The 104305-nt window shown below is 40.3% G+C and overlaps 2 protein-coding genes across 4 annotated transcripts; one reads left to right on the top strand and one right to left on the bottom strand.

Annotated features, from left to right (window-relative positions):
• Positions 1 to 8548: 8548 nt before the first annotated feature.
• Positions 8549 to 46668, bottom strand: ANKS6 (ankyrin repeat and sterile alpha motif domain containing 6). 2 transcript variants are annotated; one of them, XM_087721953.1, is made up of 16 exons: positions 46268 to 46668; positions 42250 to 42746; positions 39450 to 39494; positions 37257 to 37461; positions 35279 to 35385; positions 35053 to 35192; positions 33862 to 34066; positions 32154 to 32203; positions 26732 to 26908; positions 25507 to 25672; positions 22646 to 22812; positions 19513 to 19702; positions 17440 to 17507; positions 13189 to 13305; positions 12391 to 12484; positions 8549 to 8742 (listed from the first exon to the last, which is right to left on the bottom strand). In XM_087721953.1, the coding sequence occupies exons 1-16, from the start codon at positions 46600 to 46602 to the stop codon at positions 8693 to 8695; spliced, it is 2613 nt and encodes an 870-aa protein (XP_087578079.1). In that variant the 5' UTR covers positions 46603 to 46668; the 3' UTR covers positions 8549 to 8692. The 2 variants fall into 2 exon arrangements, with proteins under 2 accessions (XP_087578079.1, XP_087578078.1); XM_087721952.1 differs by having other exon boundaries at positions 19513 to 19711; positions 46268 to 46667.
• A 5463-nt stretch (positions 46669 to 52131) lies between these two features.
• Positions 52132 to 99496, top strand: GALNT12 (polypeptide N-acetylgalactosaminyltransferase 12). 2 transcript variants are annotated; one of them, XM_087721950.1, is made up of 10 exons: positions 52132 to 52561; positions 57731 to 57900; positions 60762 to 60951; positions 68127 to 68312; positions 80744 to 80861; positions 85153 to 85329; positions 87843 to 87974; positions 93002 to 93115; positions 95453 to 95608; positions 99012 to 99496. In XM_087721950.1, the coding sequence occupies exons 1-10, from the start codon at positions 52194 to 52196 to the stop codon at positions 99147 to 99149; spliced, it is 1749 nt and encodes a 582-aa protein (XP_087578076.1). In that variant the 5' UTR covers positions 52132 to 52193; the 3' UTR covers positions 99150 to 99496. The 2 variants fall into 2 exon arrangements, with proteins under 2 accessions (XP_087578076.1, XP_087578077.1); XM_087721951.1 differs by lacking the exon at positions 87843 to 87974.
• The last annotated feature ends 4809 nt before the right edge of the window (positions 99497 to 104305 follow it).

Raw genomic sequence — 104305 nt, 5'->3', positions numbered from 1 at the left:
TAGGGAATGCCATAAAGGCAGTGGTCTCCAACCTTGGCAACTTTAAGACCTGTGGACTTCAACTCCCAGAGTTCCTCAGCCAGCTTTGCTGGCTGAGGGACTCTGGGAGTTGAAGTCCACAAGTCTTAAAGTGGCCAAGGTTGGAGACTGGCTGAGGAACTCTGGGAGTTGAAGTCCACAAGTCTTAAAGTGGCCAAGGTTGGAGACTGGCTGAGGAACTCTGGGAGTTGAAGTCCACAAGTCTTAAAGTGGCCAAGGTTGGAGACTGGCTGAGGAACTCTGGGAGTTGAAGTCCACAGGTCTTAAAGTTGCCAAGGTTGGAGACTGGCTGAGGAACTCTGGGAGTTGAAGTCCACAAGTCTTAAAGTGGCCAAGGTTGGAGACTGGCTGAGGAACTCTGGGAGTTGAAGTCCACAGGTCTTAAAGTTGCCAAGGTTGGAGACTGGCTGAGGAACTCTGGGAGTTGAAGTCCACAGGTCTTAAAGTTGCCAAGGTTGGAGACTGGCTGAGGAACTCTGGGAGTTGAAGTCCACAAGTCTTAAAGTTGCCAAGGTTGGAGACCACTGCCATAAGGAATAATTGATAATATACATGAATTGTAATACTTAACCACTATATGGATTAATAATTAATAATGGGAAACTATTCTTGGAATGCTGGATGATTGGTGACATTATTGGTCAATTGAAAATAGGAATGTATATTATAAATTAATGGGAATTCTTTGTTCTAATCTTCACTTTTTCTCCTTAGAGATAGGAACTCTGGGAGTTGAAGTCCACAAGTCTTAAAATTGTCAAGGTTGGAGACTACTGCCATAAGGAATAATTGATATATACATGAATTGAAATACTTAACCACTATATGGATTAATAATTAATAATGGGGAACTATTCTTGGAATGCTGGATGATTGGTGACATTATTGGTCAATTGAAAAAAGGAATGCATATTATAAATTAATGGGAATTCTTTGTTCTAATCCTCGCCTTTTCTCCTTAGAGATAGGTGAGATACTATAATACTTTAAAGACTCATTGTTATTTGATAGATAATTGTGAATTTAAGGAAACAAGGATTGTTACAAATGAGAGAATATAATGGCAATTTGAACACACAATTCTCAAGGACAGTGAAATATTCAGTTATGTCTAATGTAAACCAGCGATGTTAATCCTAAATTTAAGAATTGACGCACAAAAACTGAAAATGAACCGAAACTGAATTATTTATACAAATTTAGAATATTTAACAAGGAAAGACAGGTTTGGGTTGCATACATTTTTGATCATTTCCAGCTGAGAGCATTGTCAAGCGCTTACATCCTAGTAAGTTACATGCCATTATTCTAAATATTAAATGTATCCAGTGGTTGAAATTAGGGGATAGTGCTATAAGTTTGAAAGATAGCCCTTTGGATGATTGCATACTTAAATACATTTCTTAATTAAAATACAAGCTTTTTAACACATATTGTTCCCATTTAACACATATTGTTCCCATTAAGCTATTACCCCAAATTCTAATTTCAGTTCAATTTGATTAGTTTATTTCTGTGAAGCCCAATAGGAATAAACATGGTCATTAATAAATAACAATAACAATAATCAACCTATCCCCAATTAGATCTATACTTCACTTGATTTAGTTTACAATTTAATTTATTCAATTTTTATTCACAATTACGCACTGATTCACCCAACAATAAAAAAAATCTTACAGAAGTGATATAAATAGTTAAATCAGTTACAGTGGGCCTGGGTATTTGAGAGACCGCCTACTGCCAATTACCTCCACTAGACCAATACGATCGCATCGATTAGGCCTCCTCCGAATTCCATCTACTAGCCAGTGCAAACTGGCAACTACCCGGAGGAGAGCCTTCTCGGTGGCTGCTCCGACCCTCTGGAACGAACTCCCCGTAGAGATTCGGACCCTCACCACCCTCCAATCCTTCCGCGCCGCTTTGAAGATCTGGCTGTCCCGGCTGGCCTGGGGTTAAGATTCCAACCCCACCCGAATTGTGTGACTGTTGTGCTCTCTTTTAATATGTTGTATTGTTTCCATATTGGAATACTGTTTGTCTTTCCCCCCCTCCCTTTTTGAATTGTGAGCCGCCCTGAGTCCCCCCAGGAAAAAGGGTGGCATACAAATAAAGGAAATTCAAATTCAAATACAGAAGTGATATAAATAGTTTTTAAAAAACCATTATAGACACCTAAAGAAATGATGGCATTGCTCCATATTCTCCAGCCTACAGGCTCCCCAAAATAGTTCAGTTTCAAATTTCAAGGTGAGGCTATTTTAGAGCATACTTACAAAGAAAAGGTGTCTCTTAGACCCAACTTTCCGCTCTTCACATAAATGGGGACTCAGCCAGTTTTTAATGGAATTTTCCAATCAGGTAAATACAATCCTATTAATTCTACAAATACTTGGGTGGTGAACTATTATAGAGCTGTATAGGTTATAATAGACTTTGAAGTGTCCTGAAAAGCTTAGAAGGAACAATTGCAGAGCCTGATGTAATACTGTAATATTGGTAAGCCTCAACTTACAACCATCGGTTTAGTGACCTTCAAAGTTACGGCCCTGAAAAAAGTGATTTATGACTCTTTTTCACACTTACGACCCATGTTCAATGATCAAAATTCAGAGGCTTGGCAACTGACATATATTTATGACTATTGCATGTGATTAGCTGTTGTGACCTTCTGACAAGCAAAGTTAATGGGGAAACCAGACTTGCTTAACAACCGTGTTATTTAACAACTGCAGGGATACATTTAGCAATGGTGGCGAGAAAGGTAACAAAATGGGGCAAAAAGTCACTTAACAACTCCCTTGCTTCCCAATAGAAATTTGGGGGATCAACTTGGTCATACGTCAAGGACTATCTGTATACCTATGCCAGGGCATATCGATCAATAGCATAGATGTTGTATTCTAGATCAATTTCAGGCACTTTTCAGAAGCAACCCCAGAGGTGAGTTCCTACCAGTTTGGTCTGGTTCGGCCGAGTAGGTAGTAACTTGGCCTCTCATGCCCTCGAACCAGTTCTATCAGCAGTGCCATAGATGCCGCCATCTTCTTTTTTGCTTCGGCGCATGCGCAGAAGCAATTTTTTCATTACTGCCCATGTGCGCATAGCGCCCCCCCCCCAAAGCACGTCCCTGAGCGAACCGACAGTAAAAGAATCTGGAAACACCCCTGGGCAACCCCATATGGTAAGCATTGTGTTAGTTCACACAAATGGGGGTTATGAGAGGAGTTGTGAAGATTAAAGTTGTGGGGTCATCTTGCCCCAGGTAGGATTCAATTGGCAAAATCCCACTTGCTCTTATTTTCACCTGCCCACTCAACAGTAACTCTTTGAAATGGGGGTCACCCTATTGAGAGACCATTCCTTAAAAGGCAGTTCAATGAAAAAAATAATTTCCTTTATCTTTGATTTAACCTGTTTCATCCATCCCAACCTGTTCTGACCTTCGCTCGTTCAAAAACGACAGTCAGACAGAACTTCAAAGGAAATATCTTTATCAGTCCTGGCTCCAGCTGGCTGCGAGCCCAAAAATAAACGTAGATAAAGTCTCTGGCAAAAAGTTATACAGCAAAAGCAAAAACAAAAAGCTCTTACAGCAAACCAGGTTTACAGAAAGCAAATCACTTATCCAAGTGCCTCTTTGAATCAGGTTTACAGAAAGCAAATCACTTATCCAAGTGCCTCTTTGAATCAGGTATACAGAAAGCAAATCACTTATCCAAGTGCCTCTTTGAATCAGGTTTACAGAAAGCAAATCACTTATCCAAGTGCCTCTTTGAATCTCGAAACGATGAACCACACATGACGAACGACGAACCACGAACGTTGACTTCTGCAACTAAGGTGTGGCACCATCTGTCCTTTATCTGAGGAAGACGACCTAACGAGCAACAGCTGCTCATTATTCCTGCATCCCGACACAACTCACAGCAGGCTTCTGCTGAGTCACAAAACCAACCCTATCAACTTTCAGACATTAGATTAATCCATAGACAACATTCTACGTAGCCTGGGGTAAAATATTCAATTGGGTATTATCACTCTACTGATCTATCCAGATGAATTAGCTCTTGGTCCCATAAGTTTCACGTAAATATTAAAGAGTGCAGCCTGATTGCTAAAAGAAATGGCCTTAATTTACCCAGTGTACTACGTTGAGTCAAATCAACCAATTTGTTAGTAGTGAAACATCTTTAGCCTCCCAAATAGTGTGGCCTGTGTTTTAATGACAATATATCAGGAGAACTGAGGATGCCTTCAGCCAAAACAACTTCCACATTCTGTCTCCAGAATTAGAAGCAGATTGCAGCAAAGATGGCATTAACAGTTTTCTCTCACATATTTTCTTCTTTAATTATTGTTATCAGGATGTCAGTTTTATTTTCAACACACATCCACATAGACAAAAAAGAAGTAGGAATATGCAGAAATTCAAATCAAGATATGTTTATGAGAGTTAAGCGATCTGCCTTCTGTTAATAACAATAATATGAAAATGGGGTTTCGCCAGCTAGACGAAGCCATTATAGACAGATCTGCATTCTTACAGAAAGATCAGGTTTATGCTTTATTAATGCTGCTGTAGATGTCACTGGTTCTGAAAGCCTGAATCAGAACTGTGGTTGGAATAATCTTTCTTGAAAACAGAATGATGGTTATTTCAAAATAATTATTTCTCCCCTAACATTTTTCTCTCTCTCTGATCTTTTCCCCAGTTTGGGAAGGACAAAATAGTGGAAAATATTTTTTTTAATATGAAAGCTCTTTAATCTTTGTTCCATCATGTGCAATACTCTTCCCATTTTTAAAAAAATTATGGAGAAACCAGTGGTGGGTTTCAAAAATTGTTCGAACCTACTCTGTGGGCGTGGCCTCCTTTGTGGGAGTGGCTTGCCGCCCATGTGACCAGATGGGAGTGGCTTGCCGCCCATGTGACCGGATATGAAGATGCCGACGACACTTGTCAGAACCACCTTATATTACCTCACGCACAACACTGGCATGCATAAGAATATGATGTAAACTTGTTTTTTAAAAGGCATCTTTGGTTTGCGTTAAAACAACTTCAACACACGCCATGTTCTGATTGCACCACAAACGCAGTAGTCATCCTTACCTTTCACAGAGGCACTGAGTTTTATAAATATGAGCATGATAGTGTAGAATAATCATATCCAAGGACCAGTGGTGGGTTTCAAAAAAATTTGGAGCCTCTTCTGTAGGTGTGGCCTGCTTTCCGGGTCCACTGGTAGAACCTCTTCTAACCCGTTCGGTAGATTTGACGAACCGGTTCCACTGAATAGGTGCGAACTGGTAGGAACCCACCTCTGGGAGAAACCCAAAACAGTTTTTCTTTGGGTTACACAGGTAGTCCTCAACTTACTACCACAATTGGGACTGGAATTTCTGTTGCTAAACAAGGTGGTTGTTAAGTGAGTCACACATGATTTTATAATTTTTGTTACCATGGTTGTGAAGCGAATCTTTGCAGTTGTTAAATGAATCATATGGTTGTAAATCAAGAACTACCTGTGCTCTATTTACTGCGTTGAAAATTAAAGCTTACACATTTGTTGTCCCTACTGCTTCTCATAATTGTTTGACAGAATTTTAATGCTGTTATTATTTTTCAGCACAGACTTGCAAATCATTTTGATTGCATGGACCCCTGAAAGAGTGTTGACGTACCCCCAGGATTTTTCAGATCACACTTTGAGAAATACTGTTCCGGGAGAAACAGCTGCTGAAAAAAAAGCTGGTCATGATTTTGAATTACTTGCTGGGGATCGAGAACCATTTGCCTAATATCCAGTGTTGTGGCCCAACAGGTGCCGTTGGAGCTGCCACCAGACTCCAACAGCGAGGGGCCCTCTGAGTCGGCTCTGGAGGATGTGGAGGACCCTGGACAGGGTTCCGACTCCGAGCAGGGCGTAGAGAGGCTAGTTGGCCACCAGGAGGCACCTGAGCCTTGGACCAGTGGGGAGGAGACAAGGGAGAGTGAGCCGGAGGCCAGTAGTGAGTTGTTCCTGGATGCCCGGCACCGGAGAGCTACTAGGCGTCAGGAACAATTACGCAATTACAGGAGGTGATTGTACTCAGCTGGTGGTCATTAGGCTCCTCTCCAGACTATAAAAAGCTACTTGTGCACACGGCCCTCTTTGCAGAAGTCAACACAGGATTGAATGTCGGAGGACATTACTGTGAGCTTGGCAGGCTGGATTGCTGCCAAGCCTTATCTGTATTTATTGCTGCCTGAGTTTGTCTGAGTTGCTGCCAAGATCCTTATCTGATTGTTAGGTTTGGATTTCAGCCACTGAGGTTTTGGTTTCTTGCTATTAAAGTACATTCCAGTTAAGCTTGTCTCGGCATTCGTTACTGGATGGAGGAGGGGGTCAGAACAATCCAGTAACCAAAAATGTCAGTAAAGCCACCCCACCCCCACCTTATACATTCTTTCAACTAACACAAATCAGCAATATTTCCAAATGAGAAAAAAAAACACCAGCAAAATCCATATTATGCGTCTAGGACTTTATATTCCTAAAGAATTAAATATGTTACAAGTATGTTACAATTAAGTATGTTACAAGCCTTAGATGCTTAATTCCTTAGATATTAATGAATGGATTAAAATTCTGCTAAATGGGCTAAAATTTATGATAGTAAAATGAATGTTGCTTCAAGATTAATCTACTGTATGTATTAAGATGTTATTCTCGTGTTTGTGTCACATACATATTTATTTGAGATAGATATATTGAGCAAAAAAATGAATTTATATGGAAAAGAAGATCATCTAGGATTTCAGTAGCTAAACAGAGATAATCTATTAAGGATGGTGGTTTTGATTTACCAGAGTTCCAAAAATATCATTAGGCTTATATTTCATGCAACTACATGTGCACTGAATTAATGTTTGTGGACTCTGTTGGAAAGCTTATTATGTATTTTCATTAAGGGGCTGGTGATTGCTGGGATCAATAACATAATAGATGAGGAATTTCTTTCTCAGATTAAGAGCAGCCAGAAATGTTTGTGGGTCATAGATTGGCTTTTGATGTTGAGACTCATGAATATTTAATTTTATGGAAAAAGTACTGTAGAAGTAAGGGGCAAAAAGTTGTATTGGAAATTGCAGGTACAACCTGATAAATATTTAAAACCAAATACTTTGTAACAAATATTTTAAGGATTTTTCTAGACTTCAAGCAGAATTTTGTCTCCATAATTCACAACAGATGAATCAACAAGCATATTTTAAATCTCAGTGTGGACTAGAAATTATGAATTAGTACTTAGGTCGGTCCAAGTAGCTATTCAGAAACTCTGGCATTGAAGCATGCAAGTCTTAAAGCTGTCAAGTTACAAGATCCTTGCCAGTGGTGGGTTTCAAAAAATTTTGGAACCTCTTCTATAGGTGTGGCCTGCTTTCCGGGTCCACCTCTTCTAACCGGTTCGGTAGATTTGACGAATCGGTTCTACCGAATAGGTGCGAACTGGTAGGAACCCACCTCTGGTGTGAAGCACCTTTCACCAGCTGAAGCAGGATACCTTACTAGATAAATTAGATAAATGCAATGCATTACACACAAGACTGCTTTTGAAGGATCCTGAAGAATTCAGAAACTTTATATAATACAAAACTCTACAGCCAGAGTACTGGCTGGAATTAAAGCATATAAACAGATCACATCACTTCTTTATGAATTTCATTGGTTCCCAGTTAAAAATTTTTTATCCCTACTGTCAGGCCTGCAGCCATCTTTTCTTTTGGGTCTTTGGCCTGCCATACTTTCTATTATTCTGCTATAATATTCCCATTTTGTGGGAAAATGGGAGGGGGGATTGTACGGAGTTAGATGCTATGTAGCCATAACAACATTCTTCTCAGAAAGCCAAGGTCATCCTTTGCCTCTGTACCTCTTTGCCTGACAGGCCCTGGATGGATGGAACTGCCAGCATGGCAATGGAAGATTGGACCATGTGACTTGTGGTTGTGGGGGCAAGATGGGGAAAACTGGGAAGCTTTCAGATTCAGGTTTTTTCAGATGTACCAACACGGCTCTCTTAATAAATTGGAACTTTGAGCAATATTTTGCTTTAGACTCTGATTTACTTTTGGATGTTATTTGGAACCCTGATATCTACCCTGTTTCCTTGAAAATAAGACCTCCATGGATTATAAGCCCAATCGGGCTTTTGAGTGCATGTGCTAAAATAAGCCCTCCCCTGAAAATAAGCCCACCCTGAAAATATTGCAGCACAGCAGCAGCCATGAGGTGCCACCTCCTGACACCTCAAAAATAATAAGACCTCTGCGAAAATAAGGCCACACACTTATTTTGGGGGTCAAAAGAAGCACTTATTTTCAGGGAAACACGGTCTTTGAAAAACTCCTGTCTTCCAGATTGGCAAGTAGCTATTTCTTGTTATTCAGCTACTACATTGCCTATGCAGCTTCTCTGATGTTTTCTCTCCTCATTTCAATAAAATAAGGACCACACCATTCAAATATGACCAGCTTTATTAAAGCTACATTTTTTATATGAGGTACAGTATCTGCTATTAATAAAATATATTTCCAGCATATTCCACAATGAAATGTTGCAAAGGTATACTTGATCTGTAGTTCACGTTTCTGGTTCGAAGTTTATCTCTTGGTAGGAGATGGTTCCTGTGGTCTTACCCAGCATCCAGGTGCTATAAACACAAACATATAGTATTTGTTGGACTGAACATTCGTGACCCGACAAAAGCGCGCACGAGAAAAGCGCGCCGACAAAACTGCATCGCTAAAACCGCGACGTCATCAACGCGCCGACAACAGCGTGGTGACAGAAGGGCTCTTTACAACAGCGCGGCGACAGAAAGCCGATTTAAGTTAAGGTAAGGGTTAGGTTTAGGGTTAGGTTTAGGGTTAGGTTTAGGTTTAGGGTTAGGATTAGGGTTAGGTTTAGAGTTAGGTTTAGGATTAGGTTTAGGGTTAGCGTTACATTTAGGGTTAGGGTTACATTTAGGGCTAGGGTTAGGTTTAGGGTTAGTTTTACAGCGCGCTTCTGTTGCTGCGCTGGTGTTGGCGCGATTCAGCGCTCATTCGTCGGAGTGCTTTAGAACTCGCGGTTTTGTCACCGCGGTTTAGTCAGGCGCGGTTTTGTCGTTCGCCCTTTTGTCGGTGAACCCTGAACATTAATTAAGGAGCTAAACTTTATTTCACATGAATGAAACTATAAGAGACCTATCTTTGAACATTGTACCCCTCTCCCCCAAATGCAGAGTAAAGTAACTCATATGCATTGTTTGCTTCTCATCTGCACAGAAAGAGGACAAAGGAAATAATTATTGGGCCTTTCCCCCATTCAATATAAAGAGATAGAAAGTTGAAAACTGATATTATTAAATAGAAACTAAGTTAACCGAAGCTTTTTTTCAATGTCCTTTCTTCACCTGGGTAGGTTTAAAGTGAATCAAAAAAACCAATCCTATAGAAAGCATGAGTTGATAGGACTGCTTGGAATTACAGCCTCTTCTTATTCAATCATCTGAGATCTGACACTGGTCTTGAAATCACCCTCCAAAAAGCCTTTCTCAGATGAAGCTGTCTTTATGTAAAAATAAAAAAACTCATGGGAATAGGTAACAAACCTCAGAAAAGTCTGGAAAAGACAGGAATAGCTTTCCACGAACTCTTGTTTTTTTTTTTTCCCAAATGAATCTAATATTTTAAAAATAAACTTACAAGAGGGATATTAGAAGAATGGCTTCAGATACTAATTCAGCAGTTACATACAGTCTGATTTGAATCAATTCAATTTGGTTGGAGCGGTGTTTTGAGAAAGTTATAAATAAATTAAGAGTCTGGGATGGACTTTGAAAATATATTTTGAAATTGATCGAAAGACACCTTCACATGGGGAATGACTGATATTTTGAATTCCAGAAAATATGATAGAATGGGTTTTGAAAAATTAGACACTAGAGGTAGCCAGAAGGAACATTATTAATTTGTTTGTTTGTTTGTTTATTTGTTTAGTCACTTGTACACAAGGTAACAGGAATAAGAATAAATATGAATAAGAACACAGGAAATGGGTACAAGTAAATGAGGATAGTAGAACAGGGACATTAGGCTTATGCACGAATTGAACGCCTGTGTTATGAACACCTATTCAACTCGATAACACAGACTGGAGCAAAATACTTTTAACATTGGAAGTACTAACCTTGAAATAAAGTGGAATTAATTCATCTTGTCATGTTTCTTGCCTGTTTTAACTGGTCCTCTGGGAGGACTGACAGAAGTTAATTTTAAGGATGTCTGTCATCATATATAGACTGTGTGTGTATGTAAACCTACTTCACAGTCCTATCAAACAAATATAGATTTATAAATTTCTGTGGACTTTTATGGCCAGCATCTATTGGACAGTATTAGATGTCATTATTTAGTAACCCAAACCACCTAAAATGAATTTCAAATATATTCAGTCTGGCTCCAATTCTAAACTAGTTTAAAGAGGTCCAGAAACTTGCTAAGAATCAAATAGGTATTTTAGCCCAAGGTTTAGGTTTATTAGATATATATGCCGCCCTTCTCCCAAGGACTCAGGGTGGCGTACAACATTAAAAGAAACACATAATACAAAAGTTAAAAAAAAATTAAATAGATTATCCCAAACCCAATTAAAATTGACAATGACATATTTTTTTTAAAAAAAATCGAATTAAAATTAACAGTGATCAATAATTTGTTTTGTTTTGTTCAGGCCAGGCTGGCTTGCTGGAGAAGTCAACTTTTTAGGACGCGTCGGAAGGACCGGAGGTCGGGGATTATACGAAGCTCCGGGGGCAGCTCATTCCAGAGGAAAGGCGCTCCCACAGAGAAGGTTCTCCCCCTGGAGGTCACTAGCTGACACTGTCTGGCCGATGGCACCCTGAGGAGGCCAACTTTGTGGGGTGGCACTGGACGATGGGAGGCTACCGGTGGCAGTAGGTGGTCTCGCAGGTACCCTGGGCCTAAGCCATGGAGCGCTTTAAAGGTCATAATTAGTACCTTCCAAAACTTCTTTTGTGTTTGTTTTCATCTCCTTAAATCCTTGTTTTATGCAATTAAATCAGTGGTGGGCAGGGGTGGGTTTCAACCGGTTCGCGGCGGTCCCTGCGAACCGGTTGGTCGGCGAACCCGGAAGTAAGTAACTTCTGGGAACGGCGACTGGTCCGCCCGCCCGCGCTCCTTACCCAGTTTTGACGAGTTCTGCGCTTCCACGCATGCGCAGGATGCATACAGCGCCTGCGCGATCCTCCAGGAGCAGCTGGAGCATCGCACAGACGCTAGTACGCATACATGCGCCGCGCACGTGCATGAGGACGCCGCCGGCCCCGTTCCAACCGAACCGGTTGGAACGGGGCGAGAAACCCACCCCTGGTGGTGGGTTGCAGGTGGTATGGGCGTATTGGTGCCTGCCGGGAGCAACGGGTACCGTTCTGGTATGGTGATCCGGAGGGCCCACCCTGCTGTCCTTACCTGTATTTGAGCTCTTCAGCACCTACGCGCATGAAGCATACAGTGCCTGTGCGATGCTCTGCCAAGCAGCTGGAGCATCATGGGGGCGTTGCAGGAGGTAAGGACGCATGCGCATGCTACTGTGCGGTGCACATGTTCATGTGGTGGGCACCGGGCACCATTGCACTGTACCAGTTGCAACGGGATCCAGAACCCACCACTGAATTAAATGTATGAGATAGTTTGGAAGCATCTCAAATGATTGAAAGTTATTTATTTTTTTTATTTTTTTCTTATATTTTATTTTATTTTATCAATTTCATATATACATTCACAATTATATGATCTCATAACTGTTATTAATAATATGTATTTATAACAATTTTTCCCTACAGTTGACAATATACTTGAAGATTGCTTTTTTAACATCCCATAGATCCATCTTATCTTACAATGGTCCTACTTCTTCTTCCCTCCCTCCCTCTTTCCTTCCCTTGTTTCTTCTCTCCTACTCCCCTTCCTTCCCTCCTTCCTTCCCTCCCTCCTTCCCCTTCACCCCTTCCTTCCCTCCTTCCTTCCTTCCCTCCTTTCTTTTCTCCTTCTCTCCTTCCTTTCCCCCTTCCTTTCCTCCTTCCTTCCCCCCTTCCTTCTCTCCTACATTCCCTCCTTCCTTCCCTCCTTTCTTCTCTCCTTCTCTCCTTCCTTCCCTCCTTCCTTCCCTCCTTGCTTTGAAAGTTATTTAGGTATTGTTTTCTCCTTTATTTGTCCTGTGAATTTAATAAATACAAAAGGATATGAATATGCAACACATATTAGCATATTAGCAATATTCAATGTTTTCTACATACTCTGTGGTTTCCCCGGGCTTGTGTTGCTAACACTGCTTTCAAAAGATGAGTGGAAGTTGTGAATTGTCTCCTGTAAAATTTTTCTCTCTCGTCCCTGTTGAAATTCATAATTTAAAAAAGGAACAAAAGCTCAGTTGGTATACTTAAATATATTATTACAATAATTAGTGAAAAATCCCCTACAGATCTACCTTTAAGACACACTTTATTCCAGAATAGCAAGAAAAGGAATGTCAGTGCTTCTAGCCTTTATACATTGCCAAGACTGCTCGGTTTGAATTACATCAAACTAAACATCATCTATCCTACCAACTACATATTTTGGTCTGATACATGCTTAACAAACTTTGTTTGAAGTACCAAAATAAACCGTGTTTGTAGAGTGGAATAGTAAGTGTTTGACCTGAAGAGGCTGTTCAAAATTGTATTGTTAGATCAGAATAATGACCAGGTAGACAAGGTGGAATCATTTGACGTGAAATCTAAAATATTTCAGCAATGCCATGCAATAGACATACAAGATAAAACGAGGTTCCATGAATTCTGAAATTCCAAGCCAAACCAGAATCACCTGTAAATATCTAATATAGGCATCAGTCCAAGAATTTCAGTCCAAGAGACTAACGTACTGGTTCTATAATATAATTATATCCTGCAATGATTCTAACAGGTTAAAATTGTTCAATATAATAATGATCACTGTGTTGTAAATAATTACAAACAGATTGAACCTCATTGGAAAACAATGCATAAAGGTAAAATAACCATAAAGTACTTCTTTTAGATATTCGAAATTACCTTTCCTGCATTTAACTCTGAAATAACTGTTAGGATTTGCTGTCTAGAACCATCAGTCTTAATTCCCAGCTCCTTCAAATCCCCGTCTGTAAGAGTGAGGAAAGCTTCCATATCAACCTGTTGAAACATGAATCATGAATACATACCTCTCATTTAAATTATAAAGCAGCCTGTGGACTAAACGAAAAAGGCACTGCACTCTTCTCCACTATTTTGAGTCCAAGAAATTTAAGTCCCAAACAATTTTGTATGTCTTAAATGTAACATATCTTAGAAAAATCCCAATTTTAAAGTTAATACAAATTCAATAGCTGGCTTTATGCAAGCAACTTTCAGCCCAAGTGCCCACCTTCTTGATAATAACTGTCCTACTTTAGAAATATGGTCAATAATCGTGACCCGTCAAAAGGGCGAACGACAAAACCGCGCCCGACTAAATCGCGTCGCTGACGTCATCAACGCGGCGACAACAGCCAGCGCGGAGAAAGAAGGGCGCTTTAAATAGCGCGTTGAAAGAAAGCCGATTCAACTTAAGGTAAGGGTTAGGTTTAGGTTAGCTTTAGGGTTAGCTTTAGGGTTAGGTTAAGGGTTAGGGTTAGGTTTAGGGTTAGATTAAGGGTTAGGATTAGGTTTAGGATTAGGTTAAGGGTTAGGTTTAGGGTTAGTTTAGGGTTAGGTTTAGGGTTAGGTTAAGGGTTAGGTTTAGGGTTAGGGTTAGGGTTAGGGTTAGGATTAGATTTAGGGGGGTTAGGTTTAGGTTTAGGGGTTAAGTTTAGATTTAGGGTTTACAGCGTGCTTCTGTCTCCGCGCTGTTGTCGCCCTGTTGATGACATCAGCGACGCGGTTTAGTCGGGCATGGTTTTGTCGTTCACCCTTTTGTCAGTGTACCGTCAATAATAATATATGTAACATACTTGGAATCTTATTTGCCTGTTGGTGTATGACATAACACAAAGGGACCTTGGAGGTTTTGTAGTCCAACACTCTGCTCAAGCAGGAGACCTTATACTATTCTGGCCAAATCGTTGTCCAAAATCTAGTGATGGAGTGCCCTGGAGGCTTCTGAAGTCAAGCTGCTCCACTGGTGAATTGTTTTGTAAAGAAATTCCTCCTTAGTTCTAGGTTGGTTCTCTCCTTGATTAGTTTCCATCCATTGCTGCTTATCCCACCTTCTGGTGCTTTAAAAAATAGGTTGACCCCCCTCTTCTTTATGGCAGCCCCTCAAATATTGGAACACTGATATCATGTCACCCCAGTCCTTCTTTTCACTAGACTAAACATACCCAATTCCTGCAACCGTTCTTCATATGTTTTAGCCTCCACCTCCCTAATCAATTTTGTTGCTCTTCTCTACACTCTTTCCAGAGTCTCAACATCTTTTTTATATTGTGGCGACAAAAATTGGATGCAATATTTCAAGTGTGGTCTTGTCAAGACATTATAAAGCAAGTTCTAACACCTCACACGATTTTTGATTTTATCTTTTGTTATGCAGCCAAGGATTGTATTGGCATTTTTGGTGGCTGCAGCACATTGCTGGCTCATATTTAAGTGGTTATCTTTTAGGACTCCCACAGCCCTCTTGCAGTTTCTGCTATTCACCCAGGCTCCATCGATTCTATACCTGTACATTTAGTTTTTCTTGCCTAAATGTAAAACCTTACTTTTGTCACTGTTGAATTTTATTTCTCTAGGTTAGCGTTCAGTGTTCAAGTCTGTCGAGATCCTTCAGGATCTTGAGTGCTGTCTTGGTGTTATCTGCAAATTTGATGAGTTCTCTTTCTATTCCCTTATCTAAATTGTTTATGAAGATATTGAAGAGTACTGGGCCTAAAACAAAGCTTGGGGTACCTAAAGCTTGGAGTACCCAAAGCTTGGGTGCAGTACTGAAGGCCACTACAGCTGACTGTTATCTGCAGTTCAGCGGTTCTAATCTCACTGGCTCAAGGTTAACCCATCCTTCCATCCTTCCGAGGTAGGTGAAATGAGGACCCAGACTGTGGGGGTGATATGCTGACTCTGTAAACCGCTTAGAGAGGGCTGAAAGCCCTATGAAGCGGTATATAAGTCTAACTGCTATTGCTATTCCCTCCATGTAGATGTAGTTCTATTAACGACTATAGGTGGACTGCATTTTTGTTAGGAATCTATCTGGTGGTGATGTTGTCTATCCCACATTTTTCTAAATTATCAATAGGCTGTCAAATGCCTTACTGAAATTGAAGTACACTATGTCCACATCATTTTGCTAGTCCGCTAATTTAGTCACTTTGTCAAAAACAACCAAAATAAAATTTGTTTGGCATGATCCATTTTTGACAAACCCATGTTGGCTTTCTGTTGAAACTTTACTTGCTTCTAGATGTTTGCAGATCTGTTGCTTTATTATCTTTTCCAAGATCTTCCCAGGTAATTTTGTCAGGCTGGATTGGTCTGTAGTATCCTGGATCCATTTCCCCCTTTCCCCCCTTGTTGAAGATGGGAACCATGCAAGCTCTTTTCCAGTCCTCTGGTAGTTCTCTTTTGTTTAAAGAAGGCTTGGATATGGCTTGATCATCATTCTTCATGGCATTTGGACTGCTTCATATTGATTTCTTATTAATATAGTTTTATGTATTATTGTTACCATTCAAATTTACTTGTTTAGTCATATACATTTTCCAAGTATGTACATAACCTTAAACATGTATACTTAAATTTTGGGGGCACTGACCTAGAAAAATGACATATTTCTTTTTGAGACATAAGTTTTTAGGAGCCATTGTTCCTGGAAAAGTCACCTCTGTAGCTATGTAATAAATGTATGCTATTTCCAAGAATGGTTGAATTTAAAAGAAAAATGATATAAGTTCTAAAATAGATATACCATAGATACAGATATAGACACATACATAAATGTACACTTAGAGAGAATCACACACCTATACCCACACCCATACACACCCCTCCCCCAGAAGGATCCTGAAGAGATGAAAGATTTTATCTTTTTCTCCCTCTCTTCCACTCCAGAGGTTATGCTGGCTGCCGAAAGAATGAGTGAGGGATTCAGGTTATCCACAGCCCTTGAGTTAATCGGGTAGTTACTACAATGTTCCAAATCTAGCTCCATCAAAACAAAATATCTATATACTATAGTATCTAAATATCTATGACTATATACAAAATAAATACGGGACCAAGAAATTCCAGTTAGCCTATGCTTAAGATCAGGAATGATTTAAATTGTTTGAGCTTAGCAAGAAGAAGCTAAGATCAACGTAGAGATGTTATTAATTTCTTTATTTCTTTTTTCTCAATAGATTTTAGACTGTGTTTGTTAAAAATCTCTACCGTGTACGGGTTCTGGGAAGTCGGGGGGGGGGGGGAGAAGGAGGAGGGGGGTCGGGCGGGAGGGTGAAGGGAGGGAGGGATATATATTAGGCTAGACACGATGGGTTAAATCTCAATGCAATGTGACTTCACATGTATACTTTTTTTCTCTAATTTTTCTTTAAAAATAGGATAAGCCAAATACATTAACATATAGTGGAAATACACCGAGGGGAGGAGGAGTAGGAAAGAAGAAAGATGGGTAGAGAGGGATGGGAGAGAGGGTGGGGGGGAGGCGAAAGGGAAGTGGGGGGAGCGGATCTGGAGAGAGGAGTGGTAGAGGGCGAGGGGAAGTAGGGTAGAGGGGGATGATGGAGGGAAGATAGAAAGTTGGAGGGTGGTGGAAGAAAGAGGTGTATGGAGAATGGAAGAGGTATATTGGGCTTTTATTTTCTGGGGCATTGTCGACAAGAGGAATTGATGCAATTATTGTTTAATACTGTATGGTGTATATATGTGAGCGTATGAAAATGAAAATAAAATATACTAAAAAAATATTTTTTTAAAAAAAAAATATCTATAGATATGATTGATAGGACTGCCTATGAATACATTTTAAAAAGTAAAGGCCGTTCCAAACTAGTCCCACATTTTCTGCATAGGATTAAACAGAAACCAAATGTTATTTGCAGAATTAAAAGCTTAACAGATTTGACTAGGATTAAGACGGACCACAGATACAACATCACCATCTTTGTAGAGGGGATTATTGTGTTCTGCAGTTTCTGAAGAAAACAGATGATAAATTTTGAAATTACGTTTTGATGAAACAAATCAATATTTTTTTTAAAAAAGTAATTCTTGCAGTGCTATTATATGCAACCCAAGTTTTCCCAAGTTTCCAGCAGTAAAGTTTGGAGAGAGAAAAAAAAAAAGATTTACCTCCTGCTCTTCAAAGATAGGCTGGTACTTTTCAAGAGAGAGTTTTTTCAGGATGCCTGTAAGTTCATCTTTAAATTAAGGGGGGAAAAATAAATGTTTTAATTTATGTTAATTGTATTATAAGAATTGTAAAATAATGTTGCGTAGTTATACTTGACCCAGTATGAAAATCAAGATGGAAGTGAAAAGAAGCCTGCTGTCTAACATTCTGGACAAGATAATTCCTGTAATCTGTATGATATACTACTGTAACAGACACAGAACAAAATCAAGATGGTTTGCTTATTCCAGATATAACAAGTCAATGAACCCATCTTTTTCTAGTTTCTGGTTTTCAACTGCTGTTGTGAGCCACCCAGAGTTGTGTTTCTTAAGATGAGCAGCCAGACATGTCTTTTAAATAAACAATCATTATAACAGAGTATATATCACATTCACAATGTGAAAATAGGGTAGGTACAAAAGGTGATTTAAAAGAAATGTATCTTGTGCATTTTACCACCTCCATTCTGGATGTTGTTACCATTTCATTTCCCCCCATTTTGCTATCTAAATATACAGCAGATTTCCACATACGAACAGAAGAACACAAGCATTCTCTTCTCTGGGAGATAAAATAGGTTTTCGTTGTATACTGCCAAATGGGAGTTTAACTGCCCATCCAAATTTTGCCTAGTTCAAGTGCAAGAAACATTGGTGGTTTTGAATGGTTTGTGCCTTATCATCCAAAAGCAATGTTGATTTTCAGGCCTGCCCAGTTTCTTCTTCACATGCCTTCCTTCCCCAATTGCCACAATTTCCTTCTTTTCTTGAACAGTTTTGAGCAGACCACAATTACATCTCTTACCTTCCCTATGTAAGTTGCGTAGAAGGTATTGCTCAAAAGTGATGAGAGAAAATATATTACTAATTAAACATAGCATCCGGAGCATGAGTTTAGATGTGGACCTTCTGTCCCAAGAATAAAAATAAGTCACAGTGATGGCCTACCAGTGGTGGGTTTCAAAAATTGTTGGCACCTACTCTGTGGGTGTGGCCTCCTTTGTGGGAGCGGGTTGCCACCCATGTGACCGGATGGGAGTGGCTTGCTGCCCATGTGACCAGATGGGAGTGGCTTGCCGCCCATGTGACCGGATATGAAATTATGAATTAGTACTTAGGTCGGTCCAAGTAGCTATTCAGAAGTTAGTGGTTAGAAGCAATCATAAAGCAAGATATGGAATTAAAACCAGAAATATTTTGTTGGCTATTTGAAAGGGAGTATAATATATATTTAATTTTACAAATGTTAGCAGCTGCTGGAATTGTGTTTGCACAATAGTGGAAAAACAGAGATATGTAAATGAATAAATATTACAATGTGCATGAATAAATAAGTTGACAATTAAAATCAAGAAGGCTTTGAATACTTTTTTTACGTGGGATTTGTTTTAGCAATTGCTAACTAATGGAAACAGAAATTAGAAATCCAAAAATATGAAAGAAAACGCCAATTATGTAAGGAAAGGTCCCTAAAATGTATAAGGAAATATTACTAGATCATTATTAATGCGTAGATAACTGTGGGACATTACACACCCACCAGTGGTGGGTTTCAAAAAATTTTGGAACCTCTTCTGTAGGTGTGGCCTGCTTTCCGGGTCCACTGGTGGAACCTCTTCTAACCGGTTCGGTAGATTTGACGAACCGGTTCTACTGAATAGGTGCGAACTGGTAGGAACCCACCTCTGTGGCCTACCCTACTCAGAATAAACATCCAGTGTTTGTACCCAAGAGACTAAAATACATTCTGAAATGGTGTCATCCAACAAAACTCTTTGGTATTGCCAATTATGTACAACAATAGCAATAGCACTTAGACTTATGTACCACTTCACAGTGCTTTACAGCCCTCTCTAAGAATTTTACAGCGTCAGCATATTGCCCTCAACAATCTGTGTCCTCATTTTACAAACCTCTGAAGAATGGAAGGCTGAGTCAACCTTGAGCTGGTGAGAATCGAACCGTCGAACTGCTGTCAGCAGAATTAACCTGCAGTACTGCATTCTAACCACTGGGCCACCCATATCTTACCTTCATCCGTTAAAGTCCCACTGCTGGAGCCACCACTGCTTTTCCCTTGCCTGTGAGAAGAAGAAAGCGAAGAGTCTGCACTTTGTCTCTTGGGGGATGGTAATGGAGATGGCGATGGCGTGAGCGTTGGGGACGTGCTTTTAGATGTAGAAGAATTCTCAGAAGGAGGTTTTTGGTTCACATCCAATTTCTGTTTTACCTAGCAAAAATATAGAAACTTTCCTGTTACTAAAATATGTCACTTACAAAAAAAGAAACAGTTTAAGTAAGCACATCTATTGGGTATTTCTCTCTATGTAAATTATATCAATGAACATTAAAATGTAGCAATTAGTAATAAGCTATTCTGAGTACTGGAAAACAGAGACTTTGTTTGTTTGTTTGTTTGTTTATTATATTTATATGCTGCCCTTTTCCCCCGAAGGGGACTCAGGGCGGCTCACAACTCAAACCAGGGAAGGGGGATACAGACAAAAAATTAAAAAAGGACACATAACAATGCATAATTTAAAACACACGACAGTCATACCATTCGAGGGGGGGGGGCAACAGCTCTTTAGCCCCAGGCCTGTCGGAACAGCCAGGTTTTAAGGGCTATGCGGAAGGTCTGGAGGGTGGTGAGGGTACGAATCTCCACGGGGAGTTCGTTCCATAGGGTCGGAGCTGCCACAGAGAAGGCTTTCCTCCGCGTAGTTGCCAGTCGACATTGACTGGCTGATGGAACTCGGAGGAGGCCTAACCTGTGGGATCTAATTGGTCGAGTGGAGGTAATTGGCAGTAGGCGGTCTCTCAAGTACCCAGATCCAATACCATGAAGGGCTTTATAGGTGACAACTAGCACCTTGAAGCGTATCCGGAGATCAACAGGTAGCCAGTGCAGCTCGCGGAGGATAGGTGTTATGTGGGTGAAACGAGGTGCACCCACAATCGCTCGCGCGGCCGCATTCTGGACTAGCTGAAGTCGCCGAATACTCTTCAAGGGCAGCCCCATGTAGAGCACATTGCAGTATTCCAGCCTAGAGGTCACAAGGGCACGAGTGACTGTTGTGAGAGCCTCCCGGTTCAGGTAGGGACGCAACTGGTGCACCAGGCGAACCTGGGCAAATGCCCCCCTGGTCACAGCTGACAAATGGTGTTCAAAAGTCAGCTGTGGGTCCAGGAGGACTCAGCTATTCTGAGTACTGGAAAACAGAGACTTCTGCTTAGATAGTAGTGAGAACACTACAAAAAATATTTGCTGAAAAACTGGAAGCTTCGATATCCTCAGCTTCCTTTATGGATTAGTGCCAGAAAAGCCCATATCGATTATTTATTCTTAGGAGCTCAAGAAGTCCGCTCATTTTAAATATTTTGCATTTACGGAACACAAATAGAAAATATAGCTTATCTCACAGCTGATCTATCATTGGAAGTAAAACATACATAATTAACTGAAAATTTGTAACTGGAGGCAACCGTGCAAACTATTTCCTGGAACTGCTTCTTCCCATTTTTAATGTATTGCTATAACGTATGATACCAGAATTTATGCAATGTAATTTATGTAATTAAACATTGATTTATATTCCAGCAAATACCTGCTTTTCTTTCTCTTTTGATGTATGCTCAAAAAATACAGTATCAAAAAAACGATATGCATTATTTTTTCCAATTCTAAAAGCTCTGTAACATTTGGGAGCGGGGAGGCTGTGAGGAGCCTGGATATAACATAGCAACGAAGATCTTACTTTTTTCAAATACTATCTTTCTGGTAGCCATTTATTTAAAAAAAAAGCTATAGAAATGCCTCTGTTCATCCAAGAATAAGAAATACATTTTGATTTTTTTCCTACGCATATAATATTGATGGAAAATGATAAATTATGTTCCACAGCAAGAACTATTCCCTTATGCTTAGAATAGAATTATATTTCACACTAGCTCATAACCCGGCATTGCCTAGGTATTTATTTATAGGGGGGAAATGTCTGAACCAAACGTAATTTCTAATGTTAGATTTTCCCCCTTACCAGAGGGAGCCCCCTTGTGGAGGACTGTGAAGCCATTACTATGGCAACCCCACCGCGCTGTACAGTAGAAACCATTTTACGGCGGTACAATATAAGCCATTTTAAGGCACAACAGCTGTATCTTAACAGAACACCCCCCCCCCGAGGGGGGCGTTAGGGGTGTCTTACCCCCACAGTGTTTTTCTCCAGAGAGTAAATCATCTGTGTATCAAGTTTGGTTTTAATTGCTCAAGGCGTTCCAGAGTTATGTTGGAACAGGTTTGAATCCCAGTAAGGGTATGGCTAGCTGATGGGAGCTAAATAGCTTGAAATAGATCTATACTAGTCTCCCTTTATTTATTTATCAGCACAAATAAAAAAAAAACACACACACACATACGTATGTATGTATGTATGTATGTACACACACACACACACACACACACACACACACACACACACACATATGTTGTGGCCCAGCAGGTGCCGTTGGAGCTGCCACCAGACTCCGACAGCGAGGGGCCCTCTGAGTCGGCTCTGGAGGATGTGGAGAACCCTGGACAGGGTTCCGACTCTGAGCAGGGTGCAGAGAGGCTGGTTGGCCACCAGGAGGCACCTGAGCCTTGGACCAGTGGGGAAGAGACAAGGGAGAGTGAGCCGGACATTGGCAGTGAGTTGTTCCTGGATGCAGAGCTACTAGGCATCAGGAACAGTTGCGCAGTTACAGGAGGTAATTGCACTCAGCTGGTGGTCATTAGGCTCCTCTCCATACTATAAAAAGGCTGCTTGTGCACACGCCCCTCTTGCAGAAGGCAACACATTGACTAAAAGTTGGAGAACTTTTGGAAGTAGCTTGGCAGGCTGGATTGCTGCCGAAGCTTGTCTGAGTTGCTGCCAAGGTCCTTATCTGTTGTTATGCTTGGCTTTCAGCCACTGAGGTTTTGGTGTCTTGCTAATAAAGTGCATTCCAGTTAAACTTGTCTCGGCATTTGTTACTGGACGGAGGAGGGGGTCAGAACACGCACATAATCATACGGCAGAGTTACATTTAACCTCAGAAATATATTTTATATATATTTTTTTAAAAAAAACAATTACAATGCATGCTTGTTTAGTAGTTTTGAGATAAGAATAATAAACGTAACCTTAAGAATATGTCCATTTCCAATGGTCTGTGCATTTTCCACATCAGGAGTAGAAGATGAAATTAAGCCTCCTATATTTGGCTGTTGACTTGGTTTTGGTTCAGATATGCCAGCAGCTTTTTTCCTTTGAGCTGCAATTTGAGATAAAACGCTATCCGCGCTCCCACCTTAAAATAGATAGGAAGATATTTTAAATTGTAACATACCACACTTTATTCTTCTAATTTAAAAAAAAAACAAAATGTTTTAACAAGTGGCATTAAAACAGCTTAAGAAAGGTGCCTTTTAATTTAAAAGGTATTATTTTAAAGATGTAACTGAAATGTACTATTTGAGATAGTAATGGCAGCCCAATTGTATATATGTATCAGGGGTGGGTTTCAACCAGTTCGTGGCGGCCCCCGCGAACCGGTTGGTCGGCGAACCCGAAAGTAAGTAATTTCCGGGAACGGCGAACGGCCCACCTGCCCGCCCGCGCTCCTTACCGGTCTTTGAAGGCTTCTGCGCTTCCACGCAGGCGCATGGCACATATAGCGCCTACGCAATTCTCCGCGAGCAGCTGGATGGCACATACAGCGCCTGCGCGAGTCTCCGCGAGCAGCTGGAGCATCGCGCAGGCGCTAAGACGCATGCGTGAACTGCGCGCGTGCACGAGGACGCCGCCGGCCCCGTTCCAACCGAACCGGTTGGAACGGGATTAGCAACCCACCACTGGTATGTATGTAGGAGATGTATTTTAACTATTGTCTAACAATGTGTCATAACCCAAGGCAGAATTTACAGCTCCAAGTGCAAGATAGATTCAGATCCAGAACAGAAACACCAGGTTTGAGAGATAAGAAGCCAACAATGACCGAGTTGGATAAAATTAAGGATGAGCAAGGCTTGAAGAGAAGGTTATCAGCAGTTACCAGGGCGTATAGAAACAACGGTCTAAAAAGGCAAATACTGTATAATTTATGGCTGCACGTTGCTCTAAATAAAAAGGCCAGCCTCTTTTCTTCCCCATATTAATTAAACGACACAATGTCAACTTGCGTCTATCAATTTATTTGGTCGCCAGCCTAGCAGAAAGAAAAAACTTCTTCTGTGGTCCACTTGGCTTCCATTTTACTGTCATAAGAAACACATAAGCCCATCAGATTTTTTAAAAAAAGGAAAAACAGATTATTCCGTGTCTCTTTCAAAAGCATGCTTGCTTGAAAATAAGAAAAAAAGGGGTACACATGTAGCGGTGGTGGGTTTCAAATTTTTTTAGAACCTCTTCTGTAGGTGTGGCCTGCTTTGAGGGAGTGGCTTGTCAGCCATGTGACCAGGTGGGAGTGGCTTGATGGCCATGTGACTGGGTGAGCGTGACCAACTTGTAAAATGTGGTGAAACTCACTTAACAACGCTCTTGCTTAGCAACCAAAATGTTGGCTCAGAAACTCTGGCATTTGAAGCACTCAAGTCTTAAAGCTGTCAAGTTACAAGACCCTTGCACCCCTAACCCTTTAGGGAAAAAAAACCCAGGGGTGTTCAAACTTGACAGCTTTAAGACTTGTGGACTTCAACTCCCAGAATTCCTCCTCCAGTCATGTTGGCTCAGACATTCTGGCATTTGAAGCACGCAAGTCTTAAAGCTGTCAAGTTACAAGACCCTCGCACCCCTAACCCTTTAGTAAAAAAAAAACCAGAGGTGTTCAAACTTGACAGCTTTAAGACTTGTGGACTTCAACTCCCAGAATTCCTCCTCTCGCTCTTCATCTTGATGATGTGCGGACGGTCGGGGTGGGGAAGGAGCTGGAACCGGTTCTAAACAGCACTGTAGATTTGTGGGACCTCTTCTATAGAAGAGCTTAGAACTGGCAGGAACCCACCCCTGACATATAGCTACAAGCAGCTTTGGGCAAAAATAAATTGTAACAACATTTAAAACAACTACCCTAATAGAGTGCCTCTCTTGGGTTTTAGAATTTGTGTTGGTTATAATTCTGCCAGTGTTCACCACCACATGAGTTAATTAGATAAGAGCTTTATACAGATATTCAATTAAGGACCACCCATTCAATGACCATTCAAAGCTACAATGGTGCCAAATGGTGAGGAGACGTTTGACCAGCCCTTGTAGCTGCTGCCACTGCAGCATCCCCACGGTCACGATGGCAATGTGGATGCTTGGCACTTGGCCTGCAGTTGCGACAGTCACAGTATCTCGCAGTCACATGATAGCAATAGCATAGACTTATACACCGCTTCATAGCCCTATGAAGCGGTATATAAGTCTAACTCCTATTGCTATTGCTAACTAGCAAAGAAGGCGGGCCACTAAATTGCCCGCTCGACCGCATTCAAACCAGCCCGCCTCCTCTCTTTCGGCATGGGCTCTCTGGAGGGGGACGGAAGGATTCTCCCAAGACCTTACCTCGCGGCGCAGTTCCGTGACACGTTTGGGCAATGGGGGGGGGGGACTTTCTCGCACGCGTTTGGAGAAAGAAAGAAGGTGTGTGAGAAAGTGTCCCCCCCCACTGCCTAAATGTTTGAATGAAGGAGGCTGCAGGTTCCTTTGCCCTCGGCTACGCAATCTCCTTTCGTTCTCTGCTGCCCGAACGAGTAAATGAGGCAGATGGAGAATGAAGGAGATTGCGTCGGGCGGGTGGAGCAAGCCAAGCATTCTGGTACTATGCCACCGGAGGAACGGGTTCTGAAACATACGCTCAATTTCACGAACGGGTTCTAGCGTACCGGTTAGAACTGGCTGAAACCCACCCCTGATTTACACTTACTTCAAAGCACCTTTTGGCCTTCAAAGTACTGCCTAGCCCTCTCCTATATTATTATATTTAAATTTATATATTTTTACTTTTAAAATGTCTAGATACCTGATTTATTATGCAGTTCTCCACCATGCCGGCTAACTCCTCCTACGCTGCTGGATCCACCAGAAGAATGAGGCGAATGGTTGAAATTACTTGAATTGCTGGGAGTTGGAGGCCTTCTTGCAAAAGTGGATAGTTTAATTGGTCTACTACCTCTGCTTAAGGATGTCTGGAAAAATACAGTTTAAGTAACTTTTTTTTCTACAAATATTAATAAAATAAATTCATTTTGACACAGTTTTAAGCATTCAACAAAACAAAAGGAGTAAACTGTAGAATAATAAAAATAAGTTGCAAAACATATGCATTCATGAAGCTCGTTTTGCAGTTACATTGACAGACAAAATATCATGATAGTTAAGAATTCTGAATTAAACCTTGGAGAAATGCCAAATCATTTAAAAAGTTTGGGGATTGATAGTGAAATCTTTCTCACATCTAACTATAAATGGATCATCAAATGCCATTGTCTTTGTAATTTTACAGTCCAAATTTCTGCACTTATTTTACTACGTGGCACGACAAAACCGCGGTCCACTAAAGCGCGCCCAATTAAAGCGCGTACCTGACGTCATCAGCAGCGCGACAAATACGACCGCGGAGAAAAAAGGGCGCTTTAAAAAGCGCTTTTAAAGCAAGCCGATTCACGTAAAGGTAAGGGTTAGGTTTAGGGTTAGGGTTAGGTTAAGGGTTAGGGTTAGGTTTAGGGTTACGTTAAGCGTTAGGGTTAGGTTTAGGGTTAGGTTAAGGGTTAGGTTTAGGGTTAGGTTTAGGGTTAGGTTTGGGGGGGTTAGAGTAAGATTTTCGCGTTAATTTTAACTTTACCGCTCACAGCGTGATGTTTTCATCGCGCTGTGATGAAGTCAGGTACGCGCTTTCGTCGAGCGCGCTTTAGTCTACCGCGGTTTTGTGGTGGAACCATTTTACTAATGACAAGAATAACCATTTTAAAAGAATCCAAGACAATAGCACAGAATGACATATGGGAGTACTTTTATACATGCATATTAGTTATATTATCTTTGATTTCTTTTTACACTGTTGTGCAACCTCCAGGATTGTATCCAGGGTGGGTGCCAAATACGGTCAGTAATAAATAAATGGTAAAAATAAATTATAGTCAAATTTCAAAACACAATTTTAATTTATAGATAAACAAACAATGTATTTAAGGAACCCAGAAAGTTGACTATTAAACTTTAAATAAAACTTTAAATAAGTCTCTTACTTTATCAGTGGTATTGTCAATACTTGTAGATCTGTGTGGAAAGCCAAGTCTTGTTTGTTCTTTGTTCTGTGTTCTATCAGAATTCCACAACTCAAAACTCGAAGGCGGCAAGAAAGGTGGAATAACAGCTTTCAATTTGTCATTGGGCAACCGTGTAAATGGAGCCCCGCTTCTTAACTGACCGGGGGGAAAAAAAGGAATAAAAATTTCAACACATAAGATCTTTCATTGCAACACTAATAAGAATATAGTTAGTTCCTAAATAGCATTTACATGCATCGTTGAATATAAATTAATCATATAAAAGTGAAGCTGAATAAAATTTTAACAAACACCTCCCCAAAATGCTGGAAATGCGAATCAATACACGGAACATATTACCATTTATGGTGGACCTCTGAGGAAGCAAAAATTTTTTGGAAAAGGATCAAAAATTGGCTGGAGGCAATAACAGGAGTTAAAATAGAATGGAAACCTGAAATTTTTTAAAATTAGGAATTATGTCTGTGAAATACAAAAAAGAAATCCAGTATTTAATACTACATATAATTACGGCGGCAAGGATTGCCTTTGCCCAGAAATGGAAAAACAAATTAATCCAAAGCGAAGATGAAATAAAAGAGCCGAGGTGGCGCAGTGGTTAAATGCAGCACTGCAGGCTACTTCAGCTGACTGCAGTTCTGCAGTTCGGCTGTTCAAATCTCACCGGCTCAGGGATGACTCAGCCTTCCATCCTTCCGAGGTGGGTAAAATGAGGACCCGGATTGTTGTTGGGGGCAATATGCTGACTCTGTAAAACCGCTTAGAGAGGGCTGAAAGCCCTATGAAGCGGTATATAAGTGTAACTGCTATTGCTAACTGCTATAAATAATAAGAAAGGTTATGGACTGTGTCGAAATGGATAAACTAACTAAAGAAATCCAGGGAAAGGAAGAATCAGAATTCTACCAGATATGGGATAAATGGTATAAGTGGATGGAGGAAAGGAACAAAAATCAATGAAAGAATATAACGAAACTCAAAAATAATAGTTATGAGTAAAATAAGAGGGTTAAGAATGGTGAAAGCCAAATGAAATACAATAGAAGGGGAAATAATATAAGGTGAGCGGTATCGATTGATGATTGCTATTATAGAAAACGGGAAGTTCTTGTTCGTACTGTATTGTATAAATGTTGTGTATGTCTAATTTTTGTGTGTGTGTATTTTACATGTTTGTTAATAAAATTAAAAAAAAAGAAGTGAAGCTGATTAAGCCTAAGTTTGCATCAAACCTCTACAATAAGCAATAACTATCTGGGGAGGTTTCTGCCCGATAGGTTTTTAATCCACAATTAAAAATCAAATTGAAGAATTTGAGAGAATCAAAGGGGTAAAATAGAAAAGAAAAAAAATTAAATGACACGGTGAATTGAAAACAATTACAGCTCCATACAGAAACACTTTTTTTCTTTTAGTTTACTCTGGTTTCTGCTCCAAGTCTTAGCCTTTTCAACTTTATTATACTTACTAAAACAAACAACTAAAAGAAACACTTTCATTTTTTTCACCTTTGAGCCATTATCAACCTTTTCTCTCTGAAGTAGTACTTTTCTTAGTTGAATGCTCAAGTCCCAAGTAACTTTTGATAAATTGAGTTTCCTATTTTTTTATTTATTTTCAAGGCATTCTACTTCGTTTCATTTTATTTATTTTTCCTTAGTGAAGTTTGGACATCACTATCTATTTAGCATTTTATTTAATTTCCTTCCGTATTGGTCTTCCTGTGACATGTCTGAAATCCTGATCAGGTAGTCTTCAATCTGGGACCGAAACCTGGGACCGAAACTTTGGTTGCTAAGCAATGCAGTCATTAAGTAAGACATCACTTGACTAGACCCAATTTTATGACGGTTTTTACCATTAAGGCAAATTATTAAGCAAATATGGCTTCACCAATTGGCGGAAACTGGCTGGGAAAGTCACAAATTGTGAACGTGTAATTTCAGGACATTGCAAGCAGTTGTAAATGTGAACAGTTAGCCAAATGCCTGAATTTCAATCACACACCTGCAGGATTTATTTGACTATCGTTAAAATAGATTGTAAATCATTTTTTCCAAGGCCATTGTAATCATTGTTAAAACGAATGGTCTTAAGTTGAAGATTTCCTGTACAAGAAAATTTTGTACTCCTCTCTTTTAACCAACAGCACCTACAATATCCTTACCCTTAGATCCCTGCAACAGATTTAATAGATACAAAGATGTTCTCTTTTTTTCAATCTGCAGGCCATGACCCTTCATATTTGGAACAACATTTCTCCAGTTATATTGGTGGAAGTTTAGGAAGGGTCAGAGTTCAATAATATTATTTAGTTAAGCAATAATTAAAAGCAAACATTTCTACTAATTTTAGCTGTCATAACTTTTATATGACGTATCTATTTTGCTTAGTAGTTCATTTTATAGTACCTTTCTGTATAAAATAAATTAGAACACACACATACACACACACACACACACACACCCTATATATATATATATATATATATATATATATATATATATATATATATATATATATATATATATATATATATATATATATATATATATATATATATATATACACACACACACACACACACACATACATACATACATACATACATACACACACCAATCCGAGCAGTGGTGGGATTCAAATAATTTAACAACCGGTTCTCTGCCCTAATGACCATCTGGGTAGGCATGGCTCAGTGGTCATTTGACTGGGTGGGTGCTCAACTCAACGTCACTCACATCTATGGACCTTAGCTGTTACAAGGTAATGAGGGTTAACTGGAAAGGCAGTTTCTGTAAGCAGGGCAATAAAGATGAGGCTAGAAACACCAGGATGTTTCCTTCCTACCTTCCTTACAGGATTAGCCCTGTAAAGTGGGAAAAAACCCAAAAGGAGATTTCTTCCAACAACCGGTTCTCCGAACTGCTTAGAAAGTTAACAACCGGTTCTCCCGAATAGGTGCGAACCGATTGAATCCTACCACTGAATCCGAGACATTATTCTGCAACGCCTATCAGTTGAACTAGGTTTTCTACAAACCCAAGCACTAAAAAAACCATCCACTTTTATCATTTTCAAGAGCATCCTCCTAATTCCCAGAACTGAAGTCATTTCGCATTCATTTACTCAATGATTGCTTGGAAGACATCTTTCAATCCGGTATTGATTAAATTCAGCATTGGGAACTGGATTTTTCCAAATACAATCATTACAGATTCCAAGCCTTGAAATTATGCTTTTGTAGCTCCTGGCATTTAATTTCCCCACGCTGAAGTAACTGTTCAGGACACTTCCTAATTGAACGTTTCCAAAGCAATTTCTCATATACTGATAGAAAGGAAGGGCCAACCATTTTTTTATTTAGTCCATGTTAATTCAAGGAACAGCAGCATTCTTTTCCTCACGATTTGCAGCCATAAGTCTGTTTGCTTCTTAACAGTATCACAATGCACAATTGAAGAAATGCCTTGGGAAACCATAACTGTTCCATTCCAAACAATCTGAAGCATACAGTTGCTTCTTATTCTAATTATAGAAAACAATACTATATTTTATATGCCTCTTCAACAAAATGATGTCGCTGCTATTTCACTATTGGAATAATAGTAGATACGAAGAAACCACTAGTCTTGTTAAAATGCTAACAATATGTTAATCATCATCATTTTAGCCAATGTCTATCCATGTCAGGGTGAAGGCCTCTATTAACATATTAATGTTGACATAATATTAATATCCAATCAAATGTTCAAGGAATGGTAACCAATCCCCATCCTCCCTTCCCTATTCTAGTGATTGTAAGTAGTCTCCGTGATTAAATCATGACAAACTGTAATAGGGAACCTCATGATATACAAAATAGCAATAGCAGTTAGACTTACATACCGCTTCATAGGGCTTTCAGCCCTCTCTAAGCAGTTTACAGAGTCAGCATATTGGCCCCACAGTCTGGGTCCTCATTTCACCCACCTCGGGAGGATGGAAGGCTGAGTCAACCTTGAGCCGGTGAGATTTGAACCGCCGAACTGCAGATAACAGTCAGCTGAAGTGGCTGCAATACTGCACTCTAACCACTGCGCCACCTCGGCTCGTGTAAGCTGATATCTACCACTATTGGATTTGGAGCTCGGCTACACATTATATATTTGTAAGCAAAGACACAGTTCCACATATATATAAACAGTGTAAAGATAATCCTCATTAGAGACTGCCTCGTTTAGCCACTGTTTGCAGCTATGATAGTAATAAAAATAATTTTGTGACTAATCCTTATATTTAAGACAACTACCTATCTGTAAAGCAAAGAAAGGCTGAAGTAAGAACATAAATGTGTTCATGATTTCACTTAGTAACCATTTAAGAACCGTTGTTGGTTCCAACTGTGGTCACTCTTGTGGCCCAACAGAAGCCGTTGGAGCTGCCACCAGATTCCGACAGCGAGGGGCCCTATGAGTCGACCCTGTGGAGGGCCCTGGACAGGGTTCCGACTCCGACCAGGGCGCAGAGAGAATGGTTGGCCACCAGGTGGCGCCTGGGTAGGAGACAAGGGAGAGTGATCCAGAAACCAACAGTGAATTGTTCCGGGATGCACGCCGTCGAAGAGCCACTCGGTGTCAAGAAGAATTATGTAATTACAGTAATTACGCTCAGCTGATGTCATTAGGCTCCTCTCCAGACTATAAAAAAGACTGCTTGTGCCACGCCCTTCTTGCAGAAGTCAACGCTTTGACTAAAGAGAAACTAACTTGGCAGGCTGGATTGCTGCCAGAGTTTGTCTGAATTGCTGCCAAGGTTTGTCGGACTTGCTGCCAAGGTCCTTATCTGCTTGTTTACTTGGCTTTCAGCTACCGAGAGTCTGGTCTTGCTATTAAAGGACATTCTCATTAAGTGTGTCTCGGTTTTCGTTACTGGGCGGAGGACAGGTCACTAAACAAAGACTACCCGCAACTAGCTATAGAAAAGCATGGAGACAACCTTTAAGAAGGAACACAAGGGCAATTACTAAAAACTAGCTTAGATCTGATAGAGACGAAGGGGTGAGAAGGAAGCTGATAACTGTCCTATCTAGATTCTCTTGGGTATAAGATGGGGATAGAGAAACTCCATGGGCTTTCAAGGTTCTATTATCATACTCTGCATCAATAGAGTTCCAAGTGTCATTGTATAGTCAATTTTATCACCTGGTTCGCCTTGTTTCCTCACGTGGCAAAGAACTGACACTTTAAGGGGAGGGGACGTTCATCGTTCCTCATAAGTTGAACTGAAGACTTAAAGGGAATGCTTGAACAGGGCTAGTGGTTCCCTTTTGTACAAAGTTACTGGTCAGTTTGCCAACAATTGATACTGTAGGTTATGGTAGCTGCATAAGCTGACTTACCACTGTGGTCAGAAAATCATCATCTTTTCCAGTCTTGCCAGGGTGAATAACTGAAGGGAAAACATACCCACACCAATGTTAATTGTGCCATTGTAAACCTACAAAATAATCCTTGTTCAAAAAAAGGAGCATATATTACATGCCACCACAATTTCTCCTAGTAATATAATGACTCAATTCAATTAAGAATGCAATTCACTGTATTCTATGAATTCCTATGCTCATATATGCATTAAAAATATCATTTAAAAATATATACAGAAATCTTCTACAGCCCTAAATATGCAGGAGTTCTCTTTTCATCTCTATTGCTTTTAAAAGTACATAGTTACTTGTCGTGGCCCAGCAGGAGCCGTTGGAGCTGCCACCAGACTCCGACAGCGAGGGACCCTATGAGTCGGCCCTGCAGGATGTGGAGGACCCTGGACAGGGTTCCGACTCCGAGCAGGGCGCAGAGAGACTGGTTGGCCACCAGGTGGCGCCTGAGCCTTGGATCAGTGGGGAGGAGACAAGGGAGAGTGATCCAGAAACCAACAGTGAGTTGTTCTGGGATGCACGCCGTCGAAGAGCTACTCGGTGTCAAGAACAACGACGTAATTACAGGAGGTAATTACGCTCAGCTGATGGTCATTAGGCTCCTCTCCAGACTATAAAAAAGACTGCTTGTGCCACGCCCTTCTTGCAGAAGTCAACGCTTTGACTACAGAGAAACAAACTTGGCAGGCTGGATTGCTGCCAGAGTTTGTCTGAATTGCTGCCAAGGTTTGTCGGACTTGCTGCCAAGGTCCTTATCTGTTTGTTTACTTGGCTTTCAGCCACCGAGATTCTGGTCTTGTTATTAAAGGACATTCTCATTAAGCTTGTCTCGGCTTTCCTTACTGGACGGAGGAGGGGGTCAGAACAGTTACTAATAGATGTGTCCTGATCTTACATGGGATTTTCAACATCCTCGAAACAAGGAACTAATGGGACCCATGCTTATGTAGTATTATGTGCTATTAAGCCACTCACAGACTTCAATCTTTATCTCTACATTTTTGTACCTGCACTCCAAATTCAAGAAAAGTTATAAGGTTATCATATCTAGGTTACAAAAATCAATAATGGCAGCAATTATGATTAGATGGCAGCAAATAATTAGAATTTTCTGGCAACCAGTTTCCATTGTTTATAAGCTAGTCACATTGTTATGAAAATATTTATTATTCAATAACCTAATAATTCCCAACTGTTTAACAGGTTTTCATGTAAACATTCATAAACATTTGAAAGGGGAATCTCAAGAGGCAAGGTAATTAGTGACCCACCCACCGTAGAAACTTTAAAACAGTATGTTCTCTGGAAGGACTGCCCAACTGAAAATTGTTCCTAGTTTTTTGTACATGTACCTGTGTGCGCAGAAAATATTTCCATGACCAGTTAGATGTAGTGGCTGTCCTTGCATCTATACACACAAAAAGTTTGGATAATCTTTGAAATAACTGCAAAATTGCAGAAACTTCAGCTGCTGTGAATGGGTGTATGTGCTAAAATGCTTTGTGGAGTGCCCATTCAAATGTTTTGCATTGTCGATTAAGTACATCAAAATCTGTTAAAAAGAATGTCCAAATCTCCCATTAATCTAAACTATAAATCTGTTTTATTATGCACGGGGGCACATACAGATATACAAATGCACAAAACGTTGGTAATAGTTAATACTTATTACCATTAGACTTGCTTTTTGTTGCCCAAGCTGTAGTGGCATCATGGTTTACGGTATTATCATTTTGTAACGCAGCCTTCATCGTGCAGTCAAATGGGGATTTTGATTCTTCTGGAAAAGGTATAGATTGATTCATGGAAAATCCATGATTTAAGGTTTGGGTCATCTTCAATTTGCGAAATCGGTTGGACATTCTGTTCCACCATGACTAGAAAAGAAAATATAACTCTGTTGTTTTCCTTAGACATATAACTATGGGTGATAATTAGGACACTGATTTGAAATAAATTAATAATTAAGTTTAAGAAATCTACAGAAACTTGGAAAACATTCCTCTGTCCTTCCTTTCCTCTGACTAATGTTCATGTGAATCAGTGGTGGGTTTCAAAAATTTTTCGAACCTACTCTGTGGGTGTGGCCTCCTTTGTGGGAGTGGCTTGCTGGCCATGTGACCTTGTGGGAGTGGCTTGCCGGCCATGTGTTTTCTTTCTTTCTCTCTCTCTCTTTCCTTCCTTTTGTCTCTCTGCCCCTTTTTCCTTTTTTTCTTTCATCTCTCTCTCACTTTTCTTTCTTTTTTCCTTCCTTCCTTCCTTCCTTCCTTCCTTCCTTCCTTCCTTCCTTCCTTCCTTCCTCTCTCTCTCTCTCTCTCTCTTTCCTTCCTTCCTTCCTCTCTCTCTCTCTCTCTTTCTCTCTCTCTCTTTCCTTCCTTTTGTCTCTCTGTCCCTTTTTCCTTTTTTCTTTCATATCTCTCTCACTTTTTCTTTCTTTTTTCTTTTTTTCTTTCTTCCTTCCTTTCTCTTTCCCTCTCTGTGTGAGTCTATGTGTGAGTTTGTCTGTCTGTGTGTGTGTGTCAGTGGTGGGTTTCAAAAATTTTTGGAACCTCTTCTGTAGGTGTGGCCTGCTTTCCGGGTCCACTGGTGGAACCTCTTCTAACCGGTTCGGTAGATTTGACGAACCGGTTCTAGCGAACTGGTGCGAACTGGTAGGAACCCACCTCTGATGTGAATGAAAAAGCCTTAGCTAAGAGCCAGCGGCAATGAAATGAACAGTGACATAGAAAAAGAAGGAACTTTCTCTTTAAAAACTCTGAAATTGTCCCCCAAACTGGCAGAATAGAAAGCTGCTGAAGCCTGCTGTCAGACTTCTGTTCAAAACAAAGATTCACTGAAAAGGCAAATATATTATTGCTTATACCTTCAATCCTCCCTTGTCATCTGGCAACAACGGAATACCTATGGGCTGCTTGTTTCTGGAAAAGGGTGCATTTACTTTGCTACTCTGCTTACTCTTTTCTTGCATGCACGCGGAAGCCAACAGCCGGACCAGTTCGGCATCTGCAAAATTCACACAGTTTTGGTAAAGTGTTTCTATTCTAACTACAGAAAGACTATTGATATACGAGATAAGCACACAGAAATACCTGGGTCATTCAGCAGCATTATCAGGTCAAAGGCTGTATATCCGTTTTTAGCACGCAGGTTGACATCAGCTCCTTGATTTAATAAATACTTAACCACTTCTTTATTTCTTTAAATAAAACAGAATATAAGCTACATAACTATGTTAAAGACAGATTATATCAGAAGGTGTTGCTCGAAAGAGGTGACTTCTTCCTACCTCTAATCCCTCTTAAACCATTGCTGATTTCTGCTCTTTATAGAGGTAGTCCCCAATTTACAACCATTCGCTTAAGTGACTGTTTGAAGTTACAGTGGCACTGAAAAAAGGGACGCGATTGTTTTGCACACTAACAACTGTCGCAGCGTCTCCATAGTCACATGAACAAAATTCAGCGGCTTGGCAACTGGCTGATGTTTATGACAGTTAAACTGATGTTAAAAAAAGCCGAGGTGGCGCAGTGGTTAGAGTGCAGCACTGCAGGCTACTTCAGCTGACTGCAGTTCTGCAGTTCGGCTGTTCAAATCCCACCGGCTCAAGGTTGACTCAGCCTTCCATCCTTCCGAGGTGGGTAAAATGAGGACCGGGATTGTTGTTGGGGGCGATATGCTGACTCTGTAAACCGCTTAGAGAGGGCTGAAAGCCCTATGAAGCGGTATATAAGTCTAACTGCTATTGCTATTGCTATTTGCAGTGTCCCCGGGGTCATGTGATCCCCTTTTGCAACCTCCCAACAAGCAAAATCAACGGGGAAGCCAGCTTCACATAGCAACCATATTACTAACTTAACAAATGCAGTGATTCACTTAACACCTGTGGCAAGAAGAGTCATACATTCACTTAATAACTGTCTTGCTTAGCAACTGAAATTTTGGGCTCAGTTGTCGTTGTAAGTCGAAGACCAGCTGTACCTGGTTCTTGTACTAAGTAAAGAGATCCAGCCACTTAGTGCTTCATCTGCATTTCAACTCAATTATCATCAATAATTCTATAGCTTGCTTAACATGTTGCTTGTCCAATCTGATGTTTATAACTTACAGTACCCCTCATCTATAAAAATAAAAAGAATTTTCTGATTATAGATCGATCTATTTCCAATCAACCACTATCCAATGATTTTTACTTACCAGAAATACTCTTAAGATTTTAACTGCAATTTTACAAGATCCCTTAAAGCTGCTTCAACAAAGATTCTGCACTGCATTCTTCCAGTTTTAAACAATGCATTTTCACTTGGCCTAAACAGCTTGATAGCTGATGACTACGTTTGTTTAATTGTTTGTTTATTTAATAAGATTTGTATGCCGCCCACTCCCTTGGGACACTCGGCGGCTTACATTCACTGGACACATTTATTCTTGATTAATTGAAGCCCGGCTTCCTCATTTAACTCAATTTTCAGGCTTCACAGAACCCCAAACAATAACCATACAGGTTGGATTCATGTAGACTAAAAGTAACTGGCTGATTTGTGATTGTGTCATACAAATTCAGTCTTCACAAACCTCAGCAATTATGTTTAGTGCATTTGAATAAAGAAATATATACAATGAGAACCCCTACAAATAGGAACAATTTCCTTGTACGTTTTGTCTGATAAATACAATTTTATCAGAAAAAGGGTAGAAAAACATTCCCTAAATAAAGGTATCAGATAGACTTGCCCATAGATTTCACACATAAATAGCAATGCTGTCTACAAATTCTTCCACGAAGAAAGGAAGAACATATATTACTACATCCATATAACATTGTAGCTGTTAGCTACAGAATAACTTAACCTACATTCACTAAACGATAGAATATTGAATAAGCCATCATCATGGCTTATTGTATGTATGGACCAAAATAATCCTAAATGTTTATGTACCGGTAATTGGGTTGCCATCATAAAGAGATTATAATTTCATCCTATGAGATTGGCGGGGACAATCAAAAGGCAATTATAAGAAAAAAAGGAAACATCTCCCAAATCATACTAGCAAATTAAATGTATTTACCCATGATATGTGGCTTGCATCAATGCTGTCCAGCCATGGACATTATCTTGTTTGTCAATGTCTACATTTCTTGAAACAAGTAACTGTATAAGGGGCATCTGTCCCGTAACGGCTGCAATCATCAGGGGAGACGCACCATCATCATTAATGACATTGGACTGTGCCGGATCTTCATCAATAATTTCTTTCACCAGCTGTAAATTTCCTATTGAGATAATAACACCAACTTGAAATGTTCAAAAAGAAATATAATATTAATTCTAGTTCTTTTATTAGCTATTAATTGATTTTCTATAGCTACGTCAGAGGTGGGTTCCTACCAGTTCGCACCTATTCGGTAGAACCGGTTCGTCAAATCTACCGAACCGGTTAGAAGAGGTTCCACCAGTGGACCCGGAAAGCAGGCCACACCTACAGAAGAGGGTCCAAAATTTTTTGAAACCCACCACTGGTGGGTGTGTAATGTCCTGCAGTTATCTACGTATTAATAATGATCTAGTAATATTTCCTCATACATTTTAGGGACCTTTCCTTACATAATTGGTGTTTTCCTTCATACTTTTGGATTTCTAATTTCTGTTTCCGTTAGTTGGCAATTGCTAAAACCAATCCCACGTGAAAAAGTATTCAAAGCCTTCTTGATTTTAATTGTCAATTTATTTATTCCTCCACATTGTAATATTTATTCATTTACATATCTCTGTTTTCCCACTGTTGTGCAAACACAATTCCAGCAGCTGCTAACATGTGTAAAATTAAATATATATTATACTCCCTTTCAAATAGCCAACAAAATATTTCTGGTTTTAATTCCATATCTTGCTTTACGATTGCTTCTAAACACTAACTTCTGAATAGGTACTTGGACCGACCTAAGTACTAATTCATAATTTCATATCCGGTCACATGGGCAGCAAGCCACTCCCATCCTGTCACATGGGTGGCAAGCCACTCCCACAAAGGAGGCCACACCCACAGAGTAGGTTCCAACAATTTTTGAAACCCACCACTGAGCTACATTAATCTTTACACAGGTGGGTCCCACACAATTTGAGAACTTACTGTTTGAACAGAAGAGGGCTTGTAAAGAATCAACCCTGAATTTTGATAAGGACTGAGTGCTGGCAGAATGGGCTAGCCTGGACCTAAGGCCCGCCTGCTGGCATTGATAGCCCTGTTCAGATTCTACAGGCAGGCAGAGCAGCCTAGGAAAGAGGGGAGAAATTATAGGGGTCCAAAAAAAGAGTAAGAGCCAAAGAAAAAGAGAGATGGATTTAACAGAAAAATTGAATAATTAATATGAATGAGGAATTGTAATTGTAATTTAATAAATTTATATGCCGCCCAATCCCGTAGGACTCTGGGCGGCTTACAGATACAAGCATAAAATTAAAAAAACTAAAATATAGGGAAAAAGAGCTGAGGTGGCGCAGTGGGTAGAGTGCAGTACTGCAGGCTACTTCAGCTGACTGCTATCTGCAGTTCAGTGGTTCAAATCTCACCGGCTCAAGGTTGACTCAGCCTTCCATCCTTCCGAGGTGGGTAAAATGAGGACCCGGATTGTTGTTGGGGGCAATATGCTGACCCTGTAAACCGCTTAGAGAGGGCTGAAAGCCCTATGAAGCGGTATATAAGTCTAACTGCTATTGCTATTGCTATAAAAAGAGAAAAACAGGTTTAAAAACAACACACCATGCACTGAAACCTAGATGGGGCTGGACCTCATTTATGGCGTCAACAGCCCCAGGCCTGCCGGAACAGCTAGGTTTTAGTGGCTTTTCGGAAGGCCGAGAGAGTGGGAAGGGTCCGGATCTCTGCGGGTAGATCGTTCCACAGGGCCGGAGCATCTACAGAGAAGGCCCTCCCCCGGGAGGGTCGCCAGCTGGCATTGCCCGGTCGACGGTACCCGGAGGAGGCCCAACCTATAAGATCTTATTGGCCGTTGAGAGGTGTGTGGCAGGAGGCGGTCTCGCAGATAGGAAAAAGCAGATGACTAGAGACAGAAAAGAGAAATAATCTAATGGACCAGAAGGACAGAAAGAATTATACACAATGAGCTACCAAAACTCATTAACCTAAATTCATATAAAGATTTTAAATCTTTGGTGGCAAACTGCTATTATACTTCTAAAGCAACTGCAGAGCCAGATCATAGATTACAAACCACATGTATTAAAATTATAAAGCTCTTACCCATTTTTAAAGCATGGAAGATATCAGGTTGTTTTTTCTGTTTATCTAGTGAAAGAGGAAACAGATATATGTATATCATATAGGTGTTACTTATGGTAACACTACAGAAAAGACATTAGTACCAGAATTTTAAATAAACTGATTTACTCAACAATTTGCATTTCAACTTCTCAATTCTGAAAGGCAAAAGCAAAGAAAACATTGAGTAGTATAATATGAAGATGCTTATTCCCGACCCCAGTCCATTTCTTTCCCTCTTGGTCTCTTAAGATGGCAGTTGTTGGTTTTGTGAAAAGAATGTACTATAGTGTTCTTTCTTTAAATGGAAAGAATACTGAGTTTCTCTTAGCATGCAATGTTAAAAACCTTTAGCAATTAAAAAAAATCAGGTATATTTCTCCATTAATTTTTTAAAACTTAACAGCCGTGTGAAATAACATTACATTCATTTAGAAATCATATTTGTCAGGTCACCCGACTCCAAATACTCTGGTAAGCAAAGAACAAAAATCAAGAATGAAAAGAATTTATCAAGAAAAGCAAAATGGTTCACCTAAAGGGAACAATACCCAGCCTCAAACACACCCCTTCCCAAATAAGTCCGCCACTCATCCTAATCCACGGCCTGGAGGAAGGACTACTGTAAGTCTCCAAGACTCTCTTGAAGGAGATGAGGTAGGTTATTACCTCCTTACCCATGGTTCAACGACAAATGCGCGCCCGGAAAATGCGCGCCGACAAAACTGCCGCGACAAAACGGCGACGTTGAAAGCGCGCCCACTAAAGCGCGTCGACAAATGCGCGCCGGCAAAAGCGCGCCATCGAAAACAACGCGAAAACAACAGTAACAACATTAACAACCCTAACCCTTACCCTTACCCTAACCCTAAGCTAAAAACCCTAATCGCGCTTTTGTGGGCACGGTTTTGTGGACGCGCTTTAGTGAATGCACTTTCAACGTTGCCATTTTGTCGTGGCGGTTTTGTCGGCGCGCATTTGTCAGCCGCGCATTTGTCGGGTCACGCTTACCTATTAGGTGCTTAGAACACAGGAAGGCAAGGCAAACTATTGATTTATTATTTATTATGACTGGCAGTCCATAATTTCAATCTTCTCTAGTCCAACTGAAACACGAAAGATTGGATCTCCAATTTTTGTAAATGTTCTGTAATAGTATAACATCCCTCCTTTTCTCAATTTTAATTACATTTCCATTTATTGTTGTCATCAAAGTCTTAACATTTTAAAGTAAGCAATGTTATCTCAGGCTAGTACTGATAAGGGAGACTACCAAAACAATATGGTGTTAGATTAGTTTGGATACACAGAAATCCAGGGCCAGATGAACCAGAGAGAGTCCATGCTTGAATAGTAAGCCTCTTTACAGGTGTCCCAGGAATAATCTTTGCTAGTAATAATAATGCATATTAGACTTAACTATATTATGAATAATTCAGCTTTAATACATTACATAGAGCCCAGGGTAGATCACATAGGAGCCGAGGTGGCGCAGTAGTTAGGGTGCAGTACTGCAGGCCACTTTAGCTGACTGTGATCTGCAGTTCAGCAGTTCAAATCTCACCAGCTCAAGGTCGACTCAGCCTTCCATCCTTCGGAGGTGGGTGAAATGAGGACCTGGACTGTGGGGGCAAGTTGCTGACTCAATTTGCTAAAAAATTTGTAAACCGCTTAGAGAGGGCTGAAAGCCCTATGAAGCGGTATATAAGTCTAATAAATAAATAAATAAATAAATTGTAAATCAAATGGATTAACAACATGACAGGGTGGATTGAAACAATGTGGAAAACCAGAAAAAGATCTCAGTATGACTGATATGAACGTCAGACATGAATGTCAATAATCAAACCTGTTTAACAAACTGCCCAATTTATTATTACAGTATAATTTTCTAGAAGTGTACCAATATTCCATAACAAGATTAACGAATGCTAGCTACTCAGAATCCAGTGCTTTGCTATTTTAAAACCGGAGACAAAGGATTTTTCCTGATGAATAGGCTGTGAAGGTCATATAATGCTTCCTAATTCAAAGATAAGCAAGCAAATTATTTGTGACCTGTAACCATGTGTTTTTTGAGAGATTAAGCCTGCTGGGGACTGGATTTTGAATTATAATTTGGTCATAATATATAATTTAATGCTAGGCACAAACCAGGGGTGGGTTGCTAATCCCGTTCCAACCGGAACTGCACGCGCGCAGTTCCCGCATGCGTCTTAGCGCCTGCGTGATGCTCCAGCTGCTCGCGGAGACTCACGCAGGCGCTGTATGTGCCATCCAGCTGCTCGCGGAGAATCGCGCAGGCGCTGTATGTGCCATGCACCTGCGTGGAAGCGCAGAAGCCTTCAAAGACCGGTAAGGAGTGCGGGTGGGCGGGTGGGCACTTCGCCGTTCCCGGAAGTTACTTACTTCCGGGTTCGCCGACCAACCGGTTCACGGGGACCGCCACGAACCGGTTGAAACCCACCCCTGGCATAAACTCAAGATAATACATAAAAGATATATCATGCATCCATAGTACAGGTTTTATTACTATGGATGTAAGCACACTTATTGGTTTTTAAAAAATCTGACATGATAAAGGAGAATTTTTCTAAACAAAAAAATCTGGACTGTGTATTTACATTGAAGTAAAAAAAAAAAGAACAGTGAAGTTAAGTATTTTATGTGTTATATATCTTAGGCTTCAGTAGACTTGTCTTAGGCTCACTATCCATTAGATATAGCAAGTTATCTATTTTCTTTGCTACGAAAAAATTATAAAGTGAAGAGCAGCTCATACCTGTCTGAGGCCTAACTGTTGTCAAAGGTGCCAAATAATCCATCATATCTTCATGTTTGAAATCCACAGATATCTCATAGGGTGTTTTATGCAGAATATTCAGATGATCAGGATTGGCTCCTTTGTTCATAAGCTGTTGGGCTAAACTAGCTCTTCCACTAACAGCTGCCAACATGAGGGGAGTCCAGCCCATCGTCTTCACTGAGTAGTTACAATCAGCTCCCCAGTCCAGTAGAAGATGGACTGCTGCCTCATGCCCGTGTTGGACAGCTGTCATGAGGGGAGTGACAGCTGGCATTTCCTCTTTACTGCCGTCCAAGCTAACGCTCAAGTGATCATAATTGTCAACATAAGCGCCAGATTCCAGCAGCAGCTTCATCACATTGATATGGCCGCCCCGTGATGCTATGGTGAGTACACTGGCTCCCAATTTATTCTGCGCGTTAAGTTCAGCTCCATTTTCCAGTAAGATGCGAGCCACATTTAGATGTCCAAACCTTTGATTGCAGAAAAGAAAGGGAAAATAATTACAATATCAAAGAAAATAGATGTGTATTATTTAGATTTAAAAGGATTCTGCTTTAACTTAACAGATATTTGCATTTGGGGACCTCCCCAGTTTCTTTCTCAGCCTAACTAGAATACTGAGGCTTCAGCCTCAATACATCTCATCTGAATATCTTAAGAGAAATACTTCTGTATTACTTAAAAGCTCATACAATGTATTGCAAAAATATGGGATTCGTGGTTCACCGACAAATGCGCGCTCGACAAAAGTGCGCCGACGAAACCGCGGCGAGAAAACCGCGAGATTGAAATCGCACCGATGAATGCGGGCAGAAGCGCGCCGACAACAGTGCACCGACAAAAGCACGCCTTCAACAAACAACTAATAACAACCTAATAACACTAACCCTAAACCTAACCCTAAACCTAACTCTAACCCTGAACCTAACCCTAACCCTTACCGTAACTTAAATCGTGCTTTTGTGGGCGTGGTTTTGTCAGCACGTTGTTGTGGGTGCGTTTATGACGTCGTGGTTTTTTCGCTGTGGTTTCGTCGGCGCGCTTTTGTCATGCGCGCATTTGTCGGGTCACGGGGATTCATAGCCTTTTTATATAATAACTCTATTACATAATAACAGCAGCCATTTGTAGTAAAACTACATGTAGTTCTTTAAGTAAAGATTAACCAATAGAATAAGTTTTGGAAGTGTCCCAATGTTTGAAAAGCCAGAGGGTGTTATCAAAGCTATTTGATAGAAAGATGGCTTTAGGGATTTATTTGATAAGTGGTAAAGATAAGAGAAACAGGACAAATTCAAATACCCCCAAAGCAGTTTTCTCTTTCACATACTACAAAAAAATGGCTTAAAACCCTGGCCAAAGGGCTAAGGCCTGTATAAAAAAAACAACTCGGCTGATGAGTATTTTAGTTCTGCTGTGTAAAACTACTAGAGGTAATCCCAAACCCATGATTTGGGACAACTATGACCTGGAATGTCTGAGAATCTCCATAGATACTATAGGTAATGAAAAATAAAATAAAACACTACCTTTCTTTTAACAGTGACTTTTGTTCTAGTTTATTGTATTTCAGGTTTGTTACTTTTTCAAATTTTTATTATGCTTTCTTCAGTATCTCAGGATCATTCTGCATGTAATATGACTGAGGGCCTAACCTGAAGCTGAAACTATATCCAACAAATGTTTTAGCTTTCAGTGTCAAACCAAATTATTTAGCAGCATATTTCTGTTTTTTTTTTATTCCAAACACTTAGTACCCACAGCTTTTCATTAAGGCGCAGCATGCATAGATGGGAAATGTATTGAATCCTTCTCCAACATCTTGATTTTTCTTCAAAACTGCTTCTCAATGCTGTTTTTGTCTAGTCTTATACTAGAGAAGGGGAGATGACGGGAAAGAAACGATCTCAGGACTATGGAAGGAGTCAGAATCAGTGGTGGGTTTCAAAAATTGTTCGAACCTACTCTGTGGGTGTGGCCTCCTTTATGGGAGTGGCTTGCTGCCCATGTGACCGGATGGGAGTGGCTTGCCGCCCATGTGACCGGATATGAAGATGCTGACGACACTTGTCAGAACCACCTTAAATTACCTCACACACAGCACTGGCATGCATAAGAATATGATGCAAACTTGTTTTTTAAAAGGCATCTTTGGTTTGCGTTAAAACAACTCCAACACACGCAATGTTCTGATTGCACCACAAACGCCGTAGTCACCCTTACCTTTCACAGAGGCACTGAGTTTTATAAATAGGAGCATGATAGTGTAGAATAATCATATCCAAGGACCAGTGGTGGGTTTCAAAAATTTTTGGAACCTCTTCTGTAGGTGTGGCCTACTTTCCGGGTCCACTGGTGGAACCTCTTCTAACCGGTTCGGTAGTTTTGACTAACGGGTTCTACCGAATAGGTGCAAACTGGTAGGAACCCACCTCTGGTCAGAATCCATTCTATGCCACTGAATCTGAGATTTACGCTGAATGCCTCCCGCTAAGGAACTAATAATAACACACAAATATATTGTACGCTGAAAACATTGTATATTCTCAGTGGTGTTTGGGTTTCAGATATGGATTTGGTTCAGAGGTGGGTTCCTACCAGTTCGCACCTATTCGGTAGAACCGGTTGGTCAAATCTACCGAACCAGTTAGAAGAGGTTCCACCAGTGGACCCGGAAAGCAGGCCACACCTACAGAAGAGGTTCCAACATTGTTTGAAACCCACTGCTGGTCCTTGGATATGATTATTCTACACTATCCTGCTCATATTTATAAAACTCAGTGCCTCTGTGAAAGGTAAGGATGGCTACTGCGTTTGTGGTGCAATCAGAACATTGCGTGTGTTGAAGTTGTTTTAACGCAAACCAAAGATGCCTTTTAAAAAACAAGTTTACATCATATTCTTATGCATGCCAGTGCTGTGTGTGAGGTAATTTAAGGTGGTTCTGACAAGTGTCGTTGGCATCTTCGTATCCGGTCACATGGGTGGCAAGCCACTCCCATCCGGTCACATGGGCTGCAAACCACTCCCACAAAGGAGGCCACACCCACAGAGTAGGTTCGAACAATATTTGAAACCCACCACTGATTTGGTTGCTCAGGCGTTAGGTTTAGGCAATACACTTAAAATTTAAAATCTTGCACCTGCTCAACAAAGCAACATTTAAATAAATTTCTAAGAGTCCCTTGAGATATTGAGGATATAAAGATGCACACGTTGGTTTGCATATCATTGCATGTCTACATTTGCATATTACTTTCCATCTCTCACTTTTTAGCACAGTGTTTCTCAACCTTGGCCACTTGAAGACGTCCGGACTTCAACTCCCAGAATTCCCCAGCCAGTGTTTCTCAACCTTGGCCACTTGAAGACGTCCGGACTTCAACTCCCAGAATTCCCCAGCCAGTGTTTCTCAACCTTGGCCACTTGAAGATGTCCGGACTTCAACTCCCAGAATTCCCCAGCCAGTGTTTCTCAACCTTGGCCACTTGAAGATGTCCAGACTTCAACTCCCAGAATTCCCCAGCCAGTGTTTCTCAACCTTGGCCACTTGAAGATGTCCGGACTTCAACTCCCAGAATTCCCCAGCCAGCGAATGCTGGCTGGGGAATTCTGGGAGTTGAAGTCCGGACGTCTTCAAGTGGCCAAGGTTGAGAAACACTGGCTGGGGAATTCTGGGAGTTGAAGTCTGGACATCTTCAAGTGGCCAAGGTTGAGAAACACTGGCTGGGGAATTCTGGGAGTTGAAGTCCGGACATCTTCAAGTGGCCAAGGTTGAGAAACACTGTTTTAGCCTGCTAAGAAAGCGGAAGCAACTTTGAAAAGAAAGAGAAAGATTGAAAAAAGCAGCTTCTGGGGCCATCAGCTGTTCCGCCGTTTTTATCCCGAGCATGACCTGTAGGAGGCGCGCTCGAGCCACACAGCCAGCCCAGCTCTTGCCCACCAAGGACCGCCTGAGCCACCCCCGGTTTCCCCCCGCCGCCGCGCTAACCTGGCTGCTTGCATGAGCGGGCTCCACCCGTAGTGATTGCGGCTCTGCACCGAGGCCCCCCGCCGCAGCAGGAAGCCCACCAGCTCTTCGTGTCCCCCGGCCGCTGCGAACTGCAGGCCGGTGTTGCCCGCCTCGTCCGTGCAGTCGACTGGCACCGAGCCCGGAGGAATGTCCGCCGCAGCGCCAACCCCACCTCCGCTAGGCGAGCCGCTGCCAGCCTCCGCCGCGGCTTTTTCTTCGGGTCCTGCTAGCAATCGCCGGGCGCCCTCGCAGTCTCCCTGGTCGCAAGCGCGGAGGAGTAACTGGACGCCAGCGGGCACCCCGCACTCCCCCATCGGCGGGCTTGGCTCCACGCTTCCCGAGCCCGTCCGCGATCTTCCTCCGCTCCGCCCGTGAGAAGGGAGGGAGAAACCCGGCCGGAGCGCCAAGTTCTCCCGAGTTGGGGAAGGGAGGGAATGCACCGCTGAGGCCTCCGACAGGGGGAGGGAGAGAAGGATGGTTTCAATTAATCTGGGAAAGGGAATCGGATTAGGTCTTTTGCTTGGGACCCAGAGCTCTGCTTTTTAATTCAGGCACTTAGTGTCAACCCTAAGAAGTTTTCTTTCTCCGCTCCTGCCACAATTGCTTCCTCGGAAACAGGGCAGAAAATTTCACATTCTTAAGATTATTAGGTGATGTGTTTAGGATTTTTAAAGGAGACCTTGAAAAGGCAGAATATTTCTCTGGATGTGAAAAGAAAGAAACGTGTTTTAAAAGGCAGAATAGCTGCCTGCAGCTTCCTGCCCATCCCCACTTTGTCAATGGGCCATTAAGAAGGCCATGCTAGTCCCTTTACATAATAAAGAGTTCTCCCCTTCAGCTCCAGGGGATTGGGATTAAGGAATTTTACCCACATGGCACCTGAGAACTCAACCAAACCTGGATTCAAAACACAGCCTAGAGAGTTGCCCCTGCATGGGCCCCATGGGAGTCTGACAACCAATCAGAATAGATTTCTTACACAGGAACAGGAAACAGAGAGGTGGGACTGAACAGGTTATAAAAAGCCTAGCAAGCCCCTCCCTCAGCCCTTCTCTTCTTCTCCACCAACATTGAAGCATGTGATCCCCTTTTCTGTTCAGGGCTCAAGCCATGTGGTCCTGTCCAACAATAAACCATCTTTCCAAGCAGCCTCCACGTCTCCAGTGTCTTTTCCCCCACTTGGAGCCGAACCCAGAAGGACATTTCTTTCATCACAGTTTTCACATAAAAAGTTAAAAATCTTCTTCCAGTCTAACTTGATTTTGATTTTAGCAAAGTTTTTGGAAAAGTTTCTAATTTTTAACTTACAAGTTGATAAAATTTGATTTACGGGTATTACGGTAGAGAAGATCCACAGCTGGTTTGGTCCTTAAGCGTTCAGAAATGCAGCACCAGCCTTGCAAGCAACATTGAGTTGGATTATTACCCAACTATTTTTTTTTTACTGGCACAAAATAGGGAATTCTGGGCAACATCCAGGAAGGCAGCATCAGATTGCTGGACAAGTTGGAAGGCTGGCTGATAAGGAAAAAAATAATATTTAACAGGGAAAATATAAGGTACTAGCTGATAAACCAGCACTGCCCGGATATTTACTTTTCCTAATCCTGTATTAGACAGAAAAGGAATGAATGATATTTATAGTATTGTGCGTTCCCCCGCCTCCACGCACACAACTCCTCCACGCCTCATTTTTGGCCTAGACGATCTCCCTGTAGCCTTTTGGGAGCAAAAACCTGAAAATCACCTGGCCAGTAGGTGTGCATGCTGGGCTCTACATGCCACCTGCATGCTAAGACACACACACACCAAGGGGTGTTAGGGGCATCTTACCTCCACAGTATTTTTGGCCAGAATAATTACCAAATGTCAGGAAAGAATTGGTTTTACATCTCGACAATCTTTTTAACTAGTTTTATTTCTAGCCAGATTCAGCAGAGACAAGCATCTTAAAGCAGCTGTGCAGACAAGACCTCAGGATAGGTGTCTCTGATCTTATGAATAAGAATTTTAGGCTGCCAAATAGATGATAAACGAAGGTAATCGTATTTTTATTCCAACTGGCTTAATAATAAAGGCAAATTTTCATAGTTAATGCAGTTGTCTATTCGATTAAAGGGGGTAACGTAACACTTTCTCTAAAGCTTTCTGTTTTACAAGTATTTGCTGTTAACATAGCAATTCGACTTATATACCGCTTCATAGGGCTTTCAGCCCTCTCTAAGCGGTTTACAGAGTCAGCATATTGCCCCCAACAACAATCCGGGTCCTCATTTTACCCACCTTGGAAGGATGGAAGGCTGAGTCAACCCTGAGCCGGTGAGATTTGAACAGCCAAACTGCAGAACTGCAGTCAGCTGAAGTAGCCTGCAGTACTGCACTCTAACCACTGCACCACCTCAGCTCCCAACATTTGCTTCATGAAAACCTGTTTCGCTTTTTACAGCTTTAATATTGCTTAGTATTGTTGCTTGATATTTTGCACGATCTCACCTGGAAGATTGTCAATCTCTTGAATCATTGCTTTTCCATTTTAGTAACTCCATAGTGCTTTTTCTGTTTCCTTTTACAACTGTTCATCTTTCTTTGTATATATATTTTTTTGGATTAAAGGAAAAGTTTCATCCTTGCTTCAAATAAGTCTTAATTAAGTTTCCTTAGAAAATTTAATTCAGTCAATTTGCAATATTTGCAATGCAGTAAAATTTATTTTCTGCACCCTATCAAATATTGCTACTGTTGCAGGATTAAGCGAATATATTTAAGCAGTATAATGTGCAAAAAGAAAGTACATTTAAATCTGTACATGCAGTGCTGCTCAATTTCTACAAACTCCTATTTTACTCTTGCAGATTGCAAAATTAGCTCAGGCTCTTCAGGGATCTACATTTGTAAATAAAAAGGGTTTTAATATTGTTTCAATTTGAAAAAGGAAATGTAAAAGATTTGTGGTTTCTTTGAAGGTTTCCCCTCTCATTCTTTTATATAGATTTCTCCTTTCTTTTACTTGCAAGGATTTCTGTTCATTGTCTTTAAAGCACTTTTGTTCTTTTTACATTCACGATTCCATTTTTCACGAAGCTTATCTTTTATCTAATCCTCAAAAAGTACAAAAGTTTTTTTAAATTTAATTTTTCTTCTTGTCCCTCAATCTGGGATACTAACAGTCGATGAGATATAAGCAGCAAAGTAGGATGTTTTCATAGCATCTTCTTAGAATTCAGAATTGTGACTATAATTATAACAGCATAAAAATACAGTATAGGGAATATACATAAGACTGAGGGGAATCGTTTTGTAAAGTTTGGGTTACAGTATGTTGCAAGAAATGAATCAACTTGCTATCAGGACTTAAAAGGTATTCAAACCACAACTTAAGAATGATTCATAAGGCCTGCTCTGTTACATCTTTTAGATATCTGTGAAAAACTTTCTTCTTCATTATAGTGTTTTCTGGATTTTGCTGTTGCTTCTACCTCCCTAACTGTATTGCTGTATGTACCTGTATTTTGTACATCAGTTTGAGACAAATGATACAGGAAGCAATACTTAAGATTCATCATTTTTTGTGCTTTTCAGACATTAGGTAAATTACTAACAACAAAAAAACAATGTGTGAACGCATTCATGAGACAGGAAAGTTGCATTAGGACAGAGGAAAGGGAGGTAAATCATGGGAAGCTGTTTTTTTTTAAAAAGTTTTTTTTATTTTAAACACATAAACACATCAACAAAAACAAACACATGACTTAAGACAACATAGGAACAAGAAGTTCCATCATATATCCTACAGCAGTTCCGTATCAGTTTCTTTACAGTTAGTGTTTTCCCTTCTATACATTTCTATCTTGCATTCATGGTCTCCTTATTCGTTATCCATTTTTATATACAATTCTATATTTATTTATATTTAGCTATTTATACCAAAATATTGTTTACCTATATTGCTTTTCATATTCTTACTGTCATTTATTCTCTTACATACAATTATAGGTATACATTCACATATTTATTCTTTTCCTTTGCCATTCTTATACTTCTATTATTCCATTTAAAAGGTTATGATATACAGTTTGGGTTGATTTGTTTACCATCCCTAGCGCCTGTGGTAACACCACCTTATTTTCCCTTTCTTTTCTCCCTCCCTTCCTTCTCTACTTCCTTCCTTCCTCCTCTCCTTCCCCTTCTTTCTTCCCTTACCTCTCCCCTACTCTTACCCTCTCTTCCCCTTCCTGCCCTCTCTTCTTCTCTTTCTTTCCCTTCCACCCTCCTCTCCTTCTCTTCCTTCCACCCACCTCTCCTTACCTCTTTCTTCTTCCCTTGCCTCTCCTCCACTCTTCCTCTTCCCTTTCCTGCCCTCTCCTTCTTTCTCTCCCTTCCGCCCTCCTCTCCTTGTCTTTCTCTTCCTTCCACCCACCTCTCCTTACCTCTTTCTTCTTCCCTTGCCTCTCCTCCACTCTTCCTCTTCCCTTTCCTGCCCTCTCTCCTTCTTTCTCTCCCTTCCGCCCTCCTCTCCTTCTCTTCCTTCCACCCACCTTTCCTTACCTCTTTCTTCTTCCCTTACCTCTCCTCCACTCTTCCTCTTCCTACTATCTCTCCTTCTCTTTCTCTCCCTTCCACCCCCTCTCCTTCTCTTTCTCTCCCTTCCACTCACCTCTCCTTACCTCTTTCTTCTTCCCTTGCCTCTCCTCCACTCTTCCTCTTCCTTTCCTACTATCTCTCCTTCTTTCTCTCCCTTCCACCCTCCTCTCCTTCTCTTTCTCTCCCTTCCACCCACCTCTCCTTACCTCTTTCTTCTTCCCTTACCTCTCCTCCACTCTTCCTCTTCCTTTCCTACTATCTCTCCTTCTCTTTCTCTCCCTTCCACCCTCCTCTCCTTCTTTCTCTCCCTTCCACCCACCTCTCACCTCTTTCTTCTTCCCTTACCTCTCCTCCACTCTTCCTTTCCTACTATCTCTCCTTCTCTTTCTCTCCCTTCCACCCACCTCTCCTTACCTTTTTCTTCTTCCCTTACCTCTCCTCCACTCTTCCTCTTCCTTTCCTACTATCTCTCCTTCTCTTTCTCTCCCTTCCACCCATCTCTCCTTACCTCTTTCTTCTTCCCTTGCCTCTCCTCCACTCTTCCTCTTCCTTTCCTACTATCTCTCCTTCTCTTTCTCTCCCTTCCACCCTCCTCTCCTTCTCTTTCTCTCCCTTCCACCCACCTCTCCTTATCTCTTTCTTCTTCCCTTACCTCTCCTCCACTCTTTCTCTTCCTTTCCTACTATCTCTCCTTCTCTTTCTCCCTTCCACCCACCTCTCCTCACCTCTTTCTTCTTCCCTTACCTCTCCTCCACTCTTCCTCTTCCTACTATCTCTCCTTCTCTTTCTCTCCCTTCCACCCTCCTCTCCTTTCCCTTCCTTCTTCATGGGAAGCTCTTTTTATCGGCCATAAAAAACCCAATCACCCACCCAATTTGACTATAGGAGGATGCTACATTGACCCACTCCTGAAAATGATTTTCCTCCTCCAAACGATGCAGCCACAACCCATCTTCCACTCTTATCAATGGAGGGGAAGTTTCCCAAGTTTGAAGTTCAGAGGGAAAATGCAAGATTGCCTTTTCTCCCTCGGTTCCCTCCCTGGCAGGAGAAGGGAGAGAGAGAGAGGGGGGACCCGGGTAGAGTTGCTTACGGCTTCTAATGCCTGCCCTGCCCCGCCACGTTGTAAGCCAAGAACCCGGAGGCGAGCAGGCCACCACCAGTCGCTTCCGCGATCAGTCCGGGTAAGGCAGCCGGGGCTGGGCGGTCCTTCTCCGCCTAACTTTTATTGCTGCTTCGGTCCGCCCTCCGCCTGCCCCGGACGGCCGTGTTCTTTGCGGGCAGCACCCAAAAGGGCACCCGGGAAGCTCCTGGCCAAGTTGGCATGCGGCGGAGCCGGCGAGTCCGGGCCGGCCGAGGAGGGTGGTCGCTGGCGGTGGCGCTCTGCTCGGCGCTCGGCGTAGCGGTCTTGCTGTTGCTGTGGCGCTGGGAGCCGCGGGGCAGCTCCGGGAGAGCGGCGCCTCCTTCCTTGGCGCCCGAAGCAGCCCAGCGTCTGTTGCGCAGACCCGTCTATGAGAAGCCGCCGCTGGGCAGGGAGAGCGAGGTGGGCGAGCTGGGCCGGCCGGCGCGCCTGGAGCTGAGCAAGGCCGAGCAAGAGCGGCAGGAGGAGAGCATCCAGCTGCACCAGATCAACGTCTTCCTCAGCGACCGCATCTCCCTCCACCGCCGCCTGCCCGAGCGACGCAACCCGCTGTGAGTAGAGCGAGGCCCGCAGGGGAGCCAGAGGGCGCTTCTCTCGGCGGGATCCGGAGGGGTTCGCTGGAGGGGGGGGAAGGAGGCGCAAAAGGGGAGGGCCGGTGTCACTTTACCGGGACAGCGCTCGACTTCATGCCCCAGAAGGAGAGTCGTGGGACTTCCTTGAGCGGCGCCGAGTCTCCCGGGGCTCTTCTAAGAGGAGGCTCCGTAGGTCGCCTTTGCAAATGTGCTGAATTGGAGCCTCAAATGCAGCCCCGCGAGGTTAAAGCAAGAATTGCAAAGTAGATCTCGCCCTCTCGGAGCTGAATATTGTTCTATAAACAAACTGACTATCTGTTCACTAAGCACTTATTGTATGTTAAGAGAAAATTATATACATACATACATACATACATACATACATACATACATACATACATACATACATATACATACACACACAGACACACATACATACATATGTGTTGTGTTTGTGCTGATAAATAAATAAATGGAGACTAGTATAGATCTATTTCAAGCTATTTAGCTCTCATCAGCTAGCCATACCCTTACTGGGATTCGAACCTGGGATTCGAACCTGACTTTAAATATATACATATATACATATATACATATATACATATATACATATATACATATATACATATATACATATATACATATATACATATATACATATATACATATATACATATATACATATATACATATATACATATATACATATATACATATATACATATATACATATACACATATACACATATACACATATACACATATACACATCATATATACATCATATATACATCATATATACATATATACATATATACATCATATACATCATATACATCATATACAACATATATACATATATACATATATACATATATACATATATACATATATACATATATACATATATACATATATACATACCAGGGGTGGGTTTCTCGCCCCGTTCCAACCGAATCGGTTGGAACGAGGCCGGTGGCGTCCTCACGTACGCACGCGGCGTCCTCGCGCATGCACGCGGCGTCCTCGCGCACGCACTAGCGTCTGCGCGTACTAGCGTCTGCGCGATGCTCCAGCTGCTCCTGGAGGATCGTGCAGGCGTTCTGCGCATGCGTGGAAAGCGCGAAATTCAAAAAAACTGGGTAAGGAGCGGGCGCGGGTGTGCGGGCGCGCGCGGGCGCGGGGGGGGGGGGCTTCGCCGTTCCCGGAAGTTACTTACTTCTGGGTTCGGCGACCAACCGGATCGCAGGGACCGGTGTGAACCGGTGGAAACCCAGCCCTGATACATACATACATACATACATACATACATACATACATACATACATACACACATACACACATACATACATATATATATACATATATATATATATACACACATTTACATATATACATATATACATACACATACATACACATATACATACACACACATATATACATATATATATATATATATATATATATATTCACAAATATATACATATATATATACACACATATATACATATACATACATACATATATATATACACAAATATATACATATATAAACACACACATATACATATACATATACATATACATACACATACACATACACATACACATGCACACATACATACATTTACATATACGTATACGTATATGTATAAATATATATACATATACATATTTGAACAGCACAGGCTCAAATCCCAGTAAGGGTATGGCTAGCTGATGAGAGCTAAATAGCTTGAAATAGATCTATACTAGTCTCCATCTATCTATCTATCTATCTATCTATCTATCTATCTATCTATCTATCTATCTATCTATCTATCTATCTATCATCAGCACAAATGCAACATAAATCTGTCTGTCTGTCTGTCTGTCTGTCTGTCTGTCTATCTATCTATCTATCTATCTATCTATCTATCTATCTATCTATCTATCATCAGCACAAATGCAACATAAATCTGTCTGTCTGTCTGTCTGTCTGTCTGTCTGTCTGTCTGTCTATCTATCTATCTATCTATCTATCTATCTATCTATCTATCTATCTATCTATCTATAGATTTATGTTGCATTATGTTGCATATATATAGATAGATAGAGAGAGAGAGAGAGCGTCCATGTAATATGCTAATCCTAAATTTAAATTAGAAATGAGCTGAGTTAGCTGTACAGGTAGTCCTCCTCTTACGACCACAATTAAGCACAAAATTTTGATTGGTAAGCAAGGTAGTTAAGTGAGTTTTGCCTCATTTTATGACCTTTCTTGCCACCGTTGTTAAGTGAATCGCTGCAGTTGTTAGTAACACGGTTGTTAAATGAATCTGCCTTCCCCGTTGACTTTTGCTTGTCAGAAGGTTGCAAAGGGGATCACATGACCCCAGGACTCTGCAAACGTCATAAACATGAGTCAGTTGCCAAGCATTTTAACGTTGATGATGTGACTATGGGGAATGCTACAATGGTTGATAAGTGTGAAAAACAGTTAAAAACCACTTTTTTTTTCAGTTCCGTAATTTCAAATAGTCTCTTAATTGGGGACTACTTGTACTCAACATATTTACAACCATCCACATGGTAGGCTAGCTAGACTATCATGTGAAGAAAATGAAATCCAGACAGGATTGTCAAAGTTACTTTCTATAATTTAGCTCTCATCAGTTAGCCGTACCCTAACTGGGATTCGAACCTGTGCTGTTCAAAAATGTATACGTATATATATTTATACATATACGTATATGTAAATGTATATGTATGTATAATGTATATATGTATATATGTATATTTGTATATATATGTATGTGTATGTATGTGTATATATATATATGTATGTATGTATGTATGTATATGTATATATGTGTGTATATATATGTGTGTGTGTGTGTGTGTGTGTGTGTGTGTATGTAACCAAATATGCCTATTCCTTTTTGATCATTCTATATTCCATGATTCCTCGCTTCCCGCAATTGCTTTGATTTATAAAAAGTTTATTTTTTTTAAAAAAACCCCACCTTTTTACTAAAAAGTCTTTCGAAACCATTGACCTGTCGCTTCCTACATTCAGATATGTAATATAAAAAACATGAGATATACATTCTCAAGGCCATGAACTAAAATTCAGCCAATTTTAATTTGTATAATTTTTTGCATGCTATTACATTCATACAAAAGACTGGGCCAAACTAGGTAAACCATAATAACTCTTAGTAAATAATGCAGAATTTAGGGAAGAGTTTTCTATTCTCCAAAGGGGTGTCATCTTTACATTCATTTTGTTTTCCAGTTTTCTGTCAATGTCTAACCTTTTGGGAATGTTGAGAATCTTCATCTCTAGAAGTTCCATCTTTACTCATTTTTAGGAAAGAATATTTTCCTGATGTTTAAAGTCTAAAGATGTAGAAGTACCTAGTACATTTTAAATGTTTCTAAACCTATGTAAACTTAAGACTACAATCTAAGAACTATTTCAATTCCATTGAAATAGTTCTTAGATTGTAGTCTTAAGTTTATACAAAACAGTAACATGTTAATGAACATCGGAGACTGTTTGATAAATGTGCTTAGAATCATGTTTTCATTCTTGACTGATTTCATCCAGCTTTTGTTTTGATTTTTGATAGGGCTTTCCAGTTGGACATTTAAAGTGTATCAGCTAAACAGATGAAATCTGAATGAGCTGTTTCCACATCCAGTACTGCTAATTGCTTTTTCAGTTTTGCAGTGTCAAGAGTTTCAAAAAAAATAATCCTACATCATACATAGAAACACTGGCAATAATTTGTCATATTTGACTCTGTTTCTTCTTTTCAAAACTTTTTAATAGCAGGATTTAAGATTGCTTATGGAAAACTAATTAGCCACACCACTTTTCTTCCAGTACACTGCTAATAATATAGTGGAGCACATTCATATAGATAAATCCAATATTATTCTGTTGTAGAACTGGAATGCAATGTCTGAGTCTCTATTTGGCTGTAAATATGTATAATTCCTGTATTTAAGACAATCTAGTGTAATTTTATAATAATCAGGAACATTTTGGTGGGAAAAGTAGGACTTGTTTCTAACATGTTAGGTTTTGATGGGGTTCTTATAGGAATATATGCACAAAATGAACACCAAACAAGACTTTTAGGTAGCAGCCTCAATGACTTTTGCCTTTTATGCCTTTTGATTTTACAGCGGTATCTTGATTCTGACACTACATTAGATAGTTTCCAGTCCAGCTAATTGAACTTTAATAGTCACCTAGGCAGGGGTGGGTTTCTCGCCCCGTTCCAACCGGTTCGGTTGGAACGGGGCCGGCGGCGTCCTCGTGCACGCGCGCGGTGCACGCATGCGTACTAGCGTCTGCGCGATGCTCCAGCTGCTCCTGGACGATCGCGCAGGCGCTGTATGCGTCCTGCGCATGCGTGGAAGCGCAGAACTCGTCAAAACCGGGTAAGGACCACGGGCGGGCGGGCGCGCCCTTCGCCATTCCCGGAAGTTACTTACTTCCGGGTTCGGCGACCAACCGGTTCGCAGGGACCGCGGCGAACCGGTTGAAACCCACCCCTGCACCTAGGAGAATAGTTCCAATAGATCCCAGGTTTGTGTTCACAAAAGTGCAATGTTAGTAACAGCTAAGATACTATTCAGAACCCTCAAACTCCCGAGCCTCTGATAGAAGAACTAAAATTGCAGAAAACACACATCACCCGTAGTAGGGTGCACAAGTACTGTACTCTTTAAGGAGTTGATATTTGTTTCCATATAGCTAAATGTATATATAAAATGAAATTTTAATTAGTGAACCAACTTCTAGAGCCAAGGTGGCGCAGTGGTTAAAAGCAGCACTGCAGGCTACTGCTAGATCAGCAGGTCAGCGGTTCAAATCTCACCGGCTCAGGGTTGACTCAGCCTTCCATCCTTCCGAGGTGGGTAAAATGAGGACCCAGATTGTTGGGGGCAATATGCTGACTCTCTGTAAACCGCTTAGAGAGGCCTGAAAGGCCTATGAAGCAGTATTTAAGTCTACTGCTATTGCTATTGCTATTGCTATTATTCTACACGCAGTACATTTTTTGGGGGCATGTATGCTTCAGAGCTGTATTAATTGCCGATCAATTTCCTGATTTTAAATTAGTGTAATACAATGTGCTTTTCTTGCAGGTGTAAAGAGAAAAAATATAATTATTACAACTTGCCAAAGACTTCGGTTATAATAGCTTTTTATAATGAAGCCTGGTCAACACTTCTGAGAACAGTTCATAGTGTTCTTGAGACATCTCCCGATATTCTTCTGGAAGAAATTATCCTTGTAGATGATTATAGTGATAAAGGTAAGCTCAACAGGTATTTTATACAGACTCTTTGAGGGCATAGGATTTCCAATGAAAGAAAAAAAAACTAACAGCACTAGCTTTAGCAGGAAAAACATTTTTATTGTACAATATATTATTAAAAATAAGAATAAGTAAACTGAACAGAAAGCCAAAATAGTTTTCTATACTTCTTCAACAGCATACACTCAATTTAGTTAACTCATTAAATTAAAAATATCTGTCTGATAAAACGAACAGCAGCTTTATCATCATAAAGAGTATTAGTCTGAAGAAACAAGATATAGTTCCCTAAAGTATGCTAATTGTTATATATTGGAATTAAAATTAGCCACACCACTTTTCTTCCTGTCAGTATACGTTACACTGCTAATAATATAATGGAGCATGTTCATATAGATAAATCATATATTATTCTGTTGTAGAACTGGAATGCAATGTCTGAGTCTCTATTTGGCTGTAAATAAATATAATTCCCGTATTTAAGATAATCTAGTGTAATTTTATAATAATCAGGAACATTTTGAGAGTAGATTGTTAAAATTAAACACTTATATATAAAATGGATTTATACTGAGATATATTGTAAATGATTTACCTTCAGTGTAGCCTTGCAGAGTATTATTGCAAATTATTTTAAGGTTCAATGATGTACTAGTTCAACCGTATGCCATGATATTAATTTCCCACCCGTTTAAAATAATACCTTGTTAAATATGTGCTCAACGCAATAATTAAACAGTTTTACCAATCAGCCTTGTGAACAGTTATCTGAATACCAGGTTTGAAGAATGTTGCAGCACTGGGAATTTGCAAGTAATAAATATTACACTCAAAAAATCCTAAAGCACACATCTCTGAAATCCAATTGTATACTCTTAATCAGAAATGTCACATTATTTGGGGGGGAAAATCATGGACTGGTTTGGTCAATATTGAAAGCTTACTTTCCACTTTTAAAGTCTTAGAAAATCAGGTGAATTTGGGATATAGTTGAAATTACGATTTTTAAAACATATTTATGTGTGCATGGTTTGTTTTGGTGTCTTCAAGTACATTTTTGACTTGATGATTGCTGGGACAAGTTCCTGCAGATTTTAAGAAGTGGTTTGCAATTCCCTGCTTCCTGGGGTGAGAGGGTGTGTCTGGCCCAACTTGGTTTTATGCCGAGGCCAGGACTAGAACTTTCCGTCTCTCATCTGGTACTTTAACCACTACACCGAACTGGGTCTTTATATGAGTTTACTTGTGTAACTCTTTGTTTTTACATGTGGTAAATTGTTCATTTTTGGTGAATGTCTGTTGGAAAATCCATTTATAAAACTATTTATAAAGAGCCGAGGTGGCGCAGTAGGTAGAGTGCAGTACTGCAGGCCACTTCAGCTGACTGCTATCTGCAGTTCGGCGGTTCAAATCTCAGCGGCTCAAGGTTGACTCAGCCTTCCATCCTTCCGAGGTGGGTAAAAATGAGGACCCAGATTGTGGGGGCGATATGCTGACTCTGTAAACTGCTTAGAGAGGGCTGAAAGCCCTATGAAGCGGTATATAAGTCTAACTGCTATTGCTATTTAATTATTAAAAAGAAGGAAGTACTATACTGATGGATATCTGAAAGTAATTTGCTAGATTTCAGAATAGTACTTTTCAGAAATCTGATATGCAGAGAATGCAAGTGAAAATGTCTATAAGTTGGTTGAGAGAGAGCTAAGTTTCCTCAAAGTTTGTGTGACACTTGGTTTCTTATATTACTTCCCTCATCATATCTTAAATTGGTGGTTGATAATGATGGAAATGGATATCATAAAGAACACGCCAATCACAGCCAAAAGACACTGAATGATCTGGTTATTTTGACAATTATAAAGTAAGTTCCGATATCAAAATGCTTTAGAACATGAAAATTTTCTTTGAGACTCAGAACAGGTGAGAAAAACTCATTCTGAGGGCTTCAAAACAAGGACACCATGTTTTGAATCTTGCATTGTATGTGAACATGCAAGGCAAGTCACACCTATCCTCCACGAGCTGCACTGGCTACCCATTAGTCTCCGGACCCGCTTCAAGGTGCTGGTCGTCACCTATAAAGCCCTACATTCAGCTGACTGCAGTTCTGCAGTTCGGCTGTTCAATCTCACCGGCTCAGGGTTGACTCAGCCTTCCATCCTTCCGAGGTGGGTAAAATGAGGACCCGGATTGTTGTTGGGGGCGATATGCTGACTCTGTAAACCGCTTAGAGAGGGCTGAAAGCCCTATGAAGCGGTATATAAGTCTAACTGCTATTGCTATTGCTATTGCTACATGGCATCGGACCTGGGTACCTGAGAGACCGCCTCCTGCCGATTACCTCCCATAGACCGATTAGATCTCACGGGTTAGGTCTCCTCCGGATTCCATCTGCCAGCCAATGTCGGCTGGTGACTCCCCGGGGGAGAGCCTTTTCTGTTGCAGCTCCGGCCCTTTGGAACGACCTCCCCATGGAGATCCGGAACCTTACTACCCTCCCGGCCTTCCGCAAAGCCACCAAGTCCTGGCTGCTCCAGCAGGCCGGGGGGCTTGTGAAACATCCAGCCCCACGGAAACGGTGAATGTTGCGTTTTTTAAAGTGTTGTCTTTGTCTATTTATCCCCTTCCCTTGTTTATTGTAAGCTGCCCGGAGTCCTTCGGGAGTGGGCGGCATACAAGACCAAATAAACTAAACTAAACTAACTAAACTTTTCAGTTGAATTCCTGTCCGAAGCTGTTTGCCTATCTCTCTCTCTGCTCAGTTGCAAATAAATGTAAAAAAAAAAGGCATGCTCGTGGCCCATTTACTATATGTTCCTTAGATTTAACAGTTAACACTTCTGTCTTCTTTGCAATAGAACATTTAAAGGAAGCTTTGGAAAACTATCTGGCGGATTTGCTCAAGGTACGGCTTATCAGAGCAAATAAAAGAGAAGGGCTAGTTCGAGCAAGGCTTCTGGGAGCTTCCGTAGCAAGAGGAGATGTCCTTACATTTCTCGATTGCCATTGTGAATGTCATGAAGAGTGGCTTGAACCATTATTAGAAAGGTAAATAAATGTCATATTCCAAAATTAGAAGCATTTGATAATTTGTGTTGCTTTTTTTTTTACAGCTAAGGGAATGCCTTCTATTTTACAGTTCCGTGACCCATCAAAAGCGCGTTCCACAAAAACGCGGTCGACGAAATCGCGTATGTGACGTCATCACAACGCGACAAAAAAGATCGAAAAATTGAAATAAAAATTAAATTACAGCAAGCCGATTCACATAAAGGTAAGGGTTAGGTTAAGGGTTAGGGTTAGGGTTAGGTTAAGGGTTAGGGTTAGGGTTAGAGCGTTAGCGTTACGTTTAGCGTTAGGTTAAGGGTTAGCGTTAGGTTTTTCGTTACGTTAAGGGTTAGGTTTAGGGTTAGGTTTAGGATTAGGTTAAGGGTTAGGTTTAGGGTTAGGTTTAGGGTTAGGTTTGGGGGGGTTAGGGGAAGGTTTTAGCTTTATTTTTACATTTTTTGATCTTTTTCGATCTTTTTCGTCGCGCTGTGATGACGTCACATACGTGCTTTCGTCGACCGCGATTTTGTGGTAGAACCTACAGTTCTCTTCATTATTTCTGAAATGTAGAATATATTGTTAAGAGTGCAAGGATCTTGATGTTTATTTTCATTCGTCTTTCTTATAACAAATGATACTAGGTTTTAAGTTACTTACATGGAAATAATAAATACACGGTGAAGAAAAATATGATGGGCACCAAAATAAAGACTCAAAATAGTAAATGAATCTGAATTTATCACATAAATAAATGACATTGGAATATTATATTTCAGGTGTAATCAATACTGAAATCATTATGACGGTGTAAATTAAAGAGCTATAGCCTGGTTTGCTCTGTTATAATGATTTTAGTGAGTAGCTGTAGGATTACACATTTTTATGTGATGTGTATTTTCAATTACTGGTATTGAGGAAGGGAAGGAGGTTTGCATTATGTAACAGTGCATTATGTGACAGGGTGAGAGCAGTAATCACGGGAGAAAGGATTTAGGAGAGAAGGACAATAAAAGCATTATGTGATATGTGATAATAATTACTGAAACAATTTATACTTAATAAAAGTACTGTAATTAAAATATACTTATAACATATGCAGGGTTTCCCCCATATTGTCACAGCATGATTGTAGAGATGCTTTTCAGTGATCCAAAAGGAAAAAAGTAAAAGAGTTTGTGGATTTACTAGTATGTGGTGATAAAAATGGAAATTTTCAAAAAGAAGGCAGGTAGAATATTTGAGTGAATTTCTAAATACTATATAATCACACATATAGTTCATATTGTAAGCTCCTGATTTAATATCTCCCAATTTAGCAAACCAGAACAAAACAGACAACATTTGTATCCAAATATTTTTAATAATTACAGAGATGTTATTACATTTAAAGTTTCCCAGATAAAGCACATAATAGTATGCTAAGTTATATTTATGTCATTTGTGTCGGTTTGCATAATGTGTTTAATGGCATCATTATAAATGATGTAAGCTATTACAAATGACATAATTTTGGTTTAATGGTTATTTGAGCATTATTTACTCTGTTAAATATTATAATATGTAAATGAATATTTTAAAGGAAATCTATTAACTTATACTTCACTTTTATTTAATTATTTAACTTACCTGTTCGAACCACAGTGAACAGCAGTACAGTAGAGGTTTATTTTATGACATTTTGAAACCTTTTTGAAGTAACCAAAAATATAATACTTATTCTTAATACTGTGAATATTCCACAAGATGGCAGTATAGGGTAAGATATAGGTTGAAGGTGCGGTTCTTCATACTCCGCTACCAACAGCAATAATTCATATATTACCAGTTATGATTTTTAGAACTACAGCTTCCATATATTTGCGTTAAATAATAAATTGTTAAACTATAATAATAATATCCATTTCCTACAACCAATAAATTATTGCATCAATCTGTATAGATAATCCTAGATTTAGAATCATAATTGAGCCCAAAATTACATTTGTAAGTTGGAGTGGCCATTGTGGGCCATCACATGACCACACCTGAGGTTATGACTTCGGTAGTTGCTAAGCAAATGGTGCGATTATTAAGTAAATATCTTGGTTGTTAAGTGAACCCATTGTCCATAATGGGCATCTTTGCTGTAAATTGGAAGTAAATGCTGGTGTCTTAACAAAAGCCATTCTAACTCGCAATCATGGGATCACTGAATGGTGCAAATGCCTGTAAACATAGGCCACTTCAGATACTCAGCAGCCAGCCCACATTTACATTAGTTTGTAGAGTCCCATGTGTCAGCGTTCCAAATACCATGTAGAATCAAATCAGAATCGAACGCAAAACTATGATTAAAGTTCCAATTTAATAAAGCAGGCATGTTGGCACATAGCTGTGGGGATCCCAACTCTGGACGTTACCTCAGAATCCCACCCAGTTAAAAGTTCATGATCTTGTCTCCCACACCCACAGTCCATCACATGGTTCCAATCTCCTTCTTCCACGTTGGCGTCCATGCCCAGCTTCTTCCGGTCAGGTGTACTGGTGTGGAGAACAAAGGATGACCTTGGCTTCTAGCAAAGAATGATAAACAATACATTCCAAAATCCTACTCCTTCTAATCCCCCCTCCCATTGACTATACTTAAAGAAACAGCATAATGAAATAAGAGAAAGTGTGGCAGGCCAAAATTCTAAAAGGAATATAAATGCAGGCCCGACGCCATGGTCATGTGACTGTTTTACGACAGTTGTCCCGAGAACAGGCATTTACTTGCAGGTTTTGGCAAAACTATAGTGATCCATTAGTTCACTTAACAACTGCAGAGGTCTTTTTATGACTGCACTTAACCGCTGGTTGTAACTTCAAGGACTACCTGCACCTTTATTGGGTCCCTTATAAGTTCAAACATGAAGCAATGAGTCATAATTGACAGCTTCCTGTTCTGACCCCCCCGTCGCCGACCAGGAACGAAAGCCAAAAACAAACGTAAATAAGAATACTTTTAATCAGTCCAGACTCTCGTTGGCTGCAAGCCCAAAATAAACAAAGAGATAAGCACTCTGGCAGCAAGTCCTACAAAACTAGGCAATGCAAACAAGCTCCCACAGCAAACCGATTCTCCAAGTTGGCTTCTCCCAATCGTGAACGCTGACTTCTGCAAAAGGGCGTGGCACAAGCAGTCTCTTTTATAATCAGGAGAGGATCTTAATAAGCATCAGCTGAGCGTAACCATCTCGTATAATTATGCAGTTGTTCTTGCCGCCGAGAAGCCCTTCTGATCCAAGGCTCCGGCGCCACCTGGTAGCCAACCAGTCTCTCCTCGCCCTGCTCGGAGTCAGCACCCTATCCCGAGTCCTCCACCTCCTCCAGGGCCGAGTCTGGCGGCAGCTCCAACGGCTCTTGCCGGGCCACAACAGTTTCCTGTGTGCTTGGAATCCAAATTACCACTTAGGTACTTTCCCCAAATCTGTGCCTTCTAATATCCTATAAACTGCCCATGAGAAATCACTACAGTGGTCTTGAAGCAGGGTTCCACCACAAAACCGTGGTAGACTAAAGCGCGCTCGACGAAAGCACGTACCTAACGTCATCACAGCGAGACGAAAACATCACGCTGTGAGCGGTAAAGTTAAAATTAACGCGAAAACCTTACCTTAACCCCCCCAAACCTAACCCTAACCCTAACCCTAACCCTTAACCTAACGCTAAACCTAACCCTAAACCTAACCCTTAACCTAACGCTAAACCTAACGCTAACCCTTAACCTAACCCTAACCCTAACGCTTAATGTAACCCTAAACCTAACCCTAACCCTTAACCTAAACCTAAACCTAACCCTCACCTTTACGTGAATCGGCTTGCTTTAAAAGCGCCTTTTAAAGCGCCCTTTTTTCTCCGCGGTCGTATTTGTCGCGCTGCTGATGACGTCAGGTACGCGCTTTAATCGGGCACGCTTTAGTGGACCGCGGTTTTGTCGTGCCACGTTGAAGCAGTAGTTCTCTTAGACTGGTGGTGTTAAGCGCTTGCTTTTCTTGATAAGAAACATGAAATCCTGGAAGACTGTGTTTCTAGGGCATCCAGATAGTTGAAGTAACAACTTTCTGAAGACTTCATTTGTTCTTGCCATAACCATGTTCCTGAGATGTGATGTTTCAGAATGCGAGAAAGGCCTTGAATAGGGCTCCTGCATTGTGCAACTCTAAGAGTATAAGATGAAGAGTAGATGTCATATCATAGCTGGATATTTTGTGGGCTACAGAGTCCTGGCACGCCAATTTCATAGTGTCTATAATGCTACACGGTGATTTGTGCCATGCAAGTATCTTTTTGGCCCAAACACCTGTTTTTTGGTGTTGCTCCTTCAATGCAGACTTCACTTAAATGAATTGACTGCAAGCTTGAGGAGGGATTAAGAATGGCAGGATTTATTGATTTATTGTTTTAATGTACAAAATGTACAACATGTGCTGGGATTAGAAACGAAGAGCTGGAAGGAGTTTGTGCAATAATGTTGACTTTGTATAAAATAACATGATCAAGAAGCAAATGATTCCTTGATATACAACTTGACCTTGATGTTAGAAATAATTGTGCTTGCTGCTTTCCGTTTAAGAGAAAATAAAAATATAACCAATATGTCCTTACATAGATTCTGCTCCAGATTTTTGCATTCTAGTTGCATCATTTTAATCCAGTATAACTGCTTGAATAATTTTAATCAAATACAAGTTCTCTTGGTCTTCTTTCCTTCACCATCCCTGACTCCATCTTCTTTTCCCTCTTTTGTGTCCTTCATCTTTTATCTGTGGTTGTTTGGCATTTAGCCTGCGGCTTGGTGGGAGCATGGCCATTTCACTGACAGGCACCGTCAGAAGGAGTGGCCACTGAACTCTTGAAGTTGCATGGACTGGAGAGTGAGTAACATGAGTCTCTTTATGCTTGTGAATGCTAGGATTGATGAACGTTATTCTTATTATTCTTCAGCTTGGCTTCGTTTTATCTATTCCAAACTTTTATCTCTTTCTTCTTTCCTGGAAGATGATTATCAATATCATAATGAATGCATAGTGGAAAAAAAAAGCTGAATAATGCATTTCCTCCCACTTTCGTTTTTATTTGCTTCTGTAAGTTATTAATTAATTCATTTACTACAAAGCAAATTGCCGTAATCCATAAAGGTTTTATCTTCCAAATGAAAGCTGTGGATGTTGGTTGACGCTAAGAAATTTCATTAAAAAAAAATTTATCTTGATTATTCTGACGAAGAGAGACAACAGTCAGTGAGAAATAAAATTCCACATTATTTTTGCCTCTAAATTTAAAATATTAATAAGTTGTTCTCTTTGCTACATTAGCTACTCTGTATAGGATTCAGAAGGAGGAAAATAGGTATGATTGGTTGAATAAATCTAAAAAAGTTCCTTAGATCACCAGCAGTAGTATATTATGTTGTCTTCCTTTTACAGAACAAGTTTTGTTACAAGTTTTCTGCTTGTTGCTTCCCTGTAGACATTTCATACATGATGGTTTGTGTCCTTTGTTTAAACCATTTAACAGTTAATTATGCAAACTTATTGCTGGAATTTTATTAGTTACACATCAGGGGTGGGTTTCAGGCGGTTCGCGGCGGTCCCCGCGAACCGGTTGGTCGGCGAACCCGGAAGTAAGTAACTTCCGGGAACGCAGAAGGGTCCACCCGCCCGCCCGCGTTTCTTACCCGGTTTTGACAAGTTCTGCGCTTCCACGCATGCGCAGGACGCATACAGTGCCTGCGCGGTCCTCCAGGAGCAGCTGGAGCATCGCACAGACGCTAGTACGCATGCGTGCACTGCGCGCGTGCACGAGGACGCCGCCGGCCCCGTTCCAACCGAACCGGTTGGAACAGGGCGAGAAACCCACCCCTGTTACACATACATCATTGTATTAAATTAGAATAGAATCAGTTTCTCAGATTATGTAGCAAGATGCCTTGGGTAAGCTGTAAAGTAGAAGAGTTTAGAGAGGAGATAGTTGAAAGTTTTTGACCTGATGATATCAGCAAACAAAAGGACAGGTTCATTGAATCTTGACTAAAAGAAGATATGCACATGTCTGCTTGTTTGCCTCTTGCAACAGCACTGAAACTCAGTATAATATGGAAGGTAATATTTAGTGATCCTTCACATTTATTAATATCATTGCATGTGAAGGTATAAAGGTAAACATATTTTCATCCCTTCCTTTAGTTTTCACTCACAGCGACTCTAGCCAGCTTACAATCAATAAAAACACAATAGAAAAAATAAGAATTAAAAAAATAATCAATCACGCATCCCCCTGGTTGCAGCACACGATTAAAAAAGTCATTGATGGGCTCCCTTGCACTCTGGGTTCCTCAAGCCCGATGGCACTGAGCCGAGGTGGCGCAGTGGTTAAACGCAGCACTGCAGGCTACTTCAGCTGACTGCAGTTCTGCAGTTCGGCTGTTCAAATCTCACCGGCTCAGGGTTGACTCAGCCTTCCATCCTTCCGAGGTGGGTAAAATGAGGACCCGGATTGTTGTTGGGGGCGATATGCTGACTCTGTAAACTGCTTAGAGAGGGCTGAGAGCCCTATGAAGCGGTATATATAAGTCTAACTGCTAAGTATTTAGAGCCTTCCGAAACACTGTCAAAAAGTAGGGCCAGAAAATGCATATGCAGAAAATGCATATGATACATAAAAATAAAATATACAAAGCATTAACCTTTCTAATTGTATGTTAGTCTTTCCCAACCTGGAGTACTTCAAATCCAGAGGTGGGTTCCTACCAGTTCGCACATATTCGGTAGAACCGGTTCGTCAAATCTACCGAACCGGTTAGAAGAGGTTCCACCAGTGGACCCGGAAAGCAGGCCACACCTACAGAAGAGCTTCCAAAATTTTTTGAAACCCACCACTGTTCAAATTTGTTTGAAACTATACTGGGTGGAAATTTTGGGAATGCAGTCCAAATGCACCTTTTAGACATAAACATCTTTATACTAGTTACTTTGAAGATAGAAATTGGTTAGGTACTTCTTTAATTGTTTGGAAAATATTGTAAAATGTCTGTAAAAGTCTGGAAAACTGAAAACTACTCTAGAAAAAGGATATTTGTGTGGTCTTCTACATCTATTCAATGTTTAGTTTCTACCATCAGGATACAAACAACATTTCTTTGTAAACATGCATAGAATTAAAGAAGAACCATCAGCTGTCGTCTGTCCTGTGATTGATGTAATTGACTGGAACACCTTTGAATTCTTGGGAAATGCTGGAGAGCCACAGATTGGTGGGTTTGACTGGAGACTGGTTTTCACGTGGCACGTGGTACCAGAACGGGAGCAGCAACACCGAAGATCCAAGACTGATGTTATCAGGTTAGATTGATTTTGAGTTCCATCTGAAATTATATTTTGATAAACCTGTTGGGATGAATAATGATCAAATGCAATACTGTCATGCTGGATTATTATACTGGCAATTTTGTTTTAAAAATAAGATCTATAATAATCTGTTCTGACCCCCTCCTCCGTCCAGTAACGAATGCTGAGACAAGCTTAACTGGAATGTCACAGTACTTTATTAGCAAGAAACCAAAACCTCGGTGGCTGAAAGCCAAGCATAACAAACAGATAAGGACCTTGGCAGCAACTCAGACAAGCCTTGGCAGAAATCTAGCCTGCCAAGCTAGTTACAAAAGTTTTCCAACTTTTAGTCCGTGTGTTGACTTCTGCAAGAGGGGCGTGTACACAAGCATCCCTTTTATAGTCTGGAGAGGAGTCTAATTACCACCAGCTGAGTGCAATTACCTCCTGTAACTGCGTAATTGTTCCTTATGCCTATTAGCTCTCCGGTGCCGAGCATCCAGGAACAACTCACTGCTGACGTCCCGATCACACTCCCTTGTCTCCTCCCCACTGGTCCAAGGCTCAGGCGCCTCCTGGTGGCCAACCAGCCTCTCTGCGTCCTGCTTGGAGTTGGAACCCTGTCCAGGGTCCTCCACATCCTCCAAAACCGACTCATAGGGCCCCTCGCTGTCGGAGTCTGGTGGCAGCTCCAACGGCTCCTGCTGGGCCACAACAATAATCTGTCCTCCACGGAATTTTATTTTTTGCACAATTTGGTTTAGTTGCTGCAGTACTGCTATTAGTACTAGTAGCAATAGGCACTTTGGGTGCAATCCCCAAACATCTGGAGTGCCACTTGAAGACCATTGGCATTGATAAAATTACAAAAGTCAATTGCAAAAGGCAGCTTTGCATGGAACAGTTTACATCTTTGCGACAATACTTTTCATACCATCAAGCAACAGTATTTTCCTATCCCAAGTCCTTGGAAAGAACTTGACAGGTGGCTAAAAAATCCAGTCTAAACATCTACCTGACTGTGCGGCAACCAGAATATTATAGCTTTTTATCTATTACTTAAAACAGAAACATTCTGTAATTGTTAAAGAGGCAATTAATTTTCTTAACTATATCTGGTTCTACAAGCTGGTTTCCTCTGCCTCGTTCTTTTTGGAATGTCCTACAAAAATTATGTCCTTTACATTCTTATTCCTCTTCCCATTTGACACAAATATAGAACCCATGCCAAACACTTGGTAGACCAGAACACTTTCTCATGAGAAACAAATTTACAAAGATTCTTTTCCCTGCCCCGTGTTTATTGTATAGTTCTTTGGTGAGAGCATTTGTATTCTGATCACATTGCTTTCCACTGGTCTCCTGATGCTAAGAGTAACTTAGCATCAGCAACGTTTCCCTCAGGACCTGATCTTTCAGTTTCTGCATTTTTTTTCCTTTATGTCTGCTCTGTCCTGTTCCTACTCCAAGTCCCTCAGCTCCTGTTCTGTTCTATTCAGAGTTCTCAGCTGATGAAATGTTCAGTCTTTGGACTCAGGGGTATAATTCACCTCTGACACACCTATCGCGTTCATGGCAGGGTCTGTCAAGATACCAATGCCCATAAGATCTTAGATTTTGGAGATACCATCCTATTGGCTAAAGATTTTCAGTCCTCTGATGTTATGTTTCCAGGTGACTGCAGAAATTCTTTAGCTGGGATAGTTTAATTAGATTAGATTAGATTAGATTACTTTATTTGTATGCCGCCCTTTTCCCTGAGGGGACTCAGGGCGGCTCACAATTCAAGGGAAGGAAGAAAAAACAAACAAAATACAGAACATAAAAAATCATACACAGCTAAAAAACACAACAATCATACCATTCGGAGTGGGGCTGCAAGTCTTTAACCCCAGGCTTGTCGGGACAGCCAGGTTTTAAGGGCTATGCGGAAGGCCTGGAGGGAGGTGAGGGTACGAATCTCCACGGGGAGTTCGTTCCACAGGGTCGGAGCAGCCACAGAGAAGGCCCTCCTCCGGGTAGTCGCCAGTCGACACTGGGCGACTGATGGAATTCGGAGGAGGCCTAGTCTGTGGGATCTTATTGGTCTAGTAGAGGTAATTGGCAGCAGGCGGTCTCTCAAGTACCCAGATCCAATACCATGATCACAAGACTACGTTTCTCATGACAATTGGTATTTGCATTCAATGTTGTAAAGTGGGTTCTCAGCAAATCTGAAAAAAAAAAAAACAATTCAAAATGTTCCAAGAGATTCTGCCTTAATGAATTTAGCAATAAATGAGAGTTGGAAATTCCTCTTTCAGTTTTTGAGATTCTTTATTTGCTCACAATACTAGCATGTAAAGTGCCTTACCTCGCCCATAGAGTCGTTGGTTCCTTGATCTGATGCAACGGTATATGCCTTGACAAAAAAACAAGAAGGTGAATTTGTAACCCTAGGTAGAATGTTTACTAAAAATGGGGATATGAATGGAGAAATCTTAAGATATGTAATATATTATGTGACTAGAAAGGTAGTCAATAGCATGTAGTCCGTTGTGAAGAAAGGATGTTTGTCAAAATCACTGAGTAGAAAAATGTGCTTCTGTGCCACTTATTATGTGGAAATGAGAATTGACAAAACAGTATACAATATATAATCTACTCGTTAAATTAACAGTTATCTTTTTTGTCCTATGGCCTACTTTTGTCTTTATGCTAAAAATGGTTAAACTACATGCAAGAAGGAAGTTATCTATCACAGTGGTAACCCAGGTCTGGGATTCCCTTCCTACAATATTTATCCTATCACCCCCCTTCCGTGTTTCTGGGATCCCTGGATAAGAGGTTTTTTTTTGAAGACAGGTGGCTGTTCTTGAGTGGGGAGTAAGCATTTTCTTCACCTGGTATCAGAGGTGGGTTCCTACCAGTTCGCACCTATTCGGTAGAACCGCTTCATCAAATCTACCGAACCGGTTAGAAGAGGTTCCACCAGTGGACCCGGAAAGCCGGCCACACCTACAGAAGAGCTTCCAAAATTTTTTGAAACCCACCACTGGTCCTTGGATATGATTATTCTACACTATCATGCTCATGTTTATAAAACTCAGTGCCTCTGTGAAAGGTAAGGATGACTACTGCATTTGTGGTGCAATCAGAACATTGCGTGTGTTGAAGTTGTTTTAACGCAAACCAAAGATGCCTTTTAAAAAACAAGTTTACATCATTTTCTTATGCATGCCAGTGCTATGTGTGAGGTAATTTAAGGTGGTTCTGACAAGTGTCATCGGCATCTTCATATCCGGTCACATGGATGGCAAGCCATTCCCATCCGGTCACATGGGCAGCAAGCCACTCCCACAAAGGAGGCCACACCCACAGAGTAGGTTCGAACAATTTTTGAAACCCACCACTGCCTGGTATCTAAATAGTATAGAACCATAAATGATTCTACTTTTCTCTATTGCTAGGGGAATAGGTATCCAGCAATTCTTTGTGTCTGCTAGTACAAACCAACTCTGTAGTAATAAATAATTTTTATTTAGTTAAATGCAGCACAATAAACAATACTTATTATTGCAACTAGACAGATGAAGAATGAGAGAGACAGGATGGAAGCAAAAATAAAACTGATATAAAAATAAAGAAAGTGTACTGATGTGATTGTATTGTGCTTTCTCTGCCAATTTTGTCTTACTAGATACAATCCTATCAGGGCTTTGCAGAATCGGGTTTAAATATCAGGAAAAAAATTACTTCTCAATTATAATTTTTTTGTTTCCAAGGGAGTGAAGTCACTGTGCAGAGCAAGCAACTCCAATCCGCAGTTTCGTACTTAATGAGCAGTAAAACTTTATGACTTAATTTCAGTTTATTCACCCCAGTATAGTTGGTATTTGAATGTGTGCCGCATTCAATGAAATTGAGTAAATGCTCTACACTCCCTTCAGTCAATTGTCTCAAGTCTTAGATCAATTATTGGAAAAAATAACTGCTTGACATGACTGGTTGGAATCCTTTCTTTTAAGCCAATTCCTGAAGGGAGCAGCTACATTTTCTCTTTTTGCATTGTTGCATAACAGTATTTCCCCCGAGGTTTAGCATTAAATTGAACAAAAATAGTTTTCAGAGGCAGTTAAAAATTTGCAAAGGTATATTGGGACACTTATCTATGAACAGATCTACTAATGATTAAACAGCCTAACTTTTCAGTTTAGATGGCAGGTTAGTTAACAAATGTTCTGTCAGGTTTTTTCAGACGTTTCTGAAAACATAGAAGGGGAAAGGTAGCCTTGCGTCAAACTGTCATTCATGGAATTTGATATGTATATAGAGATAGTAGGAAGTTGTGAATTTAAATAATAAAAGTTGTTAAAATGGATCAAATTATCCTAATCAAACAAAGATAACTGAAGATTACAACTCATTGGAAAATAATTTGTAAAATCAGTTTTTAAAATGGCATTTCCTTGTTGGAGTGATGAATAACAGTACACAATGTTTGCGCCTGAACACTGTTCTGTTAATAATTGCTTACTGCTGATAAGCTCTAATTTAATTTTGCCCTTCTTTAGTTCACCTTATTTGAATGTATATGTTTTTTTTCCCCGCAGCATCAGTACAGCTTATAGAGAATAATTTATTTTCTTTCATGCTTTAGAAATATAGTTTACTTAAGTTATGAAATAGGTCAGTAAAGTGAAAAGGAATTAAGCATATATTATAGACAGTAAAATGTAAGTCTAAAACTAAGGTATCATTTTCTACAACTGCTATTTGCGGTTTAATAGTTCCAGTTAAATATAAGTCAAAGTGGTACTCAAAATGAGTGGCTTGTATGTATTAGGGTTCACTTCTTATAGATTAGAGATGGGCTAAAGTATGTGGCCCCAGCGGTTCCACCACAAAACCGCGCTCGACTAAACCGCGTCCGACTAAACCGCGTAGCTGACGTCATCAATAGGGCAACAATAGCGCGGAGACAGAAGCACGCTGTAAACCCTAAACCTAAAATTAACCCCTAAACCTAACCCCCCTAAACCTAATCCTAAACCTACCCTAAACCTAACCCTTAACCTAACCCTAAACCTAACCCTAAACCTAATTCTTAACCTAACCCTAAACCTAATCCTAACCCTTAACCTAACCCTAAACCTAACCCTAACCCTTAACCTAACCCTAACCTAACCCTAAAGCTAACCCTAACCCTTACCTTAAGTTGAATCGACTTGCTTTCAAAGCGCTATTTAAAGCACCCTTCTTTCTCCACGCTGGCTGTTGTCGCCCTGTTGATGACATCAGTGACGCGGTTTAATCGGGTGCGGCTTAGTCGAGCGCGGTTTTGACGGGTCACGGGCCCCAGCCTTATTTTTGTGGCTCATAAAAAGCTCACAGAAGTTCACAGTTTTATGGTTTCTTTGTTCAAATTTCATAAAATAAATAAAAATAGAATAAATAAAAATAGAATTCCATCCAGAACCTACCTGTCAGCCTCTCAGGCAAGAAGCACAACAATGAATGCTAATGCTAATCTAATCTTTATCGTAAGGTTATATTACGGTTTAGGTTTCTTAGATTTATATGCCGCCCTTCTCCCAAGGACTCAGGGCGGCGTACAACATTAAAAGAAACACATAATACAAAAGTTTAAAAAAAATTAAATAGAATATCCCAAACCCAATTAAAATTGACAATGACTTTTTTTTTTTAAAAAAATTGAATTAAAATTAACAGTGATCAATAATTTGTTTTGTTTTGTTCAGGCCAGGCCGGCTTGCTGGGAAAGCCAACTTTTTAGGGTGCGTCGGAAGGACCGGAGGTCAGGGATTATACGAAGCTCCGGGGGGCAGCTCATTCCAGAGAGAAGGCGCTCTCACAGAGAAGGCTCTCCCCCTGGGGGGGTCGCTAGCCGACACTGTCTGGCCGACGGCACCCCGAGGAGGCCAACTCTGGGGGATCGCACTGGACGGTGGGAGGCTACCGGTGGCAGTAGGTGGTCTCGCAGGTACCCTAAGCCATGGAGCGCTTTAAAGGTCATAATTAGTACCTTGAATATTATCAGAATCTTACTAACTTCTATATTTTCCTTTTACTTGCCAGAAAACTAAAACATATTGTTTTCTAAAATGCTTCCCTACCTTGACTTACAGGTCTTTGACCCTATTTTTAAAAAAATGTCTATATTCAGAAATTATTTGTAAAACAATAAATGGATAATTCTGTAAGGTATCTTACCTCTCACAATGTTATAGCTTAAAGATGAATGCACTTCTGTAATTAAGTAGGAATACGTAGAGATTTAACCTTAGAAGTGACAAAATTATCAGTTTTTGAGCTATATTTCACTGATTAGTCTCAGATGACTTTTCATTTCCTATCCAAAATCTCTCCTTATCTCAGTGAAAAGAAAAGCAGTGTTAATTTTCAAGCACAATATAACTTTAAAGGAATAGAAGTGGGGTGTTTCTTAATCTAAAACTGTTGGCACATTTACAGTCTTTGGAAGGCTGGATTTTTGCCAATCTTATTCAGAAGCAGATTAATCATTAAATAGATGTTTTCCTTGGATAGCTTAAGGAATGGGAAGACAGAACACTTTATGGGACTAGAAATATTATTTTCGAGGTAATTCATTTCTGCTGAATATATTCTGCAGCTGAATTGCTCACATCACCTGGTGAGGAACATGAATATTTTTTTTTGAAGAATAATGCTGTATAATCACATAATTGTAAATAAAACATTTAACAGGAAACAGCATTGGTAAAAATTAAACAGCAGCAAAGATGTATCTTTTAAATATTTTATTCAAATTTTGTCTCAGTTATTTTTATTCTATCAATGTCGTAATTCAAATAAATCCTATCTACACAGTTTCAAACATTGTATTTCTCTTAAACATTAGATGTGTGTAAGTGTGGGTGTGTCGCTTGGTTTATAGTACAGATCCACAGTGCAGATCCAAAAAAAGCAGTAAATGGATATGCTGGGATGTTGAGGGAACAAGATGGAAAGCAAACTTGACAAGGGCACAACCCGCATTCATTCCTTGCTATGGCAGTAAGGCAGGAAAAGTGGTTTTACTTTTTTATTCCATTGGTAGGCTGTCTTGTCTATGGATCAGTGGTGGGTTTCAAAAATTGTTTGAACCTACTCGGTAGGTGTGGCCTCCTTTGTGGGAGTGGTTTGCCACCCATGTGACCGGATGGGAGTGGCTTCCCGCCCATTTGACCGGATATGAAGATGCCGACGACACTTGTCAGAACCACCTTAAATTACTCACAAACAGCATTGGCATGCATAAGAATATGATGTAAACTTCTTTTTTTAAAAGGCATCTTTGGTTTGCGTTAAAACAACTTCAACACATGCAATGTTCGAAACCCTTACTGGGATTCGAACCTGTGAGGGTAAGGGTATGGCTAGCTGATGAGAGCTAAATAGCTTGAAATAGATCTATACTAGTCTCCCTTTATTTATTTATCAGCACAAATATAACACAAAATGTGTAACAAAGGCAACATTAAAAATATTGGGTTTCTGTCGTTATGGATTGTTGTGATGAGCCGATTGACAGATAATGGGAGCTGTTAGCTTCCTCCCATAATTGGGGCTTACCAGGGGTTGTGACACTATATATATATATATATATATATATATATATATATATATATGTGTGTGTGTGTGTGTGTGTGTGTGTGTGTGTGTGTGTGTGTGTGTGTGTGTGTGTATTTATTTGTGCTGATAAATAAATAAAGGGTATATATATATATACCTATACCTATACCTATACCTATACATATACATATTTACATATATACATACATATACATATACATACATACATACATACATACATACATACACATACATACACACACACGATACAGTCTATTGTTTTCAGTACAGTACTTTATCTCTTGTGGTATAAATTATGAGGTTTATAATAAATTACACAAATTATGCATTGATTATAATTTATAATAGGAATGATAATTGCTGAATAGTTGCTGAATAGTTAACACATCAATTATAAATTTTAATGGGATGTCTGAGCTTGATCATAATGATATATTTTATGAACAATTGTAACTTTTGTTAAAGTCGGAGTCAGCATAATAGTCAACTTCTGCCTAATTTGATATTTAGTTTTGGCTGCAGTGCTGAACATTCATTTTCAAAAATAAATGTTGAAGAAAAAGGTAGAAGGCTTTAATTGTCATTTAAATTGAAAGCTTATCGTCTTCCAATGCTGCATTATTTATTAATTAAATTTATATGCTGCCCATACTCTGATAGGGCAACTTTGGGTTGCTTACAGAACATAAAAAAGATAAATACAAAAGCAATTTGTATTTATTTGTATAGGGTGGCCTATAAATTCAATAAATAGAAATAGAAATTTAAAAATTTAGAAGTACACACATTTAAAATTTTAAATTATGCAAGAAACCAGAACCAAGAAAACAACATTGGGATAAGGTCTTCTCATCCTGTGAACCACCTCCAGTGGTGAGCATTCTCCTTGTGACCTCAAGCCAACCGGCAAGAGCAAGTTTTAATACCCTCCCAGAAGGCCAAAAGAGTGAGATCAGTTCTCACTTCTGGTGATAAAATGTTCCACAGAGTTGGGACCACTGAGAAAAAGACCTCTTGACCCCACTGCCAAAATCCTTTAGCAGATGTGGTCTGTAGCAGTCCTTCTGCTGCAGAGGTGGGTTCGCACCTATTCGGTAGAACTGGTTCGTCAAATCTACCGAACCGGTTAGAAGAGGTTCCACCAGTGGACCCGGAAAGCAGGCCACACCTACAGAAGAGGTTCCAAAAATTTTTGAAACCCACCACTGGTCCTTGGATATGATTATTCTATACTATCATGCTCATATTTATAAAACTCAGTGCCTCTGTGAAAGGTAAGGATGACTACTGCGTTTGTGGTGTAATCAGAACATTGCGTGTGTTGAAGTTGTTTTAACGCAAACCAAAGATGCCTTTTAAAAAACAAGTTTACATCCTATTCTTATGCATGCCAGTGCTTTGTGTGAGGTAATTTAAGGTGGTTCTGACAAGTGTCATCAGCATCTTCATATCCGGTCACATGGGTGGCAAGCCACTCCCACAAAGGAGGCCACACCCACAGAGTAGGTTCGAACAATTTTTGAAACTCACCACTGTTCTGCTGGCATGAGTGAGGTGGGCTAATCTCATTTTGGTGAGGTGTCTCTTCAGATACCCATGCCTTATTTATTTTTAGTCAGTAGAAAAATCTTTAAATTCTCAAGGAAACATTGTTCTTTTACAGAAAATAGTTTTAAGAAGACTTTTTCAGAGCAATGGAAATATAAATAAGTTGTAAATTAACTCATATACTTCATGTAGTATGACTCTTCCTTCTTCAGTTTTCTATACATTTTCTCTTTCTATTGCGTGTCTGCTTCTTTAACTTGTAATCTATGTACAGTATAGAAAAGCGAAATACCACTCACACAGTGTCACAAGATCTCCAAAACCATCAAGCCTACAAACTTGAAATTTGGCACGTATGTTCCTCTTGGCTTCTAGGTGCTCGGTAACAAAGGATTTTTTGAAATGACCGCCAGATCATTAGCATTTCTTATATTATTATTAACACACTCTGATGCTAAGGACTTAGATGTTCTACTCCCCCTCCCCATCTGAAAAGGACTCTGCTCCAACTGCCACTTGGGTCGCGTGACTCATCTGGCCTTAGACATTCTACTCCCCCTCCCCACCTGAAAAACACTCTGATGCTAAGGAGTTAGACTGAGGGAGAGAAGGGGATAAGATAGGAGAAGCCTCTGTGGGGCCAGGTTGAGAGAGAGAAGGGGAGAGGAGAGGCTTCTGTGGGGCAAGCCTGAGAGAGAGAAGGGGAGAGGCCGATCGTAACTACTCATTAATTTTCAAGCTGTAAGTGTTGATTTATCAAGCCCGATCACATAGTTTCGAAGCGGAACACGGGTATTCAGCTAGTTTAAGATATGCATTTCTAGTTGCACTTTTACCAAAGCCTGCCAAATCATTGCTATCATGTTACTGCTTATTAATTGCCCATGGAAATGCCATGTTTACTTTCTCCTAATTTGCTTGGAGGAATATTGGAATTTTAATATATTCACTTTTCCTGGCACTCACCTATAGCGAATGGTAGCTACAATATGCCTTCTCTTCCAGATCTAATGGCTGGATTACATCAGGCTGATGTAATTTTATACCTTGTAATCCTCACTCCAGGATTAGTAAACCTTTTGATTGTTAGCCTTTTGATTGTTACTGACCTACTGCACCCACAAAAATCTAGCCAGTACGTGAAGACTTCCTATGGCAGCCATGGTGAGATGACACACTGCTTATTAGCAGAACAACGTTTGCTAGGAAATTGTGGCTGAATGTTAGATCTGGACTAATGAAACCTCCCCAAAAGTAGAGATTGTAAAGAGTATCCATGTAGCTTCTGGACAACTACTCCTTGTGAATAGATTCTGAATATTGTCATTTTGTGCTCAGTTTATGAATGAAATGGCTGGAATTTGGGATTTCATGAAGCTCACACTCACAAAGCAGATTTTTACGAACACTAAAGTTTATTTAAACCAGAGGTGGGTTCCTACCAGTTTGCACCTATTTGGTAGAACCAGTTCGTCAAATCTACCAAACTGGTTAGAAGAGGTTCCACCAGTGGACCTGGAAAGCAGGCCACCCCTACAGAAGAGGTTCCAAAAAATTTGAATCATATTCTTATGCATGCCAGTGCTGTGTGTGATGTAATTTAAGGTGGTTCTGACAAGTGTCATCGGCATCTTCATATCCAGTCACATGGGCGGCAAGCCACTCCCATCAGGTCACATGGGCGGCAAGCCACTCCCACAAAGGAGGCCACTCCCACAGAGTAGGTTCGAACAATTTTTGAAGCCCACCACTGATCTAAACCCTATTTCTGAAGGACTCCTGCATTATTATCATTTTTATTGCATATTAGAAAAATAATAATATTAAGATCTTTCAGATTGGCAAGGTTTTTCTCTATTCATCAGTGAGTTCCTCTTTCTTAAAGGATAATAATATAAATTTTATTTTAAAAGTTTTGAAAATATATAACCTTTCTGACTATATAGCAAAAGGGTTCTTAGTATACGGATTTTAGAAAAGCTAACAACAGATTTAGGGGCCAAAGGGATTGGCCTTGAATTAACTAAGAAATTTTCTCATGGGAATATGGTGATACTTTGAAAACTGGATACTCGAAGGGGGTCAAAGGATAAGAGTAAAGAAAATGGAGCTGAAATCTTTGTTACAAGTGTTTCATGTTTTCACTAAGCTTCATGACAAAGTGGATGAACTTATTGACAAAATGGACAGAGTATGTTGCAATGAAATTATAGAAGAACAAGCTACATTGGATGTTTGTGAAACCATTTTGAAGGACTTAAATGTAACCCAAATGAAACTGGTGGATGACTCATTTCCTAAAGGAGATACAGATATTGAATCAGAAATTTGTATAAATTCTCTTTATTGAATGTGCAAAAAGTTCTGGTAAGGTTTTGAAGGACTTTATGAGAAGTGATAAGGATAAACTTTGCACGTTGGATTCAGAGAATATATTTTTAAAGATTTGAAGGACTTTTGCTTGAAACATAGATGAACATCAAGCTAGCTCCAGAACTTTTTTTTGAAGGAGTTACAGAATGTTTTTAAAAACCTAAGTAAGGAATACAGGGTTGGCTTTTTTGACCGGAGCTAAATAAAGAAATTAATTATATTTTTTTGCCAACTAGGAATAATTGATGAAGCATTTTGATTTTGGGGTTTTTTTTAGTTAGTAAATGAGCTCGGGGAAAAAGAGATTATGTGTTGTTTAGAGATGGTGCTAAATTACTAAAATTGTTTTTACTTGTTAGCATAAAGAAGGAAGTTACTTTCTTCTTTGTCTTTTCTTTTTTTCTTTCTCACAATTTTTCTTTTAAAAATCTGGTTGTATTTTATGTACTTTGTATTGACTTTTAATCTTTATAATCTCTCAGGATGCTGTTCACCAATATTTTGAAGGCCACAGTTTTTTCACTTTTGCTTTATTGATTTCAAATATTAAATAATTTAGATTTACTAACTGAAAAATAAATCAAAGCTTGGTAAAGAATTCTCTCATAGTGTTTCTTACTGACTTTAATTAATTAATTAATTTGCTGACCATCTTGCTACAAAGGGATTTTACAATGTTTTTTGACCAAGGTTTGTCTTGTTTGACTTCCTTTCTGTTTTCTGAGTAAAACTTGACTATAGCATTTGTTATTTCATTCTGAGCTACAGAACAATTTATTGCATAGATGTGTTCTTCATATTATACTGCTAAAGATGATGTTTACACATGGATTCACATGCGATACTAACTTGGTAAGGAGATTTGTTTTGTCAATTAATTCTGCAGTTGTTTTTTCTTCTGTTAGATCTCCAACAATGGCTGGTGGACTCTTTGCCGTAAACAAGAATTATTTTAACCATCTTGGCTCATACGACACGGGAATGGAAGTCTGGGGAGGGGAAAACCTTGAATTTTCATTTCGGGTAAGTAATGATTTTGTGAGTCTTGCCAGTATCTTCCTAGAACTCATCCCCCTTCATATTGTGTCACTTTGTTCTTTTCTTTGAAGGAAACATTTTCAAATAAAATAATCTGTGATATAATAGGTATGTTAATAAAACAATCAATTCAATTTGTCAATTTAATGGGTTTATATGCCGCCCAATCCTGGGGGGGACTCAGGGCGGCTTACAAGAATGAATAAAATAAAATAACATACAGGAGAAGAACATAAGACAATACAAACATTTTAAAAACACAACATACATCCGGATTAATTGGGGGTTGACCTGGTTTGAGTCAGCAACCCCAGGCCTGCCGGAACAGCCAGGTTTTGGTGGCTTTTTGGAAGGCTGCAAGGGTGGGGAGGGTCCGGATCTCTGTTGGTAACTCGTTCCACAGAGCCGGAGCAGCAACAGAAAAGGCTCTCCCCCGAGTGGTCGCCAGCCGGCATTGTCCGGCAGACGGCATCCAGAGGAGGCCTAACCTGTGAGTTCTTATCAGACGTTGGAAGGTGTGTAGCAGGAGACGGTCTCTCAGATATCCAGGTCCAGTGCCATGTAGGGCTTTTGGAGGTAATCACCAGCACTTTGTAGCGCGTCCGGAGACTAATTGGGAGCCAGTGCAGCTCGCGGAGGATAGGTGTAACACGGGTGTATCGAGGTACCCCTGATATCGCTCGCGCGGCTGCATTCTGGACCAGCTGCAGTCTCCGAACACTCTTCAAGGGCAGCCCCATGTAGAGTGCGTTGCAGTAGTCGAGCCTTGAGGTGACGAAACAGTCCCTTATAATGGTGAATTTCAAGTTTGATTCAAGTATTTATTCTGCCTCTGTTACCTGGAATTAAGCAGCCATAACATCTTATTTTAGTAGTCCAAATATTTCATTGGTTATTTGCTGATCAGCCAAACTCTACGATAGATGCATATCATCCATCTTTAAAATTAATGGGATAGAAGTACTGTATAGCAGACTTCCTTTTACATAATATAACATCCAGACACAAGAGTTTGTAATTCATCATAAGTGAAGCCTATGTAGGTAGTGTGAAAATTGATCACGCTTGACCTAGGTAAGTAATTTAGGTTTATGGCAAAATATTTTCTAATTCCCAGACTTAAGGGTAGAGAACAGAAAAGATTCCCAGAATACCAGAGTTAGGTGTTTTGAACTTGAGATTCTTTTCTGCTACAATTATGGGGAAAATACAAACACACACACACACACACACACACACACACACACACACAGCATTGCCAATCTTCCAGGCTTCTTGAAAACTTAAATTATGCAGCAAAGTCTTTTAAAACTCTCACCTTAAGCCTCGATATCCACAAATTTAGTCCTCAAATATTGAGACAAATGCTTATCTGGATGTTTCCTTTTCTAGAATTTGCAACATGGAGTGCTTAAGAAATTGTATTTCATCTTGTTTCAAAGAAAAACTAATACGTGTTGTAATTCTTCAGTCTGTTGCAAGTTTAATTGAATGCTTTTTGATAATAACTAATTGAATGCATCCAATGCAAACATTAGCTAATAAATATTTAATGTTGTAAAATACCTCATCTCTTATCTCCTTTATCTGAAGTATCCTTCATGATAATCTATTGATGTATATGTGCAATTCTGACCACAAAGTTAGTGTTTAGATACTGTTCAAAATTACAATAGTACGAAAAGTACCGAGGTGGCGCAGTGGTTAGGGTGCAGTACTGCAGGCCACTTCAGCTGACTGTTATCTGCAGTTCAGCGGTTCAAATCTCACCGACTCAAGGTTGACTCAGCCTTCCATCCTTCCGAGGTGGGTAAAATGAGGACCCGGATTGTTGTTGGGGGCAATATGCTGACTCTGTAAACCGCTTAGAGAGGGCTGAAAGCCCTATGAAGCGGTATATAAGTCTAACTGCTATTGCTATTGCTATAACTGCTAACATTACCACCAAGTTTTTAAGTTCCAAATGTCACAATTTCCCAATAGCCATGGAGTCTCCATTCAGGTGCTTCATAATTGGCATGCATTTATGATATGCGCAGTGTCCCTTTGGTCACTTCACTGCCGTTTCTTGAGCTTTCCTCAAGAAAAATCAATTGAGAAGCCAACAGTAAAATCACCAGTTAAGGTCATGTGATTTCTTGCTTAACAATTCCCAACAGAATTCATGTTCACTGCAGTCATGTGATTCTTCACTTAACAACCACATAGCTAAGAGCTGAGGTGGCGCAGTGGTTAGGGTGCAGTACTGCAGGCCACTTCAGCTGACTGTTATCTGCAGTTCGGCAGTTCTAATCTCACCGGCTCAAGGTTGACTCAGCCTTCCATCCTTCCGAGGTGGGTGAAATGAGGACCCAGACTGTGAATTGAAATTAAATGACTGCAGAGGCATAATAATGGGTAAAATTTCAAAGGCTGGTCATAAATATGGTACTTCTTGTTCAGCACAATTGCAACTCTGAATGGTCATTGAATGAGTCGTTGGTTGGCAAGGATTATCTATATACATGTTGCTTTTAATACAATTAAAGCTAGCCTTGAAAGGAAAATACAGGACGCAAGCAAAATCATTAATAGACAGTCGTCACTTTAAGAACCACAAGTAGGACCAGCAACAGTGTCACTAGCAATAGCAATAGCAGTTAGACTTATATACTGCTTCATAGGGCTTTTAGCCCTCTCTAAGCGGTTTACAGAGTCAGCATATCGCCCCCACAGTCTGGGTCCTCATTTCACCCACCTCGGAAGGATGGAAGGCTGAGTCAACCTTGAGCTGGTGAGATTAGAACCGCCGAACTGCAGATAACAGTCAGCTGAAGTGGCCTGCAGTACAGCTTGTGCTTACAATGGTTGCAGTGTCTGTCCCATGATATGGGATCACCCTTTGCAGTTTTCCCTGCCAGCTTCCCACAAGTAAAATCAATGGGGAAACTGGCAGGGAAGGTCACAAGTCATTCTGTACGATCCAGAGTAAGAGCCGAGGTGGCGCAGTGGTTAGAGTGCAGTACTGCAGGCCACTTCAGCTGACTGTTATCTGCAGTTCGGCTGTTCAAATCTCACCGGCTCAAGGTTGACTCATCCTTCCATCCTTCCGAGGTGGGTGAAATGAGGACCCAGACTGTGGGGGCGATATGCTGACTCTGTAAACCGCTTAGAGAGGGCTGAAAGCCCTATGAAGAGGTATATAAGTCTAACTGCTATTGCTATTGCTATTCGCTGGCCTTCAGCCTCTCAATCCCTCCCCTGGCTCCCATCATGACATCATTCCACATCAGTGAGGCAGCCCCACCCCTCCTTGCTTGGTACTGTGTCACTTCTCCCTTAACAACAGCAACCTGGACTCCCAGGTTTGTCATTATTACACAATGCAGTAACATAATGTCATGTTTTTTAATTGCATTACTTAGTGATGGCAATCCTGGTCCCAATTGCTGTCTTAACTTAAGGACTACCGGTATTACATATCTCACTTAAAAGCTGACATGTACAAAACTCATGAGGAAAAAAGTTCCAGGTATAGGATATGCCCGTGATAGCGAATCTATGGCACACGAGGTGGTGAGGGGTTGCCCTGTCAGCTCCAGCGTGCATGTGCGCGCTGGTCAGCTGACTTTGACCTTCTTTAAAGGCCATTTTTTGCCCTCCGGAGGCTTCAAGGAAGCAAACCGGAAATTCAGGACTTCTGGTTTGCCTGTAGGGCCGGTTTTTTGCCCTGAAACCTCCGGGGGCCTCCCAGGGGGAGGTGGCCATTTTCACCCTCCCCAGGCTCCTAGAAAGCCTCTGGAGCCCAGGGAGGGCGAAAACCCAGTCCATCACACCCCAAAAGTGGGGGAGGGCGGGGTTTGCGCACAGATGAATGCGGAGAGTCACACACATAGAATTATGGGTGTGGGCGCAACCGTGCATGCCCCCCCTGCGCTCCCCCCGCTTTTGGCATGCAATGGGAAAAAGGTTAGCCATCCCTGGGATATACCAACGTGAAAAACAATCAACATTGTTCATGATATATTCTGGACAGTGCATAGGTTAATCAATTTTCAAATAAAAAATTATTAGTCGAGAGTGTTAATGCATGATACCTTTGTCTGTATTCAAATGCACATGTATAAGATGTCTCCCAAATATTGCTTGAGCTGATGAACTAAAGTAGGAGCAGGATTAGTTTCCAGACCATAGAGATACAGAACTTCCTTCCCCAGCTACTACATGGGTGAAGGCATTCCACAGCAGCGCACAGTAGGGCGTATATAACAGATCTGCTTTCTGATTTTGTTCTTAGATCTGGCAATGTGGAGGAAGTCTTGAAATCCATCCTTGTTCTCACGTAGGGCATGTTTTTCCAAAGCAAGCTCCATATTCACGTGCAAAAGCTTTAGCTAACTCTGTTCGGGCTGCCGAAGTATGGATGGATTCATACAAAGAACTTTACTACCACAGAAATCCACACGCACGCTTGGTAAGTTTACTGTAGACATAAGTATAGAAGATAAAATAAATGTATTGAAAAGCTGAGAGTCTTAAGTTTAGATTTTCAGAAAATAAAGGAACGAGCCTAAAAATATAACAAGAGAACAAAGAGAACAGTGCAAATGCTGAAAATTTGCCATGACCCGTCAAAACCGCGGTCCACTAAAGCGCGCCCGATTAAAGTGCGTACGTGACATCATCATCAGCGCGACAAATACGACCGTGGAGAAAAAAGGGCGCTTTAAAAAGCACTTTTAAAGCAAGCCGATTCACATAAAGGTAAGGGTTAGGATTAGGGTTAGGTTAAGGTTTAGGGTTAGGTTTAGGGTTACGTTAAGCGTTAGGGTTAGGGTTAGGTTAAGGGTTAGCGTTAGGTTTAGCGTTAGGTTAAGGGTTAGGTATACGGTTAGGTTTAGGGTTAGGTTAAGGGTTAGGCTTAGGGTTAGGTTTACGGTTAGGTTTGGGGGGGTTAGGGTAAGGTTTTCGCGTTAATTTTAAGTTTACCGATGACAGCGTGCTGTTTTCGTCGCGCTGTGATGACGTCACATACGCGCTTTCGTCGAGCGTGCTTTAGTCTACCGCGGTTTTGTGGTGGAACCAAATTTGCAGGATAAGTGCAGAAAAATATAGGCAGAATAGTGTAGATGCTTATGTTTTGGAGGAACTAAAGCCAGCAATTTCTAGCCCTTATAGTTTTAAAAGTAAGTTTATATATGGGAGAAAATACAGCTCCTAAACATTTTGAAGTTGGTGAGATAGGTAAGAGTTTCCAAGGGTGATTTTGCAAAATTCAGATGAATTGTAATAGGTCAAAATAAATGTTACAAAATAAAAGTATAAAACTTGTGTAGGTAACTTAATTTATAAAAATACATTTCTTAGCATTTCATATTAATTTGATTGGCCTTAATTCATTTTTCCTTTTACATTACATACTGAACATTGAAAAGTTATTAGTCTTTTCAACTGAGGTTGTAATAGTCCAGAGGAATACTTATATTATTAGTCTTTTCAACTGAGCTTGTAATAGTCCAGAGGAATACTTATATTAAAATATTGCCCATTTGAACTAGAATATTCCTCATGAACAACAAGGCTGTTTGTATATAGAAAATGTTTTGGGTATTCTGCAGACCTCACACTAGGATGCTGTACTTTCATTCTTTTTGCACATTGGAAAAAATTGTGCCTGCCTTATGCGTTGCATCAACTTTAATGAATCATATGCTTTAAAGCATCATCATTTTGAATGCTCACTTGGAAGCCTGAAAAATGATAGGCTTTTTTTAATGAAAGCCATGGAGGCATAGAAACATAAATAATTGGATAGGAATATTATAATTCTAATAACTGAAATCCTGGGGGCCAAAACTTAATCCTGATGTATTTATTCATATAACCGCTGACTAGGGTAATTTATTTAATATAGAGCTAGTGGGCTATCTTCACCTTAATAATTTATAAATGTGAGTTACTCAAAGCGAAATCCATTGTATTAAGATCTTATTTTTTAATAGCAATAGCAGTTAGATTTATATACCGCTTCATAGGGCTTTCAGCCCTCTCTAAGCGGTTTACAGAGTCAGCATATTGCCCCCAACAACAATCCGGGTCCTCATTTTACCTACCTCGGAAGGATGGAAGGCTGAGTCAACCCTGAGCCGGTGAGATTTGAACCGCCAAACTGCCGAACTAGCAGTCAGCTGAAGTGGCCTGCAGTACTGCAACCATAACCACTGCGCCACCTCGGCTCTAGATAGATGATAGATAGATAGATAGATAGATAGATAGATAGATAGATAGATAGATAGATAGATAGATAGCAATAGCAGTTAGACTTATATACCGCTTCATAGGGCTTTCAGCTCTCTCTAAGCGGTTTACAGAGTCAGCATATTGCCCCCAACAACAATCCGGGTCCTCATTTTACCCACCTCGGAAGGATGGAAGGCTGAGTCAACCCTGAGCCGGTGAGATTTGAACCGCCAAACTGCCGAATTAGCAGTCAGCTGAAGTGGCCTGCAGTACTGCACCGTAACCACTGCGCCACCTCGGCTCTAGATAGATGATAGATAGATAGATAGATAGATAGATAGATAGATAGATAGATAGATAGATAGATAGATAGATAAGATAGATAAGATAGATAGATAGATAGATAGATAGATAGATAGATAGATAGATAGATAGATAGATAGATAGCAATAGCAGTTAGACTTATATACCGCTTCATAGGGCTTTCAGCTCTCTCTAAGCGGTTTACAGAGTCAGCATATTGCCCCCAACAACAATCCGGGTCCTCATTTTACCCACCTCGGAAGGATGGAAGGCTGAGTCAACCCTGAGCCGGTGAGATTTGAACCGCCAAACTGCCGAACTAGCAGTCAGCTGAAGTGGCCTGCAGTACTGCACTCTACCCACTGCGCCACCTCGGCTCTTGTCCTCTCTGGAATACTGTATATAGTCCTCTATTGACTCTATTACTCTGGGATTTCACTTTAGGAACCCTATGGAGATGTGACAGAAAGAAAACTTCTTCGAGAGAAGCTGAAGTGCAAGGATTTTAAATGGTACTTAGAGAATATTTATCCTGAACTTCATGTCCCAGAGGACAGACCTGGATTCTTTGGGATGGTAAGTGAAACCCTTCTTCATAAGGGAATTTTCAGGTTTTCACACTCTTTCAAGATAGATAGGTGTTCTGTCCCCCCTTCTCCGCTCGTTAACAGACGACAGGCAGACAAACTTAAAAGGAACTCTCTTTATCAGTTCTCGGCTCAGACTGGCTGCGAGCCCAAAATTAAACATAAATAAAGTCTCTGACAAGATAACAGAATACCAAACAAAAACTCTTACAAAGCAATGCACTTCTCCAAGTGTCTCTCCTTGAATCAGGGTTACAGAAAGCAAATCACTTCTCCAAGTGTATCTCAAATAAACCACGACCGATGATCAATGAACGTTGAACGAACGAAGGAACGTTGACTCCTGCAACCAGGGCGTGGCACCATCCATCCTTTTATCACCAGAATATGCCACTAACGAGCCCCAGCTGCATTGGTAATCTTGCACCCCGAAAAGACTCACAGAAGACGTCTGCTGAGTCACAACAGATAGGTAGAATTACTTGAACAAATTTGCGGTTTGAGAATTGCAAATAGTATTACTGAGTAGATGGATTTTGCATAGTCGCTCAAGCTGGTGCAATAGAAAAAGTACAAGTAGTCATCAACTTACAACCGTAGTTGAGCACAAAATTTCTGTTGCTAAGCAAGGCAGCTGTTAAGTGAATTTTATCCCACTTTTCATGCTACGGTTGTTAAGTGAAACAACTATAGTTGTTAAGTTGATAACACAGGTGAGAATCAAGCTTCCTCATTGACTTTGTTCGTCAGAAGGTTGCAAAAGCTGATCACAGGACCCCGGGATACTGCTATTGTCATAAATACCTGCCAGTTGTCCAAATTTTGATCACATGACCATGGGGATGCTGCAGTGGTCGTAAATGTGGAAAATGGTTCCAAGTCACTTTTTTCAGTGCCGTTATAACTTTGGACACTAAACGAATGGTGTTAAGTCAAGGACTACCTGTATGTGGAAAATTTGTTGCTATATATTCTTACTGATTTTTCTGGGAAAGTTTTTACCATGAGTAGTTAACAAAAAAATACTTTTAGTTTCTTTTTCTTTGCCAATATGATGGTAGAAATAAATGAACATAAATATAAATAAATAAAGAAATCCTGACACCGGCAAAGACGGTGCGAGGGAGTCAAAAAGTACTCAGGTACAATTACACTTCTGCATTAACCTGTTAGGAAGCCATAGGTAAGTCAACATCTCTTAGTATGGATCTCCGTTGGGATAATAATTGTAATTGTTGCTTTAGAGTGGCTTTAAGGTATATAAATCAGAGGTGGGTTCCTACCAGTTCGCACCAGTTGGGTAGAACCGGTTCATCAAATCTACCAAACCGGTTAGAAGAGGTTCCACCAGTGGACTCGGAAAGCAGGCCACACCTACAGAAAAGATTCCAAATTTTTTTGAAACCCACCACACAGACAGATAGACAGACAGACAGACAGACAGACAGACTCACACAAAGAGAGAAAGAGAAAGAAAGGAAGAAAGAAAGAAAGAAAGAAAGAAAGAAAGAAAGAAAAAGTGAGAGAGTTGAAAGAAAAAAAGGAAAAAGGGACAGAGAGACAAAAGGAAGGAAAGAGAGAGAGAGAGAAAGAAATAAAGAAAGAAAACACATGGCCGGCAAGCCACTCCCACCAGGTCACATGGCTGGCAAGCCACTCCCACGAAGGAGGCCACACCCACAGAGTAGGTTCGAAATTTTTTGAAACCCACCACTGATATAAATGCTAAATGATGATGATGGTGATGATAAAATATAGAGCAATGGTCCCCACACTTTTTAGCTCATGAACCCCTTCATGAATTTTCAGATTGTTCAATGACCCCTAAACATTGATTGTATGAAAATAATTTAATAAATGGTATTTTAAGTAATATTACTCTCAACAATTAAATAAATAACAATACCAGCTCTTTGCATAGTCCTACCAACTCTTCAGGGTCAATAATGGCCACTTTAGAGAACCCTGATATTAAGCATGCTTTCTGGGTTCTTCAGGGTCATGTGACTAAGAAGAGGGGCGTCAGAATAGAGTAATTGACGGCTTTCTGAACTGTTGTCCACCTGGAACAATTCAGAGGATTTCCCCCTTTATTTGGCCCTGCACTGTTTGTTTTTAGATAGCTGTCTTGTTGAGAAGGAGGACACACAAACAACAGAGTCCAAACTCCCCTCATATAATCTTTCATCTAACTTTCTGTTGGACTGGAAAGAATAAAAATGGCTTTTGATTCCAAGCTTAGTGGAACAACCTATTTTCAGCAGCAAATAACCAGATGCTAGCCACAGGTACACCAAGAAGCCTCTTTGTGCTTCCTGGGGACATGGTGACTTTGGGCCATGTTGTTGGGACTTGCTGGCGCCCCGGCAGTTTTGTGCCACACTGTTGGGGTGGGCTGAGGTGGCTGACACTCCCAGAGGTATCTGAGGCTTCTTGCTTTGGGTCAGGTGCTTCTTGCAGCTCCAGAACCACAGTGTGGCAAGAAGCCACAGTGTATTCTTTTCCCGGTCTCTCCATGTTTGCACATATGCATGCATCCGTACCGCTTTCCTGCTTCTCTGAACTCATGCCACACTGCAGTAACCCCCAATTCATGTGGTGGCCTGCACTGGGCCTCCCCTCGCCTCCCCCACTGCACTGCCATACCTCTGTGCGGTGCAGTGGTGGGATTCAAATAATTTACCAACCGGTTCTCTGCCCTAATGACCATCTGGGTAGGTAGGTCTCGGTGGTCATGTGACTGGGTGGCGTGGCCAACTCAAGGTCACTCAGGTCGATGGGCGCTTCGCCTTAGCTGTTACAATGTAATAAGGGCTAACCGGAGAGGCAGTTTCTGTAAGCAGGTCAATAAAGATTAGGCTAGAAACAACACCAGAATGTTTCCTTCTTGCCTTCCTTACAGGATTAGCCCTGTAAAGTGGAAAAAAACAAAAGGAGATTTCTTCCAACAATCGGTTCTATGAACTACTTAGAAAGTTAAGAACCGGTTCTCCCGAATAGGTGCGAACTGGCTGAATCCCACCACTGGTGCGATGTTGCAGAGTTAATTAGGTCTCCTTCCACTTCCCATTTAATGTGCATCTGGAGTTGTAACAGCAACTAGGATCTATTAAGATTGCAGGCACTAAGCAATGAGGTTACAAGTGGTTCAGTGGTGGGTTTCAAAAATTGTTTGAACCTACTCTGTGGGTGTGGCCTCCTTTGTGGGAGTGGCTTGCCGCCCATGTAACTGGATGGGAGTGGCTTGCCGCCCATGTGACCGGATATGAAGATGCTGACGACACTTGTCAGAACCACCTTAAATTACCTCACCCACAGCACTGGCATGCATAAGAATATGATGTCAACTTGTTTTTTTAAAGGCATCTTTGGTTTGCGTTAAAACAACTTCAACACACACAATGTTCTGATTGCACCACAAACGCAGTAGTCATCCTTACCTTCCACAGAGGCACTGAGTTTTATAAAAATGAGCATGATAGTAGAATAATCCAAGGACCAGTGGTGGGTTTCAAAAATTTTTGGAACCTCTTCTGTAGGTGTGGCCTGCTTTCTGAGTCCACTGGTGGAACCTCTTCTAACCGGTCCGGTAGATTTGATGAACCGGTTCTACCGAATAGGTGCAAACTGGTAGGAACCCACCTCTGATGTGGTTGCACTTTACAACTGCAGTTGCTTAGTGATGGAAATTTATGTCACAATTATGGTCATACATCAAGGGTGACTTGTATTTGTATTATAATTAGTAAATATAGTCTACATTTGTATACTATACAAATGTATACTATATACTGTATTATATAATTTGATTCTCCAATAATTTTACATGTTTATTATTGTCTATTAGTTTTATGTTTTAAATGTTATTGCATGGAATAGTTTTAGTGTTAGCACTGCAATATTCGAGCTGTAAAGTTGCTGGAATATTGCAAGTTTTATATCCTTGCAGTTTTATGTTGTTTTATCCTTGTGTATAACCAAAATAAAAACTCTGGCTGTTGCTGGCCATAGTTTTATTCCTGATACTGATAATTCTCTCCTGTAAAAGAAAAGGTGTTTTCTTGGGAAATACTTTCATGTCTATACCTAAATAATTCATGCATAGGGAAAGAAAAACTGGAGCATCGGTGAGTGAATAGTAATTTATTTATGTCTATGGAGATTCTCAATCATCCATGCCATGTCTCAAACAACCGACCTTCAGAGTTAGCTAACGACCAGATGACTGCAAAGAATATAAATCCTTCACTCTCCACCATTCAATCAGAATGGAAGAAGTTTCTTTGATGAGAAGTGAAATGTTTTCAAGGAAAAAACAAAGTCCAGTTGCCTTTTGAAAAGCATTTTTGAGACAATACTTCACTCACGACACTTCAGTTTTGCCCTGAGTTAAATTTGTCCAGCTGATCGGATTTGGTTGCGTGCAATGTAACTGGGTTTGCTTGTTGATGTATGCCAAGGAGGTCATCATCCATGTTTTCAAGGCTGTCTTTTCATTTTGCTGAAAGGCTCAAACATTATACTATTGTTCCTTTTCCATACAAGTTTTATCAGTTCTTGGCAGATCCTTGTGTTGTGAAATTCTGCGCTGATGATCATACTGTAAATTTCCTTGAAGGGGAAATTTTCTTGCTTTTATGTAACTCTTGGGACTGACATTTTGAGTTCACCATAAATAAAAGATCAGCTCGTGCTGCAGTGGTTTTTAGTGGGAAATTCTGTGTTTACAGCACAATACCAGCAAAGAGACATTAATATATTCTCAATAAGCATTAAGTGAATGATGATGATTAGGATGATGATAATAAACAAATGTACAATAATTATTTACAGCATTTCAGCATGCAAGTTATAATGGGAATCTTATACGCATCCACTCCTCTGTCTCCCCCTCTCTCCCTACATCTGTCCATCTCTCTTTCTCTCTCATACACATCACACACACACACACACACACATACACAGACACGTTTGGATTAAAATGATGTATTCTAATGGCCTTTTGTTGCCTCTTAGCTGAAGAATCGAGGAATGCTCAATTATTGCTTTGATTACAATCCTCCCAGCGAGCATGAAATAACGGGACACAAAGTCATATTATATCCATGTCATGGGATGGGGCAAAATCAGGTAAGATATTACTTTCTATTCAACTGTCAGATAATAGTTTTCTCCTTCTAAATGCATGGTCCTGTTATTTAACTGCACCAAAACGTTTCAGTTTTCAGCATTACCACCCATGTTAAACTTAATCTTGGTTTGTAATCCTTGGCAGAATTAAACAGAAGTTCAAGGAATATGGGTGTGCACATATATTGGAAAGTTGGGCTGAGGTTCTTCTTAGTGGATTCGATCAGCTCCTTATAAATTCTGCCCCTAAGATCCACTTGAGAAGGCTGACAATTTCATAGCATTTCACAGAACAATAGCGGTGATAGTTACAGTACAAATACAGGTCAATTATTTCCGAAAGAAATACAATTTTAAGAGGATTTTTCACTTAGTAAAACAAATATTTTTTTAAAAATACTTGAAGATAAAGATATGAGTGTGGGTTTTGCCATCTGGGAGTTTCTAATAGCCTTTAGTGGTGCTTCCTCAAACATAAGAGGGTGTGAGGTCTTGTTTATGAAATTGGGCTCTGAAAAGCCCATTTAAGAGCTGTTGTATAGTGGTATAGTGGCTTCTCTCCCTGAACTTGATTCTATAGTAATGGAGTTGCTTTGACTGATAGGCAACTCTTTTGTCCTCAGAGAGAGGCAATCCCACAAATGGGACAAAGCCTTGAGCCATACAAGGTTTTAAATAATAATGGAGTTCCCTTGACTGATAGTTTTGGGAGAATTCAACCTGCCTTCATTAGGAGTGGAAATTTGTGGCAACCATGGATCTGACCCAGTGCTGGCACAGAAAACCTAACAAGATGGAGTCGCATTGGGGGTTTGGGGTCATCTTTAACTCTTTATAGGGTGCATTCTCCCAGTGTTAGTGTGTAACTTTGGGGTTTCCCCCAGACTAGCACCTTCTCAAAGAAGATGGCTGTGGCTAAGGAGAGCCTTTGTATAAAATCATCTTGTGTGCCGTGTTTGGATTACTGCAGAGCCGAGGTGGCGCAGTCGTTAGGGTGCAGCACTGCAGGCCACTTCAGCTGACTGTGATCTGCAGTTCAGCGGTTCAAATCTCACCGGCTCAAGGTCGACTCAGCCTTCCATCCTTCCGAGGTGGGTGAAATGAGGACCCAGACTGTGGGGGCAAGTTGCTAACTCAATTTGCTAAAAAAATCTGTAAACCGCTTAGAGAGGGCTGAAAGCCCTATGAAGCGGTATATAAGTCTAATAAACAAACAAACAAACAAACAAACAAATAAATGCACTGTTCATGATGCTGCCCTTGAAGATCGCTTGGAAATTTCAACTGATCCAGAATGCAGCAACACATATATTCTGGGTGCCCCATGAGTCATCCATGTTACACCACTACTCCCCCTACTGGATTGACTCCTAGTTTCTTCACAGGTTTCTTTGCAAGGAGCTGGTTATCACATTGTATGGCTCAAGGCCAGGTGATTTGTGGGATTGCCTCTCTCTGGGGACATTTACCTGCCCCACTACATTGGCTAAAGTAGGCTTGCTCCAGTCCTTTCTGTTTCGTGTTGTCATCTGGTGGGACCCAGGAAACAAGCCCTGTCAGCGTTCCAAATATCATGCAGAATTAAATCAGAGACCAACTATGCTTAAAAGTTCCAATTTAATAAGACGGACATGTTGGCATCATGCTATGGAATCCCAATACTGGAAATGGCATCAGAATTCCACCCAGTTAAAAGTTCACGATCTTGTCCCCACACCCACAATCCATCACATGGTCCAATCTTCTTCCACGCTGGCATCCACACCCAGCTTCTTTCAGTCAGGTGTCCTGGTGCGGAGACAAAAGATGACCTTGAGCTTCTAGTAAAGAATGAAAACAATACATTCCACAATCTCACTCCTGTCTATTCCCCCCTCCCATCAACTATACTAAAGAAACAGCATAATGAAATAAGAGAAAGTGTGGCAGGCCAAATTCTAGAAGGAATATCATTGCAGGCCTCACAAGCCCTTTCTCTACCAAAAGACCATTAAGACCTGCTTTTCCCTCAGGATAACAGGTGAACCCAGCTTTTTTGATAATTTGGGAGAGAGTAGTGTTGTGATTCTTTGTTGAAGTTTTCATCTCATGTTTTCAATATTTGTAATATTGAAATTGTTAGCCGTCAAGGATTGTTTTATAAAATATAGATGCCCGTATAACATTTCCAAGTAAGTAGATAAATTGTAATTATTATCTGATGAATTCCAGATTTGGTCTAGAGTTAGCTTTTTATATTTTTACTATCCTTCTGTTCACAATGCTTTTTGATCATAGAAATGCCTAGTTGAAATTTAACAGAGATTTTACTTAACCTTTTTATTTTGGGAATAACAGTTTTTTGAGTACACCTCCAACAATGAAATACGTTATAATACCCGTCAACCAGAGGTCTGTGCAGCCGTTGATCCAGGAACTGATTTTTTGAAAATGTACTTATGTGAAGATAGTATCCAAAAAATTCCTGAAAATCAGAAATTTATTCTTAGAGAGGTAAGAATAGTCAAATTTGTTAACAAATATTAAGCTGCAGTAGGGATGGGCTATTAAACATTGTACTGAATGATACTTTTTGTTTACACAATGCCATCTGGCTACTACCCGGGGGAGGGCCTTCTCTGTGGCGGCTCCGGCCCTTTGGAACGAACTCCCCGCCGAGATTCGGACCCTCACCTCTCTCCAGGCCTTCCGAAAAGCCGTTAAAACCTGGCTGTGTCGGCAGGCCTGGGGTTGATGAGTTCCCTTCCCCTCGCGATTGTGTGTCTGTTGGTTATTTTAAATGCTTGTATTTGTAGTTCTTGTGTTTCCCTTCCCCTCTTGGGTTTGTGAGCCGCCCTGAGTCCCACTGGGAATAGGGCGGCATATAAATAAAACGAGGGAAGGAAGGAGGGAATGTAGGAGAGAAGGAAGGGGGGAAGGAAGGAGGAAAGGAAGGGGGAAAGGAAGGAGAGAAGGAGAAAAGAAAAGGAAGGGAGGGAAGGAAGGAGGGATAACAATTAAACAATTGTAGTCAAATGGAGGTATAATGATGGTAATATGTATAAATATCTGAGTTAAAATACTTCAGTTAATATGAATTATGCTTGATGACTGTGGAAGAGATGCACGAAAGTCTTTTGAAAATAAAATAAAAATAAAACGAAACCTAAAACCTAAACCTAAACTTTTTGTTTACACTAAAATAGTACTCCTACCATTATATTATATATTATATTATATTATGCTATGCCATGCTATACTAATTATATTATTATTTTGTACATTTATAATGTGATTATTCACTTTTATTGTTCTATATATGAGGCTTTTATATTCCTGTAAGCCACCTTGAGGCGCCATGTGCGAACAGGCAACAATATAAATTTCCTAAAATAAATAAAAATAAATTTTAGGCGGGTGCTTCAGAGCTGTATATTCTTTCATCCCCTTTTCGTACATTTCCTATAACCATTCATATTTCCACTTCAAAAAACAGAACAGACATATCTGTTTTAAAAAATACTGGTTTCTTTTTCTTTATCAAACTCTCTAAAATAATGACAGCAATAGCAATTAGAAATAACGAGATCATTACCAGACTAGATAGATTGAATTGCTGAGCTAGCAATTTTAGCATTATATGTAACAATGACTTTTTAAAAAGGAAATTGGAAAAGAGGAAGATAAATATATAAGCAACTGCTTTATATAGAGCCGAGGTGGCGCAGTGGTTAAATGCAGCACTGCAGGCTACTTCAGCTGACTGCAGTTCAGCAGTTCGGCTGTTCAAATCCCACTAGGCTCAAGGTTGACTCAGCCTTCCATCCTTCCGAGGTGGGTAAAATGAGGACCCAGATTGTTGTTGGGGGCAATATATGCTGACTCTGTAAACCGCTTAGAGAGGGCTGAAAGCCCTATGAAGCGGTATATAAGTCTAACTATTGCTAACTATTGCTATTGCTTTAAATAAAAGTTTAAATGTTCAATAGCTTGAAAATTTGCTTTCTTGTCTGTGTCCAAATATTCTACTTCAGATATTGACAATCTCCCTTCCGGTTTTCCATGGTATAATTCTTTACTTTAACTACTCTTAGCAACTCTTGATGTCTTGATAAATTCCATATTCTTGGGAGGTAGCCAAGAAAGGCATGTGCAGCTTTGACAACCTGCAGTCACTATGAGCTTAGATTGACAGTTTTATACATTTCGAGCAAAAATATTGCCAAATGTACCACTTAACCAAATGAATGAATGTTCATACCTCTGAATTGCATCTCCAAATCTAAGGTTATTGTAGCCTACTCCTAAACACTGTCTGAGATGGATAATAAAACAAGGAAAAGTGTTAATGGCTGTTTCTCTTTGGAGAAATTGCATTTCATGATCAAAGAATGCTAGTTCCTCATAAGTAGATCAGTATTGATTGATTGATTAAATGTATGTGCCGCCCATCTTGTTCAGTGTTGACTCATTATAATATTGCACGGGAGCTGCAACCAAAGGCATCTGCCAAGGGTTGAGGACAAATAACAATAGTATTGTGCTATTGTGGCAGAGGTTCTCTTTTTTGTACATGTGTTCTGAACATGTGTTCTGACATTACGAAAAGAGCAGAATGAAAAGAGCAGAACTTACAGCACGACTCTACTTGCATCATTTTGATGAAAGCATTAGATCCTGGCGACCCCTCTGGTTGAACCTTTGGAAGATACAGTAGACTCCACCTATACTCTGAAAATGCACCTATAAAAGTGACACAACAGGATATACAGAGTAGATTTCCTGCAGAGCAGCATATACGGTCTTCCTTGGCCAAAATTAATTCTAGCTGATGCTGATCTATATGATTCTCTCCTTTGTATAATGGTGTTATTGTTATATCTATCTATCTATCTATCTATCTATCTATCTATCTATCTATCTATCTATCTATCTATATCTATCTATCTATCTATCTATCTATCTATCTATCATCTATCATCTATCATCTATCTCTATCTATCTATCTATCTATCTATCTATCTATCATCTATCTATATCTATCTATCATCTATCTATCTATCTATCATCTATCATATCTATCTATCTATCTATCTATCATCTATCTATATCTATCATCTATCTATCTATCTATCTATCTATCTATATCTATCTATCTATCTATCTATCTATCTATCTATCTATCTATCTATCATCTATCTATATCTATCTATCATCTATCTATCTATCTATCTATCTATCTATCTATCTATCTATCTATCTATCTATCTATCTATCTATCTATCTATCTATCTATCTATCTCCAAATCACTATTAGCTACTTACAACTCTTTATAAAATCAAATGAACATGATGTTAATTTAATAATACATCAAAGTACGTGAGCATGAACCCACAACAGGTTTTGTTAATGTGAACAATGGATTATCTAGCAGGAATTCTGTTCTTTATTGCTTGTTTTTTCGTGAAGTTAATCGGTTCACTGACAAAAAGGCGATGGACAAAAGCGCGCCCGACTAAACCGTGATGACAAAACTGCGAGTTCTAAACCACGTCGACGAATGAGCGCTGAAGTGTGCCGACAACAGCCCGCCGACAGAAGCGCGCTCTAAACCTAACCCTAAAGCTAACCCTGAAGCTAACCCTAAACCTAACCCTGAACCTTACCCTAAAACTAACCCTGAACCTAACCGTTACCTTAACTTAAATCGCGCTTCTGTCGGCGCGCTGTTGTCGGCGCGCTGTTGTGGGTGCATTGATGACGTCATGGTTTTGGCGACGTGGTTTCGTCAGCGCGCTTTAGTCGAGCGCGCATTTGTCGGGTCACGAAGTTAATAATGTTTTAAATGGGAATTTTAACTTACTATGGTTACTTTGTCTTTATCAGATATTATAAAAACTATTTATTGTTTTGTAGGATGGAGTTTTAATACATAAGCAGACCCAGAAGTGCCTACAAGCGGAATCTAATGTAGAAAATGGATACCCAGCACCGTTGTTACGACCATGTTCCAATTCAGAATACCAGAAATGGTTTTTTATAGCGAGAAATTGATACAGAAAACTGATTTTATGGTTGATCAAAATAATCTATGGATCTGAAGCAAGGAAATGGTTAATCCTTTGTACATGGAGAAGTGTATTATTTTCAACATTGTTCTGGAACACCACCAGGCGTTGACATTTATATGTAGTTATTCTGGACTTTTCTACATCGGAAATCTACTTTTGGCAGCTATATGATTTTCCAAATTTTTTTATATATTTTAGAAATAACCTAGAGACTTGATAATGAAATGCAGGTGGTGGCACTTAAATTTGATAATTTAAATATTTATTTTTTTTCCTAATGTGTTCAATTTTAATGTGACTAATACATTAAAAGAAAAAGGAAAAGGACAATTTTAGCTGTGAATTTATTATAATATAAACAATCATAATTTTTTTTTTCATATATCTGAAAATAGTACACTGGAACTGCATACAGAGGACTCGCTACCAGTATTTATTCTAAACACACAGTAGATCATTATAGTAGAATTACATGTGAACTCAAGCTATTATGATATAATAGGGCACAATATGTAATTATTTGGTTCTAAATATTTCAAATTAAAACAATAAATGAATTGGAAGGGTTCACCGACAAAACCGTGCCTGACTAAACTGTGCCTGACTAAACCGCGCCTGACTAAACCGCGTCGCTGACATCATCAACAGGGCGACAACAGCGCGGAGACAGAAGCACGCTGTAAACCCTAAACCTAAAATTAAAACCTAAACCTAACCCCCCTAAACCTAATCCTTAACCTAACCCTAAACCTAACCCTAAACCTAACCCTTAACCTAAACCTAAACCTAATCCTAACCCTTAACCTAACCCTAACCCTAAACCTAACCCTAAACCTAACCCTTACCTTAAGTTGAATCGGCTTGCTTTCAAAGCGCTATTTAAAGCGCCCTTCTTTCTCCGCGCTGGCTGTTGTCGCCCTGTTGATGACATCAGCGACGTGGTTTAATCGGGCGCAGTTTAGTCGAGCGCAGTTTTGACGGGTCACGAATTGGAAGCAAGGATGACTGAACCTTGCTTTCTGTCATTCTGTCCCTGGTTCAGCTCAGTTTCAAAGACATTCTGTCTTAAAATCAATATATATCCAATTTTCATATCAGCCTGCCAGTTAAAAACATCCATATAAATTAAATGTGTATACCATTTTCCTTTGCATTTTAATATAGTAGCCTTAATGTATGAATTTTTAATGTACTTTTTATCTAAGAATTATGGTAAAATGTTAGAAAAGTGTTAATTTTAAAAAGTAATGTTTTGGTTTAATACATGTTGATCTAAGATGTAAGGTATATTTGGTTGGCTCGGATAAAGAGATAAATGAAAATTCTGTCCCATTTCTAACTAGGTGCCAATTTCTAAAAAAAAATATTGGCATACAGAATAATTGTAGCAGGACAAAAAAAAATCTGCAGAGCCAGATTTCAGGGAAGAAATTACACAATTACACTCAATAATCATGCCATGGTACCTTCTAGGTAACAAATCAAATTCAGAAGTAAGCAATCTGCATCAAATTATGATTATCTTTCCTACTCTCTAGCAATCTAGGATTTTTACACCAGAGATCTAGTAGCCATAATCAAAGAAACATTCTTTGCCTGAATCCATAATTTTATAACCACACAAAAATTAATGGCTACCCAGGAAAAGGTGCAAAGAACTTTTTTACATGGTATGACAAACAGTTCACCCACAAAACCGTGCTCATCAACAGGGCGACAACAGCGCGGAGACAGAAGCACGCTGTAAACCCTAAACCTAAAATTAACACCTAAACCTAACCCCCCTAAACCTAATCCTAAACCTAACCCTAAATCTAACTCTTAACCTAACCCTAAACCTAACCCTAAACCTAAACCTAACCCTTAACCTAACCCTAAACCTAATCCTAACCCTTAACCTAACCCTAACCCTAACCCTAACCCTAACCCTTAACCTAACCCTTAGCCTAACCCTAAAGCTAACCCTAAAGCTAACCCTTACCTTAAGTTGAATCGGTTTGCTTTCAAAGCGCTATTTAAAGCGCCCTTCTTTCTCCGCGCTGGCTGTTGTCGCCCTGTTGATGACGTCAGCGACGCGGTTTAATCGGGTGCGGTTTAGTCGAGCGTGGTTTTGACGGGTCACGATGACAAACGCTTATGCAGAATACAAAATAATGTGTGTGGCATGGCAACTACCATTGTGTTGACTGAATTTATCCTAACTTATGTGAAGGTAAAACACTGTAGGGCCGGAGTGTCAAACTCACGCCGTCATGGCGGGATCACATGATGTATCGCGACTTCCCCCCCTTCACTATAAACCAGGTGTGGGCATGGCCAATGTGTGAGGGCCACGAGTTTGATATTCCTGTGTAGGAAATGGTATTTTCCTAAATTTGGAGGGGGGAGGATTGTGTGATAAGGTGAATATAAACAACGTGTGACAGATGGGATGAGAAAATGAAGATAGTAGAATAAGAATGATTCTAATGACCTTTGCAAGAGAGGGTGGGATGCAAAAGATGACAGATTTGGATGGTTTGTGAAGAGCTCGAAATGCTGCAAATTTGGGGAGTTTACATTTGAATCAAAAACACCTCATGCCTGGTCATACATTATTCCAAACCTAAAAACGTTTGAATGTCAGATTCTGGCAATGATGTTGGAGAGGCAAAACTCTTTAATTTGTTACTATGGAGACCAACTCAATGGTTTGCTTAAAGTAGAGGGACGTACAAAGTATGCATTTTGCAAAGCGTCTGAGAGAGATGGGTGGTTTAGAAATGGGAAATATAAATAAATAACTCCCTCTTTGAAGCACTAAATCAAATGCATCGACTAGGATGCTTTTTTCCCCCATGTTGTAATTAAAAGTTTTTGAGATTGCTCAGTAACACCAGTGAAACTTCTGAATGTGACCTTTGAATTTTATATTAAGCTACCGTACTTCACTTGGCTTCAGAACCCCATTCTCATAACCTGACAAGCTCTGGCTTCCCAATTTTGCTGATGTACTTTATACTGACATTGAAAATACTGACATCCTGATCTTGCTGACAGGATGCAGAGGTTAGGATTTACTTTAGCCATTCACAAGAATATCTGGAAGCTAGTAATTAGAATTATACCAATCACAGTGGCAGCCTGCCTGCTTTTTTGTGTGTGTGGAAGAAATAGTTCTTTAAAAGCTAAACGAGTGTTTTCATCACACAGACATCGGGAACCCTGCAGGTATAAGTGTGGGATAGGGATTTCATGCCTGAGAAATCCTTTTCTTCCTCTCCTTTATCTAACACAATATCCGCCTTTTGGAGACGGCTTGCAAAAAAAGGAGAGACTCTTATATGATGATGCTATCAGTGTTGTATCTTCTTAGTTTTGGAGCAGTTTGAAATACCCCTAGGCAAGCAATTCATATTCTTTTTCAAAGTTCAGTTTAAACAAAGAGATCTTTATACATACGATACAAAACAATATACTTTATTGATTCGTCAATTGACCGTATCAAGCATGAGCATCAGCCACTGTAAAGATAAGTTACAATGAAGTGAGATGCAATAGCTAACGTGAGATAAAAAACAAATAAAATATAGTAGGGAAGAAGAGGAAGACAAGAAGGAAGAAGAAGAGGTGGGGTGCGGAGATTAAAGCACAGTATATGGAAGCAAACTCTGCCCACAGCCTGGAGTTCAATCCTGATAGGACTGAAGGCTCACTCAGCTTCCATCCTTCTGAGATTGGTAACATGACCCATATTGTTGGCAATATGCCGACATTGTGTCAGCAGTAACTGCGTAGCATTCAGCTTTCTTCCCCGGATTATTTTTTACGTGTCTGATTGTGTGCTAAAATAAAATAAGTGTTCTTTAAAGTAGTTTTTATATTTGTGGAGTTGGTATTTAAGTGGCATTTTGTGCATGCATCTGTGAATAAAACTAGCTTAACAGGAACTCGAAATAATTTTGTTTAGTATGCAAATTATCAATCCTTGCATTTTAAAGTCCAGTCATCTCACCTTCTTCAGCTCTATTTAGGGCTGGACCACTGGTCATATTATATGTTAACACAAACCATTATCTGTGCGTTGTTACCTCCTTATTCCTGAAGTAAATAGAAAGTGTACTGGAAAGTTGATACTAGTGAAGAAGATGAAAAGAGAAATGGCTTCATATTCTTATAATATAAGGCGATGAATTGCATTTAGCCAAAATCCAGATCATAAGAGGGAATGGGATAATTCGATACAGTTCCGAATCCACTGTATTTTAACTTTAACTTTCCAAGCAGCTTTGTTTCTAATGGTTCACCGACAAAAGGGCGACCGACAAAACCGTGCCCGGCTAAACCGTGGTGACAAAACCGCAAGTTCTAAACCGTGCCGACGAATGAGCGCTGAATCGCGCCGACAACAGCGCGATGACAGAAACGCGCTGTGAACCTAACCCTAACCCTAAACCTAACGCTAACCATAACGCTAACCCTAACCCTAAACGTAACGCTAACGCTAACCCTAAACGTAACGCTAATCCTAACCCTAACACTAAACGTAATGCTAACCCTAAACCTAACCCTGAACCTAATCCTAAACCTAACCCTAAACCTAACCCTTACCTTAACTTAAATTGCCCCTAAATTGCCCTTCTGTCGACACGCTGTTGTCGGCGCGTTGATGACATTGCGGTTTTAGTGACGCGATTTTGTCGTGCACGCTTTTGTCGAGTCACGGTTTCTAATGTGTTTCTCAAATACTCTGGTTTGTTGCATACCTTAGGTGTGCCCAAAAAAGGCATCATACTTTAAAGGATCTTTGTTTGAAACTCCATGCCCTGGATTCTATCTAATTTGACATAATTCATCCAGTTACAATTCAATCCAATGTCTTAAAAAGCAAATGTGTGATTCTGTGTTTTTTCATAGTATTCTTTCATTTATTTATTCGCTTATTTCACAAATGTATCATTTAACTCACACATAAGTGACTTTGGATGGCTTACAAGATTAAAAATCCACAACCTCAAAATCCATAAAATCCATTCTACCCAACCCACCCCTGGTAGCGAATGCAATCAAATCAAATACACAATGGGCTCCACCTCCATTTGTGGTACCTAGGCCCAGTGGAAAAAAACCATGTCTTGAGGGCCTTTCAGAAAAGAGTTA

The sequence above is a fragment of the Thamnophis sirtalis genome, unplaced genomic scaffold, assembly GCF_051295495.1.
Source record: "Thamnophis sirtalis isolate CommonGarterSnake01/CBP01778 unplaced genomic scaffold, rThaSir2_p1.2 scaffold_8, whole genome shotgun sequence".
NCBI classification, from domain to species: Eukaryota; Metazoa; Chordata; class Lepidosauria; order Squamata; family Natricidae; genus Thamnophis; species Thamnophis sirtalis.
Note: the sequence above shows the minus strand (reverse complement) of the source record. Positions and strands in the feature narration are given on the sequence as shown.

What these genes read in the sequence shown, in the direction of transcription:
- ANKS6 (XM_087721952.1), bottom strand. Translation starts at nt 46,602, where the DNA reads ATGGGGGAGTGCGGGGTGCCCGCTGGCGTCCAGTTACTCCTCCGCGCT. An exon ending in ATGATTTTCTGACCACAGTG is followed by an intron (nt 26,909 to 32,153) that starts GTAAGTCAGCTT and finishes CCCCCCGGTCAG; the next exon opens with TTAAGAAGCGGGGCTCCATT. An exon ending in AAGCCCGGGGAAACCACAGA is followed by an intron (nt 8,743 to 12,390) that starts GTATGTAGAAAA and finishes TTGTGTTTATAG; the next exon opens with CACCTGGATGCTGGGTAAGA.
- GALNT12 (XM_087721950.1), top strand. Translation starts at nt 52,194, where the DNA reads ATGCGGCGGAGCCGGCGAGTCCGGGCCGGCCGAGGAGGGTGGTCGCTG. An exon ending in AGATGATTATAGTGATAAAG is followed by an intron (nt 57,901 to 60,761) that starts GTAAGCTCAACA and finishes TCTTTGCAATAG; the next exon opens with AACATTTAAAGGAAGCTTTG. An exon ending in ACCTTGAATTTTCATTTCGG is followed by an intron (nt 80,862 to 85,152) that starts GTAAGTAATGAT and finishes TTTTGTTCTTAG; the next exon opens with ATCTGGCAATGTGGAGGAAG.